The 125,000-nt window shown below is 48.7% G+C and overlaps 6 protein-coding genes across 9 annotated transcripts in view; 2 read left to right on the forward strand and 4 right to left on the reverse strand.

Annotated features, from left to right (window-relative positions):
* The window catches only part of LOC118224587 (cadherin-20-like), a 65,217-nt gene extending 57,366 nt beyond the window's left edge, over window positions 1-7,851 (forward strand). For all 4 annotated transcript variants that reach the window (XM_035412117.1, XM_035412118.1, XM_035412119.1 and 1 more), the window contains 6 exons: window positions 1-214; window positions 1,789-1,925; window positions 3,617-3,738; window positions 4,904-5,021; window positions 5,457-5,708; window positions 7,275-7,851. The exon at window positions 1-214 is cut by the window's left edge and continues 40 nt beyond it. In XM_035412117.1, the coding sequence (XP_035268008.1) occupies window positions 1-214; window positions 1,789-1,925; window positions 3,617-3,738; window positions 4,904-5,021; window positions 5,457-5,708; window positions 7,275-7,816 (1,385 nt within the window). In that variant the 3' untranslated portion in view covers window positions 7,817-7,851. The remainder of the gene's footprint in view (window positions 215-1,788; window positions 1,926-3,616; window positions 3,739-4,903; window positions 5,022-5,456; window positions 5,709-7,274) is intronic.
* Window positions 7,852-35,442: 27,591 nt separating this feature from the next.
* On the reverse strand, window positions 35,443-69,885 carry LOC118226121 (E3 ubiquitin-protein ligase RNF152-like). Its single transcript, XM_035415454.1, has 2 exons — window positions 69,726-69,885; window positions 35,443-39,695 (listed from the first exon to the last, which is right to left on the reverse strand). Exon 2 carries the CDS (start codon window positions 39,330-39,332, stop codon window positions 38,721-38,723), a length of 612 nt encoding a protein of 203 aa, XP_035271345.1. The 5' UTR covers window positions 39,333-39,695; window positions 69,726-69,885; the 3' UTR covers window positions 35,443-38,720.
* A 20,797-nt stretch (window positions 69,886-90,682) lies between these two features.
* buc2l (bucky ball 2-like) lies at window positions 90,683-96,134 on the reverse strand. Its single transcript, XM_035414673.1, has 6 exons — window positions 96,046-96,134; window positions 95,354-95,614; window positions 92,662-94,692; window positions 91,792-91,899; window positions 91,377-91,484; window positions 90,683-90,841 (listed from the first exon to the last, which is right to left on the reverse strand). Exons 2-6 carry the CDS (start codon window positions 95,610-95,612, stop codon window positions 90,813-90,815), a joined length of 2,535 nt encoding a protein of 844 aa, XP_035270564.1. The 5' UTR covers window positions 95,613-95,614; window positions 96,046-96,134; the 3' UTR covers window positions 90,683-90,812.
* A 1,783-nt stretch (window positions 96,135-97,917) lies between these two features.
* On the reverse strand, window positions 97,918-102,715 carry LOC118224941 (bucky ball-like). The gene is made up of 7 exons (XM_035412812.1): window positions 102,610-102,715; window positions 102,465-102,530; window positions 101,654-101,815; window positions 99,433-101,325; window positions 98,924-99,034; window positions 98,424-98,534; window positions 97,918-97,979 (listed from the first exon to the last, which is right to left on the reverse strand). Exons 2-7 carry the CDS (start codon window positions 102,469-102,471, stop codon window positions 97,945-97,947), a joined length of 2,319 nt encoding a protein of 772 aa, XP_035268703.1. The 5' UTR covers window positions 102,472-102,530; window positions 102,610-102,715; the 3' UTR covers window positions 97,918-97,944.
* An 889-nt stretch (window positions 102,716-103,604) lies between these two features.
* kbtbd2 (kelch repeat and BTB (POZ) domain containing 2) lies at window positions 103,605-114,011 on the forward strand. Its single transcript, XM_035416322.1, has 5 exons — window positions 103,605-104,187; window positions 107,817-108,464; window positions 110,907-111,072; window positions 112,294-112,984; window positions 113,043-114,011. Exons 2-5 carry the CDS (start codon window positions 108,292-108,294, stop codon window positions 113,909-113,911), a joined length of 1,899 nt encoding a protein of 632 aa, XP_035272213.1. The 5' UTR covers window positions 103,605-104,187; window positions 107,817-108,291; the 3' UTR covers window positions 113,912-114,011.
* A 3,785-nt stretch (window positions 114,012-117,796) lies between these two features.
* Window positions 117,797-125,000, reverse strand: part of avl9 (AVL9 homolog (S. cerevisiase)) — a 24,075-nt gene continuing 16,871 nt past the window's right edge. The window contains exons 15-16 of the mRNA XM_035412819.1: window positions 120,759-120,847; window positions 117,797-120,340 (exon numbers count right to left, since the gene is read on the reverse strand). Of these exons, the coding sequence (XP_035268710.1) occupies window positions 120,219-120,340; window positions 120,759-120,847 (211 nt within the window). The 3' untranslated portion in view covers window positions 117,797-120,218. The remainder of the gene's footprint in view (window positions 120,341-120,758; window positions 120,848-125,000) is intronic.

Here is a 125,000-nt window from a genome sequence, read left to right on the forward strand (position 1 = left end):
TGGAGGGGGCCAACACGCACCTGGACCCCCGCTTCCTCAGCCGGGGCCCCTTCAGCGACGTCACCATCGTGCACGTCAGCGTGGAGGACGTGGACGAGCCCCCCGATTTCGACGCCCCCTCCTACCTCGTGGAGGTGCCGGAGGACCTGGAGATCGGCACCGTCTTCAAGACCGTCTTCGCCCGTGACCCCGACGTGGCCAACAACTCCATCAGGTGGGGGACAGGGGGGCCTTCTCAGGACCAGCATGCATCTGGCTAATTCCACTCGCCTATTTCATCCGTCCTCGGCTCCTCCTCGTGTGACCCAGAAATTGATCGAGGTCCACCGTCCACCAAGGACATTACACCTCCTTAAATACTCCATGAAGCCCATGGTTTAAAAGCATTTCTCAAGAAGAAGAAAAAAAAAAAAAAAAAAACTTGAGTTGCTTGATCACTGACCTGGCTGAGTAAAGCCTATTAGTATTTCTCCTTCGTTTGTGAATTAAGAGAGATAAATTCAGATGTTGAAGAATCAAATGTGTGATCATGCAATATTTGCCTCCCCTGGATTACTTTACTGCTTTATCTGTGATAACTTCAGACCGAGAGAAGGCTTACAGAAATGGCAGTTGTGCACTTGCAGTACTGCCATGTTCTCTGTGGGTGGCAGCATTGTACAGGGTGTGCACTGGGAGTGCAAATCTGTGCCAAAACTCCCAAGTGTGGATAGATACAGCAGTGGTGATTACCCCCAGCCCACTCTGCATGTGTCCCATAAGGCCATGCTCCACTGTGGGATTTCACCACAGGTTTTAATTAGAGAGATTTGCAATACGCTCAATGTCTCAATATCATATTTATTACAGTGATGCTATGGGTAAATTGTGCATCAAGGCAAAATATTTTATTTTTACATTTGATTTATTTTCTGTGTGTTGTGTTAGTTTATGTGTTTATGTGGACGTGCATGCACAGAACACATGTGAACAGAACGCAGTGCTACGGTATGTTCTGTACCCACTTTGTTTCCCTGCAGTAACAGGGACATTAATAGCAGTCCTTCAGGGGGACTCTCTGTGTCTCTGTGCCTGTCCTGGTCTGCCTCTCTCTCTCCCAGCTCTCTGCATGCCGCACAGGCCTAGAGATGAGTGCAGGGGGCCCCCAAAAAGCTCAGAGAGTCAGCCGCGATCAAAAAGCCAGCGAATAACTGCGCGCCAACTCACTGAGACAGGGGGAAGGAAGGAGAGAGGGGGGGCAGAGGTAGAAGGAAGGAGAGACAGAGCAGGGGAAAGGTAGAAAGAGAGGGCGAGAGAATGAGAAAGGTGGTTTGGGAGACCAGACATCACAAGGGGACAGTGTACAGAGGCAGAGACCCCCTGGGGGGGGAAGGGGGGGGAAGGGGGGGGGTGTCGGGGCACCCTCAGATCTCTCGGCTGCCTACCCATAATTCCATGCTGGCCCCGCTTCAGTTCCCAGCGTGTGGCAGCACAGGGTCTCTCCACATCCTTCTAAAATTCATAAACAGCTCCCCTCTTTCCCCCCGGCTCTTTCCCTCTTCCTCCCTCCTCCTCCTCCTCCTCCTCCTCCTCCTGTCCCTCTGCTGGTCTTCTAATGCACACCTCCTATACTGCAGCACACGATGGTTGGTTATGTGCAGGGTGAGAAGTCCTGGCAATGTGTCCCGTGGTCTTTAATACAGGAGCGAATGAAAATGTTTAAAATGTGTTTAGAAGGGCTCGGGCGGGTAAAAAAAATGGTTTACGGTGTGGATCGTGACATCACAGCTTTTTGTTACCCACGGACAGGTACTCCATCGAGAGGGCCAGTGACCCCGAGAAGCACTTCTACATCGACATCACGTCCGGCATGCTGATGACGGTGCAGCCGCTGGACCGCGAGGAGCTCGCCTGGCACAACATCACCGTCCTCGCCATGGAGATGAGTATGTCACTGTCCCCGGCCACGCCCCGCCCCGCCCCTCCCCGCCCAAAGAGGTCAAGGGTCGTTATTCACAAATATGTATGTCCACCTCTGCCATTTTTACACAGTAAAATGTCCAGTGTTAAATCAACTCTTACAGAGTACATACCATCCCTACTCAACTCATTCAGCATATTGAAGTTGAATTCACACTGGGCATATTACTTAGATGTGTTGATTATCTATGCATTTGTTCTGAAGATACTTCGTACCTGTCCAGTGATGACATCTGAAAATTTGCCTTTGAGCTAACAGCTGTAACATGCTCAGCAATACGCTCAGTGTCCAATCAGCTCACAGAGTTTATATGAGTGTGATCAAATACACTCAACGCTGAACATTCTAGTGTTTGCTGGGTTAAATAACATCCATGCTGAAAACGGTCAACTGCCCCAGGCTAATTAAGTATAAATTAAGATGATTAAAGAAATGCGATTTTAATAGATGGATACCTGGGCATGGCTGGTTGCAGACCTATGAGGTTATTTTTTCAGATTTTTTTTCTTTAATTCTTTCACCATTTAAATCTGTGGGCCGGTTAGCGAGGTATTTGGTATGACCCAGCTGGCAAGCGTGGGGGATGGGGTTTTGGGGTATTTTGGGGGAAATTTGCCCCAGCGGACCGTTCTCCTGTTCATGCTTCAGGAGGCACGGAAGAGGAAGAGCGAACGAGAAAAAAAGAGATGAGAGAGAAAATGAACATATCACTTTCGTGTGTTAGTAAATAATAACTAATCATATGATTTGGCTTTCGGCATAAAAAAAAAAAAAAGTGATTGTCAAGCCAACAAAAGAAAAACAGAATTTCAAAGAGAAATTGATAATGTGAGAAAAATCGAGATAAAAGAGAGAAGAGAGCTAAAAAATAGAACAAAAGTGGTTGAGTGAGGGGGGAAAAATAAACAGAGAATGAGACGAAAAAAGGATGGAATAACAACCTCTGGGAGATGAATCTCTGCCTCAGACCTTTACACCGCTGACCTTTTACCAGCAGGGTTGGGGGGGGGGGGGGGGGGGGGAGTCAGCTGCCCTCTGTATTTTTCCCTTTGCTCGCTGGGAGAGACAGAGAGGTGGAAAAGTGAACTCAGAAAGCGGAACGACGACAGGGGAAAAAGAAAAGTTCAGAAAAAGAAAAAGAGCAGAGTAAACAGCCCACGGAGTGAAATGTCGCGTGCAAATTTCTCTTGCAGAGTTTGTATGAGTCCACTCTGGCCGTGGAGTTGATTTAACATTGAACATTTGTCTATAGTTTCCCCTTGACAGCAGGGCCGGGGGGTCACCAGGCAGGGGGTGGATCGAGCGAGTGAATGATTTATCGATTGACTGATGAATCCTGTAAAAGCGATTTGTTAATTGCATTTCTCCTGCCAATTATGCTGCCCATTAAGGTATGCAAATCGCAGTTCACTACCAGGGATAAAAGCATTATAATCTTTTGTGGAAGGAGCACCCTAATGCGCTCAAGGGCATCATGCGAACCCTGAGATTATAAAAACCAATTACAATTGCCGTTATTGTTAATATATTTCTTCAAAAGAGCACCACCTGCGACTTGAATGAATGTCAACAGGATTAAATCGCTGAATTAGCCAGTCGCCCCAGTCGTTTGAGCGAGTTAATGCTGAGCCGCACTGGTCTGGTCTCTCTCCGCAGATAATCCCTCCCAAATCGGCAGCGTGTCCGTCACGGTGAGGGTGTTGGACGTGAACGACAACGCGCCCGAGCTGTCGCAGTTCAACGAGGCCTTCCTCTGCGAGAGCGCCAAGGCTGGCCAGGTAAGCAGAGGCACGCCTGAGAGCCGTAATGGTGGCGCACGTGAGAGCCATAATGGCGGCACTCCTGAGAGCCATAATGGCGGCGCACGTGAGAGCCATAATGGCGGCACGCCTGAGAGCCGTAATGGTGGCACACGTGAGAGCCATAATGGCGGCACTCCTGAGAGCCACAATGGTGGCACACGTGAGAGCCATAATAGCGGCACTCCTGAGAGCCATAATGGCGGCACACGTGAGAGCCATAATGGCGGCACTCCTGAGAGTCATAATGGCAGCACACCTGAGAGCCATAATGGCGGCACACGTGAAAGCCATAATGGCAGCACACGTGAGAGCCGTAATGGCAGCACTCCCGAGAGCCATAATGGCGGCACTCCTGAGAGCCCGAATGGCGGCACACGTGAGAGCCAGAATGGCAGGCTTTCAGTTCCACCATGATCACACCATTACCGGCATGGCCACTCTGGGAATAGTTACATCACCGCCCCGTCCTTTATGGACCCCTGTTAATGGCAAATTAACACCAGATTTTACTGTGATGAGAACTAATGAGGAATGAAGGAGAACTGCTGACCGTCACATCTCTGAGCTGGCATTCCTCCTATTTAGACACAAACTACACACACACACGCACACACACACACACACGCACACACACAATAATGACCTTTATGTCTTTCAGCTAGCTTTTATATTATTTACACAAAGACACTGACACGCACCAACTGTTCAATTGAATTCAATTTTCTTTTTATGGCACTTATTAAAACACAGACTGTCACGAGGCAGCTTTACACAGACCCCAGAGCTGAGACCCCCACAGAACCCTCCCCTCCCCTGACTGACAGACAGACACCTTGAGCAGATCTCAGAGGCGGGGGGGGGGGGGGGGGGGGGGGGGGGGGGAGTCTGCTTCTGCCTGGTGCGCCCGGCAGTCGATGAGATTAACTGTAGGTTAACTACACTTTCTACATACAGCTTCATCCACTAGAAAATTGTCAGTGATCAGTCACCGCTAACAGAATTCGCAAGAGTGCAATTGGGATCAGGCGTGCCCCTTTAGAGTTTAGAGCGCTCTTATTTTACTGAGCGCTAAAATCAGGAGCGTGTTTCAGGCTGTTAAAGAGGGGTCCTGACTCCTCCTTTTTTTGTGTTTTTTTTTTAGCTGATTCAGACGGTAACGGCTGTGGACCCAGACGAGCCCCTCGGAGGTCAGCACTTCTACTACAGCCTGGCGCCAGAGGCCGCCAACAACCCCAACTTCACCCTCCGGGACAACCAAGGTACCCGCCCGGCAATTAACCCAGCAGGGCGTCCCAGCCAAGCCTGGAGACACTCATGTACCGCATCTCTCTCTCTCCCCCTCTCTCACTTTGTCTCCCCCTCTCTTTCTCTCTCTCTCTCTCTCCTGACTTTTGCTCTTCCTCCCCCTCTACCTGTCTCTCTCCCTCTCCCTCTCTCTGTTACTCTCAATCTATCTCTATCTTCCTCACTCCCACTCCTTCTTTCTCTCTCTCTCTCTAACTCTCTCCATATTTCTGTCTGTCTATCTCCCTCTCTCTCGCCCTCTCTTTCTCTCTTTCTCTCTCACTCTCTCCATATTTCTGTCTGTCTATCTCCCTCTCTCTCTCTCTCACTCTCTCTCTCTACTCAACTGAATTCACAAAGCGTGTGAAACACAGCCTGACCGTGTCCTCCCCCTCCCCCCCCCCGGTCAGATAACTCGGCGTGGATCCTGACCCGGCGCGGGGGCTTCTCGCAGCTGGCGCAGAGCGTGTACTACCTGCCCATCTTCATCTCGGACGGGGAGCCGCCGGTGCAGACGGGCACGGGCACGCTGACGGTGCGCGTGTGCAGCTGCGACGCCGACGGCAGCGTGCTCTCCTGCAACGCCGAGGCCTACACGCTGCCCGTCAGCCTGAGCCGCGGCGCCCTCATCGCCATCCTCGCCTGCATCTTCGTCCTGCTGGGTGAGCTCCCACAGCGCCCCCTGCTGACAGGCATTACATTTATTTAGCAGACGCTTTTGTCCAAAGCGACGTACGAAAAGTGCAGGTTCAGCAATAGCGGTTCCAGTATAATAGCGGTTCCCTCCTGTTTTACGATAATAATACATCCATCCATCCATTATCTATACCCGCTTATCCTGGGCAGGGTCGCGAGGAGTGCTGGAGCCTATCCCAGCATGCATTGGGCGAGAGGCAGGAATACACCTTGGACAGGCCGCCAATCTGTCGCAGGGCACAAACACCATTCACTCACCATTCACTCTTATAATAATAATAATAATAAGGTTGAGGGAGGCGTACTGGTGCCAAAAATAGGCGCAGCTACAATTTGCGTCAATCATTCACTTGTTTGAACCAATGAAAAGGTATTGCGCTTCACAACAAAGCACTCATTTTATGTGTGAAATACATTGCTAAATTGATGTGTTGCGGATGTGTCACATTAAACTCTTTTCACACATTGCGCTACTTGCAGTGCACAGTACACGCGGTTGTTTTGACACACGTTAAACTAAACTTCTTATTTTCCTGTTTGAACAAAATGTCAGGCTACGTTTTAACAAACGGTGAGTCAGGGGAACGCATTCGCAAATGAAGCGAGCCACGGGCTCATGAAAATGGGGGAAACACTGCATTATTCACATTTGAGAACGGTGCGGTGGGCTGGCTGTGGCTTTCACTGAGCGCTGAAACGGGAATGAATCACATTCACCTTCACTTATTCATTTATTTTTAAACCCGATCGCTAATTCTGCTTTGGTATTACATGCATCGCAATCAGCCGTTCGGCAGAGCAACTAACGCGGTGTATGTTTTAAGTGTCATGTATATTTACAGAGATACCATTTTTACTGAAGCAATTTAGTTTTAGCATCTTTAGGACAACAGAAGCAGTGCCTCGCCTAGGATTGGAACCTGCAAGCCCAGGTCCCCATTCATTATACTCACACTGCAGTCAGAACTGCTTACTAGGTCACCTCAGAGTGTTTTTAGCTGAGCGTTACCCTAATTAGCGCTCGTGTGCTTGTTATTTCAGGATTAGCCGCTGGAATTCATTCATCCCACTTCAGATAATAAAATGCATATCCCTCAGCAAGGAGTATAGTATGCTTGTGTACGTGATGAATTTATGTGTGCAACTGTGTTTTTTTTGTGTGTGTGTGTGTGTAGTGTTGTGCGGTTTCCCTCGCTCTGACCACTCTCTCTCTCTCTCCCTCTTTCTCCCTCTCTCTCTCCCTGTCTCTCTCTCTCCCCCTCTCTCCCTCTCCCTCCCTCCCTCTCTCTCTCCCCCTCTCTCTCCCTCCCTCCCTCTCTCTCTCTCTCTCTCTCTCTCTGTCTCTCTCGCTCTCTCTCCCTCTCACTCTCTCTCTCTCTCTCTCTCTCTCTCTCTCTCTCTCTCTCTCTCTCTCTCTCTCTCTCTCTCTCTCTCTCTCTCCCCCTCTCTCTCTCTCTCTCTCTCTCCCTCTCTCCCTCCCTCCCTCTCCCTCTCTCTCTCTCTCTCTCTCCCTCTCTCTCTCTCTCTCGCAGTGATGATCCTGCTCATCCTGTCCCTGCGGAGCCAGCGGAAGAAGCCCTACCTGTCGGACGAGGAGGAGAACGTCCACGAGAACATCGTGCGCTACGACGACGAGGGCGGGGGCGAGGAGGACACCGAGGCCTTCGACATCGCTGCCATGTGGAACCCGCGGGAGGCGGCGGCGGCGGCGGCGGCGGCGGGGGCGGCGCACACGCCCCTGGGCAAGAGCCGGCAGGACATGCTGCCCGAAATCGAGAGCCTGTCCCGCTACGTGCCGCAGGCGTGCGTGGGCCGGGGGGCCGGCAGCAGCGTGCACGGCTACGTGCTGGCCAAGCTGCGCGAGGCGGACGGGGACCCCTGCGCCCCGCCCTACGACTCGCTGCAGACCTACGCCTACGAGGGCGCGGGCTCGGTGGCCGGCTCGCTCAGCTCGCTGCAGTCGGGCGGCTCCGGCGCCGACCACGACTACGACTACCTCAGCGACTGGGGGCCGCGCTTCCGCAAGCTGGCCGAGATGTACGGCGCGCTGGAGAGCGCCAACCCGCTGTGGTAGCCCGAGAACCTGCCAGCCGCCGCGCCCCCGCCTCCTGCCCCGCCCCCCCCCCCGCCCGTTTGGCCCCTCCCACCCCCCCCCCTCCTTTTTTTACGCAGGCCCCGCCCACCGAGCCACAGCCACCTCCTCTACAGCCGTTGGGTGTGGATTCACCAACTTCCAATCTCAACTCCCCCCCCCCACCGCAACATTGTTTCTATGGAGACCCTTTATTTTAAATTTTTTTCTAACCGAGAAAACGCAGGGGGAGTGTTCTTGCAGCAGGGGGCGGAGCGTCGATGCTTGTCCCGCAGGCCGCAGGGGCGGGCCGTGAACAGGAGCCTTTTCGTTTTTTGGGTTTCAGCGCCGTCGCAGACGAACACCCCGATTTGGGCACGGACCCGTCTCAAATGGGCCCGTTCATCTCTCTGGCTCACACCCCGGGGGGGGGGGGGGCGGCTGAGGGAGCTCGGGGGAACACAAACTGCGTCTGAGTGATAGCACTGTGGTTGTGTATTCCCTCTTTCTTTTCACCGGGTGTTCTTCTTAACTCTCTTATTTTTTGTTTTTTTTTGCCTTACGTTTCATTTTGTTCCCAGGGAGAACTGCCACCTCCCGCCCCCCATTATAGAAGAGAAACTCATGTCCATCCCAAAACACATTTTCCGAAGATGCTGTCATTGAGTCATTTTTTTCCAATTCCTGTCTCGTTATCGTTGAAAATTGTCATTCAGAAAAGTTCTGTGTATTTCCTTGTCTGGCAGTGATATTTATTTATTCATGTGCGGTATTTATATTTTATATAAATTATTGGGGGAATTTTTAAAAAACTGGACCTCCATCCATGGCCTTTTTTGGTGGAAGAACAGGAAAAATACATGATCGAATTCTGATAATGTATCATAAATATTGTAATGGTGTATAACAGATATTCAATTTTTCTCCATCTAAATATATGCTTTCCCAGCAGTTCTTATGTCTAACATCCCTGGGGGAGGAATTGAAAGTTTGTAATCCCAAGAGGATTGATATGATATGGGTTGATATGTTTTATGTATTTTAATAAGAATTTTTCTGAACTCTTTTTTTGATGCCCATCTCTGTTTGTCTTGCGAAAATCCACATGTTAGAAGAAGCAAAATAACAGTGACAGGTGACAAACGACCAATGACAAACAGCAAAAAAGAAAAAAAAAAACCTACCTGATCCATCATCCACAGGACTTTTGAACAACAGCAGCCATTTTTATACGTCAGCTGTGGGACGGGGTGCAGATGTTCCTTGCCTTCTCAAAGCCCTGGAAGGAGGCGCTCGGGTTCGAAATTTTTAAAGAAACGACGACGCGATCGCAGTGCGGCCCGGTGGAACACAGATGTCATTTGGCTCAGCGTTTTGGGATGTTTGCAAAGTGCCCAAAAGGTGGGGGATAATTATGAGGAGGTAGCACGTGTGAGCATCGCTCCTCTCTCCCCTTCGATCACGTCTCGCTCTTTTTTCGGCTATGAAAAAAAAACGTGAAGAAAATGTAGCGAAAGGGGGAGGGTGCCGTTGCCTTTTTCCAGAAAAATCCCCCCCCCATACCCCCCCCCCCCCAATGCGATCAGACTAACGATCGCGAATCTTCCTCACCGTGCGGCTTTAAAAGACTTTTTTTCGGAAAGAAACTGCTGGTCTGGTCATCTGCTTAAAGTGCCAAATTTCAAGATAACCTTCAGCATAAGAAAGCCAAATACGGAGGGAGGCAGAGAAGAGAAACATCGTCCATCCGAAGGGATGGAACGGACTGATTATTCAAATGGGTGGAACCTACTTGAAATACATACAGTACATGGTGTCAGACATGTTAAGTGTAATTGAATGTACATAGTTTTTGTATATTTGGTAATAAAAAAAAATCAAGCACAATTTTTTTCCAGGTGCCTTTTGATTAAGTATATGATGAATATTGGTGTTGTCGTAGTATTCACTGCAGGTAATTTTACCTGAATGCAATCACTCATACATCAGAGTCTGTATACTTCAACTGGGTTTCCATATAGCCAACTCACAATACTGAATACTGCAGTTTTTTATACAAAAAGTTTTCTTAACAGTAAGTCAAGCACTGTCTGGCCTATACCATCTATTGGCCTACACCATTTATTAGGGTTTCCGACATTTTCTGATCCAGCAAACCTCCTGATCCAGCAAACCCCTCCCAGACTCAAAGACATGCAGGGTTATCATCATAAGCTATAAAGGGTTACACTTTTTTTTTAAAAAGAAAAAGGTTTCATATTTTTTAATATATTCCAAAATCTACATGTAGTCATTGCATATCAAGCCTGGCCAGGTACCCCATACAGTACAGTACCTTCAAGGGCCCTCAGGGGTCTGCAAACCCCTGGTTGAGGACCCAGTATGCAATTTTATGATTGGCCTGCGTTGCCTGATGGAAAGCTGGCCACGTGACGTGAGACGTCGTGTTCCATCGCGTCCACGCGATCGTTCCCCAGAGCGACATTCATACGCTCTAGTTTCACCTCCGGGACTTTTGCGGTACGTGAGGTAACGCTGGTTAGAGCAGACGTAAGTGCAAAGTTAAGTCACATAAAAGATGGATCTGGGGCTCTGCAGAGGCACAGTCAGTGTGAGAGAACAGGCTGGGACTGACAGCTTACACGGACTGTGTGAGCAGGGCCTTTTTTTTGGGACATATACTGAACGGGGAAGGTGGGACGCGAGGCAGAATGGCTGAGACTGCGATTGCGGGCTGGAGGAGGGGGGTGAGTGTGAGTGGACTGGGGGAAGGGGTGGGTGGGATGTTAGATTGGGGCAAGGGTGGGAGGCTGGGGGGGGGGGGGGGGTAGGGGGGGGTAATCTTGGGAGAAACCAAGTTCAAGAGGGGGGGAGCTGGGGGCGGTCTACACCTCTGACAGCCAACCGAAGGAATAACAGCACTGACCACACCCAGGGAGCAGTTCCACAGAGTAACCAACACGGCAACAGACAGGGTAACTGACAGGGTAACTGACAGGGCAACAGACAGGGCAACCAGCAGGGTAACTGACAGGGCAACAGACAGGGTAACTGACAGGGTAACTGACAGGGCAACAGACAGGGTAACAGACAGGGAAACAGACAGGGCAACCAGCAGGGTAACTGACAGGGCAACAGACAGGCTCATCTGTGTGGTTTCCATGCACGACCCCTGCAGCAACCCTGGGGGGCTTTTGCAAAAAGGCTGAAAAATTCCTGTGAAGCTTCACTCAACAATGCAGCCCCCGATGGAGTCATCTGTTCCACGTCGATAGAGTAGTAATAGGTTTTTTTTTTTTCCCATATTGATTCACTCATTAATTAGCACAGCTGCACCCATTTGAAGGGAATCAAAGCTTTTGTACATGAGGAGGGAAATAAAATCCCTCCTCTCATCCCTCTCTCTCTCTCTCTCTCTCTCTCGATCACCCAGGTGGCCCTTTTGAAACGGAAAGCAATAACAAAATTGGCCTCGCTTACAGTAACGCTCATGTTTTAATTAGCTTACTACTGTTGCTTTCAGGAAGAGGGTGAAACTTTGTTTAATTGGGAAATCTTTCAAAGTCCTTTTTAATGATTTTACAGACTTGCGGGGTGGAAAAAAAAAATCCAGATAACTGTGGATTGAAGTCTGAAGAACGTGGTTTTTTTTTTCTCTCCCGCAAACAAACAGGCGACGACCTTATTAAACTCGCCCGCTCGACGGAATTCAATTTTTCCCCGAAAAGAAGCGCAGCTCTGTCTGCCAGCCGCACGCTATCCTACCCCACATCGCGAAAGTGTTTAACGTTAAACGCCGCGGAAGTCGAGCGCTTCATTGGGCCATGAGAGGGCTCTGCGCGTTCGCTGGCGCTCGGGTGCTTTGAAAATAGGGGAGGGGGGGGGGGTAACTAAAGGGATTTCGTACGGTTGAAAATGCTTTTCGACGCTCAGGAATCGGGATTGGCTGAGGACAGTGACCCAGAGCTGAGGACACGCGACGAACAACAGAGGCAGCGGAGCAGCATAATGGATACGGAAGTGCCATGTCGGTTGCAGGCTTGAATCCCAGGTGACGTGTTGCTGTTTCATCATTGAAAAAAGGTGCTTTAAAGAGAGGTACCTCAGTAAATTATCCAGCACTGTAAGGGTGAGTGAAATATATATATATAGGCTGCCTTTGATGCCTAAATGGAATTTCGTGTTATCTGTTTTTCCCTCTTTTGTACCAAGTATTGCAATGTCTGCTACTCACTCCATACGCAGACCTGACATCATAGTGAGCATGCCCAAAATGAGAGAAGGAGCCAGCCTTTCCTACAGGCATAGGAGGGGAGAGGGTGTGATTGCAGACCAGGCTAGCATTTTTAAACACTAGGTTATAAGCTAAGACCAGGGTCATTTTGCAGGAAGCAGGGCCTTCTGCCCTTTACAGGAAGCATATCTCCCCACAGCTGCCATGCAACAAAAAAACACGTCATGTATGACATCCGTGCAAAAAACGCCTCCAGGCAAATGCTATGCTTTATGAGGGACGGGGTCACGCATGTCGTCCTCTAACATGCCATAACACACACCACCTGACTCAAGGTCAGTCCCCTGCCCCATACATACATCCTGCACGAATCCGGCTTATAAATCATTTATAAAGCTGTTATAATGTGGTAATAAACTGTTTATGCACCCTTTATTACCACTGAAATGAATTTTCCAGCGGGCCCGAAGTCCTCGTCTCGTGCGCAGTTATCCGCCATCTGTCTCCAACGGCGACGGAGATTCGGAGACCTCCCGCCGGGCTCTGTGTGACTCTCAGGAGTAGCCGGATCTCGCGGTATATATCCGCCTTCATCATCCTCATCCTCCTCAGCAGACGCGGTGGAAGCGGCTGGCGGTCTTCGGCCTCCTGAGAGCGGTAAGCGCGGCGGTTTTTTGCCCGGAGCGCAGCTCGTCTAGTTTTCCCCGGTTGCACATTTTCAAGAAAACGGTGGGGTGTATCCCCCCCCCCTCTCCCCTCCCCCTCCCCTCCCCTACCATCAGCAGCTCAGCTTAGTGTGTATCCCCTCTCTGAGGTATTTGACATAAGAAGCAGGCACGGACGGGAAGACTAATGGCTTTCTGAATAAATTGCACCTCCCCTCGACCCGCTAATGAGCAGCAGAGCGTAAGGCGACCGTGGCGTGGAGGCTGGAAGTTTCACCTCGAGAGCTCTCATTTCCCCCCGCTCAGATAAATCCACACGCTGCTTAAAGTCGCTTTTTAGAAAATCTGTAACTGTAAGTCCTTTTTTTTTTTTTTAAAGAGTTCTGATTTGCCACCCACCCCCCCCCCCCCCAAATACTCCTCACACCTCCCCCCCCCCCGTCTCCCTCCCCCTCCCCCTCCCCCCCCGCCTCGTACCGTAGGGAACTGTACATCCACGGGCTCCGTGGGTAATTCTCTCGCTTCAGCTCTAACGCTCCGTCTCCCAGAAGAGAAGCTCAAGCCGCTGCTTTTAATGAGGAGCCTTCCCAGCGCTAATCCCGCCGCGGGGGAGCCGCGGACCCGCTGAATCACCCGCTAACGCAACGTGGAACGGCATTCAGAGGGATGAAAGGAGCGAGTCCCAGTTACAGGGGGCGGGGGGGCGGGGGGGGGGGGATGGGAAGAGAACGCTCCCCCCCAGAGAGCAGGCGGGTGTTCCGATCCACCTGACACGTGCGTTTGAGGAATGAAACCCGCCGCCCCCGCCCCCCGCCCCCACGCCCCCCGCCTCGGCTCCTTTTCGCGAGAGGAAGCGCCTCCTGTCCCGGCAGGGCGCGGAGCCCATGCGCCGCTTCCCCATCTCTCTCCCCCGTTTCCGGAAGCTTCCGGAGCCCCGCTGGCTCTGTCTGCCGCCGTCGCCATGACGGCCCCCGCGGGGCGTCGTTCATTAATTTAAATTTGTTTATTTATTTATTTCTGTGTGATCTCTTCATCATTAGAAAATATTTTGGAAGCGCCTCTCCATTTGAAATATGTATCTGTCGTATGATATCACACTTCACGGGATATTTTCTAGTGTGTGGCCATATGTTGTTACTGTGTAAGAGTGGTGCTGACCGGTTGAGTGGTTTATGTTAGGCCCACTGCATTTGAATCACGCCCTATGCGTATCAAAACATTTTTTTGAATTAAATAAATAAGGGTATATACTTGGAGGTGGAAAGAGTGTACAACCTCAGTGTAAATCACACACCGGTGATCTAAATAATAACCCACATGCCTGGCGATGCAGTCATTGTAAATTTCATCAGCCTCAACCTCGATTCTAAATTTGTGCGTACAGTAATCTGCTGATTATAAATGGCCTGTTTGCTTCTCCAGCTAATGCAAACGAGCAGCCCGCATGTCACTGGTTCCGTGAGATTGCACATCGTCGCCGCAACGTAGCATTACAGCTGACAGAACATTCGAACTGACAGATGGGACGATCCACTGGCATGTTCGCTGCCTATAAATAATGAACTGTATTCAACGCACACGATGCAAGGAGTTCTTAAAAATAGCTGTGCATTTGACCTCCGGAAATCTCAAAAAAAAAGTAAATAAACCAGCAACCTAGTTTAGGGACGTTCTTTTTCTTTTTGTCTTTTTTTCTATCTTTTTTTTTTTTGCTCTTTTCACCAAACCCGATTTACAAATCCTGCACCAGGAGGCCCAATTACAAAAATAAATTATTTAATTGAGTAATCCTCAGGAATGGAATAAATGACTACCCCCAGCAGCGGAAGCCAGCGCTGCACTTTTATTATTGATGGTGTCGGCAGACGAGCTCAGCCTGAGCACGCTCGTATGAGCAGCCGTGCCGGGGAAGGGAAGGCAGCCCATCCGACAATAACAGGGAGAGCTCTCAGCGGCTGTCGGGCACTAGATGACATGTCAGGTCTCGTAAGTGAAACAGATATCTAACCGTCATCCCCCCCCCCGATGACCAATTTATATACAGGCCGCGGCGAGAGAGAGAGAGAGAGAGAGAGAGAGAGAGAGAGAGAGAGAGAGCAAGAGAGAGAGAGCGAGAGAGAGAGCAGCAAAAAAACACGTAGCCGCTATCTCTGCCTGGAACTGCGACGAACCCGTGTCGGAAACCGGCCTGACAAATTGGACCCAGCATGGGGGGGGGATGGGGGGGGGGGGGGGGGGGCAGGGTTAACCCTAACATCCACCTTAGCGGGACTAGCGCTCGCTGCAAGTGGAGAGCAGCTGCAGCTGATTCCAGAAATTGCAAGTCCCATTAGGTCTGACGTGTAGCCACAGCAACAGCAAGAAAAATCATGTCAGCGCAGTGGGGGAAGTCAACAGCCAGTCTTGAGCGTTAAAGAGACTCAGCAAGCAGAAACCCTCCACACCACCTCTTTTGGCTGGTAGGCTTAAATGTTCTGTAAAATACTCAGCGTCCAGGCACTTAAACACTAATACAGTCGATACAAGTCTAACAAGGATTAACTGTCTTCCATAGGAGTAGACTGTCCATCAGAGTTGATTTAGCACACAGTGAACATTGACCACCGTGTTGTCTTTGGCTCGGTGAGTTAATTGCAGCTGCCGGTCAGTACTGAGCGTAGCGGATAATGTCAGTGGACCGGCACATGAATATCCGCTACAGAAGGTGGCGGTGAGTAGCTGGAGCTTCAGCAGGAGTGTTAGCAGGGGGGAATTGGCCTTTAGCTAGGAGCTCCTGAGCAGTTGGACTGGTAAAATCGGGGTTATAAACCTGTGGAAGGCCTTATCCCCCCCAACTACAACCTGAAGCCGCTTTTAGTCTCTTCACGTTTTAAAAATTTTATACATCAAGTCAGTTGAGCCACTTTCAGTTTAGCTCTCTTAATTCCATGTCGCTCATTTCCCAACTGCCACATTTCGTCTCCGCACCAAAACCGTTTGCCGGGAGTCAACTTAATTCTTTCTTTGTGTTTTTTTTTGGACCCACCACGTCTGAAACGAGCACGCTTGCCTGAATCTTAAGTTAGACCTCGTTGTGGTCCGCCGCTACCCGCGAGCCAAGCCGCTAAATGAGTCTCTTTTTCTCTCTCGCTTTATCACGTTGACACAGCTACCGAAATCCCGCAGCTCGCGTTTTTGCAAAATGGCCTGGGGGCGCAACCAGGCCTACATTCCTGTTTCAAACGCTGCGTTTGTGTTCTGCTGTTGTCGTGACACTGTTGTCGGTTTTTTTTTGCATGCTGCGCTCGCTCCGGCTGATATAGAATACAAATCTCCTTCCACAGGTTCCCGCGGTCTGCCATGTTTTTTTATTTTGTTTTTTTTTTCTTGTTTTTTTTTTTCAAAAGCACCCCTAGGTCCTGAAATTCATATTTGCATTTCTTCAATTTTTCATGCTGCCCTTTTCTGAGTTTCTGAGGCAATAAATGAGGCTGTGCAGAGCGTTTAGCTGGGGGAAATGACTTGTTTTTCTGATGTCTTTTAATTATTATTTATTTATTTATTTATTTTTAAACTGAGCTTCCTTCCAGGACCTCCTACAGGGTTTTGCATTTTGGGGGATTTGTTTGCAAGTACAAGGGCTCCTCTTGTGAAGGTTTTGCAGTCTGGTCGGTGTCCTAACAAAACCTTTTAAGTCCCTAAAACCAAAATAGTTTAAGAACCTAATAATGTAATTGTTTGATTGTGTCTCATCTGGATGAGACAAGTATCCTTTTTGGATAGCCTTGGGTTATAGCCAATCCTTGTTACCACTCATTAGGAATCAGCAAGACCTTTCTACCACATCCCTCATTTTCTACCACTCACTAGGAATCAGCAAACTCTTTCTACCACATCCCTTATTTTCTACCATTTCAAATGCCATACCGCTTCCATTTAAACAACTGGATGATATCAGTAACAAGATGATCTGCTCCTGACTATGTTTCTTATTTGTCAGTAATTCATCATTTGCAACCTTTTTTTTATTTTGTGGTAAAAATATAAAGGCAATATCTCTGAGTTGTAATAACATAACAACAACCTAAAATCTTCATTAACACCACATAGCAATTTTATAATCTGTATAAAACATAGCGACTTTGTAATCTGTATAAAATATAGCAACTTTATAATCTGTATAAAACATAGCAACTTTATAATCTGTATAAAACATAGCAACTTTATAATCTGTATAAAACATAGCGACTTTATAATCTTTATAAAACATAGCGACTTTATAATCTGTATAAAACATAGCGACTTTATAATCTTTATAAAACATAGCGACTTTATAATCTGTATAAAACATTTGACTTTGTAATCTACCTGACACAGCTTGTCATAAGGTGTTTTGCTCCATTTTGTGTCCTTTCATAGTTCATAGGTACTTGTACCATGACATTTTTTTCGGTTAATTATGATAATGTCGCTTATGATTTGAATGTTGGCTCACAGCAGCACACCATTTGACAGTTGATGGCTTGGATTTTTAAAAAACCCAAAAAAAACAACATTGCCCTTCACTTTGATGCATAATTTAATTCATTAAAATTAATTCACTAAACCATGTTTGTGAAATTAAAATTATTTGTGAGTCTACATTGCGGAAAAATGTTGATTGAATTCAGGTTGATTGAGTTTGGAGCTACGTGCCTGTCTTCAACTTCACCCGCTCACAAAGCTCTCAATTTTGGCAGCAGCGTAAATGTAGCCTAGGAGAGGACAAATACCTGGATTCAACCAAAAAGGGTCTTAACACGAACCTGCAAATATATGCTGGGCTATTTTTCTCTTCAATTCAAAAACATGCTTTTAACGTTAATTTTGGTGATCTTAACTGCACTCCTGAAAATGAAAAAAAAAAAACATTTAATCAAGAGCTAACAATGCAGAACTAAGCTTTAATTTAGGCATGGATGGATACTTGTTCATACTTGCACACACACACATACACACACATGCCCATGTGCATACACACACCGACACAGACTGAAGACTCCTCTGTTCAGATTGCATTGTGGCTCCCCTGACCCAATTTAGATATACATACTGTTTTTCTCCTTCTGTCCTTGGGTTTTCTGTTGGATAATGTTATAGGTATGGCTGTCGAAGACTGATCTATCTAACTGTACCTTCTTACAATACAAATTGTTATAATACAAATTACTGACTGTACTGTGGTTTAGATGGGAGAGGGCCTGGACTGTTGAGTTGAGTTCTGCTCAAGCTCTCTCTCTCTCTCTCTCTCGGAAGCAATAAATCAAACCTTATTAACCTTATTTTAGAGACCAGTGAACGTGACAAATGATGATTTGCAGAGCAGGAAGTCAACACGAGCGATGCGATATGACTGTTACAACTGCTCAAAGGGCCTGCCGCTCTGTGGGATTTGGAACATACATCTTGTTGTGTGAAGTGACTTCCTTTCCGTGGGGGGGGGAAAAAGAACGCTGGCTATTTATAGCTCCTCCCTTTGCACCTTGTTCTACCGACTCCTGGAGTCTCGGCATGCTTGGGCTTGATTATAAATGGGCCTCTGTGCCACCTCAACGATACGGCATTCTGGTGCTCCTGAGAGCAGCAATCATGATCTCAACTGCTGTTCACAGCCTAACTGCTGTTCACAGCTACTGTTCACAGAAAAGTGTCTGCCAAATGACTGTGATAAACACGCAGGTGATTCCAAACACACCATCGAGCCCCAGGGGAGCTTCAAACTCTGAAGTTACTTTCTTCTTCAAATGAGCCAATCAGAGGCTTGCCTGACAGGGCCCTTAAACAAAGAGGGCAGGAAGTGGAAGCTAAGGCAGGCTAATCTTTTTAAACCACATCATTACAGTCCTGACACCCCACATTGAACCCTGATCACACCCCCTAACACCCCCCGCCCCCGCCCCCCCCCCCCCCCCAAACACACACACACACACACACACACAAGCACAAACACAGCCTGGTTCACCGGGACACCCCCTCACTGCCAATCAGAAACAGCAGCAACTCTGGGGCTCCATCGGATGGCGCTACTCTACAATTGAGGGAGGGGGGTGAGGGGGGGGGGTCCTATAAATAGTCTCGCCGTGACAACGGCTCGGCCCGTCTGTGGAATTTCGAGAGAGCCTCGGACGTGAGGTGGAGGAAGGTTGACGAGTTTGACTGCGAGGGATTTCGAGAAAAACACCTTGCCTTGCACCCCCCCCCCCCCCCCCCCCCCACAACCCAAACCCCTCTGTGCCTCCACTCCCCCCCCAAGCTGATGACAGATTAGACAGCCTCCACAGGACTGAAGCAAAACAGCTCTTATTCCTCAATTTATTCCAGACCAAAAAAGAGCTGCCCATATACTCTGAAAATAATAAAGTGTAATGGATGAAAATTACCGTTAGCATGCAAGCTGTTATTGTAGAGATGATAGCACAATAAGAGAAATATTAATGACATTTTGTCTTTAGTGAGAGTTGGGGTTAATGAATAGGTTATTTTGGACAGTGCATGATTGGGAGACAGTTTGTCATCTGTAATTAAGGTCATTTTTGTTTCTATTTTCTTTTTTTTTTTGTGCTCGGGCATGTTTCTGTGGTCTTGGAGGGGCACACTGGCTGTGGGTGTGATCTAAGCTATATATTCTCTGTGTCAGAAACAGTTGCTGATGAATTTTCTTTTCAGTTTCTTCGAAACTGTCCCCAGCCCCCAGTGTCCATCGCCCAACGCCGTTTGAGTGGTAATGAAGTCCTGTGGTAATGAACTTTTGTCCTTTTTTTTGTTATTTAAATTGCAGGCCACTGTCCACTGTCTCAGCCTTTTAAAAAAAAATGATTATATAAAAAATAATTATCTTCTTTTGCAGTGAAACAAAAAAAAAGAGTTAAGAAACAGACAGACCGGGTCAAAAGAGTGGAGAGACTTCCTGGCAGCATATTAAACGGTTGAAATGAGCGTTGGAAGTCAGGAGATGCGCTCATCCTTACCCTCGCCCAAGGGCAAAACAGCAGCCAGGTAATCAACCCCCCCCCCCCTCACCCCCCCACGCAACAAGCCCTTTACCTCGCCAGTAATCTCACCACAGCATCTCTCTCCCTTGTGCTCCTGAAACCACAGCAGGGCTATAGCCGCCTTCAAATCAAAATCCAAACCAGAGCCGCCAAAAACCAGGCTAGCAAGCTTTCGCTTTAAGGAAGAAAAAAAAACATTTTAATGTTACTGAGTAAAACTAACCGAAACCCGCATCAAACTAGAGGTTAAAACCAACAAGCAGTAAAGATTTTGAGTTTGGGCAGATCCATCTTGTCTGGAGTCATGATGTGATTTTTGACTCTTGGAGATCACAGGAGCTGTTAGAGGATGTTTCTAAATCTCTGTGCAGTCCACACTGCTCCACATTTCTTCTGAAAGCATCTGATTGGCTGATGACTATTTGATTTGAACTGGTGCTTTCTTCATGTGAGGTGTTCCAGGGAGACAGAGCTCATGGCTTACGCTGGCATGTTGCTAGGGTGCTCCTCGGCAACGGTTGCCACGAAAAAGACCAGCAGTAGCAAAACAACGTTTATGTTTTTTTTTTTGTTTTTTTTTAAATCCGGGACATTAGACCGACAGACGGCACTGGTGTTTCGGTTTAGCCGAGGACAACGACAAAGTCATCCTCGGGCACTTCGAAATCACTTCCAGCACGGAGCCCTTTTCCAATCAACCTGCTGCTGTTACAGCATATGATGAGCAACAGGGCCCAAATGGCACATCCATTATTCATTTTTGCTATTGCTAAATTATATATTTATTATGAATCGTCTCTGTTTGTGAGCAGTGACATTCCATTGCTATTCACCCTAGGAAGTCCTTTGCCTTTTATCCAGTCAACGTTTGTCCTTAACGTTTTTATGAGCAAAAACAATTGCAATAATTCGCCCAAACTGTGCTTTCCGAAGAAAAAGAATTCTTCCTTTTTTAAAACTTCGTCAAGTGTCGAAAATCGAATGTTGATTGAATCCCCGCCACTGGTTAATTCCCTCTGGGGCACAGGCGCTGTGGATCGCTGCGTGAGCCGGTTACTAAGGACGCCTAAAGGAATGAAGACTGGCTGACTGACTGATTTAAAATGGCCGCTCGCGGAGGAACCCGCGTGGACCAGCCAGCCGGCGGGATGACCTCCCAGATCAGATCGGTTATGGCGGGAAAAAGCACCTGAGGCCGGACGGCGTGGCACCGGTACGGAACGGGGTTCCCGGGGGGGGCGCAAGAGAGACCCGTTCGCACGGACGACGGGACACGTTCAGGGGTGGCACTGCCAACCCGTCGGCTCAAGCGTGGCACCATGAACCTGGGATCCGTGTTACAGCCCTTTTTCTGTGAGCTGAAAGGCCACAGTCTCCTGGCCAGGAAGGGGTTAACAGAGAGCCAATCAGACTTGCAGCAAGCATCAGCCGATACATTAGGCCCAACCCCCGTGCATGCTTGCGAAACAATACAACAGTACTGCTGACTGGCAAGAACTGCGATGCCGTGGAGTGGGAGAGTGTCAGATGAGATTTTCCACAGTCGCACAGCTTTGCATGATGTGTTATTTGTATTCATCTGTTTACTAACTTGTTTTCCAAGTATAATATCCTGAGGAAGACGGGCACATAAATAGCATGTCATCAACAACTTAGAAGTTGAATCCAACGACTTTGCTCTCAGTTTTTACATTTCGGGTTTATTCTTTCTTTTTTTTCTTTTTTTTTTTTACAAACTGTGTCGTTCAGAAGCATATTAAATGTATTTTTCATTTCATTATACTGCCAGAATAACACAATGTTGGCAGAATCTGGTTGCGTTTGCACTCCTTTTGTAAACAAATATGTGAACATTATTACCATGAAGTCTGAAATGTCTCTGTTACTAGGGGGTTCTCTTAGTCATTATTTTCTAGTTAAAATATAACGTCAAGTGTTTGTGTGTGTGTGTGTTTGCGCTTGCGTGTCTGCTTGTGCGTGTGTATGTGTGTGTGTTTGCGCTTGTGAGTCTGCTTGCATGTGTGTGTGTGTGTGTGTATGTGTGTGTGTTTGCGCTTATGAGTCTGCATGCATGTGTGTGTGTGTGTGTGTGTGTGTGTATGTGTGTTTGCGCTTGTGTGCCTGCTTGTGTGTGTGTGCGTGTGTGTGCGCATGCATGCATGTGTGCACATCTGTCATATTTCATGCTATGACTCCTTCTCAGCTTCCACCTGAATGCGAAAGTAAATCGATGTTGCTTTTCTCCAGCGGACTGGTGGAAAATCTTGCTGTCCATGCAAGAAATTAAAACGGCCATCCATCCAGGCGAAAATGCGCGCGCGCCTGCGCCGGTTTGGAGTCATTACTCCTAACGGGCGAGCGTCTGCCGCTTCCTGTCCCGCTGCCGTCGTCGTCTGCAGAGCAGCAACAAGGAAGTAAGGGGTTTAACGCGCTAAAACCTCAGCTGGCTTGCTGATTGGCTGAGACCCGCGGAGAAAAGGCCAATCATTGGCTCCTGTGTACTCCGTAGCCCTGGGAGAAGGAGGTTAGCCCTTTTGGTGTCTTTGCGCAAGGACGACATCGTGTTCGGGAAAGACGGTGACGCACGATTCGCACGTCCTTCTACTCTTCCTCCAGCCCTGCTGGCGGATGTGCCAATCAAACCTACAGGCAGAGGATGACCTATATCAGTGGGGAAGAGCTGTGTGTGTGTGTGTGCGTGTGTGTGTGCATGTGTGTGTGTGTGTAGGTGTGTGTGAGCGAGAGAGAGTGAGAAAGACAATCAGAGCGAGTGAGAGACAATGAAACAAGTGAAAGGAGTATGTGTGTGTGAAAGAGAAAGTGAGAGATGGATGAGAGAAAGAGACAAAGAGAGATAGAGACAAAGAGAAAGTCTGTGTGTGTATGCAAGTGTGTGTGTGTGTGTGTGTGTGTGTGTGTGTTGAAACAGGTGTGACGCATTAACATCAAAATACCGTGCCTCTGTGTGATTGTTGAGTAGCTTGAGGCAAACTCAGACTGCAGCTCCCTGTAACATGCTGAGATTATACTGAATAAACCCAGCTGTTTACCTGTTGCTTCTGTCATATGCAAAATTGCTAATAACATAATACGCATAAAATGTCACATTAATATATGCCTCTAATGCATAATTGAAAATTATGCATAATAATTACGCATTCATTGAAAATAATATCAGAAATGAAACAGCCTACTAGATAGCTATAAACCCTTAAGGGTCTAAACAATGCACCAAAAATAGTGAAGTTAATGAGAGCTAATCAATCCAGCTCGGTACGTTCTAGCCAATGAGATACGTTCCGCGGTTGAGTCCCTGTAGGCAATGCATAGTCAAACAACCCTGCATAATGTGTTTCCTCAACTTGTGTCGGTTTGATTTCGTTTGCATATTAATTATGAGAACGCGCACACGCACACACAAACACAGAATAATGAGAGCATTCATCCCATCTATATTCACCGCTTACCTACAAACCCACAGTCTTCTGCTTCTGCGTGACCTGGAAACCTATTCCACACACACTGAAAACCCCAGACCACACAATCTGCACATTGACAGTTAGGGCCGACATTTCCACACTACATTCAAATAATAATAAAATAATCTGAAAAATGGGAATCTGTGACTGGATATTGCGCGAATGAGTGACTCAGCACTGATTTTTCCACATGCAGAATCAGAACTAGGGCGAAGGGGAATCACTTAGTATATTGTTATTATCATTAACACTAGTTATCATGTTTGTATTGTCTGTCTTTGGTCCGTCCTGATGTGAGGTTAAACAGCCAAAATTCCCAAAATAAAACAAATCTTGCTATTCATAAAACATTTTTAACACTAGCTGCACTAGCAGCAGCCTAGTGGGAGATTTCAAAAATTATGTATGAATGGAATTAACGCAAATCACGCCACATGACCTGGAGCACCATCGGTGTATGTGGCCTGTGGCTTTCTCTCTTACCTGAAGAGGTACTGCTGTACCTCTGATGATATTGAATTCCAAAAGGAGCCAGTCTGACGTCTTCTCCTCTTCGGCTTACGATGGCCTGATGTCGGGGGGGGGGTGGGGGTACAGGTGTCGGGGGGGGGGGGGTGACAGAAGCGAATCGTTTTTTTTCAGAAAGGCGGAATCACCTCTCCGAGTAGCTACCTCTCGGAGACCGAAACGCGAGAACAAGAGCGGGCAACAGCTGCCGCAGAGAGACGGGCTCAGGGCCGCGGGGGCGAGGGAACCGTCTCCATCTTAATCAGCGGCGGGCTCAGCCTCCTGCTGCCCCGGTTCCCGTCCCATCCGCACCACCTGGCCCGACTCGCTCAGCATCCCCTCTACATCAAGAGATTCTGAGAGATATTCAGGCGTCCCGGCCCCCTTCTGCCTCCCCCAAAAGAAGGAAATTAAGATTGCGCTTGTTGAGGTAAGTTATATCTAAGGTTTCACGCTTGGCAGAAAATGAATGTACGTTATAAATTCTACACGTGCAGATTTATTTTGAAATGATTCTTGATACATTTTGACGTTTGTCCAATGTACTGTATTGTGAAGTGTTTAAATATCTTGATAATATTTTTAATTTTACATTACATTGCAGTGCATTCATTGAACAGGAATTTATATCCAGAGCAACAATATCGAACAATGGGTGCCCAACCAGTGGGTCTCAACCCCAAGTGGGGTCGCCTGAACATTTTGAAGATAAAAAAATACTTTTGTCTCTTTGAAAGAGGGGGCCGGGGCGGTGGGGGGGGGAGGCGAGGGGGGGTTATGCCTAAAAAGTTTTTAATCAGAAAGTTTTTTTTTTTAAGTCTACAAAGAAATAATAAGCTACCTCTGCGTGACAGGCACACACAGTGTTCCCCAAATAAAGAGGCCGCCTCCTAGTTTTGGGGTCGTCCCGCTTTACGATGAAAAATATACTTGACCCAGATTTTTCCTTCCTGGGTCACTTAAATTGCGGGGGGGGGGGGATTTAAAGCTTCAAGGGCTTTTATTTGTGAGTCTTGATCAGGATTGGGGAGGGGGATGGGGAGGGGGGCACAACAAGCCCATCCTTCCGTCCCACGATGCCGTTAATAGTCATCAGGGACAGCTGATGTCGCTAGTTGTACACGCTATTCAAATACAACGGCTCCATAAAATTTCTTGTGCTATACCAAAGAAGTAAAATATCCCTTTAAGAAGAGTTGTTGGAAATTTATGGAGAGATGGGGCTTGGGGGGGAGGAGGGGGTGGGGGGGGGGGGGGGGGGGGGTGTGGGGGGGGGGGGGGGGGGGGTGCAGGAGGGTTTCATGCTTAATCAGTAGCGCAGAAGTTCTGGCAGAGAACATTAGCTCACCGAGGTGACAGAGTCTCTGCCGCATGCCTGTGCCATCAAAGCGAAATGTCAAGCCGGAGTCAAACTGTGTGGCTGAGGCCCGAAAAGCTTAATTGCAGAGGGGCTCGGGGCTCGGGGCGGCGCCGGGGAAAGGGATTTCCAACGGAAGATCAGAGGCTGAGCGGAAGAAGCGAGTGAGCAGAAAAAGCCTCAGCGGAGGAGTGTACAGACGAAGGGATCGAAGGAGAGCGGAGGTATAGGCGACCAAAAACGTGCTCCCGAAGAGCAGTGCTGAGAACAAAGATGAGGTGTCGCTAAAGACGACTTCTTGAGTCTTTCCGTTTGAAGTAACGTCCGTCCGGAAACTTCCCGGAAGCAGTTCGTCATCAGTGCAGGTTTCGGCCCGCCACCATTTTTAGGGTCGGCTTGTGAGGGGAACCCCATTATCCTGGCAACAAAACCGGGCACCATCTTTCAATGATGTCTCAATAAGGCGCAAATTTTGAAAAAAAAAAAAAAAAGCTGTCGAAGAATAATTGGCTCATTTTGTATTCTCTAGAGATAAAAAAAACCTGCTTGCACACAGCGACCCGGGGAAAACAGGCCGGGGCGATAAAAGCGTGAGAAGCATGCGGAAGCTAATCCCTTCAGGTGGTCCGGCGAGGAGGGAGACTGAAATGGTTTGCCACGGTTTGTGAGAGCAGGGGTAGCGCCGGTGCCCCCCCCCGATCCCTGCCCCCCATCCCCCATGCTGTCCTGGAACAGAGCAGGCGGAGTGGGCGGAAGAAGGGGGCGAGCGGAGGCCTTTTTCGACAGCTTGTCAGGATCAGTGGCTACAGGCTCGGCTAATTCACAGGCCCACCCCGTTCGTGATAAAGGTCACGCAGGGAATATGTCTGAGCGCTAAACGAGCTAGCAGGTCTGGGCGTGCAGCAGCGAAGGGCGGATGATATGGGTGTGTGTGTGTGTGTGTGTGTGTGTGCGTGTGTGCGGGCACAAGTCCGCATGTATATGAGTATGTCTGACTGTTTGTCTGGTGTGTGTGTATGTGGGTACGCGTATACACACGTGTGCGTATATGTATGTATATGTTGATGTGGTGTGTTTGTGTGTGTGTGTGTGTGTGTGTGTGTGTGTATAAGAGAGTATGTGTCAATGTGTGTGTGTGCGTGTGTGTGTGTGTGTTGCAGGCAGAAAGGGGATGGTAAAATGCATTCTGGGAGCGGGGCGATCCGAGGACAAAGCCAACAGCTGTTCAGGAGCATGTGATGTCAACCGGGTAAAGGTGGCTAATTTAATTACCCATATATGCACACAGTGTGCCTGTATATAAAGGCATGGGGACAGAACATCCCGGGCACCTCTTTAAAATTAAACTCCTCAGACATCTGCGGTGAAGCAAAAGGAGCATGGAAGAGCTGGGGTCAGTCAGTCCTTCTGCAGTCTAATCAGGAATTTCATTCAAATTCAATTCGTGAATTTAAAACGGCCGTGCTAGCTGGAGCCATTTTTAATTAATGAATTTGACGTTAACGTCCTGAATTGACTGAACTGAACTGGACTGAACTGAAATTGACCCCAACTCTAAAACTCAGTACCAAAAACGGAATTTTCTCTTTAAACCGGAATGAAAGAAAATCTGTCTTCAGTTGGAACTTTATGCAGATGGCAACCTTTCACCTGGCAATAACTGAGTTGTGTAGATGCACAATGTGTGCTGTCAGGCTCTTTGTTTTTAAGTGCACTTTCCATTGTAAAACATAGGGTTAAAAATATTCAGACCAAAGCAATCAAAACAGAGGTGTTCTGGTCCAATCCTATTGCTGTGAATCACAAGCCCTACAGCCAAAATGGTTCTTTAAATGTTATTTTGAACTTTCAACTTTCAGCTGAAAATATCACATAATGTAGGACCACTGGTAGGTAGATTGTGATAAAACCTCTCTTGTGTTATCTTTTATCCCTTGAAATGTTTTAAAATACGTCATTTACACACAGTCCATAAAGAAATGGTGCGGTGCTGATTGGTCAAGCTCGTTTATGGTCATCAAGGCTGGCTGAGGTTTTTCAAAAGCAGAGGAGATGAAAGGACTGGGAAAAATGGAGGAAGTGATTTTTCTCATTTCATGGCATTTCAAACTCACAGGTATTTCTTTCCTTCCACGATGAACTATTGATGAATATTCAGCCAAGTCCATTTTTTTTTAATGGATTCCCGTGATCACAATCTTTTCATATTAAAATAGGTCTCAGGGGAAAATCGGATGAAGACAGAACTGCAAGCGGAGTCCTTCAATTTAATCTCAACGGAGCCATTTTTATGAACTCTGAATAACTATCCAAAGTCATGCAGGTTAGGTAACTGGGAGGGAGTGGGTGGGGGGGGGGGGGGGGGCTAACAGGGCATTGCTGTAAATTGTGTGCTCAGTCAACCTGCCCAGTATAAATAAATTGCATTTTGAAAAAAATAATAATAATAATTTTAACGTTCCTTTTTAATTCTTACCCACAGCCTACACTTTCATTCATTTCAGAGATCAACAAATTTGTGATGATGTGTGAGAGCAGCTTCAATAAGATGACTAATTTAAATCTGTTAACTCGCAATTAAAGCCAATGTACCATAGCTTTCAGATTGAATGCCTCCAGTGATGTGGTCTCAATTGACTTTTTTTTTATTATCCCTGTGAACTCAGACTGAAAAGTGTATAAATTAGATTTACAAGTCTGCAATGTCATGGGGGTTAACTGTGCTATCGGGGGGGGGGGGGGGAGAGTTCCCATAATGCCGCCTCCATTCATGACTCACTGTACTGCTCTCTATATGAGACTTGAACACCATGTTCCTGCACATCTGGGTTAACCATGGAGTGAAGAGAAAACACATAGCTCCCCCTGCAGCTCCTGATACACACACACACACACACACGCATGCATACACACACACACACACACAATGCGGAATCCTCTCTCGTCTTCCAGATGTCTCCCATACTTATTGAGTGTTTGTATCCTTCTATCATCTATCTATCAATCATTCTTTCTCTCTCTCTCTATGTATTTGTACATGTAAACACAAATATACGTGATATAACACACATATATTATTATATACACAGACACAAATCTATAATATATGCACATTACTTATTTAAATTAGGAGGACACATCAGATACCTACAGATGTTTTGCTCACACGACAAATTAAGGATAACATTTCAACGGCACGGCTATGGTGAAGCAGAGAGCTCTGAACCATGAGGCAGAGGGACGGACGTGGCCCGCCCGGCGTCTCGGTACGGTGCTATTTTAAACGGCCTCTGTCCTGTGAAAGACATCCACACTGGAGCGCATCTGAATGCACAGGGACCCCGCGCTCATTAAGGACAATTCTACTGCGCCTTAGCTCCCCCCCCCCCCCCCCCCCCCCCGTGAGGTACGGGGAGTTATTATGCTACGAAAAGCAATTAATTTCGTTTCGACCCGCTCCTCTTCTTAAACGGTCGTATTCCCCCCCCGGGGCTGTGGACCGCCCGTGTCCCGCTGGAACCGGGGATAAAAATAAGCCCCTTAAAACAAACAAACAAACCAAAATAAAAAAAGGCCCCATCCCAGACGAGCTGTGCTAGTGCGGGCTTAGCCTAATTACGGAAAGTGCGCTTTCTGTCTGAGCTATCCCATAAAGTCTGAGCTCCATCCCCCCACCCACGTTTGTGTTGTATTCATGTGATATTCTCATTTCATGTCTACTTGTGTGCGTGTGCACATGCATGTGTGTGTGTGTGTGTGTGTGTTGGACTATCATGTTCATTGGTCTCAGTGACAGTCTCCATAAAGGCTTAGTGGGTCCTTAGAAAGCAGCTGCAACCCAACTCATGGGGAAAGGAAACGTGTGATTTCTCAAGTTACATTGATGCAACTTCCTTCAGAATAACTGTGTAATGGCCCAATACCTTTAACAGTTGAAAATGGCCGTTATACTTGGATACAATGACTTTACCACAACAGTAAATAGATCGGCAGTTTAGATTTTTCCACCACTTCCGAAAAATCCTGAGTTTGTAATGCAATGACTGATGTTGATCTCTCTTCATGTGAGATGAGAGTTCAACCTCCTGTCACAAAATATAATAAATTCTAAAACATTTTAAATGAAAAGGCATTAAGGAAACTTCAATGTGGGATTGATTGGTATTCCTGTGCAAGGCTGACATTGTCAAAATTCAAATTACGTCTTCTCCCCGTACCCTAGCAACCAAGCCTCTAAAAACATGTTACTCCTGAAAGTGAATCAGCCCCGCCCCCCCCCCCCCCCCCCCCCCCCAAACCACACCGCTTCTGAAATGCACTCATTAATACCCTCCTTCACTGCACCTGCGATGTTAAAGGGGTGTATTTAAAGAAGATGAGAGGAATTAATTTTGCTCAGACATTGGAACAAAGAGGGTTTTTTTTTTTTTGTAAAAAAAAGCTAGATGTCGTCCCCTTTTGTAATTCTTCCCAGAGCGCTGTCACATCGTGTTCTGAGCGACCTACATATGTGTGGCTCTCCAACACATTCGAGAGGACATGAGTGGGGCAAGGTTTTGCCAGGTGTGAGACATTAAACACAGTATTGCACAAGAAAAATAGGATGATGGCGATAATTTTAGATTAGAAGATAGATAGATTAGATAGATTAGATAGATTAGATAGATAGATTAGCTAGATTAGATAGATTAGATAGATAAAATAGATTAGATAGATTAGATAGATTAGATAGATTAGATAGATAGATTAGCTAGATTAGATAGATTAGATAGATAAAATAGATTAGATAGATTAGATAGATTAGCTAGATTAGATAGATTAGATAGATAAAATAGATTAGATAGATTAGATAGATTAGATAGATTAGATAGATTAGATAGATAGATAGATAGACTTATTTGACAAATTGTCACTGTTTCAAATCTCCTCACACACCGATTCATTCTTTCTTTTTTCTTTTATCTTACCTGTATTTAACCAGGCAGGGTCACCTGAGCACTGAATTCTCATTGGCAGCGATGAACCGAGGAATCAAAGTGGGCGGGGGAACGTGACAGGGCTGCGATAGCCAATCAGTTGTTTTTGATTGGCTGATGTAGAGAGGCAGTAGCGGCGTACTTCCCAAATTTACAGAATCTCAAAAGCGAGTGACACACTGACGTCAATGTGACGTGCCAGCCGCCGGACTAAATGTTCTTTTGGGGCTTTATTTAAGCAACGTGCATTCTAATGACATTCATTTCGGCTTTTGTGAATTTAATTTATTTAAATTCATTCAAACTTGTACATTTCTTTAAAAGGATTCTTCACACCTCGCCTGACGACACACCGGTTGGCGTTCTATGACTCACGAGGATGATGGACAGCCAGATCAGCCAATGGTTGCGCTTCTTCCAGTGCCCTGCATTCACACAGGCAGCCTGCCCAACCCTCTCATCACACATTCATCAGGATTTGGATGTGAATGTGGCCACTTTCCCTCCCGCTGTTCATCCATTTGCATTTTCTGAATTTTCGTGAAGATGTGCTGCAAATTCAGTATCACGTTGGGAGTACAGCTTTACGGATTAATTTTTGTGTACTGAGTGAAAAAACATGCATAGTGTGTGTGTGTGTGTGCATGAGCATTTTTACACACAAAACAAAATGTGACTTTTTTCCCTCCTGTCTTTTCAAATATTTACATACTTTAAAAATAAAATAAAAAAACCTGCCCTAGCATTGGAAGCTCTTTAAAATATTGATATTGTTCTTCTGCACCTCACTGAGCAGTGCCACAGAGCAGAAGCAACTGCCAAGGCATTTTAAAATAGGTAATGATTCTTTTTTTGTTCTCCGACCCCCTCCCCCCCCTCCCCTCCCTCTCCGTCCTTGTGCATTTGCGTGACCTTTTTTTACAGCATGCATTCAGCTGACAAATCTGCGCTATAAAATACCCGCGAACGCAGGCGGGCAGAAACGCATCGCAGAGTCACATGACGCGGCGGACGTTCGTTACGAGTCGAAGAGCGGACGCCGACCCGCGCGAGAAGAAGACCGCAGAACACAGGTTTTAAGACCACGCTTATCACCCGCGTCTAATTCCCGTTCGCCTCGTCTGCGCGGTCTTTCATCTATTAATAGCGTATTTTAAAACGTCCTGCAACGTTATTTGTATATTACATTTTATCTTCATTCTTCCTTTTTTATGTCTTGTTGTTTCTTTGTTACTTGTATTTGCGCTTTGTATTTCAAGGTGTTTTTTTGAGAAAGTACAATGTATGAAAAGCAATTAATAACAATAATAATAATAGTATTGTTATTATTAATACGAATAACAACAATGATAATAATAAATCATCGTTATCCTCATGTCCAAATGCACCATCCTGTCCTTCAGTGTTATGGCTTCATTACTTGCTTATCTCAGGCACGCTGTGGAGCAGAGGCACATTGTCCTGGATCTTACCTTGTGTGGTTCCCAGTGAAACAGAGCGAGGGTTTGACAGCCCCTGACAAACTGCCTCCGTGGAGCCCAGACCGTGCCGATAAAAGCAATGAATTATCACCCTCCTCACAAAGGGGGAAGGGACGGGGGGGGGGGGGGACGCACTTGGCTAACAAACACACATCTGCTGAGCATTTCTCAGTTTGTGTTTGTGTGTGTGCGTGAGTGTGCGTACGCACGTGTGTGTGTGTCTGTACGTGCATGTGTGTGTGTGTGTGTGTGTGTACGTGCATGTGTGTGTGTGTCTGTGTGTGTGAGAGTGTGTGTTAGGTATTAGGTTTTTCCATGCCCATCCTTGTGGGTGGTAAATCGGCGGTAAAAAAAAAAAAAAAAAAACCTTGAAACCAATGACAGAGGAACATTGATTTGTCGCATCAACAGACAACGGCGTGTCCTTAATAAGAATATATAGGTTAGGGCCGTTCAAAATGTAAATACTCGTGCCTGAAGATATATGGACAGCCTCGCAGGCGCACGTATATAAATGATCGATAAAGAAATAAAAACAGACAAGCTGGAAGAGAGTGAAATTGACCCCCCCTCCCCCCCCCACCCCCCCGCCCCCCCGCCCCCCCGCCGAGGCCTTGTTCCCGCTGTCAGCACTTTGTGTTCTGCCCCTGGCAATCGGCAGGGGAATTCTGGGGTAATAACCGTTACACCGCCCGGCACTTGACGTGCCACGACACGCCAGCCCGTCTAGAGGTGCTTCTGCTCTGTGACAGCGCAAACGCAGCTTTAAAAAAAAAAAAACGGTTAATTCAGCTCTGATAGACTGTGTGTCGCTCTGATAAAGTACGTGTGATGCCTATTTGACTCTGAGAGAGCTTAATTAGCGCTGGATAAGGCGGTGGACTTGTAGCAGTTTCAGGTTTTTCGTGCGATGAACAGCGTGATCCAGTCCGCGGATCAATTCATTAAGCCCCCTTGCTTGGCTTTGTTTTTAAAAAAAAAATCTATTTTATCGTGCAACTCTATCAGGCAAGCGTGTAACGCGGAGTCTTCCTACGGGAGCAGCTTGGGATTGTGGGTACGAGCAGCGCGTACGCAAAGGCGGCACACAAATGAGACACGAGAAGGACGTCTGGAGACGGGATTTAACCACGCGGCAGCAAGCGCGGTCTTTTCGAGAGAGCTTCACGGGTTTCCGTCAAATTACCGTTCTTCAGAAAGTCTTTTTCCACAAGTTCTCTCATCACTGAAGTCTATTCGTTGTGTTGCACCAGCACACCCTCCCTACACAGTTTCAGAGTGACGGGCCATTACAGTGCTTTTCAGAGGCCGTTTAAAGGTTATCGTAAGAATGCATTTATCGTGAATAATGTTATTATTTCAGGGTTTTTAACAGCAGGCTTTATAGCTGTATATGGATGTCAGCCATTTGAATTTGATTTGTATTATGGCCCTAGGTTGGCATGAGTTGATTTACATTGAGCGGTTTATTGATGTTGCACTCACGTTCACTGGGCTGGGAGTGCTATTAGCCCAGTTCTGCGCTGCTGCCCACACTGGAGGCACTTAAGCTCGGCTAACTGAAGGTAATGTAATGTAAGAATGTCGCTGCGTCTAACAAAATGGCTGCCATTGTCAAGCAGCCCATTCTCAGCACTGTTTCATTAGTGAGTGGGTGGTATGCGCAGCCTTTGAAATGCCATGGCGACATGAGGGTAAACATTCCGCCAGCTTGGTCACGTGACCATCGAGACCCCGCAATCGCTGCTTGCAGCTAAATCTGATATTGTTTGACGAGTATGTGAAAGTATCACAGGTTAATTAGTTAAATGGTGCCTTAATAAGCAAAGGACCGACCGATTGTCACCTGCCAAGTTTTATAGCCTACATTTCAGTTCTCCTGTAGTAGATGGTGATACCACCACCCACACCAGTTCAGCAGGTATTAGAATACTTCAGATTGCCTGAATCATCTTGATAAGACATTTAATTATTATAAATGGAGCTAAACTGCAGCAAGTGGATATTGGAAGAAAAGCTGAGTGCAGCGTTTTTTTCCCCCACAGAATAACCGAGCTTAGCGCATTCTGTTGAAGCAGTAATTCACTGAATCGCACCGGACTTATTATGAACGGCAGATTCGGCCCCAGGGTTTTGAGGGCCCCAAAGTGCCCCAGCGTAAATCACATAAACATGAGCTGTGTGGCCCCAGGACGGGCATGCTGCCCCCCCCCCCCCAAACTGCTGCAGAGAGCGTTTAAGCCAGCGGCCGACTCTGATTTGTGATGATGGGGGGGGGGGGGGAGCCTACAGTCACATCCCTAAACTTCCTGGCCAAACTCTCTGCACAGCCAACAGTAACCTGCTTGTTCAGCTCATCTGATTGGCCCGCTTCTGGGATGTTCATTTTCTATTCATAGAGCACGTTTAATTTTTGATATTCAACTAAATGAATGAGGTGCACCTTATTTCATTTGTCCTCAACGATTGCAGAGATAAAATAGGACAGGGGGGTGGGGGGGGCAGGGTTATCGGACAGATTTCAGCAGCCTCAATTGCAGTGGCACATAGAGAGAGGCCACAGGCACAACCACCCCCCCCCCACCCCAAAAAAGTCCTTTTTAAAAGAGGCTTTTAATCCCCGTTCTTTCGACCTACATGGCATTGCCTGTCTGTGCGGTAGTCCTGTGCTTGCATGACATTAGCCTACTTTTGCCAAACCGGATCATCTTAAAGATTCACTTTAACTACCTTGTTAAATTTTATACATTTGATTTCATTACTCCTTGTCTTCCTTCTCCCCCCTCTCTTATTAATACCTTCTTTGCTCAATTCAGCATGCTGCTCAATCACTGCTGATATTACTGTTCCTGAGGGTGCACCAGACCCTTCCACTTTCTCCCAAATCTGCATGAATCCCCCCCCCCCCCCCCAATCCCCCAAGCCCCCAAACTCCTCCCAATCCCCATTTCAGTCAATATTTCATATTTTAGGAGTCCGTGTGTGCGCAATTCGCCATGGAAATCACCACTTCCCTGAAAAAAAGGATGTTCTTACAGAACAACATCTTTCTTTTCTTTTTCTTTTTGAGGAGGTTTTGAATCCTCCGAGTTGGAAGCTGGTGAGCTTTTTTTTTTTTTTTTTTTTTTTTTTTTTTAAACATCAGTTAAACTCAAGAGAACACAGTGAAAGCACAAAGACATCAGCCGGGAATGAAATTCTTTTCATCTCAGAAGTTCTTTAATGTTCACTAAAACAGCGGCTCGTGTCGATCCCGGACACAAACGCCAACTACAGCGGGGGACTTTACAGAGGAACCCGGGCGCTAGCACCGCCGCGCTAACAGAACACAGGTGTGCTAAGAGAACACAGGTGTGCTAACAGAGCACAGGTGCACTGCAGCACTAACAGAACACAGGTGCACTGCAGCACTAACAGAACACAGGTGCACTGCAGCACTAACAGAACACAGGTGCACTGCAGCACTAACAGAACACAGGTGCACTGCAGCACTAACAGAACACAGGTGCACTGCAGCACTAACAGAACACAGGTGCGCTAACAGAACACAGGTGCACTGCCGCGCTAACAGAACACAGGTGTGCTAACAGAGCACAGGTGCACTGCTGCGCTAATAGAACACAGGTGTGCTAACAGAGCACAGGTGCACCGTCGCGGTGGAGGTTTGTCCTCCTAACACCACGGCCTAACAAATCCAGGAAACGCAGGTAAGAGAGACAGTGGTACAGCATTTTTTACACGTGACGCAGGTCCCAGTGTCCGGAGATTCTTCAGACGGACGCGGCGATGGAATAGACAGCATCATCCAGATGAAGGGAATCGGGACTGGGTTCACTTTCGTTCTCCATTCTGTCAATTCAGGAAACTGATTTCAATTCAATCTGCATAATGTTCTGCAGACATTTTTAATAGATTTTTTTATTTAAAATCAATTTCCTGAACTGACTGAATTGCTCTCCGCAGCCCCGGGAGGAACACAGCTTCTCATGCCCATAAATTTACTGCAAGGCGATTGGTCGGAAACCTAGTACACCACCTGCACTTCAAAAAGTTGCTCACTGCCTGCAACTGTTTGTTAGGAAGCGACCAATCAGCTTCAAAAAGAAGAGCGTAAACCAATGGGATGTAGAATAAAAAAATGACATGCTCCTTGGCTAACGTAGACAATAGCTGAAAATGTTAACTTGACCCTGTTAAAAATAGGTGTCTGTGGTGGTGCTATCGGGGGGGGGGGGGGGTTGTAACTGTACATTTTTTGCACAGAAATCCCTTGTTAGAGCATGGTAACAAGGATTGGCAGGACACTATTTAAACATAGTAAACAACTAACGCGACAAAATCTGAATCAATTAAAGCTTTTTTTTTCGTGTTTTCTTTTTTAATTAAAAAAAAAGGACATTTAGTTTATTGAATTTCATGAAAAAAAATAAGGACAGAATTCTGTCGAGCCCAGCGAGCCGCGAGCTCCTACATCACGCGTTTATTGAGCCTGCGAATTCAACACCCCCCCGTTTCCTCCATCACAGACAAACTGGAAGCTCTTCTCTCTCTCTTCCATTATGCAGTATTCAAATGTGGAACCCTGACAGCCAGGGAGAGAGAGAGAGAGAGAGAGAGAGGGAGAGGGAGAGAGAAAGAGGGAGAGAGAGAGAGAGAGAGATAGCTCAGCCGAATTAAAGCATGTCATTTTCCAGCCGACGAATTATTATCTCGGTAACCAGGGTTACGGCAGAACGTGTGTCCACTAAAACGTTCCCGGAGTACATTTCATTTCACGAAGGGGGGGGGGGGGGGGGGGGGAGACCGCGACTGTAACGGACCCTGACAGGACAACCCCCAGCAGCCCAATCCAAGCTGCCTCTCCGGATGAAGAAATCATTCCTATTGCAGTTTCCCAATTAACTATTTTTTTTATAAAAAAACACTGAACATTTACGAAATACAAAATAAAATGATTAAAAAAAACAAGCTGGATAAGAAGCCAGCACATAGGAAACTGTCGCATCAGAACAATGACAGCTCCTTCCAAACTTATCCAGCGGACGCGGCATCGTTTTTGTCGTGAGAAGTCGTAACTACCCCAGAGTTCACATCAATACCAACACATCCATCAACAGCGTTAAGCGTTTCCATTATAAGGAACACCACTACAGTCAGTGGTCGGCCAAATTTCACCTTTTTTCATTAAAAATGGGAACAGTGGGGCAGCCATTAAAAATGGAATATGACAGAGAAGCAAAATTTGAAATTTAGAAGCAAATCTAAATGCAGATTTTGTATCCTCTCTTGTCAGGTGGGACCACAATTTTCGATTAATTTTTTTTCGCAACCGTAAATGTGCCAGCACATACACACCTTCACAACATTTAAGAGCCTCAGAAGAAGAAAAAAAAAAGAACCAATCGGGCGAGTCGGTGCGTGATCCCCCCACCCAATCGGGGTCCAGCTGATCAACAAAAAAAAAAAAAGCAGCACCAGTGGCCAGCGCTGAAAGGGAACCTTCACGCCTCTCCCAATTTCAGCGCGAGCACACAGACTGCCAGTTGAGTACAGTGCTTTCAGGCCGTGAACTAAAGCTTTTCGTCCGTCCCCCAGGCACGACCGTACGGGGGACGTCCCGGAACCCCCGGGCGAAACAGAAAGGGGGGAGGGTCGTTCCTCGGTCAGCCGTCCAAAAGGACACAGCGTGTATTGCTAGAGACAGAAACTCGCTCACGTGTAATTACCCTTAACCCAAAACCCTTCGCCCCCCACCCCACCCCACAAAGCCCCATAAAAAGTACTGAAGCCCTCCCCCATGGCGTTTAAGTTTACCCTGTTGGCATATTTAGGCGTCTTTTTCCACACGCAATCTACAGCAGTCAGTCATGCAAGAGGTCTGACTCCCCGTTCCGCCAGAGCCCTCCGGTTTCACTGAGAGAGAGAGAAAATAAAAACACAGTGGACCGAAACGAGTAAATCACAACAACAGCAGCAACGGCAACAACAACAATAACAACAACAATACAATCTTTTTTTTGTTTGTTTCTTTTAACATGTATAAAGTAGTTCGACCCTGTCCTGTGCGCGATGAATTGCTTTCATCCGGCAAAAAATCGTTTGGCACAAAATAAAGACGACGCAAGATGCTCGCCGTCAATCAAGCTGTCGTCTTTTTTTCTCGTTTTTTTTTTTTTTTTTTTTTAAACAGCTGATCGTCAATCAAATGCTTGAAACTCCCTGCCCCCTCCCCCATCCCCTTTAAAATATTAAAAAAAGAGGACAAGCAAACACAAAGGGGGTACTGGTGTGGGGGGAGTGCTGGTTTCCCAAAACAGTCATCGCAACAATGGATCCACAACTATTTGAGGATAATGTACTTTTTCCACCTAGTTGAGGATAATGTACTTTTTCATTATGAGTGACTCTAAGGTGGCCTTTTAAAACCTGTGCTTCCTTTCTGAAAATGCTGGTAGTTAACAAACGATTTAACAACTACGAGCTTCCCTGTTATCACAGAAGAGTAACCACCGTGACCAGTGTTTTATGGTAGTAAAAAAGGTACGTGTAAGCAAACATCAACAAGTCTTTGTACAAATGGGATCAGAGAAAGAAAAACGTAAGAGACGATAAGATCAGCATTGATTAATCCCCTAAGGAACAACACTTGGCTAGAAGTTTGATTCTAAATATTCAGACACTGCAGCACCGATCACAATAGAAAGCCACATTCAGAGACTTGATGACAGCGCCACCTGCTGGTCGCAGGGAGACAATCGCTCAACTCTGACAGCTAGCTAAAGAATGCATTTAATCTACTGACCACAGGACGTAGGCATACCAGCAGTGGTGCACCATGGGAACCCCCACACAATCAGCACCCCAAAGACCCTTTCTACAGGACGGGATGTGTGGAGGGTTTTTTGTGAGTAATATTGGGGGGGGGGGGCTGGAGTATCTTGTGTTATTGCCTGTACCCCCCCCAGCTCTCTCGTAGTGAGCTCAGTCCCCCGGTTTTGCCCAGTAAACTTCCACCAATCCTCCACACATGCGCAAAAACCCCTTTTTACTTGTGTCCGTTTATTCTTGTGTGCATTGTTTTCCGTTTTTCGATTGGTGGTGACCCGCCCGAGGATGGAAAAGGCGGGGCCCAGGGGACAGGGCTGTAGAGACAGGGTGGGGCGGGGCAACCCCCATCCCAGCCCAAAACAGGTCCCGCTCAGCCACAGGAGATGACGGTGAAGCGCTTGGAGATGCAGGACATGTTGTGCAGGACGATGCCCAGGAGGAAGAGGAGGACGCAGGCCACCAGGATGACCGTGCACACCCCCGACCAGGTGGAGCCCTTGCCCCCCGCCCCCACCCGCCTCTCCGGCCCCTCCCCGTCGCCCATCTCCAGCCCCACCCCCAGGGGCTGCTGCTCGGGCACCGCCACCACGGCCACGCCCTTCTGCTGCCCGGCCGCCAGGAGCCGGCAGCCCAGGTCGCCCGGCAACAGCGCCCGCTCCTTGGCCACGGGCAGGGGCAGCATGTAGCAGCCGTTGCTAGGCAGCCGGATGAAGACGGGCGTGTGCTCGGAGGCGTGGGGGATGGCGATGACGGTGACGATGTCCGGGTCGTCCGGCAGCTGGGACACGGACAGGCCGGGGGGCAGCTTGGTGACGCCCCGGCACCAGGGGCAGCGGATCTCCTTCTGGCTGGTCCTCATCTGGGTCAGGCACACCGAGCAGCAGGTGTGCCTGCAGTCCAGCAGCTTGGGCCGGCGCCGGGGGCTGTAGTAGTTGAAACAGATCTGGCATTCCAAGATGGAGTCTTGAGAGAGAGTTTCCATTTTAAACCTCCCCCCCCCCCGAAAAACGGTTCCGCTAGCAGCACACCCTTCCCTTCTGTATTAACTTTTTATTTTCTCCTCCCCCCCGCCCCGTCTCTCCAAAGTTTCTTCAATCGAGCACCTCTGTCTCCTCTGTCCAGGGCGTGAAATTTAAACGTCAGCCAGTCTCGGTTTGTAGAAGGGGGATAGAAAAAAGAAAAAGACTGAATGATGGTAGTTAGAAAATAAAAAAGAGAGATAAATCCGGAGGGAGTTCTGCCGGGACCTTGGCTCTCGGGTCGTCCGCCTCCCCCCCCCCCCGACTGCAGGTGTCCCGTCGTCACCGGGCCGTCACGCGGCAGTCCAAATTACATCTCCCGCCGTCTGCGAAACAGGGGAAAGGACAACATTAATCACAGGAAAGCAGGCAGGACGTGTCATCATGGGGGGCTGGGGGGCTGGGGGGGCTGGGGGGGACTGAGGGGGGACTAAGGGGGGACTGGGGGGATGGGGGGGGGACTGGGGGGATGGGGGGGACTGGGGGGGCTGGGGGGACGGGGGGGGCGGGGGGGGACAGGAGGGGGACGGGGGGGGGCATGGGGAGCGGGGGGGGACAGGAAGGGGACGGGGGGGCGTGGGGAGCAGGGGCGCTTTGACACACGCGGAGCGAAACGCTCAGATTTATCATGGAGAAGATTAGAGGCGGGGTCACCCGGCGGGAACGGGCGCATCAGGGGGAATTAAGAAGCCGTCGGCCCGCGCCGGGGCGGCCGCTAAGACAAAGAGGACGGAGAAGATTGAGGGCAAAAGGACACGTCCTGGGTGAGTTACAGCGGGGCACAGCAGGAGCTGCCGCCTTCAGTCCAGCTACGGCGAAAGCTGTGCTGTCATATTTCCCATAATTCCCCATATCACTCACGCACCACACAGGCTCTGTGAGCGACGAGGCTCATTCCTGCCCCCCCTCACTACCCCATTACCCCCCCCCCCCCCTACTGCCTGTAGATCCATGCGAGCGATCCGCTCACAATTCACGCCTTTCCGGCTGGACACCTCCCATCAGAGAGCTTATTTAAGCAGAGACGCCCCGCGATCCGTGTCCTCCTGAACGCTCGAGGGGGTTCGGCCAGGAGGCCCGCGCTCCACACACACTCCACCCACAGACCCCCCCGCACGCCCCGCTCACGTCACGCAGGGAGAGAAAACATCGGTCATTAACCGCCGCGATCGACGATCAATTATTCACGCTTCGCACCCTTCGTTAAATGATTGATCGCGATTAACGCGCTCGCCACCCTTCACGCGTCTCTCCATTTGCGCAGCTGGGCGATGGCGGGAGCGAATCGGGTTGAGCGCCAGACTCCAGGGTGGAACGGAAGCGCCTGGGACTCCAAACAGCAGCATTAGGACTATGAGGACCGGTCTCTATGCCACTGTGCCATACTGCCTCCCATACATAGTGGGTGACTGGGGGCAGGTGAGGGGAAGACAGACAGCGAGTCTGAATTTGAAAGTGTCGTTACGGGAGAGAACCGATAAAGATCTGAGTTGAAGAAAGGCTTCCATTCCGACTGAGGAGGAGGAGAAGGAGGAAGAGGGGAAGAGGAAATCTCCGGCTTTGCCCCCGACTGAGGAGTGAGTCACCAGAGCTTGATTCTCTGTGACAAAGCTGAAAATGCCCCATGTCCACTTCCTCAGTCCTGTCCAGTCCCCAAGGCCTACATACCCAGCGTGAGTCAATGTTCTGGTCCTGGGACTCTTAAAGGTCTGCATCTCACACTCAAAAGAAAAAGAAAAACATGTCCCTTATCCACTACCCGCTCCCCCTCCTTCAAAAAAAAAACAGATGTCGATGTGCCCTTGCAAATTTACAAACGAAGCGACTTTGAGCAAGGCTTGGCGGCAGGCCCAAGCCCGCCAATCACCTGTCATTACGATAAGAGCACCAAATGAGGTGGAAAACTCCATGTGTTTCACCAAAGAAGGAAGAAAAAAAAAAAAAAAACTAGCTCACGGCTGTCCATTAAGGCCCATAATAAACCGCACAATTTCGGGTTGTTAACATCACCAGCAAAGCCCCCATTTGTCAGGCTTTGCCTCAAGCATAACTGTTTATACCCAGCCCCCCCAACCCCACCTTATTTACTATATACCCTCCTGTGTGACCTAGTTACCCACCATCAGCACGTCTACATCAGCAGTGCAGTCTAAGTCTATACCCTGCTGTGTGACCTAGTTACCCACCATCAGCACGTCTACATCAGCAGTGCAGTCTAAGTCTATACCCTGCTGTGTGACCTAGTTACCCACCATCAGCACGTCTACATCAGCAGTGCAGTCTAAGTCTATACCCTGCTGTGTGACCTAGATACCCACCATCAGCACGTCTACATCAGCAGTGCAGTCTAAGTCTATACCCTGCTGTGTGACCTAGTTACCCACCATCAGCACGTCTACATCAGCAGTGCAGTCTAAGTCTATACCCTGCTGTGTGACCCAGTTACCCACCATCAGCACGTCTAAATCAGCAGCACAGTCTAAGTCACACGCCACCTTCCAGAAGACCAGGGCTGGCCTTCCCTGAGAGAAGCCAGTCAGAAAAAAACCAAGAGCACTGCAGAATCCCTCCATGATAAAGGGATTGACTCAGACTCTTCTTAACTCCCTCCTCCCTCTGTCTCCCACGATCCCCCTGCTTATATTATACAGCGTGTGTCTCTCAAAAATCAGAGCACAAAGCCTTCCGCTCACAATCTTCCGGGAGGTTCCATTGAATTTCACCGAATGTCATATATTTTTGTGTTGTTATATTGTCTCTGTTCTTTGCTGAAGCACCGCAGTGTGGGATTGTGTGCCGACAGCAGGGGGATCATTATGTGCAGGGAGGTTCACAGCGAACGGCTCGGGGTCTCCGCGGTCCGTGTCCTATCCACACAGAGATAATTATCGGGGGGGGGGGGGGGGGGGGGCGGGGGGTGAGCAAACAGCCAGGAGATGGGTTTTGACACATTTAGCACAGACCTTCTCTCTGTTTTTGTTCTCCATCCCCGCCGCCCCCCCCCCCCCCCCCCCCCACCCACTTTTTTCCGCAACCTTGCAGTGATATTGCGGAGATACGACGATGTCGTTTTTTTTTTTTTTTCTTTTTCCCTCCCGCGTCCGGTAGGACAGGATCTCTCCGTCGGAGGCCGCCGCGGTCGTTTGTGTTTCACGAGGCCGCTCATCCGTTTACGGGCCCCTGTGAACAGGGCGTAACCAGGGCGTAAACAGGGCGTAACCAGGGCGTAAACAGGGCGTAACCAGGGCGTAAACAGGGAGTAAACAGGGCGTAAACAGGGCGTAAACAGGGCGTGAACAGGACCGCTGACGGCTGGCGTTTCACGTGCTGCTCGTGACCCATTTCACGCGCGCGGGTCTGGAGGAGGAGGAGGAGCCCCGTTTGGGCCGGGAGCGCCACAGCAGTCGCCGCCCCCCACCAGGGAGAGCAGGCGCTCGGAGTGCTCTGTCCAATCGCCCGGCTTCAGTGGGCCGGCTGCTGCGCCCCGTCCTACCGTTACCAGTTCAGTGTGTTTAACTTGTGCTAAGCATGTGTTTAAAGTGTGGTCAATTAAGTTCATGCCCAAATACAGACAAAGACACACCCAACAAACACACATACACACACACAGACAAACGCATGCACACACAAGCGCGCACACACCAGAACACGCACGCACGCACAAACACTGACGCACGTGGACAGGTCTGAGTCGCACCTGCAAAAAAAAAAAAACTGCCAGCCCCATATCACACACCCCCGGCCCAGGACGAGCGCTCACGTTAGAGCTAGCCTCAGCTAGGCAGGAGCCTAAAAATAGCGCCTCTCACCAAATACTGAGAGGAACAAGAGTCAGAGAAGGACAGAGAGAAAGAGAGAGAGCGAGAGAAAGAGAGAGAGCGAGAGAAAGAGAGAGAACGAGGAAATTCACCGGGGGAACGATTAAAGAACGAAGGAGGGAAACGCGATAAGCACGACGAGCCCGTCAGCCTGCTAGCGTAGCAGCCAGAGCGGACGCGTGTCAAGAACAAACAATTCACACCTCATCCGCCTGCCCCCCCCTGCCCCCCTCCCCACTCAGCCCACCAGTCAGCCCCCCCCCCCGCCTCCACCTCCAGCCGGGAGCGCGACTCTCCAGATACATTCACCACGCTCCAATGAACAGCTATTGTGCGCCGAGTCACTCTGACTTCCACCCAAGTCCGCTCTTACTTAAAAGAACCGCGGAAACTCCGTTTTAAGATGTGGAGGGCAGGGGAGGGGGACCCTCCCGGGGGGGGTAGCCCTGTCGCGGGACAGGAAACCCTCGGCCTTCGCTGGGATCGGCTTCTGCGTCGCATCAGTTGGGTTCAGACGGACAGACGGACGGACGGGACAGACGGGGGGGGGGGCTTCCGTGACTCCTGAGGCCTTTTGCACTCCATTTTCTCACACTGCTTACCCGGGAACGACAACCTGAACCTCTTCACACAGACTCGCCTAATTCAGCCGCTCAATACCAGATCAATACCGCTTCACCACACACCCCCAAACCCCCCCCCCCAAAAAAAAACTGTAGCACTCATCTGAAATCTGACCCAAGCACGCTGGGGTCAGAGAGTCACTTTAACTGAACGACTCAATTTAGCTTCTGTAAAAGTTACATTTTGTGATGCTGGCCTGGATTCATTCTGCATTTCCCCTCTCTGGCTTACAGAGGGGAGAGCCCGTACTTCACAAGGCCACCAGTCACCCAAAACCGCCAAGCCGCCCGTGAACAGCGAAGGAAAAACAAACGAAAATCCGCCAATATTATCTCAAAGTCAAGAACAACCGTGCTGATTCAGCCCAGGCCTTTGATCTACACAAACCCTGGAACTATCACGCTAATGCTAATATTGCCCGCCCATATGACTCAGGACCAGAACAAAGCATAAAAGCACTTTTAGGTTACTCCATTAGTATATTTACCTCAACCTTTCCAAAGCCTAATCAGTATACAGATCTCTGAGCATACATAGTACAGCAATTAAAATACATAAAGTGCAAAAGCACATTATGAAAATACATAACTGACTGGCTGGAGAGGGCCCCATTGACCTGGAAAAACACGGCTCATATTTTCACAGGCTTTTTTCATGCTGGTTAATTACTCCATCTTTTTAGTTAGGGATACAAGGGAGACATTCTGCCCACTGCACGATTTCAGCCTGCAAATTTCCCTCCAAAAATGTTTTCCTCACCCTTGAAAATTCAATTTTTCCTTTGAAACGATGAGGGTAGCTTAAAAAAAATTGTCCTTGAAAATCTTTTTTTAAAAGGCTATTAAATAAACTGCCACAGATTCACTCCGGATGCCATTTTACATTTAAGTACCCTTAGTACCTGTGTAATTACATTGTAACTACAATAAGAGGAACAGAGTAACATCTGTGTATGTATACGCTATTACATTGTAATAACAACAGTACCAACTTTTTATTTTAAACTTGCATTCATATACTTAAAATGCAGTATTTTTTGTAGCAATGTGCATGTATACTGTCCATACCTCAGTAGTATGTAGTTCCACAGTGTATTCACATTGGGATGAGGGCCACTTGATGTGAAATGGGAACTAACTTTGAATTTTCACTCGTAAAACGTATCAAAATCTAAATAGGGAAACAGTTGCTAGCTCTGATGCTGTGTGCAGCTAACATGAGAGAGGTAGTCAGCTCCAACACATACAATGAGAGAGAGGCAGTCTGTGTGTGTGTGTGTGTGTGTGTGTGTGTGTGTGTGTGTGTGTGTGAGAGAGAGAGAGAGTGTGTGTAGGGAGAGACAGTTCCCCTCCTGTAGGGTTTATGATCTCTATTTCCATCTGAATCTCATCCTGGCTGCACTGCAATCCCACCGCCAGCACTACTGAAACTGACGGAAGTGCTGCTGCTTCTCAAACAGCGAATAGATGTTCCCTGAATGAATGAATGAATGAATGAATGAATGAATGACAATAGATAAACATGTTTATCCACAGAAGTGGGAAAGTCATTCAACAGTAACACACATTAAAAGCGTAATGCTGGAGGTTCAAACAAACAATGCATGGGAAAAAAAACGCAAATTGAAAAAGTCACTAGCCTGTGACAATTAATTAAAATTAATGACTTAAAAGAAAAACACATTTAGGAAACAGATAAGTGAGCAGGTAAATACAGTTCCAGCGTAAAAAGTCCACAGTGGAACTGACGCCTCTGTGTGTGTGTGTGTGTGTGTGTGTGTGTCTGTCTGTGTGTGTGTGTGTGTGTGTGAGGTGGGGCAGTGTAACCTGTCGGCCTGGCTGAGCTCCCAGGTGTTCCGCCTGCTTGGGGTGGGGGGGGAGGCAGTTAATAACGGAATTATTCCACTGGGGGGGGGGGGGGGGGGGGCGTACAGCGTCGTCTCCAAGGTTACGCACCCGGTTGCGAGGCGAAAAAGACACACAGACAAAGGCAGGGCCCAGTGCTGCCGGCAAAACATTGTAATTTAGACACTACTTACAGAGCGTTCTGCGGACCCAGCGCCTGTGTGGGGGGGGGGGGGGGGGGGGGGACACCGAGCACCCGTGAGCGTGGTGGGGGGGCGAGCGTAAAGAAGAATAAAAGCCAGACATTAAAAGCAGGGCTCATCCTCTGAGCCAATCAGGAACGCCCGTCTCTTTCACCGAAAGAAAGGAAGGAAACAGGGCCCAAATTGGGCTCTTTGTGCTCTGTCAGAAAGAGCTGGGTGCTTAGGCCCCTTTCCTCTCTCCCTCCCCATCCCTCTCTTCTCAACATCCCCCCAAATTAGCCAAGGCTGATCAAAGCCCTGGCGCTAATCGCTAATCGCTAATCAGCGTCCGCAGAGAGGGGCATTTTTCTTCCACGATGCTGAATAGTTACGATTACACCCTCACTTTCACTCTGGTCTTTTCTTTTTTTTTAATCTTGATTATGAGCATATATGGATTTTTTTTTAAACTTACTGGGCCAAGCGTACTGCCATATATGGGCATTCTGTGATGTCATAAAGGCTTTACGAAGGGGAGGCAGATTTTGGCGCGACGTGACTCAGCCGCGGTCTCGTACCGGAGAACGGGCACGCCCGCAGGCCGTGGCCCCCCCGCACCCCCCAACCCCCCCGGCGCCAGAATCGAGGATATTTTCACATGATCTGACTCACGCGTGTCATTACTAATCACGCGACATTCATCGACCTGCTCTCCATGTTCACCTGCAGTACGGTCCAGCTGTGAGCGCACGGCTCCACCCCGCGGGTTTAGCGTGTTCCGTGTGTTAGCCTAGCCCCGCGCGTTAGCCTAGCCCCGCGCGTCTAAAGGCTGACAGTGATTCAGTCTGATGCGTTCCGCTGTCCGTTTGGAGGATATTTTCTGGGCTAAAATGATCAAACGTAAAATGTGAATACCACAACAGCTGCAATCCAGAGGAAGGCAGAGAGAGAGAGAGAGAAAGAGGGAGAGAAAGCACAAGAGGGAGAGCAAGAGGGAGAGAGAGAGAGAGAGAGCACAAGAGGGAGAGCAAGAGGGGGAGAGAGAGAGAGAGAGAGAGAGCACAAGAGGGAGAGCAGGAGGGGGAGAGAGAGAGAAGGAGGGAGAGAACAGGAGAGGCAGTGATAGATAGACACACTTTATTCTATTAATAATTCTATAGCACATTATTCTATTACTGTTTGTTCTCTGGTGTTTCGCATGTTCCTTGCCATGCTTTGGCAATACAAATGCAAATTTGGTCATGCCAAAAAAGCACTTAGAATTTGAATTTGAGAGAGAGAGAGAGGGAGGGAGGGAGGGAGAGAACAAGAGTGGCAGAGAGAGAGCAAGGGGATAGAGAATGGGGGAGTGAGAGTGAGAGAGAGGGGGCTAGAGAATAAAGACAGCGAGTCAGAGAGAAAGAGTGAGAGTGAGAGAGAGAGACAGAGAGCAAATGTATGAGAGTAAGAGTGAGAGGGAGAGCGACATTGAGAGAGAGAGAGAGAGAGAGAGAGAGGGCGGGAGAGAGAGAAAAGGGACAAAGAGATTTCTCCAGCTGTGTTCGTACTGCTCTGCAGTGTCAGATATAATTATGTATTTGTTCAGTGGACGCCCAGATCCCAGCTAGCGCATGTAGCGTACATATTACCCATTCAATCCGCTGGGTTATCGCTCCAGCAGTTAGCGCCAAGCAACCAGGCAGAAGGGCGCAATGACAACGACCGTACAGAGGGCGGGATTAAATCCGCCTTTAACTGTGACTGACAGGTAAAAGCACCAATGTTTTTCCTTCTTCACGAAAACCGAACGAAGCAGCCAGAGCCTGGAGGAGACGTTTGAGAAAGGTCCCGTCAGCAGAGGCCATGCTGGAGTCTCAGTCTCAGTCTACCGCCATTTTAACAACCCCCCCCGCCCCCCTCCCCCAGGCTGACTGCTACCCCCCCCGGTCATGCCGCTGGCCTCATCAAACACCCAGCGCCTCACAGCGTTGCATTCACATCACCCCCCCCCCCCGCTGCACCGCCCCGCCCCGCCCTGTCAGCCCCCCCAGCACCACCCGCGGCCCGTGGACTCTGAGAGCGCTTATCTGGCGAAAAGCACAACTTCACCCGCTGAGCGCGAACAAGCCGGGGATGAAGGAGGCGCTATCTCTGCAGCACAGATCAGCTGCCGGGGCTTTCCCAATTACGTCATTTTAATCAAACACCCCCCCCCACATGCACACACACACGCACACGCACAGGCACACGCACACGCACACGCACACGCACACGCACACGCACACTTACACACGCACACACGCACACACGCACACACGCACACACGCACACTTACACACACGCACACACGCACACACACACACACTTACACACACACACTCAAGCACACACACACACACGCACACACACACACACACACTCCTCTGACGTTCGGCCGCAGCGCGTTATCTGGGTGCAAAGCTCAGGCCATTCAGGCCGCTCTGCGGGCCCTGGTGAGGAGCCTGCAGCTCTGTGCGCCGTGTCCCCGCCCAGCTGAAGCCCGTATGGCCCCACCATCAGTCAACAGCCAGGCGGAGCGCAGGCAGAGCGCAGGCAGCCTGCGCAGGCTCCTTTTATCACCCTGTGCAAACAGCACAGCCCGAGAGCCGCCGACCAGCTCTGCGCCGCTCGTACCAATAACAGCGCCGAGCGAAGGGAGCGTCTCTCTCTCTCTCGCCCATCCCTTTCTCCTTTTCCTCCTCCCTCCCTCCCTCCCTCTCCCACACTCCCCCACTTCTTCTCACTTTGCATGGGTCTCCGCGTAGCACGTTTGTTTGTGACCTCACTGAATAACGCTGACCGGCGCGTAAGTACAGCGATGTCTGTACTTTCCAGCTACCGTTCGTTTGCTGTCGCCTTACTTTTGCTGTTGTAGCTACCATCTTGTCGCTATTGGTTACTTGTTGCTTCTGATCATTTCCCCAAGCGTTTTTCTTAAGCTTGTTTAAAAAACCTATGCCTGAATCTGAAAATGAAGACTATTTAGATGAATACCAAAACATTAACCGTCCACAGTGAAAAATTAACACTTATTTGTTTTTGTGGAGCATCAAATGAGTGTGTGAGCCCTTTCTCTTCTGATCTCGGACTGGCAGAGAAGTGGGCAACACACTGACCACAGATTGGCTACACACGTGCAAGGGGGAGGGGCTTACATCCCACCTGACTCTGGCCGCCGCCCACTCCGTGCCTACAGTAAACACGCCGCGTTTGGCACCCAGGACTTTCTTCGGTTTTTCCCGCCAAAATGAAACAATTAATAGGACAGATCCCCCAACCATCCCCCCCCCCCCCCCCCCCCCATCTCTGAAGCCCTACGCTTGCCTTCTTCTCTCAAATCTATTGCATCACGCTGCTCACCAGACACCTCGTCTATTTCACCAGTGTTTCAAACTTCACCAGCGTTTCAGACGTGGGCCGCGGGGTCGAGGAGCTGCGTTTGGGGATTGAATTTGGGGAGTGTTTTTTTCCTCTCCTTTTATGTTTCCTGTCGTTATTTTATTTCGAGCTCCAGCCTTCGTATTTTCAGGCGACGGCGCGACCGGGCCGCGTGTTAATTTGGGGACGGGTGCGGTGGGGAGATATCGAGCGCGGGGCCGAGCGGTCAGAGCAGAGCCCAGGCCTCGCTGCAGCTCAGCGCTAAACGCGATTCCACTTCACAGGGGCGAGCGCGACCGTGACAAACGCTCAGAAGTTTCTTTTTTTTAACCGTTTCTCGGCTGAGTTTTTACCGCCCCGTTCCAGCTACCCCGGCGTCCGCTAACGCACGCGCCTCCTCGCCCAAACTCGGGAAACCAGCTCGGGGCTCGGGACGGACCGGAGAACGGGCACACACCCTCCCCACAGCCAATCAGAGAGCAGAGAACTGGCCAATCAGAGAGCAGGGAACAGATCATTCCCCATACCCCCGATAATTAACACACTCGGTACAGAACCTGTCGACTACTCAACATCGAGAAGCGAGAGCTGAACTGAGCCTCCATCGCTCCAGATCTGACCGCACCGTCTCTGATCCCAACACCTTCCGCCCGCGGAATAAAAACCTCGCCCAATATTGAGACGCGCCCGTTCTGCTCATCGACCGCGACCACGCAGCCGAGACGCCTCTTCTTCTCCAGCGCCGGAGGAAAACTCTGTTCCCCGACCAGAATTCCCACACTTCCAAACGGGGGGGGGGGGGGTACGAGACGATGACGGAAGCCGCAGTCTATAAATAGCAAAAACAAAATAAACCCAATAAGCTCCAGAGCAAAGGCCCAAGATATTACTGTCATCTAAAGGACAGCCGTCATGTGATACGCGTCCTCAGTTTTGTCCCAAATGTCCCCACTAAAAAAGAAAACAAAAAAAAATGATGATTCCCCCCCCCCCCCCCATCCTGACACGCGGCTGAATTCATACGCTGTAAAATGAGAAACGTCTCTCGCTCGTGACGGATGAGGGGAGCGCCAAGAAATATTTGCGCGCATCCGTTTTCGACGCCGCGAACGCTAACGAGGCGGCGGGCGCCTGCTTCCGACAGCAATTCCTCAGCAAATTTGGCGGGAAATGTCGCGTGAACGGTGTCATTATTCCCCCCCCCCCAACCCCCCTTTTTTTCCAGGTTGCCGCACCACAGGGGGGGGGCTGCACCCCAAACCCTTAACCGTACGCGTTCGTAGGAACCGGAAAAAGGTCATATTCATCTGAATATGAAGGTTACTCGTCTTTGTTTGTTGTGAACTGTGCAGTAGCCGCCATTTTGTTAGAATCTGTGAAACCTCCGCTACCTCTCTGACTGGCCAGACTGGTTCCAACAGTACACCAAACTGGCACTGAGTTCAAATCGGCCATTTTAAATGGAAAGACTTTCGTAGCTGTAGCTTTCTGGAGGGCCTAATCATTCACGTCTGGACTACCGTGGGACACACGTAGCCAACTCTCAGCACTAGGGCACCAGCAGGATGTTCGCTAGACGGGCCTAACATCCGACGCCTAGCAGGCCCCCGTAGCGGTGAAGCACATGCGAAACTATCACAAAGAAAGCTGCTCGAGAAACAGGAAGTAGGGTTTGCGGCAGCCGTCGGAATCGATTCACCGACGCAGAAACGCGAAACACAGCCTGGAGCGTTACGTCTGCTGTATTTAAAAGGGATGTTAAACTCAAACTGAGAGGGGGGAAAGGGGTAAGAGAGATCTGGGTTAATGCCTCGACTGCTTCTCACCCCTTCTTGCGTGAGAAAAAATGGACAGATCACCGAGCGTGTAGCGACCGCTACGCACAGCTGGGCATCGCTTTGCTCCCTCAAAGCCTTGTTTGTTCACGCGTTTATTTCCCATTTATTTTATTCATTTCTGTCACACTCCGGGGGGGCGGGGGGGGGGGGGGTCCAGGGCTTAACCTTCTCAAACCTGTGGACAGCGGTCCGCATCAGTGCCCCCCACCCACCCCCCCGGCCCTGTGAAATGTCACCCACTCCCGAGGCCTGACCTTTTCCCTGTGAGCAGCGCCCTGAGCAGCCGTGGAGATCAGCACTGAGGACCGGGCTCCCGCTGCAGGCTCCAGCTCCCAGCATGGAGGGCCAGGCACTCTACAGCAACCTCTCTGTGTCTTACATTCTCTCCCCCCACTGCTGTACACTGCTGCCTGCAGCCTCAGGGCAGCGACGGGATATGAAGTACCGCCCCCCCCCCCCCCCCGACTCCCCCCCCCCCACCCCCCCACCACCACACATACAATAGAATATTTAAAAATTCAGTTATGTTCACTGAGAAAGCGTGACCTCATTTTATATCAGAAAAACAAATTAATTTCTCTATTCAGTTATCACAACGCGTGCAGCAGAGGGTTAAATTCATTTTCGGGGCGGTTGGGGGGGGGGGGGGGATTGGGGGTGCGCAGGCGCTCTGCCGCAGAGAGAGGCGCAGCTGGAGGAGAGGCCGCCCCGCGGAACATTCCGGAAGGCGGGATGACCGCAGCTGCGGAACCACATCATGGCGTCCAGCGCCGCCGCCGCCGCCGCCGACGGTTCGGCCAATCGAGCGCGCTCACGCCGTCCCCGTCTTTACCCATGACGGCGTGCGAAGGCGTACCCGTGAAAACGGCCGACCCGTTCAGCTGGCGCCGCCCCGTCATCCAGCGCCCGACCGCGCGGCACAGAGCTCGGGCACGATCGACCCGTCTCCGCCTCCGCTCCGTCCCCCGGAGGGCCGCTTCACAGAGCGACAGCTCTCACAAAACAACCGAACGCTCTCAGACATCAGCGTGGAATTTACCTTGAACTCCTCTGAACGATACCTCCCATCCACCTGTTCCGCTTACATAACTCACTGGGCCAAAAGTTCACCTATTCACGGAGAGCCGTGCCATTTCAACCTTTTTTAAATTGGGTCTAAATTTGTTGAGGAGTAGGGTTTTTTGGAATGTTTCTTTTTTTCAGAATTCTAAGCCAGTGTTCTAGAACTTTCAGTCACCAGCAGTGATTGTGACATCAGCATTAGAACGTTCAGCTCAGAACATTCCATTCACGTTTTTTTTTGTGATCTCACACCCCTTGAAGGGTTAAAAGGGTCCGGTTTCTACCGACGAGCCCCTGCCTGCAGCGTTCCGCAGCCGAGGTTTCAAACAAACAGGCCGAGCCGGGGGCGCATTTCTGACAACAGAGGAGCGGGCCGAGGCCTTGGAAACGCGAACAAGCACGCCGCGCACCCGGGACACGCCCGGACGGCGGGGAAGGGAGACGGCGCAGCAAAGATAGCGGGAGAACGACATTCAGCAACAAAAGGAGAATCCGCCCATTGTTCCGCCGGATAGGGGAAGATAAGCACACCGGACCGGGGGAGACCTGCGGAGACACATCTAGGCCACCATTCCGACATGAAAAACACCCCCCCTTCTTTCTTTCTTTCTTTCTTTTTCTGTCTTTCTTTCATTCATTCATCGTCGTTATTCTGCAGACAAGCAGGGGGAAAACAAGCGGCCCCCTTTTCAGAAGCGGCCCCGTTTCGTCCCGCCTGCTGCCTGGCCTTCCGGGGTCCCGCGGATTCTTAGGAGTCCGCCTGACGGGCGGGGCAGGAAGCTCCCGAACGAGCGAGGCGAGGGGAACCATGCTGTTCCTCTTCGGGCGGCGGGAGGGGAAGCCGCGACCATCCCCACGGCAACACGCACCCCGCCCACCACGGAAAATACCCGGTCTCCTTCCCGCGAGGGAGCCGAGCGAGTGCGACCGCCAACCGCCAACTGCCAACCACCAACCGCCAACCCACACGCAGCGGGAATAAATTAATACATAAATGAATGAATGAATGAATGAATGAATGAATGAACGCGTGACCTCACGGCAGCCCGCAGAGCCGATTGGCCGTCTTCAGCCTGTGCGTGTTTCACGTTACGGAGCACGTTGGCGCGTCTGGTTCCCCTCCTGTCCGACCGCAGACTCAGACCGAGCCATGCACCGCCACCCCCCCCCAAAAGAGAACGACGGGCCGTTTCTGAGACAGCTGCCTGCGGGTGCGTGCTCTGTCACGCCGGGTTTGGGTTTGGGTCGAGTTCGGGTTTGGGGGGGGACCTGCAGGCGAGCACTCGCCCCAAAGACAGACGAGCACACGCTGGTCTGAAATGTGGAGTTGGGCTACGCGTAACGCAGTGAAGCTGAGGAGCGAGCGAGATCGTGGTCACACGTTCAGCCCCTAAATCACCAGCAGGCTGCGTCCCACAGGCCGAGAGAAAACCCAAACAACGGCAATCGCACCGGCAGACAGCCAGATAACGCGCACAGTCAGGGAAATTAGCGGGCAAAGCAAGTCAATGAAAAGAGCGCAGTCAGCAGCTGCAACAGCAATGCACGGGTTTGCTGAGAGCAAGTCGGACGGTGAGACAGTGAGAAAAACTCACAGTGAGAAACACACACAATCAGCCAATGAGAACCATACAAAATCAGCCAATAAGAACCACAGACAATCTGCTAATGAGAACCATACACAATCAGCCAATGAAAACCACAGACAATCAGCCAATGAGAATGATACATAATCAGCCAATGAGAACCACAGACAACCTGCTAATGAGAGCTATACATAATCAGCCAATGAAAACCACACACAATCAACCAATGAGAACTATACATAATTAGCCAATGAGAAACATACATAACCAATCAATGAAATCGCAATCAGGCAGTCAGTCCACACAGAGTGCATGGAGGAGAACCACACAGAGTGCATCGAGAGGAACCACAGAAAGGCAGCCCACACACAGCATGGAAATCAAACAGCTAGAGGCACAGCGTGACCCAAGATCAGAAATCAAGACTTTCCAGTCACACTTTGGACAGCCACCCGAAGGCCTGCATCAAAGCTGTCAATCACTGCCCATAAGAGGTCATGATAGGCCCCTATCTCCCGCAGGGGAGGGGCTCCGAGGCCTTCATCTTTGGAGAGGGCCGCTCTCGGGCTCGAGCAAGCTCTCCAACAACAACAACACACACACGCAAGAAAAAAAAATAACATCCCTCTGAAGAGGGAGGTAAAAAAAGAAAAGAGAAACACACATGGAGGAAGAGAAGCAAGACAGATTACTTCTGAGAGAGAAAGCAGGAGGTGGGTTTGAAAGGAGGGCAGTTTTTAATTAAAAATGAAAATGAACAAAAGAACCAAGTTTTCTGCCTTTGAAGAGCAGAGGGCTGCTTGTCTCTGATGAGCAGTCGAGTGCCTCACTGCAGCAGCTCAGAATCAGGACTCTGACACACACACACACACACACACACACACACACACACACACAGACACAGGCACGCGCACGCGCACGCACGCACGCACGCACGCACGCACGCACACGCGCACGCGCACACGCACACGCACACGCACACGCGCACACGCACACACACACACGCACACACACGCACACACACGCACACACACACACACACACGCACACACACGCACACACACGCACACACACGCACACACACGCACACACGCCACACAAACTCTCTCACACACACTCTCTCACACACACGCTGCTCTGCCTCCAGAAAATGAATTCAAGCCGGCCCCTGCCCTCTGCTACCTCTCCACACGCACAGAGCAGCAGCCCCCTCCAGCACACACACCGAGCGCACTTCAGTCTCACTAATCAAGCGCGTCCTCTTCCCCATTCGGGGGGGGGGGGTCAAACCGCGGGCCCCGCCCCACACCGGGCCGGAGTCCTCCAGGAGCCAAACGCACCGCGATCACGGAGACATTCGCCGTCGCGCTCGCGAGAAATGACCGACAGCAGGCCGGCCGGCCGGCCTTTCCCCTCCCTCCTGTACCCGGCAGCGAGAGGCGGGAAGGTGGGGGAAGACCCCCAGCACCTCCGCTGAGAGGGTCACGCACCGAACAGCGAGGGGAAGGCGAAGGACCGCCCCCGCCTCTCCAAAGCCACGGCATTTACATTTATATTACACACCGTCTGTGAGGTGCTCCTGTCCACGGCAACCCGCAACGCGAGAGAACATGAGGGGTCATGACCTCATGCGCACACGAGTTACACGAGCAGAATAGTGAGTCAGTGATACAGACCAGAATAATAACACACAGAGACCAGCGTCAGTGATACAGGCCAGACTAATAACACACAGAGACCAGCGTCAGTAATACAGAGCAGAATAATAACACACAGAGACCAGCATCAGTGATACAGACCAGACTAATAACACACAGAGACCAGCATCAGTGATACAGACCAGACTAATAACACACAGAGACCAGCGTCAGTGATACAGGCCAGACTAATAACACACAGAGACCAGCGTCAGTAATACAGAGCAGAATAATAACACACAGAGACCAGCGTCAGTGATACAGACCAGACTAATAACACACAGAGACCAGCGTCAGTGATACAGAGACCAGCGCCAGTGATACAGAGCAGAATAATAACACTCAGAGACCAGCGTCAGTGATACAGACCAGACTAATAACACACAGAGACCAGCGTCAGTGATACAGACCAGACTAATAACACTCTGAGACTAGCACCAGTACACAGCAGGGATCTGTTTTTGGTGCGTTTTGGCAGTTCGCCCAAGTGCTTCATTTAAGTCATTGATTGGCTGAAGAGTCACCACACTTTGTTTCCAAAGCCTAATTTGGCTGCCGCACATTACAATAAAACCACAAAAATTGCCAGCAACAGTTTGAGATTTCTGCTGTACGTACGCAATATCGTTAAAAAAAAATAAAATAGTTAATGTAGAAAACCCATGGAGTACAGTCTCCACGGCAACTCTCCAGAAACAATCCAAAGGAGGATCCTACAGGACTGCACGTGCAGCACTGACACTGAATTCCCAGAGTGCTTCTTAACCGTCAGGCACAGAACACCTGGAGTGCCTGATGCTTCTGGAGAAACAGGACCCAACATTTGATCGAACTTCCTGTTTGGGAGCTTACTTCCTGTTTCGATCTGACAGAAGAATCACCGACCGCCTCGAGGAAAGCTAAGCTGGCATTAGCATCACCGCTGTGCCCTTGATTCCAACAGTCCGAGGGACTGAACATCGACAGAAAAGCCGTGAGAAAGACCGATGTCTGCGTTGAGCTTACACAAGGCTTGAAGTCAATCTACTGCACATCCCCATGCACGAGTGTGCGTGCAGTTGTATTCTGCTTCAGATGTTGTCTGACAACCCTGCTGTTTATATGTGGGAATAAACACAGCAGCGTTTTCCCCAATCGCAGTCCATTTCAGAAACGATGGATGGCCCCCTGTATTCAGTCGACATTTGTCCTTAGATTTTGGGATGGTAGATTAGTGTTAATGATTTCCGAACACGCCACACTGTGTGTTGTGAACAAAAAAAATATGTATGTCAGCCAAAGCTGAGGAGACATTTTGAATGAATCCCAGCCAATGTCTATGAATTACGAGGTAATCTCAGACACTGGGACATACGTTGAAACAGAGAGTACCTTGTTCATATCCGTTTATCTGCAAACGGCTTTATGAGAGAGAGAGAGAGAGAGAGATGGAAAGAGAGATAGGGAATGAGAATTAGAACAAGAGCAAACACCAGAGACAGACAGTGAGAGACGCACAGAGAGAACAGAGAAACAGACAGAAAGAGCGAGAGGCGGAGATGTTGCGTGTGAGAAAAACACAAAGGGATGGAGTGAGAGACACACAGAGCAGGAGAGGGAAATGGAGGGAAAGAGACAAGTCTCCCTCCAAGTCCACAGGGAGGGGGGGGGGGGGGTGGGGGGAGGTGTTGATGTTAGTCAGAATCACTTCAGGAAGACAGTTGTCACGAAAGGCCCCCCGAGAGACGAGCCGTCCAGCAGGAACGCCTGCGCAGAAGTCCGGGAGAGAACCGCACCGCTGACATCACCGACGGGTTTCGGAGTCAGGCCGGCCTCGGGAATCAGCACTTTCTGAACCAAATTAGCCCCGCCGGTGAAACCGCTGAGCTTTCACGCCCTTAACCGCATCAGACTTTAAAACTGAATTACAGACGACCGGGAGCGTGCCGTGACTAACGCTCACGGAATCGCCTTCCCTCCCGCGAAGAGGCCCGCGGTCCAGGGGCGGGGGGGCGGGACCGGTTCAGCCACGCGGTGCCGTCGAATAAACGGGGAACGAAACGCTTATGGCGGTAACGAGAAGAGCTTCGCCTTCCAAACACACGCGCGCGCACCGAATCGTTTCGGAGAGCCGCGAACGTTCAGCTGCACAATAGTCAGAGAGAGGGATGACCGCTCTTTATAGTTCATCGATTTAGTTTAAGCCGACCGCGATCGATCCGCCGGCCGCCTCGTCCCCCCGCACAGTCCAGACACATCGGCCCAACGGGACCAAGTGAACCGTTATGGCAAGCCGGCACAAAACCGCTGAATTCAGATCAATCAGTGGATACACTGCCGGCGCTTTTTTAAAAGAAAACAACAACAAAAATTGAGTCATTTCAATCATATTTTAAATTTTTTTTAAATCAATGGACAGTGTGACAAAGGGCATACTTTTTAACAAAGTTGGCTAGGGGACCAATGTTTCACTGCTCTCTAGCGACCCCTGCTGGGTGCCTGTGAACTGCATGCCAAATAATAGGTCCTCCTCTGACTCTACTCAACGCAAGCCTGGCTGTGGGCTGCGGTGTGAAAAGAAGCAGCTGGCGACACCACGTTTTGTAGGAGAACGGAGGTTTTTTTACATATTTATTCAGTGAGCAGTCATCTTTCATATCTGATATTCTGCAGACTGAATTAATGGAGACGGATCTTCCAATTGTTCTCCTCCGGGCGGGGGGATAGGGAACAGGCTGGGTCCAGGACAGCAACTTGTACGTACCAGCGTGCCTAATTGTTAATCCCAGAACTATTACACCCCCCGCATCCAGCCACTGAAGCTATTAATTCCTCAATTATACCTGCCATTGTGCAATGAGTGATATGTCCCCCGGGGGCCATTTCTCATTATTGGATACACACCGTCCCGGACCAGCAAGCCAGGCAGGCTTTTAATAATATTTTAGGAGGCAGATTAAAACGTAGCAGAGGCACTGTTAGGGATATGCGGGGGCGGGGCCGGGTCCTCTGGGGTGAATGTCAGAAGACAATCAAATTAAAAGCCGGTGCAAATTTCCATACAATGGTGCAGGTCGTGAAACGGACATTACTGCGCCTGTTTCCCTAAGACTGAGGGGAAAGGACAGGATCCACGCCTCAATAATGGATGAGTGACAGGAGGCCCCAGAAAGCACGTCTTAGAATTCCACAGAGCAAAAAACACACACACACACACACAGACACAGACACACACACATACACACACACACACACACATACACACACACAAACACAGACAGACACACACACACACGTACACAAGCAGACACAGACACACACACGCACACACACACACACACACACACACACACACGCACACAAACACACACACACACACACAAACACACACACACGCGTACACAAACACACACACAAACACACAGAAATATTGCAGTGGACACAGAAGCATAGAATAATAATAATAATATTTTTGTTATTATAATATCATTTTATCTGCAGAGCTGCTTCAATACAAAACCGTCACTGATTCACCGGTAACAGGACTCAGAACTAACACAACCGAAACTGTATCACATGAAATATTTAAACACATTTAGCCTACACGCACAGCACCGTTTTGTACAAAAAAAATCCATCCAAAAGTGCTTCACAGTCATGGCCTAAGTGCAGAGGATAAATAAAGACAAATAAAGGAACTAGCGGTGCTCGCACTGTAAATCGACCCGAGCTTGGGTCTGAGCTCACAGCATGAAGAGTACTAACACTCAGACTGACGGTGTAGGGAGGGTGTTATGCGGCGAGGGGACAACACAAAAAACACACAAGGGGGAAGATACAGACAGAGAAAAGGAGAGAAATTCATTCAGAGAGAGAGAAAGAGAAAGATAGAGACGGAGAAAGGTAGGAGCAAAGGTAGCCAGAGAGAAAGATTCAGATAGACATATAGAGAGAAAATCAGAGATAAAGAGGTTCGGAGAAAGAGACAGAGAGAGAGAGAGAGAGAGAGAGAGGGTGAGAGAGAGAGAGAGAGAGGGTGACATATCGAGACAAAGAAAGGTTGGGGAAAGGGGCAGACAGAGGGAGACAGAGAGAGATAGAGAGACTGAAAGAGAAAAAAAAGATTCACACAGACATACAGACAGAGAAAAGGAGAGACAAAGCAATTCAGAAAAAGAGAGAAAGAGGCAGAGAGAGGGAGAAAGGTAGGCGCAGAGGTAGACAGGGAGAAAAGAGACACAAAGAGAGAGAAAGAGAGGGAGAGAGGGAGTAAGGTAGGGGCAGATGTAGACAGGGATAAAAGAGACACAATGAGAGAGAGAGAGAGAGAGAGAGAGAGAGAGAGAGAGAGAGAGAGAGAGCGAGAGAGCGGGAGAGAGATAGAGGAAGGGGGGAGGTGATTTTTTAAGTGCATCCGCTCACACAACCGAAGGCCATTAAGAGCACACTCGCTGGTTCGCACAGCAAGCCCGCTAAATGTGACTAGAGAAAAAGAGAGGGATTCTCATTCATCAGAGCGAGAGGAAGGGAACAACATAACCCGCACGGCCCGTTTCATCTTAGAACCTTCAGCAACAAACCACCCCCACCCCACCCCCACCCCCCAACACTTACAATATATTTTCTGTTGATTATAATGCCTACTGAACTGATGAGGGCGTGAGGCACCGTTTTAAATGTACGGCTCTGTTGAAAGAACCAAGGCTCTACACTTACTACACTTTACCAGCGTTACTACGGACCAATCAGCCCAGCGTTACCACGGTTTCAGCAATTCACGTCCGTCCTTCTGCAACGCGCTCGCGTGTTTTGACTTCTTCGCCGAAGTAGACACAACACGGCACGGCTGTATCCCGGCAACGTGTCACAGCTGTATCCCGGCAACGCGGTTCCCGTGAAGTCCTGCCGAAGCGCCCGGGGGGCTCACAGCGGCATCATCCGGCTTCCAGGGGGGGGGGAAAAACGGCTTCATTAAGGACTCCTCCCACCTCCTTTCTGAAAAACGTACCCCGCTTGACTTCAGCGCACCCAAAATCGGCCGCCACCGCAAAGCAATTTCGCAGAAGGGAAATGCCATTCAAATTCACCCCCCTCCCCTCTCCCCACCGCCCCCCAGATCAAATCTGAAAGCGAAATAATGAAATGAGATGCTCGCAGGCAGACAGCACCCCCCCAAAAAAAGGAGGAAGAGAAAAAGATAAAGACAATAGAAATATCTACCCAACTGGAAAAGACAGCCACGCCGCTACGTGAGGTCACGCAGGGACGGCGGTACGAACGGCTAGGGCGCGGCTTCGGCTCCACATCACCGTGGAGACGGAACTCGGCGCGAAGTTCCCGCGGACGCGATTCGCACTCGGGAGTGTCACCTCAGCGCTGCAAAGTCACGGTCGCGCTCAGGTGCGTCAGACAGGCGAAGGTCTCACGACATCGCCTCAGTCAGGGGTGGAACATCGAAAAAGAAGGTTCCGCTGTTTGCCTCTGGTACAATCTGAAACCCCCCCCAAAATGAAACCATCCATGAGGAGATTCACACAGTCAGAAGATAACCGGGGTGTTAATGGAGAAGTTGGCCAGATCTTTCGTGACCCAATCAAGCTCTGAGACTGATCGGGCAAGCTTTAGTTCAGGGGTGGCTATGGAGACCAAGCTCCATAAACCATACCATCCTCCCTCCCCCTCCAAACGTGCTAAAAACAATAACCATCAGTGAAGGTCAAACTCCAAATGCAGAATGCCACAGTCACAGACGGAGAGTCAAGGGCTGGCCGGAAGCAACAGATTGCCTCCGTAGAGCAGTAGGCTACAAAATCTGACCTGGGTCACCGGTCGTCCCCGTGACAAATCCGACGAGAGAGTTTAGAGAGGAGCAGGAAAAAGGTCCCTGTGGCGGCGGCTCCCGTTCCTCGTCCGCTCTGGGGGACCGAGGTGCCCCCCCGCGCAGCGTCCAGTGTCCCGCGGACGCAGCCGTTCTCCGGTCGAAGCATCGCCCCTCGTCCCTCGAAGCCGTCCTCGCCTCCGTCGCCGCGCGGGACGAGCGCGCCGCTAATCGAAAACGACGCGCCTCGCGCAAACATTCGTCTCTCCGAGCCTTCGCCCCCCCCCCGGCCTCCGTCGCCAGAGTCCAATCAGCAGCCGACGGTCACACCACCTGCTCGTCATCTGCCTGTCACATCCGCTCGTCAATAACAATTATTCCACCCCCCCCCCAGCACTAATTTCTTAAGACTTAATTTGCCCGAAAGGCTGGAAGAGCAGAGCAGAGCAGGCAGTGGCTGCAGGTCCTTATTGACTCAACCAGACGCTATATATACACGAGTTCCTGGCTCTTCTTCTTTTTTAGAGCCTCCTGGTGGGGACGCTCCTGACCTTTGACCTCAGGGTTCAAAGGTCAGGGGGGCGATCACACCGCTAGGCCGAGGTGCCGAGGCGCGGCAAGGATTTGCCAGAGAGGAAAAAAATACATCAGGACCGCTTAGATTCCACCGATCTTATCCATCACCCGAGAATCGCGTTATCGCCCTCACATTTCATTTAACCTCATTCATGAATTCTTTCATGAGTTTGCCCGAGCTGAGGGCGGCTCTCCTCGGAGTCTTCTGCAGCTCGTTCCGTTTAGCATATCACTGATGTCATGGAAAAAAACCTGCAAAGCCCCCCGACTGAACTGAAACTGCGGTGTGCGTGCGTCAGTGCCGCTTGGTCAGTCCTCTACAGGGCGTCGTGTCAGTCTTCCACACTGAACACGGGCTGCATGATGACAAAGAAAAAATAATTACGTTTTATAAATCCTACAAAGTGTTTTTTTTAAAAAAAAGGTCTCGTAAATGATACGGATCCCACAAAAGCAGTTTTGAATGTCACATCAAAGCACCCGTGTATTCATTTTTGCATATGTAAAAAGAAACCAGACAGGATTCAACTCCAGCTGGGAAATAAATGCGTGAAGCAAAGCAAACATACAGTATGTCAAAATTCCAAAAGGGTCAACCTCGATTTGTACTGTCAGAATTCCCAAGGCTGAATCTCGATTTGTACTGTCAGAATTCCAAAGGCTGAACCTCGATTTGTACTGTCAGAATTCCAAAGGATCAACCTCGATTTGTACTGTCAGAGTTCCCAAGGCTGAACCTTGGAATTCCAAAGTACTGTCAGAATTCCAAAGGCTCAACCTCGATTTGTACTGTCATAATTCCCAAGGCTGAACCTCGGAATTCCAAAGTACTGTCAGAATTCCAAAGGCTCAACCTCGATTTGTACTGTCAGAATTCCCAAGGGTCAGCCTCAATTTGTACCATAACTTTGACAAAAAAAGCGGGGGGGCGGGAGGGGGATTGGCAGGGAGGGGGTAGCAGTAACCTTGATTATCTGGCCTTGTAACGCCCCCCCTCTCTGCATTTCCATCCACAAATGTCGTTCTGAGGGTTGAGCTTTTTTTTGTCCGACCGGCGGAAAACCTCACGTTCCATTTCGCCCGAGGGCTTGCTCACACCCGGCGTAGCCAACCTTGCCTCTGTAAAATAAATTCCATTCCGTTTTCAGTGCCAGATACCGCACCTTCACCTCATTAGAGAAGGGCAATTCTGGCAGCCGATCAATTGTCAGAACACTGTGTTTTTTTTTTTCTTTTTTTGAAGGAAAAAATAGGGCAGGGATTGCATCTGTTGTTAAGTAACTCTGGCAAGGAAAGTGACTGTGGACTCAGAGATGATTCTTCAGTCCAGTTTCCAGGAAGTCCTTTGAACACCGGCTTTTACATAACATAATATAACATAATGATGAGAACAAGTCGTTCAGCCGAACAGTGCTTGCCATTTTCCTGACTAAATTGTCACAAGGACTTTTAAGCCACAAGGAGAGTGGTATTGTAGTTGAATAAAGAATTTTAACTGTGCATGACCATTTCTGTCATTTTAAACAAAATCTTCCATTTTAATCCATTCTTAAAATGTATTTAGCCGGTATCTTCCGTGATGTTTTCTTTCATGATTAAATAATACCCTTCAGTGGACTTTGCCAATAGGTTTGCATGTGACATGCCCGAAGCATGTTTCTCTGACCTTACTCAGCTTGCTTGGAGCACTAGAATGTTCTAAGACTGCTCGGGGAACGTCAGTCTGACAAGAAAACAGGAATCTCACGGGAGCCTTCTCCAACGTTCCGGAACCTTTTTGTGTTAGCTGAGCACGTCTACAACAAACCCTGGCTGCCAAAGCAAGAGCAGTGGCTCGTTCCCTAAACTAATAAGGGTTATAAGGCTTGTGTTAAGCTTCATAACCCACAACTGCATCGCCCAATCACCAGAACACTTACAACAATTCGTAAGGACGCATCTTTAAGAAGGTGCAAGCTTCGTACTGAACCACTAACACTGATAAATGGGATTTTGAACCTAAACAAAAGTGGAAATTTGGTTATTGAAAAACCGCAGTGTAGCTATATAACACAGTGAATAAATCCTTCTGAAGAACAGCCTGCGTCCACAGTCCCAGAGAACTTCAGGTTAGCGACGGCACTGAAACAGTAACAGGATTTGCCAGTCTTCCCCGCCAACTTCTTTATTTTGTTTTTTCATCCACATTGCACGGAGTTGCACTATCTCCGCAATAACATTCCAGTATGATAATGTGCGGTTTCATCTCAGGTGAAAGACGCTAATCAAATGGAAGGCACCGGTTCATTTCCTCGCTTCGCGGATTCACTCGTCACAGAAGCTCAGCCGTCAGCTCACACGGAGGAAGCGTTATAATTACTGATCAGGCACAAAAAAGAAAAACTGCTCCAAAGTTTTAAAACCACGTAATGCCCTCCTCCCCCCGCCACAGAATCTGCACTGGAGAACCTCCAACTGACAATAAACATACATCAGTACGTGCTTTGGAAATCACAACTATTCCAAGCAAGACAAATCTTTTGATACTGCTTGTTTAGTCTAGTACCTTTTTTTTCCTGTTTGTTTTAAGTCACTTAGTTTAGACGTTAGACACAACAAAATAAATCCTGCTAGGCAGTGCAAAACGTTATGTTCAAAGTGTGAGAAATCAATAAGGTAAGATCTCCCAGAATCCCATCCCCCCACACCCCCCCACCCCCCCCCCCCCCCCCCAAGCACAAATTATTCCCAATCCGGTGCAGCCACTTCTCCCAACAGATGGAAGCCAATTAGCCACCTGCCTCGGGGAAAACACTTGGGTGCTCACGTGAAGCTTCGGGGCAGCTGAAGCAGGGTTGCCGGGTGGGTGGGGGGGGCGGGGGGGGGGGTGGCGGCAGACCTGCCACCGCTTTGGGAACGGCAGAATGGAGAATTAATGAGGGAGTGGCACCGGGGAGATCCGAAAAAGCGATGAGGGGGATCAAAACAGTCGCTAAGCAGAAGACGGAGAGGCAGCGACTATCTAGGCACCATCGCACCAAGCCTGTTTTTTTTTACCCCATGAGAATGAGTAAACAAATGACTTAATCTGTAGAACAATCTGCAGATTTAAAAAAAACGCTGCTTTTAAATGGGCTGGTGTCAGACTCTGAGTCTTTGTTGCCTTCGGGGTAGACCAACTCATTTCACAACAGAACAAGAAATGCTTTAACAGCATCAACACCAAAAATATTTTTTTAAATCGCTTAACGCCATTGATTCTATCAATTCTCTCATCGCTGTGTCAAGGCCTTGCCTCTGTCCAGTGATGTCACTTCCTCTCGTTTTCAAATCGAGCCACTGGACCAGAGACCTGCAGCTCGGACACCAGACTCGTTTCAAGAATAAGCACCCAAATCCACGGTGGAAGGTGTTCAGGTTTAACTTCTAACATGGTTGGTCAGGGTCACCTCTGGCATATACTGTATGGTAAAGGCTACAGTTTTGTAGGCCAAACACAGCTATGTAGGTCATTCAGTGGCAATGTCGTCTGTAGGATTTTAAAACTCACAGCCAATGGCGGCACAGAAAACAGAGCGAGATATGTCTAAAGAAAGAGATCAAGACTCCTCTGTCTGCAATATCAAAACCTGTCACAGGAAAAAAGGACGATGTCAGCCTCATCCTGGAGGCAGCCAGAACCTCTTTTTGATGCAACAATAACGCTTTGAAAAAAAACCCAAGTTTGATCTTGAAAAGTTTCTAGTCCCTCCGAAGCTGCCAAAAAAAAGGATTAAATAAAATGCCAAGAAGAATTAAACTCTGCGATACTGAAGACACATTTTGAACAGGAAATATATTCCACGGCTTCTGTGCTCTCAACTTCAAGGCACTTGTTTACTTCGCCACCCCCCAACCACCAAATGTGAAAACGGAAACTGGCACAGACTTACATAATGTCAATAAAGCTGGTTGAAATTCAAATGAGAGTACCACTATGCGCTACCAGTGGAATTCATACATGCAAATAGGTCTCTATGTTTAGACGAAAATAAAAAAACGGTTACCATCCTTACTGACTGGAAATTATTGAGCTGAGAGTCTATGATAATGCTGAGAGAACCTGGCCAATCAGAAAAGAGCAGGCCACACCCATTGTTCACCAGTAGGTGAGACCTTTCTTGCGGTGGTCAAGGCAGTGTGGGACTCTGAATGTGAAACCCAGTGAATAAATAGGAATCGAGGAACTCCCTGACTTCACAGCGCGCTCGACATTCAGACCCCTTCCTCGGTGCCAAGTTTATCGACGGCAGTTTACGCCATCTTAAAACTTAATCGTCACCCGGGAAGAAGAAATGGCCGACGGCCTGTCTCCATTTACACCGGACATCAATAGCTCTGATTTAATGCCGAAATAATTAAACGCAGTGAAATACGATGACCCCCGCCTCGGCCCGAGCTGCACAGTTAAAGCTCAGGCGGGTCTTCTGAGCAGGCAACACAGGAACACAAAGGAAGAGAAGCAGCCGTCTTCGTCTTTCCCACCGGGCTTCGCCGGCAAGGCGGCCCGTGGGCGAATTCTCCCGGCTTCCGAGCTGGGGACGGAACTCACCCACACTGTCACGCCACACAAAGAAGCAAAACAGTCCCACCATCCTACAACCGGCAGTGCAGTATAATGGGTAAGGAGCTGGTCTTGCAACGTAAAGGTCACAGGTTCGATTCCCAGACAGGACAATGCTGCTGTACCCTTGAGCAAGGTACTTAACCTGTGTTGCTTCAGTATATATCCGGACGTATCGCTCTGGATGCTAAATGCCTGTAATGTAATGCAATGAGCTTCTGAGCTAAAGACGACAATCAAGCCCAAAACTCTCCGCATCTTCCAATGCGTAGATTCACAACTGAATGGACACCTAAATAGCATCTAAGCCAGCGTCAGCTCAGCGTGCAGAGGTGACCAGTGATCAGGTTGCAGGTTTCAAAGCCCTGTTATAGTTCTACTGTCGCAGCCATGCGAACCAAATGAGCTGCCACTGACACTAATTAATTAAGTTAGAAAAATTAAAAGGAAAGCAGAGAGAGAGAGAAAAAAAAGCAGAGAGGGCTTTAGATCGGCAAAGACTTCCTCGCGAAGCGGAGCTTCGCATTTCAAGAATAAATTAAAGTCTGCGAACGCAGATGGTCGTCAGAGGTCTCAACACGCCCTTGCCGTGCCGATTAGGAACAGCACTTACTGTAGCACGGAAACGCACGCCAGTTTAGACACCGGTCAGGCGGTCAGACAGCTGTGTGCATTTACCATACGCCCACTCTCCCTCCAACAACTTCCATGCGTCTCCACAATTTATGTTCGTCTTTCCCGCCTTCAACCTAATTGATGGGGAATTGCTGAGAAACTATTGGTCGCATGCCCAAAAGTGGGCGGAGTCTATCTGAAGTGTCGTCCCGGGGGCTTGTAAGCGGAGAGGTACAGCCTAGACCTGGCGAACTAAGCTAGGAGCAAATTCACTTCTGATGTGGCTGTGCAGGTAAAGCTTAGCCGCCGCACCGCTTTACATGACCACCAGGGGGCGGTAAAACCATCGTCCCCCCCATCTGTCACACACACACACACAGGAACAGTGTACAGTTAACAGCAGGGCAATGACCTTCTCACCCACGCCTTTACTACCTGCCAGTCAGTTCTGATGTGCCAGAGCTTTCGAGGACCCATAACCACTGCCCATTCCTGGTCACAGAAGCACAGAGTACAACTGTGTCATTGATGGGGTCCCACCCCCCAATCTCAGGACGGGCCTGACATTCAGCGCCGCCCCACCCCCCACCCCCCACCCCCACCCCACCGGCTCACTCTACGTCATTTCCAGGACAGTGAGAATTTTATTTTATTTTTTTAATGTATGACAGTTCGAAATGGCAGCAGATCAGAAACTGTCACCATGGGCGGGGGGGGGGGGGGGGATTGTGTTCTACGTGTGAAATGTACAATGTGTGAGATGTGCAGTGTGCAAGGTACCCACTGATGCTACATGGCTCCTTTCAAGTGCATTCTTAGGTGCCGTGAATTCAGCCCTGAACACCCATGCCATTTAACTCCCACCAGTTTTGAACAGCAGGTAGCACTACCCTTTGAGTGTGTGTGTGTGTGTGTGTGTGTGTGCGTGTGTGTGTCTGTTCATGCGTGTGTGCATGTACAAAAACCACACAAATGTGACTGCTGCTGAGGGTCAGTCTGGAATAACCCCCATACATGGCAGATCTGGACTGAAGAGGAGCTCGAACAGATGGAAGCACTTAATTAAGCAAACCCCTGGTGAAAAAGCAAATGCAAATACGCGAGGGTGGGGGCCGGGGGCATAATAACGATACTTAAACTCCTGAGCGGTCATGCATTACTGTTTTTTTTTTTTTCTTTCTTTCCTTTCTGCTTTGTGTTCAGAATCCTTAGAGGGAAGAGGTGACTAGCCACCGATATTTGACGGAAGCCGCGCAGTCGCCCTTGCCAGCTCGTCATAAGGCAAGGTCTGTAATAATCATCACTCCAGTTTAAATGAGGATAAAGCTAACAGACAGACTCCGTGTCTCAACTGAGCCACTCGCACCTAAACTCGTCTTAATACCTTTCAGGAATAAGGCCGTCAGATCAGACCAGCGACCAGCGTTAAATCGGATGTCTTCATTGCGTACTGACGATGCCTACAGACACTTGGCACATTACAACGACGCTGTAACTCGTTCAATAAACTGCACCCCCGTTCCGAAGAAAATAGGCTACTGAGTACAGACGAGTGAGACAAGCGACACAGAAATTATTCTACTGATAAAACCCCCATATTTCACTGCGGTAACATTTAGCGCTACCTCAGTCAATCGTTAATCGAAAAACAAATTACTTAGGAGATTATTCCTAAACCTAAAGTACGCATTTTAGGATTACTGGTGATAATGCTGCCTTTTTCATATTTGCAGACAACTAACACATTTGCTGAATAACCTACCAACAGATGGGCATTGCTACAGTTATAAAATAAGGAAACTGAGCTTAAAAATAAAAAAGATTGAGACTTGTGAAAAAACACGCCAATAACAGAAAAAAAAACACTAGTAGTGAATGATACGAAATGTACTGTATAGCGTTCCTCTTGTACCCGATTATGTCATCGTATGTCCTCTCTCTTCGCAGGCAGCGAGACTACCCGAGGAGACGTGTTCAGGTCTGTCCGACAGACAGGAGGGCACCAGTGCGAACTAGCTTTGTTATACCCTGAATCTAATCACTCGCAGTAAATGTGTCAGGGCTCGATCTCACGGCACTGCACGAATAATAACACGTTCCTCTTCTGGATCTGCGCCTTGTTTGTTTACGAAAGAAAGCTGCAGACGCATAGTCAGGCCGCGTCGTGTTTAGAAAAAAAAATGCGATTTCATAGACATAAATGAAAATGATTGTGACAATGCCAAATAGTGCGAGTTATGCTCGACACGGTAACCTGCGAGGTTTGTTCTATTAGCATTGTGTCTATGTTTAGTAAAGTCTGACTAAATCGCAGCATATTAAAGTTTGGATCAAACGCAAGCAGAGGATATCGCACTTAGACAAACGCATTTTGTGATAAGACTTCAGAAATAAAACTTACTCTGTTTCAGTGGGGTAGGTACCGATCTACATTGAGGTAAACAAAAAATGCCCTAGTGCAGGAAGCAATTTCTTGTGCAGCTTATCAGACATATCAGGGTGACATTTCCTGTTACAGTAAGCTAACTTTGCTGTGCTAGAAACATTTAAAGAATAGCCGTTATGTAGGCTGGCTATTAAATATCTCTAGAATAGGGTGCATAGATAAATTAGCCCAAAGACAAAACTAAACCGTCACAGCTACCTAGGTAGCCAGATACATTCGGTTTGTTAGCCCTGTTTATATAGCTAATCTACACGCGTTCAAATAATGCTTTGGACGACATGAAAATAGCTCACCTTTAAAATCCTTTCACAAGTCATTAGCATATTAAGGTGTATCCACATTCGTTCTTTGCAGGCTGGTTAGGCAGCATTTAGGTCTTCATGTGAAGCTTGCTTTGGGTTTGCAAAGGCGTGCGCTCCCTCGTCTGCCTCAAATGTTTCTGTTTTCTCTTGTTTCAACCAACTACATAAAACCCCTCCCACCTCTCTAGTTTTACCAATGGCGGATCAGCTTCTTCCAAAAGACCACCCACTGCCTCAAACCACGCCCCCTGTTTAACATTCCAAAATCGAACTCCCCGTTTCCACTGATTTTTTGAAGTGTGTCACGGTTTGGAAAAAATTAACGAACAAAATTAGGGAACGAACTCCGCTGCAGTGCGCAATAATTTGTGGATGGGAAATGACCACCGGATATTAGTGCAATATGTATTCATAGAAACCGTGACAATAGAATGTATTATTAATGTTAGTGAAGCCTGGCTCAGTCGAACTATTTCAATTTGAATTTTATATGAGTATCGTTTAATGACAACAGACATCAGGACCTGATATGGAAGAAAAGTGAATCTTCTAAAACAATTTGTACCATCTGTTTCAGCTGATAATAATAATAATAATAGGCCTACTAACTTTTCTTGCTTGGGGTGCTTTTCTTTTCTTTTCACTTAAAAGTCGTAGAAGGTTATTGTGTCCAGTTGCGCTGGACTAGACTTCAGTATGGCCAAGGAACGGTACCTGAACCATGGGTCAGAACCAATTTTTGGAACCCTGAAAAGGAATGGTGTAAAAGGCTAAAAAGAACCAGCCTGTATGGCCTAATTGAGTCAATTATGGCAATTTTTTTCCCTTTTAATTCAAAAACATGAGCAACATGCAAAAAAAAAAGTTTAAATCAGGCCTCATTCTCAGAGAAATGGAATGTCATTACTACAGGAAGCCAGCCAGCCAGTCAGTCAGTCAGCCAGTCAGTCAGTCAGTCAGTCAGTCAGCCAGCCAGTCAGTCAGTCCGCCAGCCAGTCAGTCCGCCAGCCAGTCAGTCAGTCAGCCAGTCAGTCAGCCAGTCAGTCAGTCAGCCAGTCAGTCAGCCAGTCAGTCAGCCAGTCAGTCAGTCAGCCGCTAATCGAGGGACACTGCTGTGTGGGAGGGCTGCTCTTTCCAATAAGTGCTGCAAACGCAGCAATTTCTTACTAACGGCGGTGGCTCACTGATAATTCAACGGCTCATTAGGTGGGCTGTGGGCATCAGAACATTCGAGACACCCTTTATGGGACACTGCAAGGAAACTACAGCTGCTCAGGTTAGCATAAAATGGACCTCAGAGGCACACTGGAGCTAAATTGGTGTTTCTTGGTGGTTTTTTTTTTCTTCTTCTTCTTCTTTTTTTTGTGAGAGTGTATTACATTGCACGAAGGGCATAGCATGTTTGAAAATGTTTAATACAAACGTTCCATGAGCAGTTTCCTGTCACACTGGTTCCTCGACAATGTGAACTTGAAAGTACAGTACCTGCATGTTGCATTTGTGACAAGATTTTCATGCATAATAAGCAGACCATGTGTGCCTCTGAGTGTGTGTTTGTACCTGTGCATATATGTGTGTGCGTGTGTGTGCACACACGCGTGAATGGGTGTGTATGTACATGCGTGTGTGTGTGGTGTGCGTGTTCACGTGCATGTGTGTGGTGTGCATGTGTGTGTGGTGTGAGAGTTCATTCACATGTGTGTGTGTAGTTTGTGTGTGTGTCTGTTGTGCATGTGTGTGGTGTACGTGTACTCTGTGTGTGTGGTGTGTAAGTGTGTGTGTGTTTTCAAAAAACCAATCCATTGTGAATTTCCCGATGCATTTCATTAGCAGTATGGATCTGAACACTTGAAATGATAGGTCACTTCTGAATGACAGATCAGCCAATTAAAAATGAAAGAAATTACTGCAGAGTCATATCACACAGGAGCTACAGTTTTTTTTTTTGTTTTTTTTTTTTTTTTTTAAACAAAACAAGAGTCTGTTTACCATTCCAGTGATTCACCCGCGCCGCTCACAAGCAGCTTGTTCAGTAAGCTGTCAGCCATCAGTCTTTCAGGGCAATTATCTAGCCGCCCCGTCTGATTGCTGTCCAAAGACGAAACTCATTTCATTCATCCACCCTCAAGCCACCCTTTGGATGAGCCATTAAAACCCAACTGTTGGCTCGCTGTGGTCATTAAAGACGAACGAGTCGCTTACAACAAAAAAATGTTTAAAATGACACACGTCCAAAACCACATGTGAACACCCAACAAAACATTACATTCATGTGAAACATTACCCGTGGTGAGGGCGATTATTGGCGTACATATATTTTAACGTGTCAGTCCACATGCTGTTCCTTATCTTGTTTGTTTAGACAGTCTCTTCCGGGCGTCATTGCCAAAGGGCACATACTTGTGACGAAAATGGCAGTACGAATATTAAAGAAGCAGTAGGCCCGTGTGTTTTACTGGCTGTCATTCAAACAGGGAGCCGCACCAACACATTTTGTACCCGTTTAGGTGTAACACTGTACTTTTTACTCTGGGCGTGCGTACCTGGTCTTTGTACCCACACGCTCAGAACATAGTGTTCCGCTCTCGTGCCAAATTGAATCTCTTGCGTGTCTGTGTGTGTGTGTGTGTGTGTGTGTGTGTGCGCGCACGCACACGTGCGGGAGTGTGTAATGCGCGTATGAGTACGTTAGCACGTTAGCGCAAAGAAGAAGGGCACTGTGGTCCTGGTTGGTCTGCAGCAGCACTGTTCGAAGCAGACGTCTGTCGTCGCGGATTCTTTCGTACGATTGGCATCGCATGGCATGCAGTACTTTCTTCTTCTTCTTCTTCTTCTTCTTCTTCATTTGTGGTTGTTTCTGTTAATCTTTTTTTAACCCGCTCGCCATTCAGCTAGCATAGACGATGACAACACTCGCGCGGACGCGTAAACGTTTGATTGGCTGTCAGATCCAGGTCGGTTTGCGCCCTCCCAGGACTGGTCTAGGGGTCAGGCCAAGTGCCCGCAGGCGTACTAAATCGATTCGTTTTTAGACCAAACCTGTCACTGCACGACGACATTTAATAAACGACAAACTACTTTACGATTACAATCGACAATGACGGAGGTAGGCCTGTGTGTTATTCAGGAGTTTTCGGTCACGCAAGAACGCAGGTATTTATTTCTATCGATTGTTTTATTGTCTGTCGTGCTACTCACACATTTTGTGTCACGCCAAGAAGGGCTGTGCAACAGTAAACAGGATAATGCTGACTTGCCGGTTCTTGTCTTTCTTGTGGTTAAATCTGGGCATCAACCGAAAAGCTGCTGATAATTCTAGGAATAATACGATCGCAATTATCTGTAAGAGACTAAGTCAAAGTATAAACGATGCACACACAAAAAAAAACTGGATGAGTCACCGACAGACAAGTCGCAAGTTTCCACAAGTCCGAGCCGCTAGATCCCTCAGAGCTGAATCTATCTGACACGTATTGGGTGTCTTTGAACCATTTCTATTTAAAAACCAAAGCCTCCTTTTAACCGAGAAATTCTCTCACGTTCTTTCATTCGGCCGCGCGATCTGGAGTCTAAGTCTCCCCGGCACGAGATCCCCGGCGTTCGAATGAAAAGCGTAGGCGTCCGCCGCTGCTCGAGGCGGAACCGGAGTCGCGAAACAGGAGGTCGGTCTCCGTCCCCCACGGAGGGGTCAGAGCAGCCGACCGGAATGTTCCGGCACTGTGGAACGACTACTGCGTGGGGCGGGTGGGGCAGATCGGGGGGGGGGGGGGGGGGGGGGGGGTTTTCTCCGAATGCCCAGGTTACGTACATCAAACAGCAAGGCAGGAGAGCAGGCCAGCCGCGGCCGCGTGCCAACCCGGTCCAGCTTGGCACTGTTGGCAAACACCTGTCCATCCATTCACGGTACCCAATCACCCATTCTACGCCATTCGTTTTTACTGTAGTGCAGAGTCTGTATACTTCTGTAGTGGGTGGCGGGTTTCTGCAGTTCCTGCATTTAGCCTACTGAAAACACCCTCACAGCCTTACAAGGTAACGTTGAGGCGAGCAAAACAAAAATGAAACCGAGAACCTCCACTGTGGTTCTTTGATGTGCCCAACAGCACCATCACTTCCTGTGTGCCACAGTAATTACCACTGCCTGAGCTTAATAGGACACAACGGTTCACACATTTTTTAAAAATGGCCCAGAGGTAGCGTTTATTGATTTAAACCTTTTTTTCAGGATAACACATTTCTATTTACGATCTCTTTTTTTGTACAGAATAAGCTGACGTGCTGTAGACTTTATCACAGTGGAACTGTTAAGTTTGTCTTTCTAACTATTTGCAAACTTCAGGGTGACCTGTAGGCAGCCACATTTCTACCATTTTGTACCCCCTCTTTTCCTGAGCTGTTCAGTGCACAGCAGATTACAGAACAGGGCAGTACTGGTGCTTAAACATTACATGATGGGACAGAGATGGGAGGGAGTTTCAAAGAGTAGGGAGGGGGTGTTAAACCTGGAATCCCGATTAATTCGCACAGACAAGCTCTCCACATCTGGCCAAGTAAAAAGCCCCACCACATCTGGTTGGCTGCTCAATGCCATGCGTTCCCTGCCCAATTTCAGTCCCCTGATTGTCACAGTAAATGAGCATTCAGTTCTCAGATAATAAATAAATAAATAAAATGACACCTTGTCCACAGTGTACGAGCTGGTTTTCAGTTATAAAAATATATAAAATACATGCCGTTATTTCGAAAAATATATCCCGCCCAACGTCCTATTGCTGCATGTACAGGAATCACGACTATAACTCACATGCCAGAAGCAGGTAGTGGAAGGGTGATTTCATGTGGTAATTCATTCACGTTTTTTCTAATTATGTTGCCCTGTGCTGTATACGTACGGCTGCGAATCGAGCTGCTCTTAATTAATTCACTGAGCTGCAAGTTAAATAGCGGTTTGAATTTGACGCCTCTTGAAGGTTAACTGCTGTGAGTCCATTTGTTGGGAAAACATGTTGCTGCAGGTCTGTTTGTGCAAAAGATGACAGGGCTGCTTGTTAGCTGACTGCTTTGCAGGGGTTTTGGCCCTCTGGTGGTGAAATGCTGGTAGTGCCTGCCAAGGGAGACACTTCCTCTGGGAGAGTGAGAGAGTGGGTGAGTCTTTCACCCAAGAAACAGACAAGAAAGGCAGCAGGATAGACAGAGTGTGCAAGTGAGTGTCTGACTGAGTAAGTGAATGCACACGTGTGTGTGTGTGTGTATGAGCGTGTGTGTGAGCGAGCGCGAGCGAATGTGTGTGAGTGAAAGAATGTGAGTGTGTGAGAGTGTGTAAATGTGTGTGTGAGAGTGAATTTGTATGTGTGCGTGTGTGAGAGAGATAGTGAATGTGTGTGAATGTGTGTAGAGAGAGAGAGAGAGGGAGACGGAATGTGTGTGAGAGAGTGTGTGTGAGGGTTTCTACCTTTTCCAGGCTGGCTTCCAAACACAGCCAAAAGTAAGTTGTTTATTCAGCACATACTCTCAGGATCAGGGCTGCGATGTATTCAGCTTCGTGGATATGACCGTTGCAATGAAAATTAATTCCTGCTCCAGACGTATGTCAGACATTTTTGTTGTCTGCATCTAATTTCTCTTTCATTGCAGACTTTGGCCATGATTTGCCAGACAAGGCTTAGCCTGTGAAGGCATGTGTCTGGCAGTGCCTGGTTGATTTGAAATTCAGCAAAGAACTCCCTTCAGCGACGCCACATGAATCAAAATGTAATGGAGTTCCTTCTAAAACAATATCCTCTTAGTTCCATCCAGAGATTCCAAATACCTGTTGTGCTCAATAAGAAGCCATAAACAGAACCGTAAAAAAAAACAAAGTAAAATGGTAAATTTATCAGTACACCTGGGAATCACACACATCCGGGTTCTTCTACGTCCATTAAATTCCTAGTAAAGATGTACTTCCTGTTGTGATCCACTTCTTGATTTAATGGGAAAAGTGCCTAAAAACACCAATCCGATGGTCCCAAAGGATAATGAGCCAAACTGAGTATCTTAAGGGTCGTGTGCAAAAGCTGAGGCATGATGGGACTCTTTTGTTGTTTGTTAGTTTCCTCCAGTATATGAGGATGTTATTCTGGATTTTTTTATTCTTCTTCTTCTTTTTTGGAAGACAGACACCTTCAGCTGGGCGAGGAAGATGGATCACTCTGACATTCAGGGAGGGTGGGGGCGGGGGGTGTTATCGAAAGAGATTTTCTTTGGCAGAAAGTAAAATTGTCATGTTTTCTCACTGAATAGCGTGTTCAGTTATCTTGCCATTTGGCTGTCTTTATGTTCCATTTCAAAACTATTCCTGCAGCAAACCATAAATAAATACAAGAGATATGGTCTGAGTACTGGTTGGCAGTTGAATGATTTAGCAGTTGATTTAGTTTTTCATTTGTATAGATTCTGTGCACTTTTGGATTATCTCTGGGAAATTTGACTTTGAGTCTGACAGATACACCTGTATTGAAGTCACCTAAGCTCATGTTGCAAAAAAGGATGTCAGTTCATTTAATACATTTTTGATTAGATATAAATGGGTTGTTCTGAGGTGCTGCTGTTCTTAAGTGTTCACACAATGTGGAAGAACTGATCGAATGCATCAGGTGTCAGTATTGCGTAATCGTTAGGAAACCGTACTTGAAACTGTCCGTTGGATTCTCAGGTGGAGTGCCACTCTTGTACTCTTGATCAAGTAGTTGACCTTCATTCTGTAAATAGCCTATGCACCAACGCAAATGTAAAAAGTATGTAAGATGTATAAGTCGCTCTAAGGGTAGCATTTAATGCGTAAAATGTAAATACAAATGTATTGCCAGACCCTGTTATCTTAGTGAGGAATGAAGACTGTCTGAAAACAGCCTCTGCGTTTGCCCCCCCATCCTCAACGTCGCAAGAGCAGCACATTGAATGTTCACCCATATACAGAACACGGCTTTGCGCACGCAGACGCGCGACCCCCGATGCAACAGCTAATCCCAGCGTCCCGTTCGCAAACAGGCAGACATGACAGCTTTATGTTCTTCCGTTTACAAGTCACAACCGGAGGAGGCGTTACAGCAATGATCCATGTGCCTCATTTCGAAAAATAAACAAACGAAAGGGGACTTTTATCTCCTGCTGCTAAATCGTCATAATCTGCGGAGGAGCGATAGCAAGGATCACTGCATCCTGTTCGACAGCAAGCAGACAGAACTGAATTTGTATCTTCTCCCATTAGCTTACCGTTATCAGAGGACACGTCGCAGCTTTCAGTGAGGCGGTTATCATCTCCATCCGATTTTACACCCATTCACAGTCCTCTAGGTTTTTAACAGTGACTCATTCCACCACTTATCTCGCGTGGTAAACAGGTAGCGCACTTCATTACGCATAATGAGAGCCCTGTCCCGATGGCGCAGTGGCGCGTGGGCCCGTGCGCATCATGTGACACCTGCCGCAAACGTCCTTCAGCGTCGATTTACATTGTTTTTTACGTTCACGCGTTTAGCCGATGCTAATACTCAGAGCCACTCTCATTTCTGACACACAGTCCATTTGCACAGCTGGATGTGTCATCCCCAAGGCTCCTCCACACCTGGGAACTGAGGCCACAAGAGCTGTATGTTCCAGTTCCAAAACCATTTTACCAGAGGTGGAAAATCCTGGAAAATCCTGGTTCAGAAAGTAAAAGTCCTCACCCCAGTATGTTGTTCCAGTCACCTGGATTTGCTCATTAGTACAACTCCTCAGCCAGGAGGTAGAACTAAATTGTGAAGCCGGTGAAAGTTCAAAGATGGAAGAAGCACATGGTAGGACTTTTACTTTCTGACACCTGGACTTTCCACTTCTGTATTTTACTACAACCCTGGAATTCAAATCACGGTGCTCAAGGGAACAGAACTGCTGGTTTTCCACCCTCCCCTATCCTTGGAGTCAGGTTTCAATCAGTCTGGCAAATCTGTAGAATTATTTTTTCATTTAATTACGTGGGAAAACAAGAAAATCAGGCCTGGATTTGGGTTCGAGGGCCAGATTTGAATATACATGTACTACCCCGTATAATATTCAGGTAGTGTCTGTATCAGTTACACTCTGTAATCCAGGGGTCTCAAAATTCGGTCCCGTGGGGCTACAGCTGGTTTTTGTGATTTCCTTTCAATCAGCAGCCAATTTAGGCCTTGGAAACAAGGTGTGCAGACTATCTTTAGACAATCACTGACTTAAATGAAGCACTTACAGTATGTGCAGGAACACATCAGGAACCAGCAGACTCCCTGGCCCTCCAGGACTTAAGTTTGCGATCCCTGCTACGGCCATAATCCAGCCCAGGTTTACTTTTCTCCCAGGTAATTAACTGAACAATTAGTGCTACTGATTGCCCAAACTGTCTTCAGACCTGAGTCCATGTTTACCAGGACGTTATGGGCCAGTTAGAGCAGTTGGTAAATAAACGTGACTCATCTCACTGACACTGGGTTCGAGGTGCTACATCTATCTTTCTTTCTCCTTTTATTTCCAGAGCCTTTACACAGCGGCCAGAATTACCCAGAATTCAAAGCCCCGCTCCCTCTATGCCCTCTCAGTATAAGCAAGTTTGATATGACACGTTTGTATTACAATAGACTGGGGGGGGGGGGTGAGAAAGATTCGTATGTAAAACAGCATGTAAAACAGTCCGTTCACAGGAAATAGCAGATGTAAGGGGTGCATGCAGGGTTTAAATATTTCCTAGTATAAAAAAAAAAATTAATAGTGATATTTCTCAGCAATATTAATTTACAAGGGGAAAAAGCGCTGTAAACATTTCTGTTAATAATTTACATCTTCCGGGAAAATTCATTTGATAAGCCCTTTTGCCTCGGATGCAATTTTGCATGTCAGTCGATAAATTAACCAGACGCTCATTCTGTGTCCATTCGTCAAAAGCCATTCGCTGCATCAGAAGTGGCTGATTATCCTGGCTAATGGAGAGACTTGTGATCGGAGGGATGAATGGGGCCCATTACAGGCCATCAACCCCCCGTTTCTCCAAACTGGACCCAGCGCGGGACGGCTACGGCATCGTTTGAAAATCAGACCTTTGAAAATCAGACCTGCCGTCGCCGCCGTTTTTGGGTTACAACAAAACAAGAAAAACAAGAAACGTCGTTCTTTATTCCAGCAGAAGCACCAACAAGTTTTCATGCAAAGATGTGCAAATATGTAAGGGAAAAAAAGATATTAAAAGCATTGTATATACCAAAGCCCAGGGTGCGGCAGTGCATAATTTGTGGAGGAAATGTAGCAGTCTTTAGGATTGTTTTGGTCTTTTGGCAAACCACAATGAAATTTACCGTAATAATATTGAGGATATAATTCAGAATATTGAATTCAGAAGTGTTAAAAAGCTACCACGAAATACAAATTTAAGACGAGTTAGCGTATAGCAGTGCAGCAACACCGCAGATGCAGCAAGAGAAGTGTTTGTCTTTTTTTCCGTTTCACGCGAACAGCGCTATGTCAGATCGGCTTGTAGGACACACCTTGAAATGCCATTGCATGCTGGGAAGATGGAGGAAGAAAGCCGTTTTTCAGGGCGGAAGACTACTGAAGGGGGGGTAAAGTTTATTAAGCATTCTCATCGGGGGGTCCCGATTTCAAAGGCTGCAAATCCGCCAGCTCCAGATTCCGCGTTCCAACACCCATATCTCGCTCTCCAGATGCAGATTTTGTTCCCCTTCCCTTAAATATTTTCTCTGTGGATGAGCCCGGGCCTGATTAATCCCAAACTCCCAGGCTAGGAGTGATCAATGATTTCAGTAATTCGGCTGGCAAAGTGTTTGAGCCTTCTGAAACGGTGCCGCCATGAAGTGTCGTACAGTAGCCTACGTATGCGGTTTGAGAAATGAAAATGACTCATGTTTTAAACATGAATAACATCTTTTCACAAGCCCCCAAAAAGAGGCGGGGGCGGGGGCGGGGGCGGGGGGGAGGATATAGCTACTGTAGCTGTTGCTATGGTGAGGAGCTGTCACAGTGGGCCTTGAGGGGCTATTGATTTGACAGCACCTTTTTTAGAAAATAAAAATTAAGAAAATTAATGGTTCCAGGAACCCAGATTACACTGTTTGCTTGTAAACAAGCACGTTCGTATCATATCTTTGAATCTCCATTTCCAAATCTGCATGTCACCCAAGGCATCATGGGACGTGTCTCATTCTGAAGGTGTTTCCGTTTCTCATTCTGATTCATTAATCCACTTTTAAAAAGTGAAAACACACGCCTTGAATTCTGCACTCCGCATCCTTTTGCTGAAGAGAAAGAGATGAATGTCTTTGCTGAAGGGATAAAGGGACACACACACACACACACACACACACACACACACACTCGTTTCCTCCAGGTTCACTGAGGTTGCTTTAAACCCTGATACCTCTCGGCGCAGCGGTGTCCTTACACGAGGCGTTTATCCAGCCGTTCCGAACGAAACGTGCATCGTCTGAGACAGGACAAATCTCCTCAGGACTGCGAGCTCTGGAGAGGTTTTGTCTCTCATTAGGCAGTACAGCCCGACACTTAGCTACCTGAGTCCCCTCCAGCGGCCGCTCTGAACCAGCTTAGCTGCGGTTCGATGCTCTCAGCATGCTTGTGAGAGAAGAGAGAGTTTGGGTTTTTTTTTTTTTTGGGATGGGCCAAAACTTACAAATAAGTTTGTGGGCGGGGGGGGGGGGGGGTGTTTTTGTAGAACGCCCTTCATTGGAACCTGCTGTTGACTGCTGTTCTCCACAAGGCACACGCCTAAAAGCTTCAACTCTCCTCCTTACTTCCCCAGAATGCCCCCCCACCCCACCCCGAATGGCTTGCAGGGGCCCCTTTTAACTTTGTGATGTCATACTTTCCTGGCTCCCGCCCATTCATTGTTTTGACGCTGAAACGAAACACCAAAAATCCATTATTCCCATGGCGTCGGCCGCTGTTTTGTCCTGGGGGGTGGGGGGTGGGGGGTGGGGGGGGGGGTGTTACAGGAGGTGGGCTTCAGCCTATGACTCACTTATTCCTGAATGCAGATTAGCGTTGCTAATCTCTCATACCCCCCTCTGTTCATTCTGTTGCATCATGTATTGATTTAGAACCAATTCCCTGTTACTGAATTCTACAGCAGTTTTTTTTTTTTTTTTTTTTGCATTACTCACCTCATACCACTTTATTTATTTAAAGGAGATGCTTAGGGATGAAAGGCCAGGATCCTATCTGTGTTGGAGGTCAGCGCACTTATTTCCTGTCTTCGATCAGGGAAGTCACCCTGGTGGATTGCCTGCAGCAGGTTTTTCTAAAACAAGAAGAGATAAAAAACAAGCAATCTATTTATCTGGACTCTAAACCGTGCTCTTTTTTCCCCCCCCAGAACGGGTCACACTGGAAAAATGAATAAGAAAAATATTTTTGTCAGCCTCAGGATACATAGATACGGAGGGAACCCATCAGAGCTGCAGCCTGGCGTTCATACACAGTCTCCCTTTGTGTCCAGATGTGGGTCGAGTAGACTCCAGGTCCCGAAAATTGTTCAAACTCTTCAGACGCTAAAAGAAGGAAAACCCCCTACTGATCCCTGGGAAAATTTTTAATGAAGCATGTTACAGATGAAAACACAAAAGTCGTACACGTGAAGTTTCGATTTGGATATCGGTGGAAGTAGTGTTTGGTGAAAATAGCAGTGAATAGTCAGTCGGAATGTAAGTGGTAAGGTAACGGGTTCACGTACCTGATGGTCTGGGCATGTTGACTACGACTAGGAGTCACAGGTTACCTTTGGGCACTTTTTTTAAATAGTTTTGAGCCATTTAGGTAGCAGTGAAGGAACCCCTGAAGGAGAAAACTGAATGTTCCCCGTAGTTGACTGATGAATAAACTAGCCATGCCTAACCTACGCACAGTAAAATGTCCAGTGTTGATTTAACTCGGACAGTGCCTTTGTCAACTGAGCTAGAGCCCGTATCCCAGGGTTTTGAATACCAAAGCCTGCTGGAGCTACCAGCAACAATTCAGAGGCATTTTTGTGTTTTTGAGGGGGGGGAAAAAAAACCTGAAATCTGAATAAACTTCCTGGTCTCTCCAGCCTTTCTGTGTGTATAATGACAGGGAAAAAAAAAACATTTTATCAGACACGAAAGCTTTATCAGACACAAAAATGCGACCCTCACTGCAACGGGGAATTTCTCTGTGGACCTTTCCAGTTAATCTAGGATTCATCCTGTGGCATTTGAGCTGTTTTATCAATATTGGTGGACTTTTTGAATGGTTGTGACGGAACTTTTCCTGTTAGAATTTTTTTATGACTGGCAGGCCACCCTCCCCCCCCCCTCCCCACTGCCTCCCTCCCATGCCCCCTCCCCACCGCCTCCCTCCCACCCCCCCTCCCCACCGCCTCCCTCCTATGCCTGCACCCCTCAATCTGATGGATCATTTGTGTGGTTCTGCGTGCTTCTTTTCCTCCTTATAGCGTGTTCTGAGTAAAATGAATAGATTTGCGTGAATAAACAGTGTTAAATAATTCCTGCTTAATGTACAGCAGAGGCACCTTTTTTTTGGGGGGGGGGGGGTGAACAGTTTAGGATGAGCCCGAGGGCCCTGACTGATGGGGGCCCTGACTGATGGGGCCCCTCAAAAAATCGTGCCGTAATTGTGCAGGGATGCAGGGGTCACCTACCTGGGGTGCTGGAGCCCAACGTGACATCATCATTTCACGCCAGAATATTCCGCAGGGATTTTACTGGCCCCCCCCGGAGTGCACACTGCACCCCCAGGGCGCACAGTGGTGCGTTTCCAATTATAAAGCAGCACACATCCTCTTTAAATGAGGAGGTGAAGGGACAGTCCCCCCCCCCCCAAGCAGCATTCGCTGGTTAAATCCACCTAATTAAGAGGATTGTGCTTCTCGCCTAAGCCATACTTCTGCCCCTCAGTCTGTGATTTCCATCCCAATTAGACTGCAAATAAATTTAACAGAATTTAAGTGACACTTTGCAAGCAAGAAACAAAATTTGTGTGGACATGAAGTATTTAGTGAATAACACCTTACTAAGATACGTTATGTTGGTTTCTTTTAATTTGTCACCTGTTTGTGTGTATAAAATATTATTTATAACTATATAAATATATATAAATTATAAAGTGACATTTATAATCTTCCCTTGCAAGCCTCCTCTCTTCAACATAGGAACACTGACAGACAAATGGGCTTTGTTCAGCAAATGGTTGTTGTTTTTTTACAGAACATATATGCATATCTCAGGAGTGATGAACAAGCTTCAGGTAAACCTCCCAGGATGCAAAGCGGGGCATAGTTTTCAGCATTGCTCTCTGAGTATTAAAGATAGTGACACTTCAGCCCCTTCTTACAAAGGCAAAGAAAATCAAGATAATCAATTTAAGAGAAAATGAAATGGGAATGAACCGTGATATAGGAGCCCTTCCTGGATTACCTTGTAAAGTTAGAAAAGGCTCAAGGTAAAGTCCAGAAATATACCTTCTACACTATGGATTGTTCAGAGACAGTATTGATCCAATGACTATCAATGAATATCTTCATTGTACTGATGACTCAAATGCATACAGATAACACTTCTGAACCCGTGCCATTGTGTAACGGATATGGGACTGCCCTTTAGAACTGGAGTACACAACAGTACATTGTTAACATGTGGGATGTTTTACGGAACTGGACGCTATTTAAATTTGCGATGGCAAAAAATATTGTGTATTTAAAAAAAACAATATATGTATAATGTAAATTTTAAAAAACAGAAAATGTGAGCCTGCAAACATTTTAATTGGCTCAAGACATACATTATTTATATATATATATATATATATTTTTTTTTTTTTTTAATTATATATATATATATGTGTATATATTCTTGGTCTCATAAAAAATATACAATGTGGTCCAGCTTCCAGCAATGTGCGAGAGCATATTGTAGTGTGTGGGAGCCGCCCGTTCTCCTGGTACATGTGTTCCTTTTTTTTTTTTTTTTCGTCAGTGAAATACTTCCTGCTGTTTTTGTTTTGCAAAAGGCTCCCTGGGTCCTGGCTGGTAGTCCGTGCTGTGGGCTGACCTTGCGTAGAGGCAGTATTGCACTCGATTACCCCAGCATATGGCTCGCCAGCCCACAAGATAGAGAAAGCAAAATAAATTATCAAGAACACTTCAGCTGTGAGAGAAAAATAATGCGACTGCACAACAATGGCATCTTCCGTAACATTTTTTTTTTTAAGTCTCGTTATATCTCAGATAAGTCTGACGAACCTATTCCGTTTCCTTGTCTAACTTTGTGCAGTGTTCATTAATCGCCTAGCGTGCTATCTTCCGTACAGCCGACACCCGTGTCATGGGAGACTAAGCGCTGCTTACGAATGCAGAAATATTTAGAACAGCGGAGGGCGGCGGCATAGCTCCCCGACTCAACCCTGTTGAGACTTTTGGATCACAGACCCAACGCCCATCGCCGCAGCTCACTGCCGCCCGAAATTCACGGCGTTCGACGACGCCGGTTTAATGTGCGCCGGTCTCTATGGTTTCCCTTCAGTCGGCAGCCAGTTCAGGACTGTATGGACCTGTCGGCTCATCTGTGTCTTAAATGAAGCACCTGAGAGTGGTAATGCACTAGATATCAGCACAGGCAGCAGGACTACCCGGTCGATCAATAGGCTGCTTAACTGTTGGCAATGTGAGGGTGGCGAAGACTGAGGAAGTAATGTGTGTGTGCCTGTGTCTGTGTCTGTGGATGTGTGTATGAGTGTGTCTGTGGGTGTGGGTGTGTGTGTGTGTGTGTTCACCACCATTTTGTTCACTTGTTCCATCAATTAATTTTCAGTTAGCAGCCCTGGCAAAAGGGCTTTGGAGCTGCAAATGGACGCCATAGAAAAACAAGCAAGAAGTAATGTCAGGGCACCGTTAATATCAAAGGTGTTGCCCTCGGCAACCCCTTTCGCTGTTGTGAATACCGTGCTCTCAGATAGCACTCAAGTGCACTTCCCCCATTAGGCCACTCCATAGTACCGGCCCCCCTCCCCCCCTCCCCCCCCCCTCCACTCCACACGGATAATGTGTCCTCTGGACTTTTAAAGAGCAGAACTCAGCACTGACACATCTACAGCTCGAAAATGTGACTTTCTGGATGCATAATACACTTAGTTATTCGGGAAATATCGTCACCAAAAAAAAAAACAAGACAGAGATGATAAGGTCCCATTTAAAATGTATGTTTCTGTCAAGAAACTGAGCAGATCTGTCCCACTATTGCTAATGCATTATTAGCATGACAAACTGACTCTTTTCAATGCAGAGGTGACAAGGATAAGCAACAAATAATTACACAGATAAACCCTGAGCATTATATAGATTTTTTTTTTTTTAAACACAATTACACTTCATTGTAATGCAAGTTTTGACAAAGGCATGGACAAGAGTGATAGTGTTTCTACATTAGTAGTATAGCATAAAGTTTACGGAGTGTAACAGAAAGGTCACATGTTCGATTCCCAACTAGGACAGTGCTGTTGTACCCCTTGCATAATTAACCAAAATTGCTTCAGCACATATCCAGCTGATTACTATATTTTGCATGGCATCGATGTAAAGTTGCGTAAGTTGCTGTGGATAGGAGTATCTGCCAAATGCCAAGAATGCATTCGTTTTACAGGACATTGTGTAATGCATACACCACAGCAGCGGTGCGCAACAAGGGCTGAACCCGTTTAGGGATTCTGCTCCAACTTCTGCTCTTGATTATTTCACTAGCTCAATCGTATTTCGACATCTCAACATCTGTATAAACACCCAGCTACGGCCGCGGACTGCAAGTGCAACCTAAAGATGTTGCTGTGGCTCGTGGAAAGGAGTTAACCAGCGTAGCTTGTATAGCGGTCAGTAAACGGAAGCGAAGATAATTGGTTGGAACAAAAAACCGGCAACGTGGATCGGCCTCTCCAGGACTGGAGGTATGGACCCTGGCATCACACGCTACTGTGCCTCTCCCCTTGTCAGAGGCAAGCAGTAACAATGGGGTACATAGTAATTGGGGGGGGGGGGGGGGGGTGTCAGAGCTCTGACAAGCAAAGCCAAATAATGGCCAGGCTGCCCTCACTGTCAGAACCCCCCTTCACCCCCCCCCCCCCCCCCACCCCCCTCCCCTCTCCCCTCCCCTCCTCTCGCCCGAGTTCTCAGCCGCCAAGAGTTTCTCAGAATTCCAACAACGGACGTCAGGTCAACCGGATCCGCACAGTAAATTCACCTTCAGCGCGCGCCAGGGCAGGGATCTCAAACTCCCGTCTCGCTTCTCGCCTCAGCGACACACGCCTCGTTTACAAGGCCCTAATTGGCTGCTGATTGGAAGAAGAAGAAAAAAGAAAAAAAACCCTGCAGACCCTGCAGTCCACCGGGACCGGGGTTTGATATTCCTGCTCTAGAGACAAGAGCATCTGAGGTCAAGAGGACCAGCTCGCTAGCTTCTCAACGCTACGGAACCGAGTAAGTCAGTCGGGGGAAGAGACGCGGTGTGAATCTTGATGTTGCTCTGCAGCAAAACAGAAGGGAGAATGTGTCTGTGCTGCGGTCCCTACAGGTTCAACTCTCTCTAAAAATTTTTTTTTTTAAAAACCGTTTAACTTTGAGGAAAATTAAACTGATGCACATATACATACAACATCAATTATTTATTTTCTTTGTAATTAAAGCTTTGACAGTCACAGTGTATAGCCAGCGCCCTGTAGTCTCAGAATTACTTTTCAAAAAAGCTTCTAAACATTTGGACCCCCTGCACGGGTCACCCCCCCCCCCCCCCCCCACCTGGGGTGACCCGCGCAGGGTCCGCTAAAGCAGCGGCCCAGGAAGACTGAGAGAGGAGGAGCATGTCCGTCCTGAGAGCGTAGCGCGGGGGGGGGGGGGGGGGCAAAGGGGACGAACTGCATTAAAAAGATGACATCATGATGACGTTTGTCAAATGCCTGCTGTCAAACCCCACCCTGGATGATAAATTGCCCCCCCCAGTATGCAGACACACATGCAAACACACACGTATGCATGCACACAGAGGCAAACACACACACACACACGTACACATGCATGCAGGCACACCTGCCTGCACATATATGCACACACACACAAATACACACATATACATGCACACACACACATACACAAGACACACACACACGCACACAGACGTAAATATACACAAACTCACACATGCGTACATATACATGCACACACACACACACACACACAAATACTGTGAGCAGTTGCTTTCTGCACAGTTGACTGTCGTCACACAGCCCCATCCTGGAACAGCTGTACACCTCCAGCCCTCCAAGGTGACCAGTTCTCCAGGGGCTTGTTTTCAGCTCATAACTGGAGCTATTGTGTAGACAGGAAGTCAGTTTCCAATTAATGTACAGGTCTGCAAGCATCCAAGAATGAGGCAAGGAGGAAAGACAAAGGCGTCTGTTTTCCACTGAAAGACTGAAGCTAACCCTCTGAGCCCTCCAAGCCCAAGGCACACAAAAAACAAACAACAAAAAAAGTTTTTAAAGTTTAACAGAATGTTTTCTCCCCTACAGACCTGGGCCATGGCTGATTTGAACGAAACTATTCTATCATTTGCATCTTCATTAAAAACACCATCAACGCAACAAAACTTTCTTTTCAGATTTCAAATGAAGTGAAACAAGTCCCCCACTCGCTCAGAAGTGGCACTTGTCTACTTTCTCCCAAAAAAAAAAAAAATGCAATTATAATTTGATTACAAATCGTTGCTGTAGCCTTTTGCCTCACGCCAAATGCAACAAACGAACGAAAAATCGTTCTTGCCGTTTCACCTTTTATCGCAGGCTGACGGAGCACTGAAGTGTTGAAACGGCTTGTAAATTCTCTTGCGTGCGCTCGACCGTAACACAAACACAATCACGCACAATCGCACAGTGCCCGCCCAAAGGATCGAGTCTAATTTTGTCAAACAATGCGTGGAAGGCAGCACTGTTGCAACGCATTAACGGAAGTCAACAGGAACAGTCCTCTGGTTCCAACAGTTCCATTTGAGACAAGTGAACCAGAAAAAACGGCGGTGTGGGGGTAGGGGACAGGTGACTGTGGCAGATCACAGATTATGCCATGGGGGGTTTCTTTGTCATTGTATTTATAAACATTGAGGCAGTATCAGGATATCTAGGGGGCACCATTTGTGTTGGAAGAGGATGCATCAGCATTAAATGCTGCCTTATCCAGTGTCAGTTCAAATTGGGTTTCTTCTGCCTTAAGAATCTCTTGTCATACGTTCCAGAGCTCCCTCGTTTAAAAATATATTTTTAGTTGAGAACTGAAAGGTTAAACTCAGGCCTACACAAAATTATTTCCTACAACAAACGCATATTGGACAGCTGTTACATAACTCAACGTCCTGATCTTGATTTTATCAACGCGTTGACAACGTGTAATGCCACAGAGCTGAACATCTAGGTCGTGGAATCGCATCTGGATCAAAGATGCATATGACAAGCGTTCACATTTTGGAACATCCTATCCCGCCCACCACAGGAAAACCATGACAACCCCCCGAGACTCTGTGTCTCGTTTTCGTACAGTGACGATAATAAACGTTGAAAATTAGGAAGACACTGAAGAAATTAGCAATGTAAAGATGCCGGATTAAAAATAATATTCAGATACTATCAGAACATTAACATCCGCATCAGCGTCTCGTTATTTGGCTTAGGCCTATAATTAAAATAACTACCGTCTTTAAAAAAAGGTTTAAAAAATATAGAAAATCAGTGGAAGCCAAAGAAAAAGGAGAAAAAGGAGAAGCGTCGTGTGCCGCTGTGGCTGGTAGTGCGTGAGAGTGTACTGAGACCGGGAGGGGAAGTGCCTCAGTCAGTACATTGATGCAACTTTGGCTTTTTGTCAAACGACAAACGCGGGCCTTCTTCCTCAATCCCCACCGCACTTCCTCTTGCACGCTTCTAACAAACTAACCATGTGCGACGATCCGTTTACTTTTGGCGTGCTCGAGTTTTAGGACCGCCCATCCGGTTTATCGCAGCTAACAACCGTCCCTTCCTTCATTAAAAAAAAATAAAAAATAAAAAACTTCCCCTGAACCTTAATGTTGGTTCGGTCTCACAATTTAGAAAGAAAACAGCTCAGTGCTCGGGTGCCTGCTTTTTTTCCCTGATATGGGAAAATTCACAAACACGTTTTTTGGAACAGACTGCAACAGACCTGGGGCGGGGGGGGCTGTGTATGAATGTTTTCGTTCTAATCACAACTGCAATCGCATAATTAACTGAGTGAAATGTGTACCAGTGTTGGCAGTTAGAGAGCCGCGGCGTGTCAGCAAAACCGACACCAAGACAGTCGGAGTCTCCCGTCCTCACCGCTCCCGCTCCAACTTGGATTATGCAGGGAAATCGCGAGCCAGTTCACCGCATCGGCAGTTTGCGGACAGCTGTGCTTCTTCAAATCGTTTAAATGTAAAGAAATATCAATCCTCACTGAATCCAAAAAATAATTTAAAGGAGATGGGGTGGGGGGGTATTCTCTTTTCAAAGGACTGAGCACCTCATACAAAACCAGGCCCTCCGAGGAGCGCATCTCACAGCCTAAAGAAATCCGCTTGGGTCGATATGAGAGCGAAGAACCAAGGGCTTCGAGGAAATTAGGAGCCGCTCATGTGCAGATTGATTTTCCCCATCCGTGGTCCAACATCACACACGCACGGACAATCTATACTTTAAAAGCCCATTCCCTCTGGGTTGTACAATAACAAAAAAAAAAAAAGAAAATCTTATTTCTGCCGTTCCCGTGATGTTACATGAATCCAAGTAGCCTGGGAAGATCAAAAGAATGCAATTTCCCCAAAAACAAGGCTCACTGCACACTGCTTAGGCAGTCTCGCTCCCAACGCGATGAACTGCAGCGAGATAACAGGCAATTGCCTGTTCCTTTTTCGGGCTTAAAACAGAAGCATTTTACTCCATAAAACCGAAAATATACAGCCCATTAAACAGCCACACTGGATTACAGGGTTATAGCAGGAATACGTTTGTTTCAGAGAAGTGTAAATCGAGCAGATACAGTGCACCTGGTATTCAACAAAAAATACTCAATTTCTATAATCTTCGAACATTTCATAACTGTTTCTACGCCAATGTAAAAACTTATTCACAATTTGAAAAGAAATCGTCGTCTGCAAATCCAAGCAGAAAAACAAACAAAAAAATCTAACCAAGGTCAGACAAATTAAAAATGTTCCTTTTAACTTTGAAAATAATGTTAGAGCAAATAGCTCTGCGTGACACTGAAACTCAAGCTTGTTAAACGTACCCAGAATGTTAGTCCGAAATAGTCCCTTTGCGCTGCATTTTCATTTTGGATATCACCGCAAAACCCCAATTCTAGCATTCGGTGGGGAGAGGGCCCCATCTTCTGTTGCAGAATGGCAAGTACAACAGAAGTGAGCTTCACCAGGGATCCTATTTGAGAGGTTGGAAGAGACTGGGGTGCGTAGGAACAGGACCACCTTAAAGCTGCGAGCCACCGTTTGAACGATGTGCTTCATTATATCTGAACTACCTTTACAGTTTCAAATTACATTCACACTTATTCTGCTTCATCCATTTATACTACCAGAAGTAAAGGGACCAATTGTAGCCGCAAAGGATTTTATGGGGGAGATGGGGGGCATTTTGAGTAATGGCTGTTCTCCATCCATGAACCTCAGTTACAATATCTCAGCCTTAAAAAGCCCATCCACCGGCTTAGTCTAGCTAAGGAGACAGGAAGAGTTTTGGGAACAACTCTCCCAAAAACAAACAATCCACCCACCTGGCCAAACTACACCCACTCACCCACTCACCCCCCTCTCACCCACAGACCTGATAGGTTTGAAATCTTGGAGCAACACTGCTTTTGTTCAAAAAATGTGTTTATTCAGTATCTCTTTTTAAAAAAAGTGCTTTGTGCATCAAGTTTATAAATAGTGTTGATGGAGGAAAGTGCTTCCATTTCATTGGTTGTTGGTGCTTCAGTGAGAATCAGTACCTGGTGTCTCGTCTGTGCGTACCTGAGAGAAGTAAAAAGATTTTTAAAATTTTAAATTAAACAGCTTTACATTCCAGAAAACTGTACAAGGGCAAAATGCTGCAAGGAACGATTAAAAACAATGACCCATCTGCCAACAGCCCACTACAGTCCTTAAAAGCACTTTAAACCTTTGGACACGAGGAGAAGACGACCAATCTACAGCAGCCATTGAATTACTATAAAATGTAATGTGGCCACAGACCACAACGAGAGAAGCACGATTTCCCCATGACCACATCTAATGCTGCTCTGCTAAAATTTACAACACGGCCCAGGCTCCTGTCCAAAGTTTGACATTTTAATTAAAGGGTAAACAAAAAAAAAAAACAAAAAAAAAGCCGGTTTGCCGATGACAAGACAGCTGTTTCTACTAAATATCTTGACTGAAGACTGTGATAGGCTAATAAGCTGAATCAAGGGTAGTGCAGGGCTAAAACTACAAACCTGAACACCTCCACCTCCACCCCCCCCCGGTTTACACTTAAAATTTGTGAACAAACCCCTCGCCAACCGACCTTTGGTCCAACTTGACCTGGTGTAGTATCCTTCAATAGGTTCAACAAAATCAGGGTTCAGTGGCCGCTGAGCAATAGTCTTGTTTGACATCTTGCACTGCTGCCTCTCTGTAGAGATAAACGAGTCATAATCCCAGGCACTAAAAATCACCCCCCCCCCCCTCCCCAACAAGTTAAAAGGCTACTCTAAAGAAGCACAGTTCTAGATATTACACAAGAGCCCAATCCACCTCACCCCACCCATTTCACAAACTCGGTGCCGATTTAAATAAAATGAATGAAAAGGACAGCATATGGTATCAGCATTTAAGAACAGGGCATGCAAAGCAAGAGTAAGTAGAACAAACTATTCTGAATATAAAACTAAACAATGAAGGTGCGAGTCTAAACGAAAAGATACACCCCCACCCCTCACCTTGCATCTGAGCAAGCACCTTCTTTGGCTTGTTCACGTTCCTCTGCCTCGATCCGTTCTCACAGCTGTCTCTGTCATGAACAGCCACGGTGCCCCTCCATGACCTCTCTTGAAGATTAAAAAAAATAAATAAATAAAAATCCATCACCTTCCATATTGGATAGGCACCTGCATTTGGGCTAAATTTTTTTACTAAATATGAAAGTTTAGGACACAGTATTCATGTGTGCAATCAAAACAGCAAAGCCTTAACATGTACAAATACTTCCTATCTGGTTAACTGTGAAACAGTAAAAAGCAGAAACCGTTAAAAAAAAAAAAAAAAAAAAAAAAAAAAAAAAAAAACATTAAAAATTAAAAAAACGAAACTAATTTGTACACTTTATGCTAAAAATCTTGTTGCCTTGATAAAATTTCTTCCTCTTGTAGGAGCTGCCTTTACAATCAAGGCCAAGGACTCTAAACTGATGGTCAGTTAGGAGACTCTCCCCCGTGAACATCTCAGGAATTTTTGGTGTGCTTGGATTCAGGACAGAAAACTGAACAAGATGGTAGTTTGCAGATTTAGCAAAATCACACGACAGCCCGCAATGAGGGCCCAAATGCAAAGTTGTAAACTGCAATAAGCAGTCAGGGGCACCTACATTAAAACAGCCATGCATGACAGCCGCCCCCTGCCGCCGCCCGCCCCCCCCTCCCCAAATTGTTAAGAGGGGAACTTTCCTTTTGAATTTCAACAGTCCTACAGTACTCAGATACAGCACAGTATATACAGCACATCTTGAAGCAAATCAAGGAAATGGAAACAGAATTGGATCAGGGCAATACACAGCGTGACATCCAATAGCGTAAAGTCTGGAAGCTCCCTACCGGTCTGCAGTTTCTGCGTGAGGCACCGCTGCTCCGTGGTCTTAAGCCTCTCCGTGACGGGGGCCGCGATCTCGCCGCTGTCCTTGGCGGCGTCTGTGGCGGCGGGGTGGCCCCGCCTCGGCGCGTCCCGGCTGGGGCCCCGCTGGGGCTCCTCGCAGGAGCAGTTGAGCTCCCGGAGCTTGGAGCACTGCGCCGCGGAGCACGACTCCACGTGTCTGCGGGAGGGGGCCGGGCGGCGGCCACCGTCGTCTTCGGCGGCGGGGACGGGGACGCCGGCGCCGGCCCTCCCGCGCTCCCCCCCGCCCGGCTGCTTTGGGGCACCGGGGTGGGCCCTGTTCTCCACCGCCTCGTCCTCCACCTCGCCCTCCTCCGTGTTTCGGACCGGGACCTCCGGGCCACGCCTCTTCCTGACGGGCCTCGCCCCGCAGAAACCGCAGGCCAGGCAGGTCTGCCCCGTCGGGGAACCGCCAGGGGACGGGGGCGGGGGCGGGGACACCCGGTGCCTTTTCACAGTCGGGCCCGCCGCGGGTTTGAGGCTGGCGGGAACGTTCCGTCTGCCCAAACAGCCGGCGCAGTTCTGCGGCCCCTCGTCGCCCGGGGCGAGGGCGCTCCTGCCCCTCTCCCTCCTCTCCAGCTTCGGGGCGCGCCTGTGCTTCTCCTCCCGTTTTTTTGGAGCGGCCGGCACCGCGACCGCGCGCTGACCGCTCGACTTCTTTTCGGACTTTTTCCTGGCGACCAGCGGATCAGCCGGATTGCCCATGATGCTCAGCTGCTCCTGGACGTGCAGGGGCAGCTTGCTGTAGTAGTACACGTTCCCGAAATCGGCCAGCCAGCTAGCTGAGGGGAGGTAGGGGGGCAGGGAGTCCACGGAGGACACGGACTCCCGCTGGCCCCCGCCCTGCACGACGGCCACTTCCTGGCTGATCTCCAGGGCGGGGGCGGCCTCCGATTGGCTGGCGCTGGTTTCCACGGGAACCTCCGCGGCGATCTTCTCGGGCTGCATGAAGCCCTGCTGGATCATCCACTCGGCGGACGGGACGTAGGGCATCAGCGACTCCACGGACCACACCGACTCCTCCAGGTTGCGCAGGTCGTCCAGGTATTGCATCTCGAAGGGCAGCCGGAGGATTTTGAAGTGGACGTTCTTCGCGGGGTTGGCGGGGCAGTCGTCGACGGGGCCCTCGTGGTCCCTCTCTGCGTCGCCTAGCGACTCGGACGCGCCGCAGGCTGGCGTCACCTCTCCGCCCGCCGGGTCTGCTGCCGGCGGTCCGGTCAGAGTCGCGCACTCGCGGGGTGGGGTCGGAAGGTCCTCGCCCCGGGACGGCGACCCGCCCATCAGGAGGATGTCGGGGTACGAGGCGACGCACTGCTCCTCCGGGGCGGGGCAGGACGGGTCCCGGGAGACCACGTCCCCCTCGTGGGCGGACGAGCGGTACAGCGGGATGACCCCCTCGGCCGAGCTGACCGACCAGACGTCGCAGCGCACCAGGTCGCCACCGGGGGCGGCGGCCGCCACGGACAGCGACTCGGCGGTGGTCTCGTGGGAGCGGATTATCTTCAGCCCCGACGGGGAGGCCTCGCACTCGATCTGCACCTCCTCCGACCGGCAGGTGTAGCCACCCATGGGCGTGGCCGGCCCGTCCGGCACCGGCGGGGGCGTGGCCTCCGGATTCGGGCGCTCTGGCTTTCCGCAGCAGGTGCTCTGGGAGTGAGCGGAGGCGTTGGCGCAGCTGCTACCTCGGCCCGAGTCGGACCCCGCCAGCGGGTCGCTCCCCGGGCAGGGGTCGGAGTCGCGGGACCCGGACCGGGACAGGGGCGGGGGCTCGGTCTGCACCTCCGAGTTCGCGGTCTCCCTGGGGGCGCCGTTCTGCTGGTAGCGGAACCGCCGGGCGTGGTAGGCCACGGTCGGCGGGAAGTGGGGGTTGACCATCCGCCTGTAGTCCGCCAGGTGCAGCTGCGCCTGGGGGACTATGTACCCGGGCGCCTCCATGTACGGGTTGGGCTGGAACGGGGGCATAACCATGCCGTAACCTTCAACGCAGGAGGAAACGTGTCAGACTTGTGCAAATTAAAACAATCAAGTTACAAAGAAAAGAAAAACCAAGTCTTATTCAGCTGGATACAGGACAAAGTTCACCACAGTGCAGGTCTTACTAGCATACTGAGAAGGGGACAGGTATGGTTTTTATATTTCCCAGTGCCCAGCAGAGACAGATCTGCCATTCGCACTATAGACATCACGCTTCTTGCTTAAGGAACTTGAACGTGTTACATTTGAACCAATCGGCAGTGCGACCATCGATTACAAACTTCTTCAAATACCCGAATAAAAACAAACAAATAGCGAATAAGATGGTAGTTGGTAAAATACAGAAATTTTAGCGATTCAGACAAATAAGTTTAAAAATAACTGGCCGATTCCCACAACTGGAAGCCACCCACCGCCAAACTTTACAAACAAACCGCAACGTTTCAAATACACAAACGGAGGGAAGCCGCTGCAATTTGGTAGCTAAATTCAAATCGTCATTAAGCCGGTAAAGCACATTCAGCGTTCAAGTGACCCAGGCTCAGACTGATACAGCGCCAGAGACCATTTCTAACTTCAAAAGGTGCGCTGCACTCACGCGAAAGCGCGCAGGAAAGGAGGCTTGGCAGGGTATAGGCAAAAATGGGCGTGAGACTTCCTTACCCAGACCGGGGAAGCCGCAGTATGGGTTGTACGGCATGGGCATGGGCCACTGGTACGGGTAGAAGGGCTGGGAAGGCTGTACGAAGAAGAATGGTCGGGGGTGAGGTTGGAGAGGGTGCGGGTGCGGTTCCTCAGGCTGCGACCGGTAAGTCCCCTGTGCAGAGCTCTGGGGTCCGCTTGTCGGCCGCGGTGCGCTAGTTGGAGGAGCGCCATGTTGGCCGTGGGGTCCGGTTCCGAAAGCGTGTCGAGTAGCCGCCATATCTGCAAAAGAGAATGGGAGAGATACAAAACATAAGCAGATGCAACATTTCTGTAATGATTTCCCCCCGCCTGCCATTAAAGGTTTCGTGAGGTTAAATACTGCGATATTCACATCGTGATGAGATACGAATGGCTTACTAAAAGTAAAATTAGTCACAAGGCCTGGTTGTTTCAATACATTTGGTTTATAAATCTTAATTAAATTCTTCGTTAAATAAAGGATCAAATGGTCTAGACTTATGAAACACAGCTATATACTTAAGCCGAGAGTCGCAAATCACAAATACACTTTAGACAGTAGCCTACGGAAACATTAATCGTAAACATTAGACACAAATTCTTCGAACACAGACCATACAATCGTTTTGAATTTGTCAGGACAAGCTACAGGTAAAATACGCTTGAGGGGGAAAAATAACGATCTGACGTACGCCTACTTGCAAGAAAGAACTTCAACAGAAAACTGCGCCTATGCGCTCAGCTGACTATAAATAGGTAATTAAGAAAGGAGAGGATTTGATTATAATATGAAAGTGGAGAGATGCTAGCATTGGCTGAATTCAAAATATATGTTCGGTAATAACCTATCGGATGTCAGAAGAGGACTTCACGCACAATTTTGAATGGTAGACGCATTTGTTTCTAATTGGCACAGACCCATGACGCGATTTGCTAGCCAGGAGGAGAATTACGTGGGCGTTCCAAAAGAAAACTTTAATCAAAATACGTGTCAATACGCATTCTTGCAATAAATTAAAATGTGATATATCGCAATGCAAGCTAAGAGGAGAAAGGGTAATATGCGGTATGTCAAAAATACGTGTCTGTAGGCTACTGGGATGGGTAACTTTTCACAACAGGTTGTTCTACGCTTCAGTATTGGGATGACAGCTGAGCCAGCTGCGAAGTTTTACGCCTCTGAAGCATAGAGTTTAACCCTTTCCGTGAAATTCAACAGGACATATTTTCATACATAAAATATTATACGGCCCTTATCAATGGACCCTGCTCCTCACCCCACGCTTCATGTGCAGCCCAGGGAAAGATTTTTTTTGGGAATTCGGAGATTCTGCAAAAGGATATGGATGTAGCTACGCCCAATTAAGAATGACACGAACACAGCAACTCCAGGAAGAGGGCTTGGCAGCTGTGTTGTGCAGCAAGGCTTCCGGAGGTATATTACCAGATTGTTTTTAAAATGTATGTTTAATCTTATTTTTGGTTGGAACCATTTCTATGGTAGATTCAATCTGAGATAGCTGACACAGTATATAAAAAGGTTTATGTTTACAATTGTGATTAACACAGCTGTACAGGATGCTTAGGAATTTCCTGAAGTGTATTTTCAGCTTGCTCTTCTGGTTTTAAATGGAGTGAAATTCACAGGAGCTCGCCAATGGATGTTGTTTTGATGTTAGATAATTGGAGGGGGGAAAAAAAAAAATATGAAACGCTTTAGTGACCTGTTCCCTGTGGTACCATTGTTCAGAACAAAGGAACAGAATGCATGCTTGTACATTGTTTTTAACCATTGATGTATTTTGTATTACCTTTCTGTAAAAAGCTTGAGTACTATGAAAAAATATACCAAAAAAAAAAAAATTGAAATACAAGTTATGTTTTGCTTATGTGATGTCTCCCAGCAAAAATAACCTCTGGTTATAACATCTGAACATTAAATAAAAACACAGAACCAAATGTTAAGTGCAATGCAAAAGATTTTATTTACAGTGCAGTCATGTGGAGGCAACAATTGATACTGCACATCAAACATCGCAATGATCTTTAAAAAAAACAGCGGCACCTCCAGTAGCAAAAACACCCACCCAATCAGCTGCCAAAAATCTACAAGAGTGGAACTCTACAAGAGTGCTCTTCCAATGCCCAAAAACAGCCAGGTGCGCCCGAGGACCCCAGTCCCAGTGAGCTGCCCCCCCCCCCCCCACCTGGATAAGCTCAGGAGCAGAGCTCCAGGAAGGTGCCTTCCTCGCCCTCCCAAAACGGACCGACTCGCTTGATAAAGGTCAAGGCGTTGTCCAGTGGGATCGGGGGCCCCTGTGGTTTAAGAGCAGGGTCGGAATCCACGAGCGTTCCGATGTGACATCATCAGGCAGTGAAAGTGCAGCTTGGATTTAAAGCGAATACAAAAAGCAAAAAACGAACAAAACAAAACAAACAAAAAAAAAAACCCACAGTGTACAGATACAAGAATGTCCCGCCAATGGTTTTTACAGTGTGCTGTGTGAGCATTTCATATTAAGTGCTTCTTAACATTTTCTTCTTTTGTCTTTTTTTTTTTTTTTCCCCCTTTTAGGTGAATGCAGTGTTATTCAATTTTGCGTCTTGTGCCATCTCTTAGTGGACCCTGGATGGAGAGGAGATGGTGAATTAGAAAATGTCTGGCATGTCAATCACTCATTTTTAATAAAACTGAACCTACCTTCAGCTTGGAGTGAACATCACCATCATATAGACAAGTGTCCCGTTAAATTGCATTCATTTAGCAGATGCTCATTGAGTGACTTACAGTGAGAGTGCATTAGTGCTTTCACCTGTGTAATGTCAGCAACAGAGCCAGATCTGGCTAATAGCATTACCAGACCAGCAAGTATGTGCACAACATAAAGCACTTAATGCAAGTCAACTTATGAAATCTGATTCATATATCCAACATCTATATAAACCCATAAAAGCATGCAATTACAATTACAATATTACATATGTTTGGGGGGGGGGGCAGGGTTGGGAATGGGAAAGGAGTTCAGATACATATTTGGAAGGTCTTCAAAGGTCTTGGACAATGCCTCACCTCTTCCCCTATGGCACTGTGGAGACTCCATCTCCTCGTTGTCGTTGTAGTCGGTCCTGCGAGACCTCTGACACGCAAGCGTATTACAGGACGACCTGCCCAAAGGCTTCTCTGGAGGAAGGAAAGCAGAAAGTTCAGACATCTCAATTATACAAAACTGGAAGACAAGCTTGGGACATTAGGAAGGTTAAGTTTCAAACACACAGGGAACCTTACATTTTGAAAAGGTGGCAGAATGTGCACCACCACCGCCCTTCTCTGCCAGGCACAAATTAGGCAAACAGATGGAAAATGAAAGAGTAGTAGATTCCAGGTAGCAAGATTTATTTTTTTGTGGACCCTGGGTCTTAAAAAAAAATCACAGGTTTCATTTGAACACTGACTTTGCCACATCACATCACACCTCGCGTACCCAAGTTAAAAACAGAAACCAAGTTGCCCCAGAACATCAGTTTTAAAAGCCAATTACCGTGTCCCTGTAATGAAGGATAGGGCTTTACCTTCTCCCCGTGATGAAGGATAGGGTTTGCAGGACTTTGGTCTTGGTTTGACTCCACAGCTCTCCCAGCTCTCCTGCTCCGATGCCATGGAGCTCTCCCTCCACTGTCTGTCTATAATAAAGTGGGGAGCCATATATTAAAGCATCACATGCAGAGAGTGTTAATTTTTTGCACACGTTGTATCCCATGCAATATCACATGCTGGCAGGTTAAGTCATAGGGCACCCCAGCTATCTGGAGTCAGACCTAAAACTACGGTAATGGAATTGTGTCCTAATGCATAAAGTGAGTCCTACACATTAGAGCCACTTATTTCACACACACACAAAAAAAAAAAAAAAAAAAAAGAAAAACAGCAGAACGTTCTGGCAACATCCTCCCAATGTTGTTGCTATGTTGCGGCAATGTTGTAACGTTGACAAAACCTTCCGGAACAATTTTGCGTTAGCCGTGTAGAGGTATGCCAAAAGCATTTTGTGTCAGCCAAGCGCAGCTATGCTAAGAGTTACCTGGGTGAGGTCTGGACTGAGCACTCCTCGGTTCCTGTCCTTTGCACCTTTCGGCTTTAGCCAGCGTCTTGTGTTCCTCGCAGCATTCCGTCACCCGCAGGTACTCGGGGGCCTCCTCCAGGGACGCGGGCTCGCCGGGCCGCTCACAGTAGCCCTTCTTGGATTTCGTTTTGGGCGGCTGTCGGACGGGGGGCGGCTGCAGAGGCCTCCTTGAGTGAGGCGGCCTTTTCGGCAGGGCCGTCCCGGTCTCGCCGGCGTCCCTCGGCATTTTGTCACAGTCTTCGTCTCGCTCGTCCTCCTCCTCGTCTTCCTCGGCCGCCCCTTCGTCGGTGTCCTCTTTCGCGCGGTAGTCGCGCGTCCCGTGGGCGCAGCGAGCCGCCTTGCACTTCCTGGTTTCTTTCAGGAGCTTCGAGCCGCAGCTGGAGCACTTCATCTTCATCTTCGGGCAGACGGGGCACCGCTTTTGGAAGGAGCCGGCTCTCGCCTTGCCCTCGTCGCCCGCGGGGTCCCGAGCCTCGCGGGGGGCCTCGGCCAGCCGCCCGCCCGCGTAGACGTGACCCGAGATCAGGTCCATGTCCTCGAGGTCGGTGGAGAACAGCTCGTCCCGGGAGGAGAGCTCGTCCAGCGAGGGGCTGAGGACGCTCTGCCTCTCCTGGGCCGCGGCGGGCGGGTAGTAGCTGTAGTAGCACGCGGCCGTGTTTCCGAAGGACGACAGGTAGGCGTGCGGCGGGACGAGGGCGGAGAGCGAGTCCACGTACCACAGCGGGTCGTCCCGCTGCAGCAGCCCGGCCGTCGCCGCCTTGTCGCAGGGCAGCCGCAGGATCCGGTAGGGCGGGTCCTTCGGCTCCGCGGGCGGCCTCTCCGGAGCGTCGTCTTTCCCCCCCGCCGCGTCGCCGGGGAGCTTCTCGGTCGCCTTGGAAACCTGGCAGCTGCTTGGCTCACGGGCGCCCTCTTCACCCGGCCAGCCGGGGGGCGGAGACGCAGGCGACTCCGGGGACGGCCGAGAGCGAGAGGCGGTTTTCTCACGGGGCCCTTCGCTGTCCTGCGTGGCACCAGGCTGCTGCGCCTGCGTCGATTCGGATTGAACTTTGACCCCACAAGCCGCCGCTGCCGCCACCTGGCTGTTAACATCCCCGCTGCTTCCTTGGCCGTCCGTGTGTGTGCTAGACAGCTTTTCAGGTACGCAGTGAAGTTCAAACTCATCTTCCTCTTCCTCCTCCTCCTCCTCCTCCTCCTCTTCTTCCTCTTCCTCCTTCTTCTGGGTCACATTCTCCTCGTGGATGGAGGAGCTGTCGAGGGGAAGCACCCCATCGGGGCCCTCGGACCAGCCCTCCTCCGGAACGAGCTCCTCGAAACACCGCTGGTTCAACTCAGCCTTGCGTGTGGCTCCGGGCAAGCCGGCAAACGGTGCGATGGACTTCGGCGAGCGGGCTCCCTCCGACACGGACAACAGCGACGACGAGGACAACAACGACGACGACGAGGAGGAGGAGTTCACGGGCAAAGCTTCGGCCTCCTCGCCCCGCTCCTGCCTCTGCGAGTCCCCGTCCGTCAGGAAGGTTCCGGAGCCCTGGGAGACCATTCCCGAATCGAGCTCCTTCTCCGCGACCGGGCCGCGGGTCCGGAGCCTCTCCAGGCTCTCGATGAGCTTGTTCACGGCGTCGCTGGGGTCGGTCTGTGCCTCCGAGCAGGCGGTCTCCCGCCGGAAGTGGGCCTGGTGGTGCTGGTGGTGCTGGTGGTGGCGGAATCGGACGTCGTAGCCGGCCGCGGAAGGGAAGTGTGGGTTGAAAACCCTTCTGTAGTCGACTGGTTGCATCGGCGCGTGCGGGATCACGTAGCCTGGATACTGCATGTATGGGTAGGGGGCCATGTATGGACGTCCAAAATGGAGACCTGATACAAAATATTGTGGGGGGGGGGGGGGGTGGAAAAAAAAAAAAAAAAGGTCAGTCAAACTGCAATAAAGCCATGTTTTCAAATCCTACCTTGACTTGCTATCATGTTTTTATCAACAAAGAAACTTTGTTGATAAAAACAAACAATCTCTCACTGTATGGGATTAAAACTTTCTATTTGGAAGAGGAGAGTCTTCCGATTGGTTGATACGAGGGCTGGTACAGAATCATATAGCACAGCATATGGCACTCTAGGACAGTGCAAGCCACATCAGTCAGCTGAACTCAGCAGGTCTTACCCAGAGACTGTAAAAAATAGGTCTTACCTGATCCAGGGAAGCCATAGTGGCTGTATGGATTGTTCATGTGCCATTGGTACATGTAGTACGGTTGAGAAGGTGGTTGAACATAGAAAAACGGTCTTGAGTGATTAACTGGATGCTGATGTGGTTGCCCACTTCCCATTGAGTGTGGAGGACTGTTCACCTCTGTCAAAAAATGTAAAAAAAATTACGTTAAGAGAAATGCATAAATAGCTATAGAAAATAAGTCCAGTTTTTAAATACACATTGAAATGCACATGGGGGGGGGGGGGGGGGGGGGGGGGTTAAAGGGGGCTGACTATTCTGAAATTATCCATAACCTACAATATAAGGTGATTCAAAAGATAACTTTTCCAAAAATTTGATATAAATTGCATTTTTTAAAAACCGAATCATTTAGAATGTTCGAAGTTGGTTTGAATAAAGTTGTGCTGAGCAAGGTTACAATGGTGGCGCATTTTCTGAGTACGTCTAAATTGAGTCAACGATGGGCTACTCAGCTGGCAAAGGCAATGTCGTTAGCCAATCACAAGAGGGGATTTTCATTTAAATACTTCTGAAACAAGTTCGCTTGTCATGCCGATTAAAAATATTCTACATTTGGAGAATCCCACATGAACTTTGTGACAGTTGCCAACAAATTCGTGGTTCTTTAGAAAAAAGGAGCCAAGCAAAGAATGGTTAAACTAGCCGTTAACGGTTTACAATCCGCTTACGTCATAGAGAAGACTGATCTAGTTAACTGCGACAACATTTGTTAATACTGCAACAGTTTAACTGGAATACATTTCGAGGAATTTAAATGAACATTTACCTTCCATTTTGTCGTGTGAATTCTATGTCAGAAAGACGCTGCACCGGGATACAGAACACCGCAATACTGTGGAGATAAATATGAGATTACCAAAGGTGCCAAAAACTTATGAGAATGAATACATTTTCAATGAAATACGCAGTACCTCAAACGTGAACGTGACTTAAATTCAGTGTGCGGGGAAGAAAAGTGCACTAAATTTGGAGAGCTACAAAATCTCTGTCATCTCGCCCAATTCAGACGCTTTTATAACTTACACCTGTTGCCCCTACAATTGCTCTTTAATTAGCATACGCTTAAACAGGTGTTACGAGACTGCGTTCATTTATTAAAGACAAATATCCGTTTCAAAAGTCTCTTTCCATAAAACTACAGCCTAAGCAAGCTAATATGGGGGGAAAATGCGGTATAGCCTGTATATATATTTAAATAGGTTATACGAGACGCAGTGTATTAGTTCTCCTGTGTACTGGTAATTCAGCTGTTCAGAATAACGCGTACATCTCCAATAAACACTGGATGCAGTTTCCTGCAAGTAATGAAACAAAGTGAAAATAACAGTTTTGTTGAATAACACATTTTTTAAGACATTTTCATATAAGTATATATATAAATTGATCCATTAAATAGACTGAACGCATTTGAAAATATGGGATATAATAGCATCATGTCTATTCCAATTTTTGACCGAATGTAGTAAAATTCGTGATTTGATTTCGTTAAGCACCCTCTATGATCTCGGAAACAATACATCAATTTGGCCACATGATCCTCTCTCGTTGTACTTGTTATATTAATTCATGTCACCATGATAATGGGTGCCCATAAAAAACTGCATGCATAAGTCATTATATCACCGATAGGACAAATTGACTTCGTGTTTGGGGGTGCGAGAAAGACTACTAGAAAGGTCAGTTATGAAGAAAATTAGACAAGCTATTCGCATTCGCATTTCCCGAAACTGCGGTACATTTTACCTCAATACGTTTCTACTTTGCACCGACCATTCTCATATTCTCCAGTAGAGGTCAAACTTTCCCACTGGAAACAAGAAATACTGGTCCAGTGATTGTTGGGCGCATGCCCAGTATCCTCATTTGGCCCCTTGCATCCTAGAGCGCGTGCGCAGTCCTGCAGGGTTTTGTGCTGCTTGACTATGTTCAAAATCGGCTTCCGGAGCTGTTAGTTTGTGTAACGACTGGATGAAGTACAACCACCCCAAAACAGAAAAAAAATTAAATCATTAATAATATCAAGACAACCTGTTATATATATATTTATACTGTTTTAAACTATATTGTGATGAGAGATATTCTAGCTTGCAACTCAGCCTGTTCGTTAGAAAGCAAGCAAAGCAACAACTGTGCGCCTAACGCCGTGGATAGCTGCACAAGAACCCGGGATCATCCGTACTGCAATTAGCTAGCTAACTTCCCGTTTACATCATGCTGGTGCACAGATTGACGTTTCAAATGCTGAGATGATCTTTCACCAGAAACCGCTACTCGAGTAACTTGCTTTCTATTCGGTTATATGTGTGTGGGTGTAAATCCTGTAAGTGCACGTACTGGAGGGACCCGGAAGGGAAGCACAGCTGCCGCTTCTGTCTCTGATCTATGATCTAGCTGGCTCGCTATTACTGTACTTGCGTGATGGAAGAGTGAGCGGGACCCGGCAAAAGGCAGTTAAATCTGATTGAAAACGTTTGCAGAGGATCAATAAGGTAAAGTAACTTTAATTGAGATGAAATTCATTTCTTGCTGATCCATGTTTTAGTGGCAATTTTTTTTCTTTTTGTAGGAAGGGGGAGGAAAAGGGGGTTGTAATCAGGTTGCTTAGCGTGCTAACGCTGCTGTACTGTGACTGAGAGGTGGGCGTTGAATACCAAGGTTTCCAGCGAGCTAGGCTGCTAACGATGACCACCCTTCTATTGCTAGCGGAAAATCTTATTTTCTATTTTTTCCAGGCTAAAATCTGGCCTAGCATCAGTGAGTATTATGTGCTGCGGTGCCTATGTTGTACCTTGTTCTTTACTTGCGCAGTCATAGCTAAACGATGCAGCTATGCCCTTGGCTGGCTAGCCAGCGAATGTTATTTGATTCAATACTTTTGACTTGGCGTTGTATGATAAAACATAGCACAGTGTTCTAGTAACTGACTCACTAGCTTCTGGTATTGGGTGAGTGAAGTACTTCAATGTCTAAGGAAGAATAATAAACAGTTTACTGGTAGGATGACTGACGTTTCTAGGCGGTATGATACTATTTGCTTGTTCGCTTGCTAATTATTTTTGGCATGGGCCCGGATCGGACAATTTGCTAACCGTATAGCTTGTGGCTAACTAACTAGCTAGCGACCTGGCTAACTTGTGTAAGTTTTGCTAGCTAGCAAGTGAGAGTGTATGTACTTGCATTTATTTAATTTGTTGGCAAGCTATGAGGAAATCTGAAACCAGGTACTGAGATACTTGCAGTAGATTACGCCAGTTTGCTGTCCAGACTAACCCACTAGCTTATCTAGCTAGCCTGACTACTGCTTGCAAATGAGCTTTTCCGTTAGCTTTTGCTAGCTAACTAGCTGGGTGGGTAATGTAGCTAGCTACAAAGTTAGCTGGCCATACATACATAGTTCGTTATTTCGTCCGTTAGCTTTTATCTGATAATCACTGGAGGCTTTCAATCTTTAATCATTCTTTAATAATCAGGTAGACTAAGATTCCTCTTGAATTAGTGGACGTAAGTGTTACGAACTGGTTGCTATGCGGATACGTTGAAGGCCATCGCATTTCGCTTGCTAGCTAATGTTCGCTAATTTCGCTAGCAGCTATGCTCTGGCAGCGTTCAGTCGTGTGGCCGGAAATGTTTAACTTAACTGGGCTTGTTTATCAGTTCGTTCAGTTTATTCCATTTTTAGCTGCTTTTAAATGTGGTGTCTTATCTTGATGGCTATGTTAGATACGTAATTAGTCTAACGCAGTTGTTTCTACTGCGTACTGTAGCACAAGCAGGCTAGCTGGTGTTACACATTATTAGTGGAGGTTAGAGATGGCTAACCTCGTTTTGCTAAAGATGGCTACTGTTGTTCAACCAAGCGCTAACTTAACCTAGAGACCCCCTCCGGGCAAAACATGCTGTCAGTGACAACTAAATGACGAAGTTACAAAAATTTTAATTTAACCATGACACTATTTACTGTGATGTTAATAGCGTTATTATCATGCACACAAACAAGGTGTGTTCCTGTTAAATTCTTGGTAATTCACGTTTGTCTAGGACTTCACTGACAAGCTGTCGATGTAGCCCAACGATAGTGCAGTTTTACATTCCGTGTTTGCATTGAATTTGTTGTACTGTGAACAGAATTGTTTTTTTTTTTTTAATCTAAAGAAACCTAATAGGCAATTATAGTTTTAATGCGGCATGTTATATTGTTAATTCAAGGTGAACTCTTAAAAAAAACGAGAAACGGTGTATTTACTTTTAGGCTACCTATCTACTGTCTGAGAATGCAAAACTCAAGTCAAAATATATGTTGCACAGAAATGGGTAATTTCTAAATTAAATTTGGCATTACCAAACAGAATGGACAATTCGAGGCATCTCTTTGAAACCTGTCTGGTTGCTATAGGTCCGTCGACTGTAGCATCCGTGTAATGCCAGGCTATGGGCTTAACCCACTCGGAACACAGTGTACAGACGTGCGCATCTGCTCGACATTCCTTATTTTGTTTTTGTATTGATCGCAGTGTGTGCTTGTTTCGACCAGCTTTCATATTTAGGCATGTGATATGTGAATTAAGCCTGTTAGAATTTTAACTTGTAATGGGCTGGTCTTTACTGATTTGCGGTGTTTGCTGCGAGGCAATCTTGTGATGGAGAATTGTTTTCAACCCCTCTCAGCGTCTGGCCGATGTGCCCACACCCCTGCACGGGCGCGCACGTAGCAGGCTGTCTGGCTGTCAAGTCCGTCTCCAATCCGCGAGCGAATGATACCCCAGGGGCCATCGGGAGCGACCGACCGGGGGTGGTGGAGAGGGGGAGGGGGGTGGCAGGGAGGCAGATTGTTGACTGTGCATTTTTCTCATGGGCGGGGGTTCCGGATGATGCAGACTGGTCCAACAGTGGGAGAAATACCAAGCATCTCAGTGCTTTTTATTGTCTGTCTCGTGAAGCCGCTAGCCTCCATTCAAACCATGCTATGTCCGTTTGAAAGACGCCGCGCGTCTGGTTCACCATGGTTCACCAGTCGCTTCAAAGCTCGTCTTAAACTTTTCCCTCTGTTGCTGGAGTCGAAAGCGGCTAACGGCAGTATAAATAAAAACAACGAGAGTAAGACGTACTCTGTAGGGTACATATGTAGCCCCATTTATTTTTGAATAGTCTGATGGTAATCAATTTCCGTTACTGCGACTACAACTGATAACGTAGCTAAGTGGAACAACTGTACCAGAGATTCAGTTCCTTTGATCCAAAATTTGGGGTGAGCACAGACTGATCCTGACTGACACATAATATTAATGCCGGTTTCAAACCCAGGTTCTAAGTCCCTAAAAGACAGTTAAATACAGTTCCCGGTATTTAAGTTATTTTATCCAATTTATATTGTTTTACTGGTCAACTTTGGCCTCATGAAATGAACAGGGTATCGTCAAAAAAGAAAAAGGTTGGTGTGTATGATGAGGGAAGCGGGTCATAAACAAACTTACCTTGTGAACTCTGCTTCCAGGGCCTGGAAGGTGCCCCGAGCAGGCAAACGCTGCAGTCCGAGCAGTGACAGTTGGGCACCTGTTTCTTTTGCTCTGCTGTGGGGTTTCTTTTGTGGACTTTAAGTTCCTGCATCTGTGTTCACTGTGCTCTGGATTCTTGTCTCTGTGCTTGGGGTCCTTGTCTCTGTCCTGACTGCACCCTGGGCTCTTGTCCTAGTGCTGCCTGTGCCCTGGGTTTTCCCTGTGCTGACTGCTCTGGGCCCTTGTCCCTGTGCTGACTTCTCTGGGTTCTTCCTGTGCTGACTGTTCTCTGGGTTTTCCACGTGCTGACTGTGCTCTGGGTCCTTGTCCCTGTACTGACTGGGTTCTCCCTGTGCTGACTGTGCCCTGGGTTGTCGCTGTACTGACTGCTCTGGGTCCTTGTCCCTGTCCTGACTGGGTTTTCTCTGTGCTGACTGTGCTCTGGGTTATTATCTCTGTGCTGATTGCTCTGAGTTCTCCCTGTGCGGATTGTGCTCTGGGTCCTTGTCCCTGTACTGACTGGGTTATCTCTGTGCTGACTGTGCCCTGGGTTTTCTCTGTGCTGACTGTGCTCTGGGTGCTTGCCCCTGTACTGACTGGGTTATCTCTGTGTGTTTTGCTCTCAGACACTGGACCTGGCTCTGCACTGATGTAGCGGGCATCGGCACAGCCCGTCTCCACCTCCGTCTACCTCCGGCCCCCCCCCCCCTCAGTAATGCGCTGTGCCCCCCCTAGCCTCCGCCACCAGGACACCCCACCCCCCCACGCCCGCTGCAGAGCATCGCACGTCTCGGCCAGAAGGGAGGCTCCAGGCGCCTGATCAATAAGGAGTGAAGCGGGACCGCGGTGAGTCGCCATGCCACAGGCGCGGAGTCCACAGCCTTAACGCCGCCTGCACGAAGAGGCCCGCCCGCCATCGAGCCGCCCGCACCGCCGCCTTCGCCTGCGTGCTCCTGTCATCGGCCTTGAGAGAGAGAGAGAGAGAAACACATCACATACTTTTCGCCTCTTGGTCTCGGTTGTTTTTTTCTTTTTTGGGACTCTCCTGGGTCCGTGCAGCCGGGCGGGTGGAAGCTGGGGGGAGACTCGTGGGATGCGACCATGTCGGACCTCAGGCAGCGCCGGCCGGTCAACTCGGACTACGCCGTCTCCCTGCTGGAGCAGCTCAAGTTCTTCTACGAGCAGAAGCTGCTGACGGACGTGGTGCTGCTGGTGGAGGACTCGGAGTTCCCCTGCCACAAGATGGTGCTGGCCACGTGCAGCTCCTACTTCAGGTGAGCGGCTCCCGCGCCTGGGCCTGGGTCTGTAAAGTTGTTTAAAGCTTCAGTTTGGCTGTGATCGGTTGGGCTCATGCTCCGCATTAGTGCACCTGTAAGTCAAAGCTGAAATATGAGCCGTTAGCATGCTGTTAAGCTGTAGACCGTCCTCCCATCCTCCGGCGTTTAAAATGAGGAAGGTTTGTTTTTGTGTGTGAAAGACACTCTAGGCCCTGGACACTCAGATCTGACCCTCTGATCCAAATCTGGCCCCTAGTTTTCTTTTTCTACAGGTTATCCACTGAACAATTGGTAGGTGGTAGACATTTGTATGATGAATAATCTTTCTCTGAATGTGTTTACCAGTTGGCTCGTGGCTCGTGGCCATTTTGCGCAGACCGCTGAAGAGTGTGGCAGTTTTGAGGGAAGCCCGTTAGCGCGCGCGCTAACGTTGCGTTTAAGCGGTGATGACGTGTGTAACGCGCCCGCGTCCTGTAGGAATGCACTCTGTCCATGGCCCGCTGCAGCAGGCTTCCTCAGAACCGCGGGGCCATGTCGCCCGTCTCTGGGAAAGATGTGGACAGAAGTTGCTGGTTGCCTCAACCCCCCCCATCCCCACCCCCCCAAAAAAGAAAATATTCCCACGCGCTCATTATCCAATGGGAACATGCAAGGCATTTCCCCTGTAGGGCCAGAGAGGTGTCATGTCCTGTCACACGCAACCCCCTCCCCCCCCCCCTTTTGAAAGATTGGGTATCTGAGCCAAGCACTGTGGGGTAAGGAAATCCTACCCATAATGCTTGGGGTTGGAGGAGAGACTGGCAGATGCCTGTGGCGTTGCATAACGGCTCTCTAGTCAGAGTGGACATGAGGAGAGAGAGAGAGAGAGATGCACCAGTCAGGTGTGTGTGTGTGTGTGCGCTCGCATGTGTGTGTGTGTTTGCGTGAGAGCTTGTGCATGTGTGTGCATGTGTGAGCGCGTGTGCGTGCGTGCATTCGTGCGTGTGTGTGTGAGCGCGTGTGCGTGCGTGCGTGCGCGCGTGTGTGTGTGTATCCAGCGCACGCAGCTGTTGGGGACAGAGACGCGTGGGCGGGACTGAGCGGTGCTGGTGTGGGGGAGTAGGGGGGTTGGGGGGGGGGGGGGGGTGTTGGCGGTGTTGTGCAAACTGAGGGGGGCCGGACGGGCTCGTGCCATGGACCCACACCAGCGTGTTGCAAAAGAGAAGGAAACAAGATAGCCTACTCCAGAGCATCGAGGGGGGGTGAGGGGGGCGAGGGGGGTGCAGGGCTTCGCCTCAGGTCAGCTTGTCTTTCTATGCTTTCCAAAAATAGCCCCTAAATCCCCTAATGCCGCAAATAAAACTTTTTGGCCATTTATTTATGTGAATTTTCCCTTCCTAATCACCCCCCCCCTCCCCTTCCGCAAAGCTCTTCACAACCTCGGTTTCCGCGGTGACGCGCGCTTCCCCCCGCGTTTCCTGGAAGAGGGCGGCGTGTCTGTCGACAGGCGCGTAGGCGCGGGGGAAACTGGCGGCCTTCCGTCACACACACTGCTCTCCCGCCACACACACACACACACACACACACACACACTGCTCTCCCGCCACACACACACACTGCTCTCCCGCCACACACACACACACACACACACACTGCTCTCCCGCCACACACACACACACACACACACACACTGCTCTCCCGCCACACACACACACACACTGCTCTCCCGCCACACATACACACACTGCTCTCCTGCCACACACACACACACATTGCTCCCGCCACACACACACACACTGCTGTCGGTCAGCTATCGACCGCGTATTGCGTTCAGCACATGCAAAGTCAGCCACTAATCACTGTGGAGAATATCCGATCCCATCTGATTATCTGCAGATTAAGAAGAGGAAAAGATCAGATGCCTGTCGGCTGTGTGAAAGATAATCACGTTTGGGTCACTAAAGATTGCTGTGATAAACACAGCCATTGAGGGGTTGGTTTATTTGGGTGGAAAAGATCACTTTTATTATTATGAAGGGTTTGTTTTATTATACATTTTTATTTAGCGTTTGTATAACCAGGAAAGTTTTGCTGAGATTAAAATCTCTTTTGAAAGAGACCTGCTGGTAGAAAATGAAATGAAACCGTTTGTTTTGCTTTGATTTCTTTTTTCCCAGCTGTCACTGCTGTCTCATTAGCATTTTTCTCCTTTATTTTCTCCTGCTAGTTTTTGAGTGTTGACCGGTCTGACATTTCTATCTTTTTTTCCCATTTTATTTTTATATATTTCATTTTTTGCAGCAAACGGAGCTTTATTAAGTGAGATTTAATTGCTTGATGGATTGAAGGCAGTGCATTTTCTCCCTGCTCTATTGGCCGATGGATTGAAGGCAGTGTGTTTTCTCCCCTCCCCATTGGCTGACGGACCCGTCTCTCTCTCTCCCCCCCCCCCCCCCGCAGGGCCATGTTCATGAGCGGCCTGAGCGAGAGTAAGCAGACCCACGTGCACCTGCGCAACGTGGACCCGGCCACCCTGCAGATCATCATCACCTACGCCTACACGGGCAACCTGGCCATCAGCGACAGCACGGTGGAGCCGCTGTACGAGACCGCCTGCTTCCTGCAGGTGAGCGCACTGTGGGGGGGGGGGGCGGGGGGGCAGGGGGGGGGTAACCTGGCCATCAGCGACAGCACGGTGGAGCCGCTGTACGAGACCGCCTGCTTCCTGCAGGTGAGCGCACTGTGGGGGGGGGGGCAGGGGGGCAGGGGGGGGGTAACCTGGCCATCAGCGACAGCACGGTGGAGCCGCTGTACGAGACCGCCTGCTTCCTGCAGGTGAGCGCACTGTGGGGGGGGGGGGCAGGGGGGCAGGGGGGGGGGGGGGTAACCTGGCCATCAGCAACAGCACGGTGGAGCCGCTGTACGAGACCGCCTGCTTCCTGCAGGTGAGCGCACTGTGGGGGGGGGGGGGCAGGGGGGCAGGGGGGGGGGGGGGTAACCTGGCCATCAGCGACAGCACGGTGGAGCCGCTGTACGAGACCGCCTGCTTCCTGCAGGTGAGCGCACTGTGGGGGGGGAGGGGGCAGGGGGGGGGTTCGGGTAACCTGGCCATCATGTTGGGTTACCCATGCTGTCTGCCCTCCACCTGCCTCCATTAAAAAAAAAAATGTAACTTCTCTCTTAAGATGAGAACGAAAAATGACCCCCACCTGTTTTGTACTAATTTATTCGACTGGCTCTTGCACGCCCTTTCCCTCCTCCCTTTTCGATCGCTCCGTCCTGTCCTCGTTTAAACTCTGCGCCTAGCATAAACACGGCACGATGCGTTTGGGAGAATTTGCAGATAAAGCAGAAAAAAAAAGAGAGAGAACTGTGGAGTGCTGAAGAAGACGGGCCTGCTCGGGACCTGGTGCGGGGGGAGAGGAAAAACAGCCTCCTGATGCAGCCGGCCTCCGAGCCATGAATCAGGAGAGGGAAGGGGTTACCTGCAGTATCTGCTGCTTTTCAGCACCAGTTATTCCTTAAAGCTGATTGGCTAAAGAATTTGCACACCTTGTTCTCAAGGCCTTAATTGGCTGCCAGCTGAAAGGAAACGGCAGATACCAGCAGTCCTCCAGGACTTTAGCTTCCTGTCTTTCTCCCCCCTCCTTGTTTTCATGGCTTCCTGATCACCATTCACTGATCATTTGTGTTCAGCCTATTTGCATGACTCGGTGTTCCAGAACATTTCCAGTTTCCATTTCCAGTAGCGACTGTGACATCAGCAACCGAGTCAACAACATTCTAATCGCACGTCTGTGACCTCACACCCTTGAAAGGGTTAAAGAGTTTCTCTCTGTCCCCGCAGGTGGAGGACGTGCTCCTGCAGTGCCGGGACTACCTGGTGAAGAAGATCAACGCCGAGAACTGCGTGCGCATGCTGAGCATCGGCGACATGTTCAGCTGCAGCGAGCTGAAGCAGAGCGCCAAGCGCATGGTGGAGCACAAGTTCCCCGCCGTGTACCGGCAGGAGGCCTTCCTGCAGCTGTCCCACGAGCTGCTGCTGGACCTGCTGAGCAGCGACAACCTCAACGTGGAGAAGGAGGAGACGGTGCGCGAGGCGGCCATGCAGTGGCTGGAGTACAACATGGAGGCGCGCTCGCAGCACCTGTCCTCGGTGCTGAGCCAGATCCGCATCGACGCGCTCTCCGAGGTGACGCAGCGCGCCTGGTTCCAGGGCCTGCCGCCCAACGACAAGTCGGTGGTGGTGCAGGGCCTCTACAAGTCCATGCCCAAGTTCTTCAAGCCGCGGCTGGGCATGACCAAGGAGGAGATGCTGGTCTTCGTGGAGGCGGCGGCGGCGGACTCGCCGGCCGACGGCCCGGGCGCGGGGCCCCCCCACGCCGTGGTGTGCTACAGCCCGCAGGCGGAGAAGGTGTACAAGCTGAGCAGCCCCCCCGGCGACCTGCAGAAGGTGGGCACGCTGGTCACCGCCGACAACGACATCTTCATCGCCGGCGGCCAGATCCCGCTCAAGACCTCCATCGCCAACCACGGCAAGGCGGGCGGCGGGGGCGGCGGCGGCGGCGGCGGCGGCGGCGGCGGGGGGGGCGGCGCCGGGGGGGGGGCGGCTGCAGGCGGTCTTCCGCTCGTCGGACGGCTTCTTCTGGCTGGACGCGCAGCAGAACGCCTGGGTGGCCAAGACGCCCATGCTGTGCGCGCGCATCCGCCCGTCGCTGGTGCACTGCGACGGCGCCATCTACGCCATCGGCGGCGACAGCGTGGGCGGCGAGCTGAACAAGCGCACGGTGGAGCGCTACGACCGCGAGCGCGACGAGTGGACCATGGTCAGCCCGCTGCCCGCCGCCTGGAACTGGAGCACGGCGGCGGCGGCGCGCGACTGCGTCTACGTGATGACGCACGACCTGACGTACTGCTACTTCCCGCGCGCCGACGCCTGGGCCGAGATGGCCTCGCGCAAGACCAGCCGCTGCTTCGCCTCGGCCGCCGCCTTCGGCGACCTCATCTTCTACGTGGGCGGCCTGCACGTGGTCAGCAACTCCGGCGTGCGCCTGCCCGCCAGCACGGTGGACGGCTCCTCCGTGACGGTGGAGGTGTACGACGTGGCCAAGAACGAGTGGCGCCCCGGCGCCAACATCCCCGCCAAGCGCTACTCGGACCCGTGCGTGCGGGCGGCGCCGCTGCTGGGCTCGCTCTGCGTCTTCATGCGCGAGACGCACATGAACGAGCGCGCCAAGTACGCCATCTACCAGTACGACCTGGAGCTGGACCGCTGGCTGCTGCGGCAGCCCGTGTCCGAGCGCGCCCTCTGGGACCTGGGCAAGGACTTCCGCTGCGCCGTGGCCAAGCTCTACCCCTCCTGCCTGGAGGAGTCCCCCTGGAAGCCCCCCACCTACCTCTTCTCCCCCGACGGGGCTGAGGAGTTCGAGGTGGACGGCGAGATGGTGTCCCTCCCGCACGTATAGCTTTCTCAACGCCCCCCCCACACACCCCCACCATTCCCCCTTTTCCCCCCACTCTTACTACCCCCAGTACCGAACTCGTAAACGCCTAGGGATCTGTGGGGTCGGGGGTGTGACGCGGGGCGAGCGGGGCGGGGGGTTGGGGGGGGGGGGGTGAGGGGGTAAATGGGGGAAGGGGAAGAAGGACGTTCGACACCAACCGAAACCCATGGTGTCCAGGCCATTGTGTGTTTCAGTCTGTGCGTAGACGAGGGGGGGGGGGGTGGCTCGTTGGACACGCCTCCTGCCTGGGAGCCCCAGATCCTTGCCCCCCACCCCCCCCCCTTCCGCTGCCCCACCACCCAGCTCTCACACCACTCTCCTCACAGGACAGTACATTGCCTCAGACTGATGTAGTAAAATGTACATTAAATTACCTTCAAATATTAGTATTCTAAAAAAAAAAAAAAAAAAGGAAAAAAAAAAAATCTAAAATAATACTTTTTTTTTGTTTTGTTTTGTTTTTTTTGTTTTTGGTCAGTTGCTACTTCTGTTAAGTATTATCAAAGGCCTGATTTACTGTTTCTACAATGTGATAATCCGGGGGTGGGGTGGGGGGGGGGGTGAGGTAATTTGTGACTATGACGACGAGGTTGATGATGATGCACTTAACGGAGAAGCTCCTCAGAATGACAATGTTAACTGTACCAAGCTTTCTCTCTGCCCCTCTCTTTCTGAACAGCTGGGGGGGGGGCTTTTCTCAAAGCAACCGCCAACCCCCCCCCCCCCCCCCCCCCCAAAAAAAACACACACGGGAATAAGGAGGCGGGGATAGGGGGGCGTTGGTGAAAGTACGGTTGGTAGACTGTGGGAGGGGGAGGAGTTTTGCAGAGGTGACTGCAGGTCCAGTCGCCCCCCCCCCCCATGTACCCCCTCCCCTGTCTCTTTGTCCCAGCGCGGCCCATTCCTCTGTCCTGTCAATCCTTAGACACAGGTCTTCCGCATACACATGGCAGCAAACAGGCAGAGTTCGCTCTCTCCCTCGCTCGCTCTCTCCTTGTCTCTCCTTCCCCTCTCTCCCCCCCCCCCCCATTTCCTGGAATTGATAGGATTTTGCTGGCTTCTCTTTTTTTGGTGCAGGTCTCTTCAACACATGCATCCACTACACACATAGACTGAGCTCATGCATTATCTCAATGCTGCTGAAATGCATATATAAATATATATATATTTTTTCCATGTTAAAATAAAACAATGTAGTGGGGGGAGGGGGGAGGGAGGGGGGGGTGGTGACAAAAAAAAGAATAACCAGGTCTATTTTGTATTAGTTTTTTTATGATAATTTAATATCAGACATTACTGTAGTGTGATTGTGTATAGATATCCATTTCCTTTATCAGATAAAAAAAAAATACTTTTTTTTTTTTTTTGTGAGTGAACTATTTGAGGAAATCTCTCTGCTGTGTGGTATCAGGGGGAGAGATGAGACCCCAGAACGTCACGGTGGGGGGAGGGGGGGGGGGTCTTAGGACGTCACGACGCCCCATGGATCGTCACGGCAACCACTAGCAGTAGCGGAACGGGCGGGGCTGGAGGAGAGGGCCCCTCATTACCTTTACATGAGCACAGGTGCTTCATGACAAACCTTACTAGCATGTTTGGCTGCATCATGTTCCTTTGGCACTGTATTTTGAATGACATTAATTTATTAAAAAAAAAAAACGAAACGGGGAAAAAATTGCGAGTGGCGATTGTGTGTCTTTTTTTCCCCGCCGCTCTCCGTGTTTCTGCGGTTGTGCTTGTGACCGATGACGTGTGTTTCCGGCCTTTCGATTGGTCGGAACGAGACGAGAGGGCTTCCGTGTATTGTGTGTGACCATCGCTATTTGCATACATCCACCAGGTGTGGGCGTGTAATCACACTTAGGCTGTAGACAGTCTTGTTCGCGAGGCATTGGCAAAAGCTACAGAAGGTCACGGACATACTTAATCGCGCACACAGTACGTACAGCGCACCGAAAAAGCATCTGCTCCCCTGGCTGATTTCTTCTGTTATTGCATATGTGTCACACTGAATGGTTACAGATCTTTAGACGCAATGTAATATTACACAAAGGGAAACTGAGTAAACACAAAACGCATTTTTTATTGTTATTGAGCACCAATATCACCCATGTGGAAAAGCAATTGCCCCTTAAACTTCATAACCTGGTTCCACCACCTTTAGCAGCAATAACTGCAACCAATCGCTTCCTGTAATTTGGTATCGGTCTTTACAATCACTGTGGAGGAATTTTAGCCCACTCTTCTTTACAGAACTGCTTTAATTTAGACAAATTGGTAGGTTTTTGAGCATGAATGAATTGCTCATTTCAATTTCTGCCACAACATTGCTATTGGGTTCGAGTCAGGACTTTGAGTATTGTTTTTTTCTGCCACTCAGATGTGGACTTGCTTTTGTGTTTTGAATCATTGTCTCGCTGCATAAACCAGTTACACTTCAGCCCATGGACAGATGACTGGACATTCTCCTTAAGAATGTCCTGGTACAGAGGAGAATTCATTGTTCCTTTGATAATGGCAAGTCGTCCAGGTCCCCAGGCAGCAAAGCATCCTCACACTATCAGACTACCACCACGTTTGGCTGTTGGTATGATGTTCTTAATGTGAAATGCTGCATTTGCTTTAATCATATGCTTTAACCACGTAATGGGAGTGTCCAGTGTCCTCCAGAAAGTTAAACTCTTGACTCCTCTTGGAACATTATCCTAAAAGGCTTGGGGGTCATCCAGGTGCGTTTCTGCAAATGTGACACGCGCACTAATATTCCTCTCGGTTAGCAGCGGTTTCCACCTTGCTACTCTTCCCATTAATCCGATTTTTGCCTCCTCCCTTTCTTATTGTGGAGTCATGAACGCTGACCTTCGCTACGGCTAGAGGCACCTGCAATTCCACCTCACGAGACACTTTTGTGCCTTTCCTTTCATCTGAGTAGAAGTAGTTTCACGTACCTGTGAACCGTATTCAGATTTCTTCATAATCCTGGTAACCAGCCGGCATCAGTGACTAGAATGACGTGCACATAAATCAGGTTTATGGCGTTAATCTTGTTAGTATTGGTCAACGCACGAATTGCACGTACAGTTGACAATGTGTTGGATTGTAACATGTTGCAACATAGACCGCTTGAGCCGATTACCATGCTTGACAGTTATAGGCATGGCACGTCCAACGCGTATTTTTTTATAATTTAAAAAATTTAAATCTACAGCTGTTCTTTTATTTAAATTCGCAATCACACGCTTTGCCGCGTTTTTGCTATTTACGCGCATACACTTGATATACATGTATATTTTTAACTACCGCGTCTGCACTTTCTGGTCGCGCCCAGCATCCAATCCCCACACCCTATCGAGCGCATTTCATCGCGTACATGTGTAGTATTCTGGGACTGAAGTAGAGCACCCCCCGGCGCGTGCTTTGATAACCAAGTCATCAGAGGTCAGCGGGTTCGTCGGTTCTTACGGTGGCGCCGCATTGTTGCGCCCTGGCACGTGCGCCTTTCTTTTTTTTTTTTTTGTCCGGTGGTCTGCCGCAGCGCACTCAAACCCAGCCTTTTGTTTTCGCTGACCTACATTTTAATAGTTTCCGTGTGGTTCTTCCATTAAGCGGCAAAGCGAGTGCAAACGCTGTTCTTAGTCAATGCCTTTGATTGTTATTAATAATATTATTATTATTGATAGTAATGACAATAATAATTATGATTACATTAAACTGTTAATAATAATAATAATAATGTTATTATTATTATCATCATCATTATTGTGCATTAAGTGGTGGAAAGTACGCGCAGGCTGTACTTCAGAACGCGATCGCACGCACCAACCCTGAAGTTCAGAATTAGCCATCTCATTGCAACAAATTGTCATTTAATGGTCATACAACATAACAGTTACATTTTTCAAATATTTTGTGATAATCTGTCAAGAAATATAGCTTTTGTGTGAACTCCAGACAATTCACATTTAAAATACATTCATATATTTTAAATACACGTTTCCAATATTGCAAAACAATTTTTTTTTAAAAGAAAAAAAAAAACAGCGTCGGTGAAAATCTTTTGATAAGTCATTTAAAGTCAACAACAGCAACAAGGAAACGCACACCAGCAGTAAATACCAGGCTGCTGTTGACGAACACAAAAGGTACGTTACTGGGCAAGGCAGGAGATTTTAAAAGCCACGAGACAAGTCCCGAAATAAAAAGGGTTGGAAATGGGCAAGAGCTATAAATATCCTTCTAATAATCTGAAGCTAAACCTGACTTCAAAAGAGCATGCCTACCTGAATGGAAATTACAGCATTTAAAAATTAAAGTTGATATCAAATATAAATAGGGATTAGAGTCAAGTCGTTTTAAAAATGCAAGTACACTGAACAAATATACAGAAATATAGTCACTGGTATGTGCACACACACACAGTCCAAGTGGTCCATCGGTTTAGAATTTGTTCCAGTGTTGCCATGACTAAACAGGAAACAACAGTGATACTGTACAGGTTCACGATGATAATATAATACACAAATAAATTAAAACCACTCCTCGTCCAGGCCTTTTGTTGTTTCTCTGGGGCTTTCATTTGCTTGGTTTGGCGTTTTTTTTTTTTTTTTTTCACTCCCAATTTCCCCAATGTATCAAATGACAAAAACTGGACTGAATTATTGTGTACTTTCAAACACAATTAAGCTGACTGCTTGCAGCCAGAGTTTAAGCATGAACCAGAACTTCTCGAGAACAAAAAAAACAAAAACAAATTTTAAACATAAAATGATATACATATATAAAAATGAATACAGCCCAACAAAACCAAATTACAGGCAATACACACCCCCCCTCCCCCAAAAAAAACACGCAATCATTTATGTAAAAACAGGGCTCATGGACTGACAAAAAGATATTCCTGACTGAAATTCACCAGCAGACGTGTCTTGTACGGAACTTTCATCTACATTCTGAGTATAATATTTTACCCGCTACAGAACTTCCACTGTACTCCATGGGACTAGCACAAAGGGGCAGTGTGCCTAAACCACTATGTTGGGCGAACTTGGTCACAAAGTACTGAACGGGCTTCCCCACGCAGAGGAACACCGTATAATAACACGGGAATAATAAGGCAGCAATAGAACACCGGTGTCATCACCATAGAACACTCTTGACACTGAAACCCTGAGCTCCACCAATCACAGAGCACGTTGGTAACAACGAGCAGAACGACGGCGACAGTGATTGGCGGACGCCTGCTTCCGAGGTTCCAGCACAGCAAAGTGACATCACAATGGTCAGCGACAATGGGAACAGTTTTAGTCCTGCCTTATTAATCCCTGACCCTGCCCCAACCCACTTCCTGCTGGTCTGCCATTGGACGAGGGGGGAGATAGACAAAACCAAGGTTTTTCCCGCACCACCCTGTACTGAGGCATTTGTCCAGTGAACCCAGACCAGCCAACGCGAGCTTCCGCCCACAATGAAGCCAGGACAGCACAGTGGACTTCCCCTATTAAGTGTTTTGAGCTGTGAGAGCAACATGAAATACAATCCACTCACAAAAAAAGCAAACCTGTAAACACACAACAGAAACCCATTCACAACAGCAGTTCTGAACTTGGTTCAACTCCACATCCTCCACACTGAAACTGGACCAGGTTTAGAAACCTTCAGTATGTCTCTGTCTTCCCCTCTCTCTCTCTCTCTCTCTCTCTCTCTCTCTCTCATGATATCACACCAGCCTTTCCACAAAGTCACGCTTAGTACTGAATCACTGAAGCAACACGATAGAGTGTTTTGTTTTGTTTTTTTTTCCCCCTGTCCCCATATGTAATTTCCCGAATACAGGACTACAGCAGAGGACAGAGAGGGAGCACTGAGCTTGAACACAGAACAGGAAGTACATGGAAGGAATGAATTTAGTCAGTGCAGCTTTCCTGGTCACACTCGCTCAATGCGACGCATACACACAGCGGCGCCACCTACGGGGCGGGAGGGGGAGGTACAGATATGCGTGCTAATTCTTTCGCACACTGGCTTCTTCACACACTCCGAGAGCAGCTGTAACCTGGCAACAGGAACAGGGAAGGGGGGGGGGGGGGGGGAGGTGACCCCCTCCCAGGAGAGTCTGTCTGTCAGAAAGGCTAAAGGAGGGAGCGGGATCGTCTGTGACGTTCACGCCTCCTCCTCCTCCTCTTCCTCCTCATCAGAGTTTGACCCAGCAGCGCGAGGAAGAGGAAGAGCGAGCGATGAAGGACTGGGGTGCTCGGCCAGCAGGGGGCGCTCATTTCGCCGCGGGCTGCTCCGGGCATGGCGGTCCCGCCACGGCCGCCGGCTGGGCCAGCGTGGAGAACCAGGACGACATGGCGGACTTGGCGCTGTTCAGGGCTCCGCCCACCGACTGGCCTGAGGGCAGAGATTATGCAAATTAAACGAATAAATTAACGTCCCACATTCAAATCCCAGATTCAGTTAGTTGGTTCGTTCGTTAGTTTATTTTGACAAAATAAAAACACACGTATCAAAAAAGACTTGCATGTGAAGAAATTCTCAAGGATAACATGAAAAAGAATATTTTTAGCTACCTTTGTTGACAGCTGAATTAATGAATGACAGCTGAGGACTGTTCTTGTGTCCTTAAACTTAAACCAAACTCTTTGAGGTCTAATCGACGGCGAAACCGGTGCAAGTGCATTCGGCTAATTTTCCCGCTCGGTGTAACTGGTGAGAAGGAAAACCAGCACCGGCCCTGCTGGGATGGAAGTGCCGGCCCTGCGGAAGGGACCCAGGGGCCCCCGGGGCCGGTCTGGGAAGCCCGGCTTACCTACGGCCTTCCCGGTCTGCACCACGCTCCGGCTGGTGGTGATCACCGCGTTCCCCAATTTCTTCCCCCTCTCGCTGTTCTGCACCGAGCTGGAGGATAAAAACAGAAGAAAACGATAACGAAACCGCACGAATCAAACCAAATCCATTTTATTCTGTATGGTGCTTTTAGCAGACAACTGTCACAAAGGACCAGGCCTGAACCCCCCCCCAAAAAAGCAACAAAGGCCTGGTTCCAGCTCTGCAGTGGGAAAGGGCTATAATGAGCCAGCCTGGTTCAGCTCTACAGTGGGAAAGGGCTATAATGAGCCAGCCTGGTTCCAGCTCTGCAGTGGGAAAGGGCTATAACGAGCCAGCCTGGTTCAGCTCTACAGTGGGAAAGGGCTATAATGAGCCAGCCTGGTTCAGCTCTACAGTGGGAAAGGGCAATAATCAGCCAGCCAGGACTGGTTGACAAGCCACTTCCTCCTGCAAAACAGAGCCAAAAAAGAGGCACCCTCGTGCCTGACGGGGGGGGGGGGGGGTGCTGACACTGAGGGGATTCTGTCCTCTATGTGACCACCGGCAGTCCCACGCTCTGAAGCCCACTTCCTGAATCCGGTCAGTTTGAGTCAGGGCGCCCTGGTAACAACACCCCCCAGCCCCCCACCCCCCACTCAATCCCCGACCCAAATAAACACTTCAGCTGCTCACAATAAAAGTAGATCCCCCCCCCGGAACTTACTCTAAAGTCAGAGACAGCCGCTGCGTTGGCCAACTGACCCTCACATGACTTTGTTTTGATACTCCTGCCCAGTGTGGGCTTTCCATTGATGAGATCAAATAAACTGAAACAAATGTTCATGCTGTGTGTACGTGCGTGCATCTGTGTGCGTGCGTGTCTGTTTGTGCGTGCGTGCGTATCTGTTTGTGTGTGTGTGTGTGTGTGTGTGTACGTGTGTGTGTGCGTGTGCACACACAAGCTCTTTTCAAGATGACACGGACGCACGTGTATTACTCAGACATTATATTAGGGAGTCACGAGCGTGAAAGGAGAGAGGGAGAGAGGGGCTGGAATGCCATTGGGGGACAAGCGGGAGGCGCTGATGGCGCCACACAGGAACGGGCCAAGAGGTAGACCCCAATCCCACAACCCCCTCCCCACCGCCGACCCCAATCCCACAACCCCCCGCCCCCCCCCCCCCTCTGCACCTAAAAAGGCTCCTGTATGTTTATTGGTGTGGAACACAGAGGGTTTCCTCTCTCACTGACTGATGGAAGAAACAAGAAAACAGTTCAGGTCCAGGAAGTGGACCCGGCCCGGCCCGGGTAATTGACTGACAGGCCAGCCAATCAGGCGAATGAAACAAACCGCAGTGTAATGGCTGGTCAATTAAGTCAGTTGACCTCCACGGAGATGCGTGGGGGCGGGTGAGGGGGGTCCTAGCCCACCGCCGGGTTCTGAGATGGGGCTTTGTTCCTGTATCTGTCAGTGAGGGGCTGCGTCAAAACACGCACACACACATACACGCACACACACACACACACACACACACACACATACAACACTTATTCACACCTACACACACCTGCATATGGGCACACTGACAATACTATACACACACCTACACACACACATGCATGCACGCACATCTACACACGCACGCACACACACACACACACACCCCATGCTCACATACACACACACAAACACATACATGCACAAATACTATACACACACACAGCTTTGTGCTTGTTGAATACTTCACTGTCTCTTCACAGAAAAGCTTGGGCTCTTTGATAGAGGGGGAGAGCAGGAAATGGGGCCTGTATGGTGACCCCCCCTCCCCCCTCCACCCCCACCCCCAGGGTTCACACCCTTCCCCTCAGCCCAGCACAGAAAGCAGAAACATGGGGGGGGGGTTCAGGAAGAACCTCTCCCCAGGATGTTTCCACACTGAGGAGGCTTTGTATCGATCACCCTCTCGCTCTTCTGCATCCGTTACACCGCGTGGGTATCCGTGGTAACATACCCCCCCCCCCCAATTCACTTGTCAATCACAGAGCACTTCCCCCCCACTCTCCTGCTCCATTCAGAGTCTCCCTGCACTGCATGCTGCCTGAAGGCAACCTGCTTTCCTCTCTCTTCATTGGCTCCTTCCTTCAATCACTGGTTCTGAGTGACAGGCCAGTTGCTAGGCGCCAGACGGGTACATGCTGCTACTCCGCCCCTACCTCCCCAAAACTGTAGCGCCCTGCAGCCTGGTGGGCCGAACCAGGGATGCCCGCAAATAAGGGACACATCAATCCAGCCCTGGGGTGGGGGGGCGGGGACACTTTACATTTATCCTACACTGACTGTATATTAATCCACTTTTAAATGCATTGAGAAAACACACAAACGCAAATGCAGACACACACACGCAGACGAACACACTTGGACGAGCACGCACGCACACACACACATTTCTTTTCCCCAGGCGGTTGGTCGTCTACATGCACCCTCCCCATCCTGCCATGGTCTACATGCAGAGTTCAGAGAATGCACAGCACGGCACAGCACAGCACACACACCCCCTAGTGGTCCACAGACGCACTGCGGCCAGCCCTGAGCTCAATACCCACAAACAAAAACAACTGAGCAGGTTGACTGTCAGCCTGTATCTGTGCAGAAATAGAGTTAGCATTATGTTGTCAAAAATTTAAGATCAGTTTAGAGTAATTTCATTCAAACATGCACAGCCCTACTTTTTTTTTGCCTTTGTTGCCCAATTCTAATTTGTAGAAAACGCTATAATATATGAAAGGTGCTACACAACTCAACTGTAGAATTTATATAGTATAACTATATAAAGAGAAGTGAGAGTTAAAATCTGGTCTTCCCTTCTCTAGTTTTACAACACGCTGGGTTTGCACTGGTCATGAAGCACAGTGAGGGAAGCATTTTCCAGTTTTCCTTTCGAGTTTCATCACATGATCCACGAACATATTTCTTTTAATCCTTCAGTCAAATAAACGACAACAGCACTAACAGGCGTGAGCTGTTTAGTCCCCGTGTAGCAAGACCATGCCGGACAGGAGCGGGGTAACAGAACAGAGGTGCGATATGCTACATCCTCCGGGGTCCGGGGGGGGGGGGGGGGGGGGCGTCCGGGGGGGGGGCCCCTGCGGGGGTGGAGTGTCGGCCATGTTCTCACCAGAGAGCTATCAATAGATAACCACAGAGGCGAGACGCATGGGGAGGGGGGGATGGGGGGGGGGGGATATGTAGCGCGTAACTCTAGAGGCCGTGTCGGAGATGAAGCAGCTCACCACGCGCTGTATTACGTTTCCTGTGCGATTCCTGGAAAGGAACCCGACCCCCAATGTGCCAACGCTGTTTTTTAAGAATGAAAAAAAAAACCCTCCTATAATTAACACACAGGCTGAACTCGATGAGATCTCACAGGGCTGTCTATGCACCAACGCATTACGGAACACAGATATCAGCGTATGTATGTATATATCACATGCACGCACGTTAAAGGGCTTCCTAGATACTAACACGCTGGGAACCGTATTGTCCTCCGGATTCCTGAAACATCCGCATCTTTGAAAACGCAGCTTTTTTTTTTTTGTTCCTGTATACGGCTGGAATGAGGAAAAATATGCTAGGTAACGTGCAAAACAAAAAAAAAAACCACGAAATTAGAGACAGGACACCCCAGCGCAGAGTGAAGGATCCCTGTGAGGTGTGGTCATAGAGGTGTTGGGGTGGGGGGGGGGGGGGGGGTGAGGTAAATTTATCCAGTGAACTCAGTAATCCTGCTTTGTGACACAGGCCCCGGGTCTCCGCTCTGACTAACTCAGCTAGCCGAAAGACACGGCACCCGTCCTGATGACCCCCTCCCCTCTGCTTTCTTATGCACCAGTAACCCTGAGGGGGGGCGCAGGTCTCCCCCCCCTGAATGCCACACTCGTGGGTTAATGAGCGGTTCGCCGTGCCCACCACTGACAGACAGGTTCCCAGGCAGACCCAAAATAAACAGCAGTAATTGGCAAAAGGCTCGGGACAGCAGTCAACTTCACTTGCTACAGACCTTGCAAAAAAAAAAATGACATTACATGGTTTCAATCAGATATTAAAATTTAAAATAAGCAGACTATCCACCTTAAAACCTTTTAGTCTAAATGTTTACTTCCGCAGAAGAAACGAAGGGTCCTGGCCTTCGATTGCAATTCCTGCAATGACCACAAGGGGGAAGCACAGTGCTTATTTTTGTAC

Source organism: Anguilla anguilla, chromosome 4 (assembly GCF_013347855.1).
Source record: "Anguilla anguilla isolate fAngAng1 chromosome 4, fAngAng1.pri, whole genome shotgun sequence".
Taxonomy (NCBI): Eukaryota; Metazoa; Chordata; class Actinopteri; order Anguilliformes; family Anguillidae; genus Anguilla; species Anguilla anguilla.

Coding starts and splice junctions, on each gene's coding strand:
- LOC118226121 (XM_035415454.1), bottom strand. CDS start 39,332: ATGGAAACTCTCTCTCAAGACTCCATCTTGGAATGCCAGATCTGTTTC.
- kbtbd2 (XM_035416322.1), top strand. CDS start 108,292: ATGTCGGACCTCAGGCAGCGCCGGCCGGTCAACTCGGACTACGCCGTC. Junction 108,465..110,906: donor ACGTGCAGCTCCTACTTCAG/GTGAGCGGCTCC, acceptor CCCCCCCCGCAG/GGCCATGTTCATGAGCGGCC. Junction 111,073..112,293: donor AGACCGCCTGCTTCCTGCAG/GTGAGCGCACTG, acceptor CTGTCCCCGCAG/GTGGAGGACGTGCTCCTGCA.
- LOC118224941 (XM_035412812.1), bottom strand. Junction 101,326..101,653: donor CTATGGCTTCCCTGGATCAG/GTAAGACCTATT, acceptor ATTTTGTATCAG/GTCTCCATTTTGGACGTCCA. Junction 99,035..99,432: donor TCAGTCCAGACCTCACCCAG/GTAACTCTTAGC, acceptor ACTTTATTATAG/ACAGACAGTGGAGGGAGAGC.
- buc2l (XM_035414673.1), bottom strand. CDS start 95,612: ATGGCGGCTACTCGACACGCTTTCGGAACCGGACCCCACGGCCAACAT. Junction 94,693..95,353: donor CTGCGGCTTCCCCGGTCTGG/GTAAGGAAGTCT, acceptor CCTGCGTTGAAG/GTTACGGCATGGTTATGCCC. Junction 90,842..91,376: donor CAGGTCAAGTTGGACCAAAG/GTCGGTTGGCGA, acceptor TACTTCTCTCAG/GTACGCACAGACGAGACACC.